Source organism: Rhodamnia argentea, chromosome 5 (assembly GCF_020921035.1).
Source record: "Rhodamnia argentea isolate NSW1041297 chromosome 5, ASM2092103v1, whole genome shotgun sequence".
Classification (NCBI taxonomy): domain Eukaryota; kingdom Viridiplantae; phylum Streptophyta; class Magnoliopsida; order Myrtales; family Myrtaceae; genus Rhodamnia; species Rhodamnia argentea.
Window position 1 is genome coordinate 16,144,175 of NC_063154.1, and position 140,297 is coordinate 16,284,471.

The window sequence follows — 140,297 nt, forward strand, 5'->3', positions numbered from 1 at the left end:
TGAGATAGAAGAACTTTACAACGGTCAATGATAACTGATTCAACCAAAACACTCTTTTTGTAGCCTCTCCTTTTAGAAGACTTGCATTTTCAAAGACTGGCAGTTGGCTAGATGCTGCATTTCCTACCCTTTTCGTTACGAAGGTCCACATTTTACATCTTCAAGTTTGGGGAGACCCAACATATCCATGATTAAATAGTATTTCATGGTCCCATATCACTTGGGAAGCTCTCTCTTGTTCAAATTATAAATAGGTTCACTTAATTTTGGGGCGGATCAAGTGTAAAATTGGGTTAGAAACATTAGCGAAGCCCAGTCCAAGGTTGCTTTCTATCAAACCTCTAATTCCCTCTCAAGACCTACTCCTAAAAAAGCATATAATAGATTAAATGGTGGAAATTGCGTGTCTGACAGTACTGTGGAAGCATTTCCCTTAAATGTCCTTACCTTTAAACTTTCAATTTTTCTTAGTTTGGTCTCCTTAGTCAAACTAGCTGTTGTGATATTTAGTATGCTGACCGTCCTTATCATTTTCATTTTTGTCTCAAGACCACTTCTGGAAGAGCCCATTTATGATCAAATCAAATAATGCTTACCGACAAACTTTTGATTTATTCATGCTTTGGTCCTTAATCAAACTCGCTGTTCTGATATTTAATGTGCTGACCATTCTTATTAATTTCGCTAGCCTCTTTTCACATTAATTCTCCTAGCCGTTGCCTGATATTTGTAGCTTTTTCGCTCACTCTTTTCTCTGACTCGTTATGCAGGTTTTACATTTCTCGTAGTTCCTGCTTTGCGCGGATGGTGAAGCGCATGCTAACCCGAAGGTTACTGGATCCTAGGGGATTACCGCGCATCTACTATCTCCACTCTTGGCAGAAACTGTGCTTCAGGACAGGTCTTCCATGCCTCAGACGGTCTTCATTCGCTTTATCTATCGGCGTTTCTCGGAATTTGTTACACCATATATCGACTTCATCCGCAGACGATGTAGATAACCTTAGGCATTTATTAATGGCGACATAGGGAACTAAGAGGGGAAATACTGAGTAAATGAAGCGATCTCAAGCCATCTCTGACACAATTTGCTAAAATCACCCGAAAAACACATAGTGCTGCATCGTCTCGTTGACTCCATCAGATATCCTGCATATTCCGTCGACAATCACGTATACCAGAAGAACAAGTGCAAATGACCTGGCAAGGAGAACTGGATCAATGGTGGACTTGTTTCGGCAGCAACAGCTGGTTGATGCAGTCCATCTAGTCGGTGAAATGGAATCGTTCCAGGTTTCCCAAGGGGATACGTCGTTCGATTCAGTTTCCCCATCGTTTTTCTTCTTTGGTGGCTGAATCATGGGAGTTTCCTTCTCTTTGAACTCTGCAGCCTGTGCCTACAGTACAAATACAGAAAGGTTTACTCTTTGTTCTGTTCCTCATGAAATCCTGGGAAAAAGTAAAAAATTATGGACAAGGTCTTCACCTCCATGCTTAATCTGTCTAGATGACACAGGACTCAAAAGTGACAATTAGGACAGTGTTCTACTTTGAAGCTTCTTAATTTTGACAGTGGACTTAGTGTAATTTGTGTCAGTTTACTAACCTTTGCTTTTGCTGGTGCTCCCTCAGAAGATGTGCACTCTGTTATGATCTTTTCCGTGTCGTGAGGATGGTTGAATTTCTGTTCGAAGAATCGTTTTTCTTCCTCTAATGGAACAACTCCCTCAAGAGTGTCACAGACTGGTCGCCGGTTCTTCTTAACCCAACGATTGTCGCAGCTAGTTTCTCCAAATTGGACATGCTGAAACCAAAGTATGCAAAGACAACTGATAAATGCACAGCTTATTATGAGCCCTGCATAAATTGTATGAAACTTTCTGCTAGGAGACTCAATATCTCTGGACTTCTTGCACTACAAAAAGTTTATTATGCATGAGTTCGACAATCGAAACATATATGTGATCAATACTACCTGAACGACTCCTATGTCTGCTTCAGTTTCACTAAAAAGATCATAAAAATTGTAAAGCTCGCTGTTAGGGAATGTAGCATGATTGAGAGGGGACATCCAGGGCTCGATCCTACTCCATTCGTTGGTAGCAGTAATGCCACTTCCAGATGACATTTCTGTACTAGAGGAACTCCCCTTCATGATTAGCTCATTCAGTTGGTTCTGCCTCGCTTGGACATGATGCTGTTATTCAAGAACACATGTAAATCCTAAGTGAAATTCCTCATTCCTAGAGAGGGAAAGCAAAAAAGATTTCAACTCTTGCAAAATCCTTTTTTTCAGCTCACCTCCTCAAAAGGAAGTTGTTCTTCTGGGTTATCAAAATCCATGATATCACAGATCTTATCTGCTTGCTCACCAACAAAATTTGAAGTTCCAGACATCTCATCCACCTTCTCCTCTAAGGAATGAACTAAATCGACCTTCTGCTGTGGAGAAGACAAGATATGCAAAGGCGGTCACAAAGTCAGCATACAACCAGCAGTACAAGGACTCAGCTGAACAAGTAATTCACAAATATTCTCGATTTTTCTTTCTCGGTTTTACGCTCTATGTAGTTGTGATTGTACCCGAATCCTAACAATTACCTGAATATATGGTTCTTGGATATCTGCCTTCTCCTCTTGCTTCATCTTTAGGTAACAAAGCACGAAACCCATCTGTGGAGAATCCAAGTCATCCCAACTCAATCACAAGGTGACAAGAAGCAACAAACATTCTTGAAAACAGATGTTCTAGAAATTAAGTGGGAAAAGGGATGCTGTCAAAGGTAATATACAAGTTGGTACTTCAAGACCACAGTTTCTAGAGAAAAAGACCACCTAAAGCCGAGGTTTTCATCCTGTAAACAGTCAAGTCCAAAAGATTCAATTGAGCAAATTGCTTGGAAATAAACAGCAAACAGTGGAAATACGCACATCATCAGGATGTGGATGAAACTCATGCATGACCCAGTTGGATCTAGTGCCCTTGGACCTCCGGCCATCGATGAAAACTAATGTTTTCTTGGAACCGATCTTTTCACCATCATTTCGAGCCTTAATATCTTTAGGTTTACCGGTGATATTCCAGGAAAAACCACAAGGTGTTTTCCTGGTAATCCGTTGGTTCTGCGTCTGCGGACATATGAACCACCATTCTGGATCTTTGGATCGAATGATCGATTTCTCTGCATGCACATTGAAAAGCTCTTTGAGTCATGAGTAAGGGGACTACTGTTCTTTTCCTGAGGCACTTCCTTTGAAGTTGCGAAAGACCTACCATTGAACTTGGCTGGTAAATCCCATGGATTAATCTCGTAGATGTTCTCTAGCGTCGGAATAATGCAGAAAGTTTCTCTGCATCCGGTCATCTTCGACTTCAAGTAATTGATTAGTTCCTCCTCGGTTGGATGGAATCTGTAGCCGGCTATTGCCTGCTGAAGTACTTGCGCGATCTCCTCGACTACCCTTTCCGCGGGCGGTCGATTCACTGGAGAAATCCTGGCTTCCATATCTTGTTTTGTTCTCTCGCACCAGTGAAGTTCAAGCTAGCTAAGAGTGAGAATTTCAGGAAGTGAGCTTGTGCACACTTTGAGTTCTCGCTGGTTTATATCGAAGTCTTCTCCTTCCTCAAGAAGTCACCCTACTCACCATGACAACGACATCCATTGGCGGATTGGTAAAATCAAATGATCACATCCGTGACTGAGAATAGTTTCTTTTCTCCAATTCAAGATTGCTAATGCATTCATCGTCAAAAAGTAAATAGGGTTTCCAAGCACATGTCCGAGAAAATCTTGAGTGGTAGGGCCCAGCATCATCATTATTGTCCTTCTGCTTTTTCAGAAGGATGATCCTCTGTGCTTGATCTTATGAAACCTCACCACTCGGGTATTAGTTTCTGTATTTTTTAGGACGAAAAGAGATCGTTTCACTCAGGTAGATTGTATCGAAGATGAAGATTGGTTGTCATTATGTATTTAGTATGTTCTATACTTTGCCGTGATTAGGGGTGATCAGTTCGTGAATGAATTGATCCGCGATCGAGAATCGACCTTGTGGCTTCTTGGTTATATACTTAATGGCTTGAAAGAAACAATTATTCCATTACGCGGGGTGTTATCAATTGTGATGTTGGCTTGGACAGGAACAATTATTCTACGCTAAAGTACAATTGATAGCTGGCAATGGTGGGGTACCGCATCTTCCTCTTCTTTGTTTCTTTCTTTTTGTACTTCTTTTAAGCAAAGGGGCAGTGAGATGGAATCTTATCGTAACTTATGATACTGATTCAATCAAACGACTCCTTTCTGGCCTCTCCTTTGAGATTTGGGACTTAGAGAATTGCACTTTAAAAGACTGGCAATTGGCAAGATGCTGTTTGTACACCCTTTTCTTTTATCTTTTCTTTCCCATCCTCCTTAAAAAAAAATTCTGTTTGCTCAATGCATGTTACACTGCATTCCATGTCGGATGGCTGAGATTTTATAGCTTTAGTTATAAGTAAGACCCATCATCGTGGAGGTCACTCAAAGTACCCATTTTGGAGGCTTGACCAATGTCAAAAGGGTCATGTCGTTACAAATGGTATCAGAATAGAACTCTCTCCAATATATATGTGGTTTAGGAAAAGACTAGGCCCATATCCAATTTAACGGGAAAAGGACACTTTTGGTGTCAAAAGTTGTGTACGGAAACCACTTTGATGCCAAAAGTTTCATTCGAATCACTTAAGTACCAAGTTTTTGAAAAACCAATCGTTTTAGTGCCAAGTTCGATTTGGTTCACCGAAAATCTAATGTAGCATTATTTTACTAATATTTTAGGCCGACGTGGCTCTGGCGAAGTCTAGTCAGCAATTAAAAAAGGTAAAAATTTAAAAAGAATATTAAAAAAATACAAGGTTAATTAGTTACAAAAATAAATAAAAATCTAAAATTTGGAAAAATATCAAAAAATAAAAATTTTACTTAAAATAAACTAAAAAAACTCGATTAAAAATTAACAAAATAAAGTAAAAAAAAATTGCAGACTAGGCGGCGAGATTGAGGCATGGCCAGCAGGGGTTGTCGAGCCCTTGCCGCAGGCCGTCGCCTAGGTTTGCCCACCGTCGCCAAGCCTAGGTGAGGGCTAGCAAGCCTCACCCAATCTGGGAGAGGGCCGCGACCCTCGCCAATATCTAAGCTAGGGCCCGCAAGCACTCGCATGCGGTTGGCGGGGTTTGCCGGCCCCTAGCCGGGGCTTGGCGACCCCCGTTGGCCATGCCCCACCGCCGCCGGCTATTGCCGGCGATGATAGGGGGGCGGCGGCGAGGATTTGTGAAAGCCCTTGTTGCTTGGTAAGGGTTTTTTTATTTTTTAAAATATATAAATTTTAAGGTTTTTTTGTTAAATTTTAAATTTATTTTTAATTTTATTTTAAATAAAATTTGTATTTTAAACTAATTTATTTTTAGCTAATTTTTAAATTTGAATTTGATTTATTTAAATTTATTTTAAAGTGTGGAAGTCCACATGACAATCCATGTGGACTTGTTATTATTTTTAAATGTCATTTTAAATTAAAAAAATTAATTTTTAATGACACGTGGCAATTTTAGCCGGAAAATTTCGTCAGAGGCATCAAAGTGATCCTTTTGTTTTCGATTTGGCACCAAAATTATCCAACGAAAACTTTTGACACAAAAGTGATCTCCGTACATAATTTTTGGCACTAAAAATGTCCTTTTCCCTAATTTCACGAGGGGGAAGAGTAATCGTCTAGGCGACAGAGTTTGGAAAGGTGCAGCTCCTAGCAAGCTTCTAGGATCATGGAGAGTGCAGTCTTGGCCCATACCAACGAGCGATATTCTCCCTATTCACGTGTGGACTTGTTCATTCTTGCTCCTCCACCATCTTATAAGCCTACTAGGAGTCGTAACTTATCCGAGCCCTCTAACTCGATAATCACTAGGGGTGAGCGGTTTCCGGCCTGGTCCGATTCCCATAAAAAATCGGGAACCGGACGGGTGGTCCCGATTCCCACTTTTCAGAACCGCGGACCGGACCAGCACGGACACCCTCGGAACTAGGAACCGGATCGGATGGTCGGTCCGGTCCGGTTCCCGGGCGGTTCCAAAGGCTTTCGGTCAGCGGTTTCGAAAGGTGGATGCACACTTTGATAGAAGATGCGATCAAGCTCGAGGTCAAGGAAATAAGGGGTCGGTGTACCACGAGCTCGGCGGAGTCAAGACCTCTTCAATTGGCGGCTCCGGATCGAGCTCATAAATGTCTGCGGTGCTTCCCGAAGTGAAGCAAAGAAATCCTAAAGGATCTAAACCTAAACAACAAGTAAATGTTAAGTTTGTTTTTAAAAAAAAAATTAAAAAAGAAAAAGACCGATCCGGTCCGGTCCTAGGCCCTAGAACAGGGAACCGGACCGTCCGGTCACCTGTTCCAATTTTAGGAATTGGGAACCGAACCGGATCCCCCTAAAATCGGGAACCGGATCATCGGTCTCGGTCCGATCCGGGCGGTCTTTTTTGCTCACCCCTAATAATCATCCACTACCCTCGATACATCAGGTATGGGTCTAGTCTATCCATGAAACGACACACCTCCTAGAGGGATTTTGCTTTGATGCCATCTATGACGGCTCAATCCATTCCATGTAGGCAAAGCCCCAAAAGGAGTATTCCGATGGTGACCAAGCAAGGCGGTGACCCGTTCAGGGTGAACTTTATAATTAGTTGGAACTCTAGCTTACAACAAGAATCCTTTGTACTCAGAAGCTATAAGCTTCACCATTGGTCTTGTAATTAGTTACGTCTCATTTTTTCTAGATTTGATTTATAGTCCAAAAGACACCAGATTTGATGAATTTCCCTTTAGTGTGAAATTAATTCTATTCTTTCTCTACTTTGGTAACTCTTTTTTGAAAAAAAAAAAAAAAAACTTGCTCGCATGAGCTTGGGCTGAACAAAGTGTAAAGTTGGATTTTTCCTCCGCCCATACGGAACATTAGCGACCAGCCCAAGGTTCGTTTTTACCAATTTTTAGGTTTGTCTTCAAAGCATTTTTCGGAAAAGACTCGTACAAGTAAAACAAATGTCCTTACCTTTAAACTTTCGATTGTCATGTTTTGGTCCTCCTCAGTCAAACTCGGTTTGTTGATATTTAATCCGCTGACCGTTCTTATGGATTTTGCAAGCTGTTTTCACGTTATTTTTTTTGTTTTCTATATTCTGGCCGGTTCTTGGAATTTGCGCAACATATATCAACTTCACTTGCGCAAGATGAAGACAACCTTACACATTATTTATCCCTCGGACGGAACTAATAATTGGATAAATCGAAGGGGAAGAACAAACTCTCACGAAGGAGAAGGAGAAGGAGAAGGAGAAGGAGACGAATATGCTTTTCTATACTTCTTATTTCACCTCAATTCACCCATACAAAAATTTGTTACAACTTACAAGACAGCCTTTATAAAGGATTGTTACATGACTTTTGGTCTACCTCTAGAAATATGAACAGTCACGATACATTTATAAGATATCGGAATACGAATAAACTCTTGAAAGACTCACATAATAAATGACTCCACAATAAAGATTCTTGCAAGGCAACAATAATGACTAGTCTTGGTTCGTGCATCCGTTTTGGGAGTCGAATGGACCTTGGCAACCGATCGACAACTCAATAGTTCATCAATAGCCTCGCCATCGATGACATTTATGAATTTGGTTCATTTTCTAGCGACAAAGAAGGGACTCATTGAGCAAATGAAGTGACTTTGTGCCATCTACTCTATGGTAAACTGTCCAGTCAAACACGTAGTCATGTATCGTCGCTTCTATCACATATTTTGTGTATTACGTCAACAATTACACAAACCCGAAGAACGACAATCACACATCCCAGAAAAACAAGTGCAAAAAAATTTAAAAAAAAACTACCAAGTTGAAATCTGGGAGCAACAGTGGTTTTGTTTCGGCCAAAATGGCTGGTTGATGCTTTGGATCTTGTCGATACTTAAGAAATAACGTAGAAGATGAGAATTGAGAATTTTCAATATATTTCGATGTAAATAGAAAAGAATATATAAGCCTATTTGTAGGCTTTCTTACATGACTATCCAAGTTAATAAATTAAGCATAATATCAAATATAATCAATTAAGTATATGCACTATCAAATGAGATATATCCACGATCCTGAGAGATCTGCAGGATTATGTAAATATCCTATGATATCTAAATATCTCTAACATCGATGAAAGAGAACCATCCCGGGTTTCCCAATGGGATATGTTGTCTGATTCAATCTTCACATTGTCTTTCTTCTTCTATGGCAGAATCATGGGACTTTCCTTTTCTCTGAAATCTTCTCTTTGAACAGGGACCGCGCGTGCTGCTGCTGCAGTGTGTAGTGATTTTTCTCGTGGCAGGAATCCCAAGTGCTGCTGCAGATTGACTGATAGCCTTGATTCCCGGGGTGCTGCTTTCGGTGATGGATTGTTTTCTGCTTTCTCTGGTCTCTTATTCTTTGTCTTCTGAAATATTAAATCCATAGAAATCTTCCTCGTTGGTATCAATGCCATGGTGCGGTTGGCTGGAGTTGCTTATGGAACCTTTTAGTTCTGCTGCAAGTCAGGCACTGGCCAAAGACTTTTGTTGGAGAAGGTGAAGCATTTGCTTCTGAGTTTGAAATTTGGAGAGGCTTAATTCGGTTGTGATATTGGTTAAGCCAATCCAAGACTGCTTGTTCGGCAGCATTTTTTGGTGAAATTGAAATTATTCCACCAGCTCGTGGACTAGTCAAAATCAAAATTGAAATTTAAATTGAGTTTAGAATCTCCGTAACTAAACTCGGTTGTGATCTCACAGCTGCAAGTCAGGCACTGGCCAAAGACTTTTGTTGGAGAAGGTGAAGCATTTGCTTCTGAGTTTGAAATTTGGAGAGGCTTAATTCAATTGTGATATTGGTTAAGCCAATCCAAGACCGCTTGTTCGGCAGCATTTTTTGGTGAAATTGAAATTATTCCACCAGTCCGTGGACTAGTCAAAATCAAAATTGAAATTGAAATTGAAATTGAGTTTAGAATCTCTGTAACTAAACTCCGTTGTGATCTCACAACTGCAAGTCGGGCACTGGTCAAAGACTTTTGTTGGAGAAGGTGAAGCATTTGCTTCTGAGTTTGAAATTTGGAGAGGCTTAATTCGGTTGTGATATTGGTTAAGCCAATCCAAGACTGCTTGTTCGGCAGCATTTTTTGGTGAAATTGAAATTATTCCACCAGCTCGTGGACTAGTCAAAATCAAAATTGAAATTGAAATTGAGTTTAGAATCTCTGTAACTAAACTCGGTTGTGATCTCACAGGTGCAAGTCAGGCACCGGCCAAAGACTTTTGTTGGAGAAGGTGAAGCATTTGCTTCTGAGTTTGAAATTTGGAGAGGCTTAATTCAATTGTGATATTGGTTAAGCCAATCCAAGACTGCTTGTTCGACAGCATTTTTTGGTGAAATTGAAATTATTCCACCAGTCCGTGGACTAGTCAAAATCAAAATTGAAATTGAAATTGAAATTGAGTTTAGAATCTCTGTAACTATTCAAAATCCTTATGAAATATGTAATTGATGAGAAAATGAACGAGATTCGGAAAACACGATTCTTGTTTCGATGGTATAAATTTTGAGTCGAATTGCTTGTGACTCTTTTTGAAATCTGGCAGTAGAATTTCCATTATAGAATGATTGAACCAGTTGGGTACGGGGCCAATTTTGTTGATTGATTTAAACTAGAAGAGCCAAGAATGGCGGCAATTGTTATTTTATGGGTAGAATGCAGATCACCATGCTTGCTGGTAATCCCAGTATGCAAATGTAAGATATATGAAAGTCTGATGGACCCCGTTTGGATGGAGGAATGATTTGGAGAATGGAAAGGGTGATATGGGTTGGATCATATAAAATGTTTGAAGGATGCCGCCTATTCAAATTTCAATTTGAAGAATAGAAAGAGTGATATGGGTTGGGTCATATAAAATGTTGTATCCTATAAAATGTTTCAAGGATACCTATTCAGTTTCAATATTGAACTTGGTCATAATAAGCAAAAAGCTTTTTTTTTTTCCAAGTCTTGATCATAATAAGCAAAAAGTTTTTTTTTCCAAGTCTTGCTCATGATAAGCAAAAAGTTCTTTTGTTTTTCCAAGTCTTGCAGTTTTTGAAACTAATTAGGGTTTCCATGGAAGACTCCCATATTCAATTGACAAGATCAGCATTTTGTGTAAAAAATCTTGATCTTGATTTTGGAGGGGTTGCATGTGTACTGATTACAACCTCACTGGAAAGTCTTTTTAATTTGTTGCCAGAGGTGGCAAGTGGTGTTTGGTTTGAGCTTAGCTCAATTGCTTGGGATGATGTCTTTGGATTTGATTTTTGCAAGGTGTGAGGAAGAAGCATAATTGTTTCTTCAGGTGATTGGGGAGCTAATTGGGATAATTCTTGGGGGATGATCGATTCTAATGGTTCTTCCCCAAGAATTTGTGTCCATGTTTGGTCTGGTGTCATGGGAGATATTTGGATTTGTGATTTAGTTGGTGGTTCAGATGATGTGGCCAAAATGACTTTTCCTTTGTCATTTTTTGAGGGTTTGAGAGGCATGGTGATTGTATCCCCTGCAAGAATTGTTGTGTAAGAAAATGTGGTAATAAATTTGAAGAACCATTTACAAATCCGATATCACTCTTAAATGCCGATAAAATGACTTGCCATTGTGAGCAAAATTGTTTTGATGCGATGTATAAAACATCCTTTTGTGAAAGCATGATTTGCAGTCATCCTTTTGTGTCCCTACTTGGAGCTTTTCGAACTTCGGCAGTGTATTTATTAGTCTAATTTTGAGTTTAAGTTGGATCCGTTTACTAACCTTTGCTGTTGCTGGCACTCCATCTGAAGATGCACACTCTGTTGTGATCTTTCCCGTGCCGAGGATGACCGAGTTTTGGTTTTACATATCCTTTGTCTTCCTGTAATGGAGCACTTCCCTGCTGTTTGGGACTGCCTGGCCACCAGTTCTTCGAAGCACAATGATTTTGCCAGTTAGTACTTTCTTCAAGTTGGCCATACGGCAACAAGAGTTTGCAATGAGAACTGATAAATGCATAGATAGTTATGAGCTACGATGTACACATTGAAACTTTCCTGCCATAAGAGTTTCACAATCTCTGGACTTCTTGAAGAAAATGCTTGAGTTCAAGAATCGAGATACATATGCGACGAATACTCACCTGAATTTCTCCTATTTCTGCTTCAGGTTCACTGATCAGGCTACCAAGATCGAAAAACTCGCCGTTAGGGAATGAATCACGATCACGAGGGGACATCCAGGGCTCGATCCAGCTCCATTCTTTAGTTACAGCAGTACGACATCCAGGGTTCTGCATTTCTCTAGAGATTGAGAGAAATGAATTTTTCAACTCTTACAAAATCCTTTTATTTTCCTCACCTCTGCAAAAGGAAGTTGTTCTGAGTTCTCACAATCCGCAGTAACCCAGCCCTTATCTGCTTGTTCACCAATAAATTTTGAAGTTCCTGACATCTCGGCTTTCGGCTGTGGAGAAAACAAGACAAGTCAACTCGATAATGAAAGCCAGAACATTGCCAGCAGTAGAGAGACTCGGCTTAAAAGAAAGATTCATGCATAGCTTTTCCTGAAATATAGGAGTAGTGTGATTTCTTCACTTCAAAACAAATGATGCATCTGAAATCGCTATCGAGCTTCCTATAGGAATATTTGACAAACTTTGGAAGTCTTGCCATGAAAAGACTTGTGCTCGAGTTCATGACCAATTATGTGCTCTGAGAAACTCGTTGAAAATAATGCCCTTGTGTTATTGGCAAAAATATTTACCTGATTTGTATAATCTTCTTCAGCTTCAAATGCACTGCAGACATCAACATTAAGAAAAGGATGTGGGAAATTTATGTCGTCATTACTAGGTTCAGATACAGCAAGGAAACTTCCTGATGAATTTGCTGTATTAGAGGAATATTTAGTCCACATGATATGCTCCTGATCAGGTGAGAAGTGGTGATTGTCTTCATGTATCGGGGCTAGTGATTTTGTTCCATTCTGACATGATCCATCGCTCTTGCTGTAAACTTTTTTAGATAACTCTGTAATAACAACTTCAGGACACTGAAATTGTGGTATCGATGGAATGTCTTCATTCTTTGCCGTAGCTGAATCGTTTGATTGGTTCCCCGCTACCTGGATAGATGGTTCTTGGTTATCTGCTTTCTCATCTTGCTTCCTCTTTAGCCAACAAAGCACGAAACCCGTCTGCAGAGAATCCAAGTCATCCCAACTCAATCACAACAACCAACACATAACAAGCAGCAAAAGGGTCTTGCAATGCCAGGATACCACACTTGACAAATTGGTTAAAAATAGATAGAGATTGGTAGCTTGCTCTGATTTGGGGAAGGAAGTTCGATTTCTTTTCTTGCAGACAGATGATGTTTTAGAAACTAAGGGGACAAAGTATGTTGTCAAAGATGCTTTACAAATTGGTCCTTCAAGGCCATCGTTCCTAGTGAAAAAGATCATGTAAAATGGAGGTTTTTAATCTGTAAACAGTCATTTAATGAATGCTCGCTAGCAAGGAAACTACTCACTAGAAGCAAATGCCAGCACGTCCAAAAGATTCCTAATTGCCTAAACTATTTTTTCAATCGATGTTGTAAATTGCTGCGAAGTAAATGGAAAAAGAAACAGTTGAAATACGCACATTGTCCGGATGTGGATGTAACTCATGCATGACCCAGTTGGATTTAGCGCCCTTGGAATTCCGGCCATCAAGGAAGACTAATGTTATCTTGGAACCGATCTTTCCGCCTCCGTTTCTAGCCTTAATGTCTTTATGTTTACCAGTGATCTTCCAGGAGAAACCACTAAGGGTTTTTCTGCTAATCCGTTGGTTCTGCATCTGGGGCCATATGAACCACCATTGTTGATCTGCGGATGAAATTTCTGATTTCTCTGCATGCACATTAAAAAGCTCATTGGGTCATGAGTAAAGGGGGCTACTGCTCTTTTTCTGAGGCACTTTTTTTGAAGTCGCGAAAAAGTTACCTTGGAACTTGGCTGGTAAATCCCATGGATTCCACTGATAGATGTCATCTAGTGTCGGAACAATGCAGGAACTTCCTCTCCATCCGGGTGCTTCTGACGTCAAGTAATTGATTAGTAATTCCTCCTCGGTTGGGCGGAATCCGCAGCCGGGAATTGCCTGCTGAAGGGATGGTGCAATCTCGGTGACTTCATTCTCCATGGGTAGTAAATTCATCGGATAGATCCTAGTTTCCATATCTTTTTTTCTTCTGCATACTTTTAACAATCAAAAGAGGAGCAAAATGGAATAATTAGAGGACTGCCACAAGAACTGAAAATCCCTAGAAGACGGTGGTAGACAAAAACAAGGATACCAAACAGAGAGAGAGAGAGAGAGAGAGAGAGGGGGGGGCTTTGGTCAGAGATGTCTTTTAAACCTGAGGTGGAAATGCTAAGTTTACAGTAGACACTTGATTCATGCCAAGCGACTTTGTCTGTTGAAGTCTCCCCCTTGCTTGAGAAGTTGATCAGTAGTGCTCGGTGGATCCCCACATTTGTCCTTGTTGATTCCTTCACTTTTGTCCTCTTTGCTGACTTCTTAAAGACTGTTTTCGCCTTCTTGAGGAAGCTTTATGGCCTAGCTACATCTTTTAGTCTTGTGAGTGTCCTTCTCCACTCTTTTTTCTTTTTCTCTTTCTATCCCATGTGTGTTGGACGTATTTTCTTTTGTGAGGTCGTTTTTTAAACTGCGAAAAAGACATCTTAAGATCACTATAACTAGAACCTAGAATACTGTAACGGAGAAAGAAAGTGATTTGTGCAGCTGATTTGGAAACCACTGTTCATAACGTGGAAAAGCTATGATTTACATCTCAAGCGCTTTTCCTCTATTGGCCTCTGTATTTCTAGCTCAATGAGACTGTCTGAATAACAATGAGATTGCCCCTCATGATGTAAATTTTTATGTACTTTTATGTGAGGTTGTTTTGTTAGGGTTAGAAGAGAGACTTGAGCACTATTTATAGAGTTTTCGGTCGGATCCTCTCATCACGAGTCGAGCTCAACTCGGCCTACACAAGTCGGGCTCATATTAGACTTGTTAAGAATCTTTATGTTTTACCTTATTAGACCAACTCCTTAAAATGGCTAATTATGTAGCCCATATAAAAAAAAAACTCTTACAATTTTGCCAAAAGAAGAGAGTAAAAGTTGGCACTTTTATGGGATTCTTTCTCCTTTTCTTCCTACTAATTACTCCGACATTGCCCTTTTTCTTGGCCAAATCATCTTCACACCCCTTTATTGCCAAAACCCTAATCTTAGCACCACTTCAATTGGAGGTAAGGGGACACAGTAACACAAGATAAAAATACTATAAGTGTCATAACTTTTGTACGGCGTACACTTGAATGTCATAACTTATGTACGGTGCTCGTTTAGGTGCCATAGTTTTTTTTTTTTTCCATCACTTGAATATCATATAACATTTCAATCGATCACTTGAGTACCGAAATTTTGTTAAAAATGTTAACCACAAGTGCTATATGTCATATCGAATTTACGGCATTTAGGTGTACTTTTTGATAAATAAATTGGCATTTAAGTGATCGATTGAAAATTATCGCACTCAAGTGGACTTTTTTTAGAAGTTATGATACTTCAGTAATCAAAAAAGAAAGTTATGGCACTCAAGTGAGCGTCGTACGAAGGTTATGGTACTTGTGACGTTCCGGAATTTTGACGTCCTATGAAAAATGGATTTGATGGTTTTTTATCGCGAATTCCGGCCTCGTAAGCAATTTGAATTTTTGAGGATTTAAGAGACAATAATTGTATTATTTCTAAGAGGTCGGTCAGAGTAGATCGGGCTTCGAGAGTCTAGTCGTCGAGTCATACCACCGAGACCCTTCGTGCTTGAGTCTAATCTTGACCGATCCCTAGTTGTGAGATTAATAAAATGCCTTTAATTTTAATATCGGTAGTTTAATTTACCCCCATCAGCTAAATTACCAAATTATCCCTAAATATTTTACACTACAGGATAAAATAGCTAATAGTTTGAGTTGACCCTTGGTGGGCCCCACCTATCACCATCACCCGTCCTCTCTCTCTCTTCTGCCGCACGACAACCCCCCAACACACCAACCCCCCCCGCCCCCCCTCTCTCTCCACTGTTCTTCTTCTTCTTCCTCCTTCTTCTTGGGTCTTCTTCTTTTCCCTTTTTTTTTTTCTTTCTTTCTTTGATTTCCCCCCTTCCCCCGACGCCTACCTGCACCAACACGCCCAGCCACCACCGTCCTCACCACCTCGCTTTACAGCCGTTTGCCCTCGCCGCAGCGCCGCCCACCAGCCGCAACCCGAGCCTCAAGCCCCGGCAACCTCAACCCCATCTCTCTCGGTTTCGCCACTTGCCACCGCCACACTCTTCCTCCGTCGTTCGACAAACCAAAGACACCACACCGCCTCCGTTCATCCGCCGCGCGCCACCATCACCCGTCTACCTCGCAGCCGAGCCGCGCCGCGCCTGAACTCCTCCATCAGTAGTCCACTAAATCACAGATTTCGTTAAACCCATGTAATCATGAATAACCAATAAAAAAGTTTAGACGACCAAAAGCTGTCTAAATGTTAAACCACTGGCATAAGGTAAAAACATGGCGTTATTGCCGCTTCCTTTCTCTGGGCTAAACCTATGTAATCATGAATAACCAGGCGCGGGCAGAGCCTCTATTCACGCAAACCTGCATTGAACGGCAGCAATTGTGGGAGTGTAACGTGATTAGTTAAATCTCTAGCTCATCATGAGAATCCTTGCTCCACAGAAGCTGTAGGCTCCACAAATGGTTCTTTTAGTTTCTTCTCCCTTTTCTAGATCTGGTTCGTAGTCCAAAACTCATCGAATTTGATGCATTGCTCTCCTGTGGGAAACCGACATTTATTCCTTCTCTACGTTGATAAATCTTAAAACATGTGGGCAATTGTCATGGAAAAGTATTTCAACAAATTTGTTTCGCTTACTTTTACTTGTACTACTGTTGAAATGCACACGTGAGTTATGTTAAAGAAGTCTCACATCGAAGATTTCATGTGACTTGAAACACTTAATATAATCAAATTTATCTAGCCATTGTAGTCTCTCAGCTCATTTTACATTTCTTGTCATTCCGGCTTTTCCTGAATAATGAAGTGCACATTTTCCACCAAAAAAAAAAAGTGCACATTAACCGGGTCTGTCGAATCCTGAAGGAAGGATAGCCACGCATCTACCTTCTGCACTCGCAAAAGGGTGGAAATTATTCTTCAGGTCAGTGCTTGCACGACCTTAGACAGTCTTCATTTTTTATTTTCTATCGTTTATATTAACTTCATTCGCGTGCGATGAAAGTAACTTAGACATTGCTAATGAACATACAGAACTAGGAGGCCACACATTGAGCAAATGAAGTGACTATGGTGTTTGCTAAAATCTCCAGTAAAACAAAGTGCCAGAAGAACAAAGTGCAAATAATATGTCAAGGTGAACTCTTGGATCGATGGTGGATTTATTTTGGCGGCAACAGCTGGCTGATGTAGTCGATCTCATCAATGAAAGCGAATCATTCCAGGTTTCCACAAGGGACAGTTGCCTGATTTAATCTACACATCGTCTTTCTTCTTTTCTGGCCGAATAGTGGTAGTTTCCTTTTCTTCAAACTCTGCTTCGAAAAGCTTGCTGTTAGGATACGAATCGTGATCATGAGGGGACATCCTGGGCTTCATCCTACTTGTTTCGGCAGCAACACTAATGCAACTTCCGGATGATATTTCTGTACTAGAGGAACTGCCCATTCCTGTTTAGCTCATTCAATTGGTTCTGAATTGCTGGACCTGATGCTGTTATTCAAGAACCGATGTAAATCCAAATTGTAATTACTCATTTCTAGAGAGGGAAAGAAAGAAAATTTTCGAGTCTTGCAAAATCCGTTTTCTTTCTCACCTCTACAAAACCAAGTTGTTGTTCTAGGTGATCACAATCCATGCTATCTCAGCCTTTCTCTGCTTGTTCACCAATAAAATTTTGAAGTTCCAGACATCTCATCTACCTTCTCCTCTCAGGGACGGACTAAATCGTCCTGCAACTGTGGAGAAAACAAGACATGCCAACGTGATCACAAAAGCCAGCACATAACCAGCAGTACAAGGATTCGGCTAAAAAGAGAGATTCATATGTAGATTTCTGAAATACGGGACAAGTTCTTCAGATCAAATGATGCTTCTGTCATGAAGCAATCCTTTCTCTGTTCGAAAGTACACCATATTGGTGATAAGCTAACTCTGTTCTACATCAAGCAGATGCTGCAGATACAATGAGAAGATGCGAAATGGAAATACCAATAAGCTGCAATGAACTTACATGAAAGAAGAGGCTTCTGAACGAGTTTCTGAGCACTTGGAGAAAAATAGGAGGACTGGTCCTTCAGGATAGAGCAATCTTCTAGTGGCAAAAACAACGGTGATATTTACGCAAGATATTCGAGCTTTCTGGCAGGACTGTATCAATTTAGGTGTCGTGCATGGAGTAGGACAAAAAGAAAAACTAGTTTTTGGCATAGGAAAAACAGCATGTTTTCCCAGGGGCAGAAACTAGTTTCTGTTCTTGCCCTACTCTAAGGAAAGAGAAAAACTAGTTTTTGGCGTAGAAAACAAACTTGTTTTCCCAGGGCCAGAAACTAGCTTCTCTCCTTGCCCTACTCTAAGGAAAGAGGAGGGACAACAGAGTAGAACGAGGAGATACTTTGTCCCCGAACTACTTTTTCGTTTTTCATTTTGGTCACTCGCCGATTGTTTATGCTACTTCGTCCCCGCACTTAATCCCTGCTTTTGTTTTGGAGTCTAAAGAGGCAGCGAAACAGCAGGTCCGAGAGACAAATCTAGCAGCAGAAACTAGGCATGGACTAAAATGAAAAAACTGGGGACGAGGACACCACAAGTGCCATAACTTTCCATACAATGCTCACTTGTGCCATAACTTGCCATACGGCGCTCACTAAGCGCTGTGGCTTCATCTTTTTTATCATTTAAGTGCCAACATTTTAACAAAGTATCATGACACTCAAAAGAAAGTTATGACATGAGAGCAATACGAAAGTTATGACACCTGTGGTGTCAGTTACCCCTGAAAGAAGTGTGCAGTACCTAGGCGAGAACAAAACCTTGTACACGCGAGAGAGAGAGAAAAGAGGGAGAGGCTGGTTTTGGTTAGAGATGTTCTTACAACTTGAGCATGGAACGGCTAAAATTTATAGTGGACAACTGATTCATGCCAAGCGACTTTGGCTGGTCAAGTCTCCTCCTTGCTTGAGAAGTTAATCCACAGTACTTGATGGATCCCACGCCTGTCCTTGTTTATTCCTTCCCTTCTGCCCTCTTTGCAGAATTCTCCAAGACATTGTTTGCCTTCTTGAGGAAGTTGTATGGCCATCGCTATCATCTTTTAGCCTAGTGAATGTCCTCCACTCATTTCTCTCTCCTTCTCTTTATGTACCCCCACAAGTGGTGGACAGATTCCTCTTGTGGGTTCGTTTTGCCACAACAAAGGCGTAAAAGTTGGCACTTCGATGGATTTTTTTTTTTATATATTTTTTCCCTACTTTGAAGCAGACAATTCCGCCTCATCGGTCTCAGCCTCTGTTGTTGAATCGGTTCTTGAAAAACCGGGATCGCCCGAAACAGGATTGACAGACGTAGAAACACCAGAAGTACTATTTTTAAAGCTCAAACAAACAGAACTAGATAACCTTCAAAACATTCTACTTCCCTTGAATCGTCTCAAGGGACTCTATGGAATGAAGTCTCCCTAATTGAATACATTCTAGCGCACCTGGTGAAGCGGTTTGTGAAAATACAGTGAGTGTCAAAGTAATTTGGTTAAAAATAGAGCGGTGTCGGGGTAAATTAATCCATTTTTAGTGGTCAAGCCTAATTATGGTCTTTCACTTGCACTATTCTACAACATCGTTGGTTCAAATGCATTGTCGGTCCTCATTTATTTGTCGTTTCTTGTGTTCTGAGTACATTTATGTGACTCTAGGAAGATTCAGAGTTCCAAGCAGCTGCTATTATTTCATTCTGCAAGAGAAACAAGCTTCTATTTGTCCTGAACATACAGATAAAACATCTTAACTTCTTGGAAAGAAGGCTTTGCCCTATGTAGACTGATTGGTTTGCACGTTGCGTTGATGGACCATGCCTGCGAACCAACCAATCTCATGCGCTTGATCCTTCAATTAGTTTGATAAACTAGAGAAAGAGACGGAATCATGGACTGCAAGTTAACTTTGAAAGGAGACATCATTGTGACAGCATGTTGATTCCTTACTATGCACAACAGAGAATGAAGAAAGCAAATTTCAGAGCAGTCGCACATCGAGTTTAGCATACAAAATCCTTTATTACAGTTGCTAATGATGCTGGATTGCACTCAGGGCAATATATCAGTGAGAATCATAAATTGAATACTTGACAACTGATGGCGAACAGCAGGAAAATCCCGACGAGCACATTCACAAGATTAGGCCGTGGAGGATTTGTGGAACATTTTGTGCTCTTTGCGGTTGGTCTGGTCAACGCAGTCACTGAATTTGCTTTCTCTCTAGCATGTTCAATCTCCCTGATCTTTGCCTTCCTTAGTAAATTACTGGCTGAACGGTGCTCTTGGTATTTTACTACCTGCAAACATAACATGTCTCACATAGTGAGGTGATAAGGAAAAAGAAAGAAAGGATTAAGAGGAGACCGGAATATGAAGAGTCTGCCTAATTTTTTCTGTTGAGTTTCCAAAGAGTACGGAACCATGCCAACCAAACTGAATGGTCCAACAATGCACATCAAGACTGGAAGATAATAGCAAGACAAAATCAGCTAAACTGGGAGCTTCTCTCACCTTTGCTGTTGCTGCAGCTTCATCCAAAAATACACGTTCTGTTTTGGCATTTCTCAATGCACTTTCCTGCTTCTTAACCAGTGATCTTCCAGGAAAAATCACAAGTTATTTTCCTGCTGATCCATTGGTTCTGCGTCTGTGGACAGATGAACCACCATTCTCGCTCTGTGGATGGAATGTTTGATTTCTCTGCATGCACATTAAAAACACTCTTTGGGTCATAAGGGGGACTACTGCCCTTTTCCTGAGGCACTCTTTTTGAAGTTGCAAAAAACTTACCATTGAACTTGGCTGGTTTCCAATCCAAAAAAAAAAAAAAAAACACTTGGCTGGTAAATCCCCGTGGATTAATCTTTATAGATGTTATCTAGTGCCGGAATAATGGAGAAACTTCCTCCCCATCAGGGTACTTCCAACTTCAAGTAATTGATTAGTACCTCCTCTGTTGGACGGAATCCGTAGCTGGGTATTGCCTGCTGAAGGGATAGTGCAATCTCAGTAACTTCATTTTCCGTGGGTAGTAAACTCATCGGGTAGATCTTAGTTTCCATATCTTGTTTGCTTCTACATACTTCGGTTAACAATCGAAAGAGGAGTAAAATGGAATAATTAGAGGACTGCCACAAGAACTGAAAATCCCTAGAAGAAGGTGGTAGACAATAACAAGGACACCAAACAAAGAGAGAAAGAGAGAGTGTGACTTTGGTCAGAGATGTCTGTTAAACCTGAGCGTGGAAATGCTAAGTTTATAGCAGAGACTTGATTCATACCAAGCAACTTTTTTCTGGTGAAGTCTCCCCCTTGCTTGAGAAGTTAATCCACAGTGCTTTATGGATCCCCACATCAGTCCTTGTTGATTCCTCCACTTTTGTCCTCTTTGCAGACATCTTCAAGACTACCTTCTTGAGAAAGTTTTATGGCCTAGCTACATGTTTTAGTCTTGTGAATGTCCTTTCTCCACTCTTTTGTGGTGGAAAGATTTTTCTTGTGGGGTCATTTTGCCAAAAGAAAGGAGCAAAAAGTCGGCACGTTTGTGGGATTTTTTCTCTTTTTCTTCCTGCTAATTACTCCAGACATTTGCCCCTTTTTGGCCAAATCATCCTTCCTGCTAAGTACTTCTTCTGAAAGCTCAGACAAACAGAAATAGGTCACCCTCAAAACAACATTCTACTAAAATGAATCGTCTAGGACTTTACATGGTGAAGTCCCCCCAAGTTAAACACTTTTCTAACAGGCCTGAAAAGTAGTAGTATGTCAAAATGCAGCAAGTGCCAAAGGAATTTCGTCGAAACTAGAGTGGAGTCTGTGTGACGCCTTGGAAATTAGAGTGGAGTCTGGCGTCCACGCGCCTCGACAACAAAGTTTCGCGGGCGCCACTGCGGATGCTCACGCAGCTCGCCGCAGAGCGAGCCGAGCTGTCCGACCATCCACGATATGAATCTGCAAATCAAACACTGTAAAATCCTTCCACGAATCGTCCCGACGGTTGAGCGACGAGTTACGTGAAGAGGACAGAGTGGGATGTACCTCGGAGCCCGAGGAGGGTCCGGGGAGGGTTCGGCTTGGATTGGAGGATGGAATGAACATGAGGTGTGTGAGAGAACGGCGACGCCATTGCTTGGTTCCTCTGCGCCGTAAGAGTGCGAGTCGGCGAGTGGAGTGAGTGAGCGAGAGAAAGAGCGAGTGGAGCCCGAATTCAATAAAAATTGATAAATATTGAATTTCAGTTGTTTCAAAATTTTGGATTGTAAGGAATTAAGGAATGAATTTTGGATGATTCTCGAAATTTCAATTTATTTAGTTTAGGCCTCGTAAATCTTAGTCGTCGCAATTTAGGATTTAAATCCTCGCGCCCAAACCTAATCCCGACTGAGCCTGGCCCATGAAAAGACCAAAATCAATCAGTCCTGATTTATCAAATGGCCAAAATGCCGTTGCATTTGTGTACAATAAGTCAAAATAATTCAAATCTCCTTTAGGGCCCCCACAAGTCTTTCACCACCCACTAAGTCAATCCTTCCCCTCACATCATTCACTCTAGTCATTTGGTCAACCCCCCCCCCCTCTCTCTCTCTCCCGTCTGCCACCTTTCTGCACCACCCCCTCTCCCCCCCCTCACCGAGCCACCACCCTCCTCCTCCTCCTCCTGGTTGATTTTGCGCCACCACCACGACGAAGCCGACCCGTCGCCGCCATCCCCGTCGCCGCGCTAAGGCCAGCCGCAAGCCCCCTCCCCTGCACCACCACCACCGAACATCCTCCTTCCCCTTCTGACCTGCGCGAGCAGGCCACCCAGCGACGCCACACTCCTCCCCCGTCCACCGCCACTCCTCCACTGCTTGTCGCCGTCGCCAGCCACCATCGAGCCGCTGGAAACCACCGAGAATCCGAGCTCTACCTCCTCTGCCCTGTTTCGGACCCGTTGTTGCTCCACCTCTGTTCGCGGCCCTCCAACGCCCTTTGGCCGAGCTCCGCCCCTCACCGGCCACCCCCAACAACCACCCTCAACCCCTCGTCAAACCCTAAAGCCTTTGGTAGCCGTCCGGCGCCGGAGCAGCCCGAAATAGCCCCGAAATCCTCTCCCCAGTTCTGACCCGAAGTCCCCTGTTTCACGTCCCACCGCTGTTTGCAGCTGTTGCGCCGCCTCTGGCCGTCCTCCGCCATCGTCGTCGCCACCCTCACCCCCTCGGAACCTCCCAAGCCACTCCACCTCACGTCCCAGCCCCTTGACCGGGTGAGCCACCTCAAACAGCTCCGGCACAGCTTGCCTCCCCTGTTCCCGATGCTCCCCTGTCCCTGTTGCCCTGTGCCGAAGCTGTGCTGCCCTGGTCCACCACTATTCCGGCCACCGGAGACCACCAGCCGCCACCCTCGAGCCCATGCCGCTGTCCCGGAGTGTTGCCACCTCCCATGAACCATCCTTGACCAAGTTTGGAGCCTGAGGATTCGAGTTGACCGCGAGTCGCCGTTCGTTGCCGCCGCCCGTGTCGTGACCGCCCGAGCTATTTCAATTGTGAGTTAGCCCCTGAGTCTCGGTTAGGATGCTACTTGCGTTTGGAATTACATTGATTAGCTCATTAGGATATTTAGGTAAATTAATTACAACCATATTAGTTAAAGACTTGGTTTAGGCTAAATGACCGTAATTAGTTAAGTTAGTTAATTAGCTAGGTCATCTGTGGCTAATTGATGATTAGAATTGATTTATTGTGATTGATTGATCGCGAGCGAGCAATAGGTTAGAGACGAGCGTACGTTTGACTGTCGATTAGATTTGAAATTGATATCGAAATCGACTAGCTTCGATTGATTAATCGACTCTCGAATTGTTGGATTTGAATGCATGAATCGACTGTTGATTGTCACGAGTGTTTGATTGGGAGCTAGTCGCCTCGAGTTGCTTGAAATGTCAGTCGATAGAATTGTGCATTTATGTGACCACGTATAAGATCAAATTGCATGTTTTAGCACGAAAACGGCCTTAGGCCAAGTACTTGAGCATGCGTATATGAGCATTCGACTAAATTCAAAGAAATGAACTAGCTGAACATTGAAGTGCTTGAGTGGTCACATAACTGGGAATCCCGACAATCGTCTTCTAATTGTTGAATGCACGTCGGTTATTGTCTTATGGCTGTTCGTTTGCCGGTTGCGGCTTATGAAGGACCGAAGCATTTTTAAAGATTCTTGTTAGTTTAGTGCTATGTCGACAATCATTGTTTTTTGGTTGGTCGAGTGGGGTCACATGGACTATCAGAAGCCGTCACCGAAAGTAAGAAACGATGCCTAGTCCCGCTAGAAGAGTACCAACCGACTAGTGTGCTGGACTTAATGGTCGTTTCTATTAATAATGAATTACGTGTGATGTCCTGTCCATGCAAGTGAGGTGATGCTTTGCCAATGAATTAGTTTGGTTGGTTTGATTGTTATGTCGCGGCTGCATTGCATTATGTGTGGCTTCTGGAAGGTAAGTTTGCATGTGATTGAGATATCTGCCTTATGATGTTGTGATTGCTTGTTAGGATATTTTGAGCGAATCAACGCCCTAACCAAGTTTAGGCGTTGACTCACCGAGATTATTCTCATCCCGTTTTTTAACCTTTCAAGGTTAAAGTGATGGAGAAGCTTGTTAGGTTTGGGGTTCCGTCTAACCGGTCATTTAATATCACGTCCTATCCGGTTCCGGGCACGGAGCATGTCTAGGAGTACCACGTCACGATACTGCGGTTCGATGAGGGGATGCCACACCTTTTCAAGACCTGATATTTTCTTGACAGAGATGGTCTCTTTGGCCAGCTCCGTAGGTTTGAAGGGCCGCCTAACCAAGCCGTTTATGCCCCCGCCTAAGCCTCGATGGACATTGATACTCCTAACGGGGAGATAGTGAACCTTGACTCTGACTTGGAGGAAGAACCTCCGTCTAGTGAGAGCTCGAGGGTCTAGACGTGGGGCTATTACCTTTTGGAGCATTGTTGATGCCGAGGCACGGCTGTTAGAGTAGTCTTTTGGGAGTAGATGAGAGTTTAACCCTATCCGACTGGTTATCTTTTTGAGGATCTAGTGAGCCGCCCCGAAGAATGGGATTGTATATGTCTTACGTAGCTCCGTATGATTAAAACTTATCTACTTTTGTTTAATGAATGAAATTGTCTTTTGTGAATGACTGTCGTGGTTTCCTATTGTACTATCCCTATTGATTTTGTTGTTTGGGAGTGTTGCACGTTCCGCATGCGTCGTAAGTTCGTAGGTCGATAATGTACCTAGGACGCTATCCTTCGTGATTTGTGGTGATTTGGTAGGGTTGACGCGTGTCCGGGCATCGGGGCGTGACAATCTGTTCCATCAAGATTTATCATCAATGGCCATTAGTAACAAGGCTACAAGGGGGCTGGCGTGACGAATTGTCTTGAGAGAGAGATATGAAGAGGCCATTATGTTGAAAATCCTTATGTGAACTATCATCTGTACTAGAAGATTTCGTTTTTGCCAAGGAAGCAGGTTGTGTTACACATATGATACCGAGCTGTGAATTGTGCTTAATGCGGTCCATATTTTTATGGCCTTCTCACATGACGAATTTTGGATTTTTTTGGGCGGCTTGATATAGGTCACTAGAGTATCGGTATCTCTAAATTAATATGAGCTCTCTCCTATTCTTGACTCTTTAACATTCAGTGTTAGTTCAAATATATTCTCAGTCCTCGTTTTTAGTTTCTTGTGTTTTAAGTACATGTTTGTGATTCTAGGCAGATTCAGAGCTACCATTGGCTACTATTATCTAATTTTGCAAAAGATAAAAGCTTCTGTTTGTCCTGAACATGCATGTAAAGATCTTAACTTCTTATAAAGTATGCTTTATCCTTGTTAGTTTTTGCAGAATCGTGTGTGCAAGTGTGTGTTTGTGTGAGTGAAATATAGCAAAGGATTTGAGAAATGCCAAAGGATCCACGAGGAAGCAAGGGACAAAGGCTTTTATTATTAGTTGGTATTAGAAAGGATGGAGGATAGGTTTGTTAGTTGTTCTGCTAAGTGTATTTGCGTTTAGACAACTGCAAGCCTTTTGTGGGCTTTCATATGATGAAATAATTTGAAAGTCAAACAATTAACACAATTCAAGCATAACCAAGAGAAGGAGACCAGTATGCCTTTTTTTATTTCACCTTATTGAAATGATCGCGAGACTTTGCCTTTTTATAGGCTTTTTACACGGCTATTGCTCTTCCTCTTCAATAACTCATTAATATATCTACCATTCGAAGGAGATAGATTTCTGAGAATTTACAAAACATTAAAAAAGCTATAGAAGCACGGACTTGGACACTAGAAACCTACAGCACAGTTAAGACATGAAATTCATTCACCATCCTGGCAAGCTTAATCGATATCTAACTTGTAAATCGACAACTAGGCAGTGGATTGAGAACCATGAAATGGACGACTTGTCCACTAAATCACAGATTTGGAGCACCAACAATCCTCCTCCTCCATGGACAGCTCTGGAAGAGCAGACGTCATCCCTCCGTGTCTCTGCACCTTTGTCGGATGAGTAGCCATGCCTTCATCTACAGCACCTTCATCAACTGGACCTGGACGTCCCTCGTGAGTGTGTGGGCGGCGACGGGATTGGTGGTGCTAAAGATTGTAGGCTGGCGATGAAGATGGAGGAGGGACTGGTGATTGCTGAAGACTTTGCATGATGTTTATGCTCCAACTTGAGGGACAATGTTGAAACGTTAATTGTTGGGCTTATTGTTAGCAAGGATATTTTAGTCTTCTTCACTATTACAGAGCTATACATATTGGTGTCATCCATTATTGTATAAAATACAACTTTTCTCCTTTCGTTTACACAAAACATATTGGCGTTAAGCTAACTCTGTTCTACGCCAAGCAAATGCTGCAGATACAATGACAAGACACGAAATGTAAATACCAATAAGCTGCAGGATGGAGCGATTTTCCAGCGGCGAAAATTTAGGTGTCGTGCATGGAGTAGGACAAAAAGAAAAGCTAGTTTTTGGCATAGGAAAAACAACTTGTTTTCCCAAGGCCAAAAACTAGTTTTTCTTCTTGCCCTACTCTAAGGAAAGAGGAGGGAAAACGGAGAGATACTCCGTCCCCGTACTACATTTTCGTTTTTCATTTTAGTCACGTGCCGACTGTTTATGCTACTTCGTCCCCTCACTTAATCCCTGCTTTTGTTTTGGAGCCTAACACGGCAGCGAAACAGCAGGTCTGAGAGACAAATGTAGTGGCAAAAAGTAGGCATGGACTAAAATGAAAGAACTGGGGATGAGGACACCACAAGTGCCATAACTTTCCATATGATGCTCACTTGTGCCATAACTTCATTATTTTTTATCATTTAAGTGCCAACTTTTTAACAAAGTATCATAGCACTCAAATGATCAAAAAAAGGAAGTTATGACATGAGAGCAATACGAAAGTTATGGCATTTGTGGTGTCACTTCCCCCTGAAAGAAGATGAACGCTCCATTATGATTGTTCCGATGCTGTGGATGGCTGAGTTTAGGTTTTACAAATCTTTTCTCTTCCTGTAATGGAGCACGTCCCTGCTGTATGTCATGCCCCAGTTGGCAGCTAGTGCTTTCTCCAAGTTGGCCATACTGCAACAAAAGTTTTGCAAAGAGAACTGATAAATGCACATCCTATTATAACACTCATGCCAATCAAACTAAACAGTCCAACAATCCACATCAAGACTGGAAGATAATAGCAAGACAAAATCAGTTAAACTGAGAGCTTCTTTCACCTTTGCTGTTGCTGCAACTTCATCCAAAGATACACACTCTGTTTCAACATTTCTGAATGCACTTTCTTGCTTCCTAGTCCTTCATCATTCTTATTATTTGGATCCAACTTAATAAAGCATCAGCAATTAGAGTGAAATTTCACTTTCTTTAGTTAGAAGAACGCTAGAATCCGCCTTATCTCTTTCTTAAAGCGGCTTTCAACAAAATTAAACCGTTTTGTTAAGTGTCTATGAACCACATATGCAATTATTTTCGACGAATTCAGCAACATCTAATTAACTACCCAACCAGTGCACATCAATAAATAAGAGTAGTAATAAGACACAGTGGGTTAGTTTAGAAGCTGCTTTCACCTTAGCTGCAGTTTCCTGGTTAACCTTTTCAAACCTCAGCACTTCATCTTTCCCATCATATTTTACACTTGCAGCGCGTACAGGAGGCACCACAGGTTTCTCGGGGGCAACAAGTGTGCCGCTGAACTTATTCTCCAGAATGTCTTTCCTTTCCTCGAGAGGAACAACACCGTGGAGTGAGCCGATTGTTTGTGTTTGCCTATGCAAGTTAGGTGTTTGGCCATACTGGAGCGACAGAGTTTATGAAACAAAATACATCAGAGGAAATAACTGAGGCATAAACTCAATTTCATGACAAACCAATATTATGTTTTAAACTGTCCATCTTTCTTATAAAATTGAAAGTCAATTAAGCACAAGTAACTCAACATGAAATTCCTCATTTCTTTTTCCATAGAAAAATTCAACTTTCTATTCTACACAAAGATATGGAAAGCACAAAATCCTTGTATTTCAGATAACCTGGAAAAGGAAAGTGCCCTTCAAGTGCATTGTAAACCATTTTATACCTAAATTTACCAGATGGTAATCACAGCAACCATACGAAATTTCAAGGAAAGAATTTTGACCTGTGTTTGCATTTGGTCTCCAGGGAACAAGTGGGCATCAATAAAATCTCCACATAGGCTGCTGTCCAATGTGAAGTCCATAGCTGACTGATTCTCAAAATCCTCAGTCAGTGTTTGCATTTGGTCTCCATGGGAGAAGTGGGCATCAATAAGATATCGATTTAGGTCGTCGTCCAAATCCTCAATCGGCGACAAAACCTGTATTTACAAGTGAAAGAGTAGTCAGTAACACATTTCGCATGCTCGTTAAGACAGACATGAATCGTATAAACAAAACATTTTTTGACCTCAAAAGTTAATTCCTCAGGATCAGGTTGATGACGATACGATCCTGAATCCGGCAGGTAATTGGCTATGCTTGACGTATCATCCTTCTCATCTTGTCTATGCATTACGTGACACAGAACGTAATTTCTACTCAACTGTCAAAAGACCACGTTATAGCAGTTCATACCATTAGCTCATATTTTCTTCAACAGTAACATCTTGCTCGCAAATTAAGAATTCAACCTTCTGTAGTACAAACTGAGAAAAAAAAAATTCTCTGCTTCATTAGGACACGTGGAAACTTTTAGTGCGTGTTTCTGCAGATTAATGTAGCTATACTTGTCATACGATCGAATTCGTGCATCTTGCGAATCTAACTAATTGTAACAAATAAAAGAGGGATAGATTGAGCACATCACTGTCGAGGAGATGATATTCGTGGATGACCCATGTCGTCGGGGCGTCACTAGGAAAGACCAATATTTTCTTATAACCGATCTTTTTGCTGTCTTTTCCGGCCTTAACATCTTTATGGTCGCTGGAGATCTTCCAAGAAGAACCACACCGTGTTTTCCTACTAATCCGCTTGCTCTGCGTCTGTGGACATATGAACCACCATTCTTGATCATTGGATGGAATGATGGATTTCTCTGCATGCACATTAAAATACTCTTTTTCAGTCATGAGTAAGGAGGCTACTGTACTTCTCCTGAGGTCCTTTTGATGAAGTTGCAAAGGCCTTACCATTGAATTCGTCTGGTAGATCCCACGGATTGATCTTGTAGATGTCTTGCAGCGTCGGAATGATGCAGAAACCTTCTCCCAACCCTAGCTCTTCTGACTTCAAGTAATTGATCAGTTCCTCCTCTGTTGGACGGAATCCGTAGCCGACTTTCACCCGCTGAAGGAATAGCGCATTCGCCTTGACATCAGAATTCATCGGACAGATCCTACTTTCCATATCTTGTTTTCTTCTCTCACACAAGTGAAGTTCAAGCTCCCTGAGCGTGAGAACTCAGAGAACTGAGCTTATACACAGGTTGATTTTTTTCCTTCCCGGGGAGGTCTTTATTGAAGTCTTCTCCTTCCACCCGAAGGCACAGTGCACCATCACAAAGACGTCCATTGGTGGATTCGAATTTCGTACAATCAACTGGTCATGATCCATGAGAGAGATTACTTTCTTTTCCCAATTCTGACTAATGGGCCAATAAAAAAAAAGCCCGGATAAGTGCACTCGGGCTAAAAGTTGTCACGAAAGTATCATTGGATTCTAAAACTTGCCTAACCAAGAGGAGACCAGTATGCCTTTTTTATTTCACCTTACTGAAATGATCGCGAGACTTTTCCTTTTTATAGGCTTTTTACACGGCTATTGCTCTTACTCTTCAATAACTCATTAATATATCTACCATTCGAAGGAGATAGATTTCTGAGAATTTACAAAACATTAAAAAAGCTATAGAAGCACGGACTTGGACACTAGAAACCTACAGCACAGTTAAGACATGAAATTCATTCACCATCCTGGCAAGCTTAATCGATATCTAACTTGTAAATCGACAACTAGGCAGTGGATTGAGAACCATGAACTGGACGACTTGTCCACTAAATCACAGATTTGGAGCACCAACAATCCTCCTCCTCCATGGACAGCTCTGGAAGGGCAGACGTCATCCCTGCGTGTCTCATGCACCTTTGTCGGATGAGTAGCCATGCCTTCATCTACAGCACCTTCATCAACTGGACCTGGACGTCCCTCGTGAGTGTGTGGGTGGCGACGGGATTGGTGGTGCTAAAGATTGTAGGCTGGCGATGAAGATGGAGGAGGGACTGGTGATTGCTGAAGACTTTGCATGATGTTTATGCTCCAATTTGAGGGAGAGTGTCGAAACGTTTTATTATTGGGCTTATTTGTTAGCAAGGATATTGTAGTCTTCTTCACTATTACAGAGCTATACATATTGGTGTAATCCATTATTATATAAATACAACTTTTCTCCTTTCGTTTACACAAAACATATTGGCGTTAAGCTAACTCTGTTCTACGCCAAGCAAATGCTGCAGATACAATGACAAGACACGAAATGGAAATACCAATAAGCTGCAACTAACTAACATGAAAGAAGAGGCTTCTGAACGGGTTCCTGAGCACTTTGAGGAAAATTGGAAGACTGGTCCTTCAGGATGGAGCGATTTTCCAGCGGCGAATAGTAGGCATGGACTAAAATGAAAGAACTGGGGATGAGGACACCACAAGTGCCATAACTTTCCATATGATGCTCACTTGTGCCATAACGTCATTTTTTTATCATTTGGTGCTATGATACTTTGTTAAAAAGTTGGCACTTTTTAACGAAGTATCATAACACTCAAATGATCGAAAAAAGAAAGTTATGACATGAGAGCAATACGAAAGTTATGGAACATGTGGTGTCACTTTCCCCTGAAAGAAGTTGCACGCTCCGTTATGATTGTTCCGGTGCCGTGGATGGTCGAGTTTAGGTTTTACAAATCTTTCCTCTTCCTGTAATGGAGCACGTCCCTGCTGTATGTCATGCCCCGGCCAGCAGCTCTGGTTAGCCCAATTATCGTCCCAGTTAGTACTTTCTCCAAGTTGGCCATACTGCAACAAAAGTTTTGCAAAGAGAACTGATAAATGCACATCCTATTATAACACTTGCACTATCTATGGACTTTTTGAAGAATGCTTAAGTTCAAGAATCGAGATACACATGCGACGAATACTCACCTGAATTTCTCCCATTTCTGCTTCAGGTTCACCGATCAGGCTGTAAAGATCAAAAAACTTGCGCTTAGGGAATGAATCATCATCACGAGGGGACATCCAGGGCTTGAAGCTGCTCCATTCTTCAGTGACGGCAGTATGACTTCCGGATGATACTTCTGTACTAGAGGAACTCCCGTTCATGATTAGCTCATACAACTGGTTCTGCTTTTCTTGGACCCTATGCTGTTATTCAAGAACACATGTCTATCCAAATGTAACTTCACATTTCTAGAGATTGAGAGAAATGAATTTTTAGACTCTTGAAAAATCCTTTTATTTTCCTCACCTCTGCAAAAGGAAGTTGTTCTGGGTCTGCACAATCCGTGCTATCCGAGCTCTTATCTGCTTGTTCACCCATAAAATTTGAAGTTCCTGACATCTCGGCTTCCAGCTGTGGAGAAAACAAGACATGCCAACTCGATAACAAAAGCCAGTGCATTGCCAGCAGTACGGGGACTCGGCTTAAAAGAAAGATTCATGCATAACTTTTTCTGAAATATGGAAATAGTGTGATTTCTCCACTTCAAAACAAATGATGCATCTGAAATCACTACCGAGCTTCCTATAGTAATATTTGAAGAACTCTGGATGTCTTGCCATAAAAAGACCTGTGCTCGAGTTCATGACCAATTATGTGATCCAGTAAACTCGTTGACAATAATGCTAAAGTGTTATTGGCAAAAATATTTACCTGATTTGTATATTCTTCTTCAGCTTGAATTGCCTTGCAGTCATCAACATTAAGAAAATGATGTGGGAAATTTAAGTTGTGATTAGTCGGTTCAGATACAGCAAGGAAATTTTCTGATGAATTTGCTGTACTCAAGGAATTTTCAGTCCACATGAAATGCTCCTGATTAGTTGAGAAGTGGTGATTGTCTTCATTTATCAGGGCTATGAATTTTGTTCCGTTCTGATATGATCCATCGCTTTTGCTGTAAACTTGTTTAGATAACTTGGTAATAGCAACTTCAGGACACCGAAATTGTGGAATTGATGGAATGTCTTCATTCTTCACCATAGCTGCATCGTTTGGTTGATTGCCCCCTACCTGGATAGATGGCTCTAGGTTATCTGCCTTCGCATCTTGCTTCCTCTTTAGCCAACAAAGAACGAAACCCGTCTGTGGAGAATCCAAGGCATCCCAACTCAATGACAACAACCAACACATAACAAGCAGCAAAGTGGTCTTGCAAGGCCAGGATACTACACTTGACAAATTGGTGAAAAATAGATAGAGATGGGTAGGTTTCTCTGATTTGGGGAAGAAAGTTCAATTTCTTTTCTTCCAGACAGATGATGTTTCAGAAACCTAGTGGAAAAAGTATGTTGTCAAGGATATTTTACAAATTGGTACTTCAAGGCCATTGTTCCTAGAGAAAAAGATAATGTAAAATTCAGGTTTTTAACCTGTAAACAGTCATTTAATTAATACTCGGTAGCAAGGAAACTACTCACCAGAAGCAAATGCCAGAACATCCAAAAGATTTCTAATTGCCTAAACGATTTTTTCAGTAAATGTTGTAAATTGCTAGGAAGTACATAAAAAAAGAAACAGTTGAAATACGCACATTGTCTGAATGTGGATGTAACTCATGCATGACCCAGTTGGATTTGGCGCCCTTGGAATTCCGGCCATCAACGAAGACTAATTTTATCTTGGAACCGATCTTTTTGCCTTCATTTCTAGCCTTAATATCTGTAGGATTACCGGTGATCTTCCAGGAAGAACCACATGGTGTTTTCCTGCAAATCCGTCGGTTCTTTGCTTGTGGACATATGAACCACCATTCTTGATCTGGGGATGGAATGACTGATTTCTCTGCATGCACATTAAAAACACTCTTTGAATCAAAAGCGGGGTACTGCTCTTTTTCTGAGGCACTCTTTTTGAAATTGCGAAATACTTACCATTGAACTTGGCTGGTAACTCCCATGGATTAATCTTATAGATGTTATCTAATGTCGGAATAATGCAGAAACTTCCTCTCCATCCGGGTACTTCTGACTTCAAGTAATTGATTAGTACCTCCTCGGTTGGACAGAATCCGTACCCAGGTACTGCCTGCTGAAGGGAGAGGGCAATCTCGGTGAATTCATTCTCGATGGGTAGTAAATTCATCGGATAGATCCTAGTTTCCATATCTTGTTTTCTTCTATAAACTTTGATTAACAATCGAAAGAGGAGCAAAACGGAATAATTAGAGGACTGCCACAAGAACTGAAAATTCCACGAAGAAGGTGGTAGACAATAACAAGGACATCAACCAAACAGAGAGATAGAGAGAGGGGCTTCGGTCAGAGATGTCTGCTAAACTTGAGCGTGGAAATGCTAAGTTTACAGTAGAGACTTGATTCATGCCAAGCGACTTTGGCTGGTCAAGTCTCCCCCTTGCTTGAGAAGTTTATCCATAGTGGTTGATGGACCCCACATCTGTCCTCGATTCCTCGACTTTTGTCCTCTTTGCAGACTTCTTTAAGACTATTTTCGCCTTCTTAAGGAAGTTTTATGGCCATCGCTGCCATCTTTTAGCCTTGTGAATGTCCTTCTCCACTCTTTTGTCTCTCTCTATGTATTCCACGCGTGTTGGACATTTTTTCTTTTGTGGGGTCATTTTTTAAGCTGCGAAAAAGACAACTTAAGATACTATAACTAAAACCTCGAACACTGTAACGGAGAAAGAAAGTGATTTGTGCAGCTGATTTGGAAACCATTGTTCATAATGTGGAATAGCGATTATTTAGAGCTCAAGCACTTTTCCTTTATTGACCTCTGTATTACTGGCTCAATAATAATGAAATTGCCCCTTATGATGCGAATCTTTATGCGCTTTTATGTGAGGTTGTTTCATTATGATTATAGGAGAGGCTTGAGCATTATTTATAAAGTTTTCAGCCAAACCCTTTTATCACCGGCTGAGCTCAACTCGGCTCCCACAAGTCAAACTCATATTAAACTTAGTAAATTCTTTTATATTTTACCATATTAGAGCAACTCCTTAAAATGGTAAATTATGTCGCCCACATAAAATAAAATAAAAAACCTCTTACAATTTTTCCAAAAGTAGAGAGTAAAAATTGGCACTTCTATGGGATTCGTTCTCTTTTTCGTGCTGCTAATTACTGCAACATTGCCCTTTTTATTTGGCCAAATCATCCTTACATCCCTTTACTTCCAAAACCCTACTCTTAACACCACTTCAAATGGGGGAAACGCACTAATACCATGAGTAATTTTTTGTAAAGCTCAAACAAACAGAACTAGATCACCTCAAAACCCCATTCTACTTAAATGAATCGTCTCAAAGGACTTTACATAGTGAAGTCTCCCTAAGTTAAATACTTTCTAATAGGCCTGGAAAAGTAGTTTGTGAAAATGCACCAACTGTCAAAGGAATTTCGTCAAAACTAGAGTGGTGTCAGTAAGTTGATCTCTTTTAAACGGTCGAGCCATCGAGTCTGTTCCGTCAAGATTTTTCATCAATGGCCATTAGTGACAGTGCTTCAATGCTGGGCCGACGTAACAAATTGTCTTGAGAGAGAGAGAGAGAGAGAGAGGCCATTATGTTGGAAATCCTTATGTGAACTGTCATCTGTACTAGAAAATTTCGTTTTTGCCAAGGAAGCAGGTTGTGTTACATATATGAAACCGAGCTGTGAATTTTGCTTAATGCGATCCATATTCTTATGTCCTTCTCACATGACGAACTATGTTTTGGATTTTGTTGGGCAGCTTGATATATGTCACTGGAGTATCGGTATCTCTAAATAAATATAATCTCTCTCCTATTCCCGACTCTTTAACAATCTGCGTCAGTTCAAATGTATTCTCGGTCCTCATTTTTTGTTTCTTGTGTTTTAAGTACATGTTTGTGATTCTTGGCAGATTCGGATCTACCACTGGCTACTATTGTCATGGGACCATTACCTACTACAAGCTTACTATGCATACTTTGTTAACAGCTAAAAGCATGAACTCTAATAGACATGTTAGTAGATTGGATACCATACTTAATAACAAATGTCACTTTCAACCAAGGAGTAGAAGGCGCGGTTCAATAACTTCCCATTGGCTGGATGGTTATCATTGTTGTAGTCCGAATATTCTTTGAGGTCATCCTTCTATACTGATTCCTAGCATCGCAGCCCCTTTGAAGATATCTCCATAAGTTCGGAAAGCAATAATTCATTGCAAGGTTCATCAATCGGAACAGGAGATCCATTTGTCGGTTTTACATGTTAACCATAATTCCGTAAGCTGTCCACTGCTCCCTTTACAAGAAAGGCGGTTGCGCCCTATTGGCTCTCGGGCAATGACACTCACTAATTTCTGAATGCAATCAAATTCTAAAGCGGCAATTCATCTTGATCTTTTGTTTTACCAATTACAACAACCTAAATTCACTGATCTACTATCAATTAAGTAGTTACGCAGCAAACCTTGCATCATCAATTTTATTCCTAACATCTGAAATTCCCACCCTTTCAACTAAGACCTTGAAAGCAGCCTCAATTGGCAATCTTGCAGCTAAGAGAAAAACAACCTTCACTATATATCCCTAGGTCGGACTCCCTTGCAAGCAAATCGGGGACAAAGTACCCATCCCTCAGAACTTTTCCAAATTCACATTGCTTCTCTTTTGGGGCATGAAGTGTCTTTTCGTCATTAGTTTCTTGCCACATGCCGACAATGGCATTGATTACCAAAATGAACATAATTACAAAGGGTTAAACATATGTCTCAATACCATAATCACCTGACTCACTTCCACACATATAGGCTAATAAAATGAAATGGACGGAAAACCCAAAAATATTCTTAACAAGGATATCATCGAATTGATCTAGGACAAGCCACTTTAAAGGCCTCTCCCCTTCTTTGGAAAGTTCATTCCATCCATATCTCTCATGCCGCTTCTCAACTTCATAAAGTGCTAAGATCCCTGTCTAATTTTCTATACTTCTTGCAAGTCAGAACCTAGATCATAATGACCCCATTTATCTTCTTGCCAAAACGGACATCAAGAACCTTAGGATACATTGCCGGTAACAAATGTAACTACTCGCTTGCCTTTGTTATCCCTTCCAAGACTAAGCATACTTCTCTGAATCATAATCAATGACTACCTAGGAACCAAATGAGTTATACATCCTAGTACCTAACAAAAGGCTACTGCACTATAAATTAACACACAAGCTCACAATGTCCAATAGAATCTGTCACAAGCTCACAACGTCCAATAGAATCTATACCCAAAAATCACAACCTAAGCTCGGATATCAATAAATGTCTCACCCCGAATTCGTCAAGTATGGGGGAAATGACATGACAGTCCTTCCACACTAAGGACGTAGCCCGAAACCACCTAAAATCCAACTCTCAAAGTCCCCATCGTATCGCTCTCGCTCTATTGACTGCTAAATGGGAAAACTGGAAAGATTAGAATAAAAAGAGGGTGAGCAACCACAGCTCAGTGAATAGTGTGTACATCTTCTAAGCATATTGAGCACTCACTATGCATATTTACAAACTATAACGAAACTCAATATTCCGATTCATTATATACGTACAACTTCAAATATAAGTTATTCACTTCCAGCAAATATTTGTACGCATACGATCAAAAAGAACAATGAATTACACAATAAAGAAAGCGGTCACATGAATAGTAAAACACTAAAATACTCATTATTCTCAGATACTGCAGTTCGTATACAAATAATGCCAAATACATGTTATATCTTCCATAAATCCACATACTTACTAGAAATTCTCAATATAGCATATGTACTAGGTCAAAAAAAAGTTTTATCTTTACAACAACCAAATTCCCTCAGTAATATCAACACAAAACATCAATGGTCTATTCTATTGATTAATCTCATCAAATCGCACATCGATGGTCTATTCCATCAACTAATCTTAAATCACATAGCACTTGTCAATGGCCCACTCCATTGACCAATCTCGTCAAAAACACGTGTCATCAAAAACACATGCCAATGGTCCATCCATTTACCAATCTCATGCTCAATAATTCAACTATGGTCACACATAATGCTTGTGACAAAATGCGACCAAGATTCCCCACTCGGCAAGGTCTCCACCAACAATGCCGATGATTCGGCCCACAAGAATATATCCTAAAATCGGTATTCATACCCACAAACCCTTCAATGGGTTCACAGCAATATTGAGCACCAACAAACTAACAATAGTATCCTCCAAAATCGCAAAGCCAAACGAAATGTATATCATCAATTGAGTTCACAAACCAAAACTTATAATCCTTCCATAAACACAACTCATTTGCTAGAAATACTTATGATAAAGCATTTCTCAAATCATTTCGTAGAACTAGTCATATAATCTTCCGTAACGTTTTTCATAAAACGTTTCTCAAATCATCTCATAACTTATTCCATAAACCAGTTTGCAAGGTGATACATACATATATTTCTTCATAATACATTGCATAACACGTTTTCTAAATCATTCGTAAATAGCCGAGAAGTAGTAAATGCTCGATCTATATTCTTATGCAATAAAAATGCTATTTCGTAACTCATAGCATATTCAATCCACATCGCTTTTGAAATATGAATTTACAAACTCAAAGAAGAGATAACACGTGGCTAAACGAGCCATCGATCTCGCAATCCTAACAATTAAATGAGAGTCGACATCAAAACTAAGCAAAATACCATCAAAACTACGAATCGGCTAAACTTTGCTTAAACGCTAACAAAATAACTTATACGCGCCTACATATTGCACAACCAAAACGACTATTCAATCCTTCCGCAACTCGAAACCATTAAATTCTCGCTTCAACCAAACCGTCACCCCAAATCACTTTCATTAAACCCCACAGCTCTACAAAACCATAATCCACCCTTTTCATGAAATCCCACAAGTCAACAACTCAAAAATTGGACTTTGTGGCTTTAATTTCACTGGATTTCGAATTTGAGCCCTAACCAAAATATTACTTGGATTAGATGAACCTAGGATGCGAGCACTTACCGAGCTTGCGATTCGTAGTTGATCCGACATGACTAAGCCTCCGTGACGTGTATACGAAACCCATCTTCTCTTCTTTTCCTTTATTTATTTATTTTTTATTCTTTCTTTCCTCCTCTTTCCCTTTGTTCGCGTTTTCTCTCTTTCTTTGCATTCTGTTCCCTTATTTTTCTTTTGAGAACGTGCACTTTTCTCTTTCTTTATTGACTTTTCAACAATTTTTCTTTTTACTTTTCTTGAATTTTCAACCTTCTACCTTTTGTTTTGAAGGTGGGTCCCACCACCTATTTAACCTAGTCAAGGAAAGCGTTTCTCACATCTGCAGCACCTGCGTCAGCTGGGCCTCGATGTTCCCCCTTAGGGTTTGGGTGGCGACTGGACTGGTGGTTGTTAATGATTGCAGGCCGGCGATGAAGATGGAGGAGGGACTGGTGATTACTGGAGACTTCATGATGATGATGCTTAGGCATCTTGGACGTGTGCGAGGGCTCTGAGATCTGAACGGTCCACATTCAATAAGGCATGGGGCAGCGAGGAGGAGGAGGTGGAGGAGGACGATGATGAGGATGGTAAGGTGGGATATGCCGATGGCTAGAACCATTTGACATTCAGTCTGTCTAAAAGGTCGACATTTAATCCAGCCCGTAATACATATATTTATCAAACACTCGTACCAAAAATAAAAGATCTTATCTTTATCCAATCCGATTTATATTATATGTGATCTTATCTTATATGATAAAAAATTTAAGACGATCCGACGTAGTCTAAATGTTAAACCACTGTCATAAGGTTAAGGCACGATGTTATTGCTGCTTCCTTTTTCTGGGTTAAAATTACCAGGCGGGGGCATAGCCTCTATTCATGCAAACCAGCATTGAACTGCAGCAATTGTGGGAGTGTAACGTGATTAGTTAAATCCCAAGCTGATAATAAGAATCCTTGCCCCATAGAAGCTATAACCTTCACGAGAGGTTCTTTTAGTTATTTCGCCCTTTTCTAGATCTGGTTCGTAGCCCAAAAATCATCAAATTTGATGCATTGCTCTCCTGTGGGAAAACAACTTTTATTCCTTCTCTACGTTGATAAATCTTAAAACATGTGGGGAATTGTCGTGGAAAAGTATTTCAACAAATTTGTTTCACTTACTTTTACTTGTACTACTATATAGATGCACATGTGAGTTATGCTAGACAAGTCTTATACTGAAGAATTGGTATGATGGGAATCACTTAATATAATCAAGTTGGCCCTTTATTCAATGACTTAACTAGATATGTTAACATGTTAGGACTTGGTTCTTTCTTGCCGATCTACTGCATGAAGCTATCGGACTTGTAACAACAAGAAAAGGCATTGGGCTTGGGTTGAACAAAGTACAAAGTTGGATTTTGGGCCCCAACATTAGTGAGTCCCAGTCCAACATTCCTTTTCAAAATTTTACTATTGACTCAAGACCATATCTGGAGAAGCCTACTATGAGTAAATCGAACTATCAGTACTTGTAAACCTTTAATTTTCATATTTTGGTCCTTCAAGCCAGCAGTTTGATACTTAATCTGCCAACACCCCTCAAATTTTGTGGAAAAGTATTTCAACAAATTCTTTGCTTACTTTTACTTGTACTATTGTTGAGATGTACATGTAAGTTGTGCTAAAGAGTCTCACATCGGAACATTGGTGTGGTGTGAAACACATAAAATAATCAAGTTGGCGCATAACTCAATGGGTGGACTTGATTTTCTCTTGGCAGTCTTCCGAGTGAAGGCATCAATCTTTTGCTATGCCCTTCTGCCTTGCCTCTCTCTTTTACAAGATATATTTTATGTTACTTGTTGAACTTTTTATTGTTTATAATTTATTTGGCGACTTGTTTGAAATTTTTATCATTTATAGTGATATGTAACCACATGTTTGGCAGATACGGATTTATGTTGATTGCTTGTGAAGCTCTCTTGTTCACCCTTTGTTTTTTTATTGAAGATGTAAATATTATAGAGTACATCAACTTAGGGGGATTCCCCAGCATTACAAATAAAGTTAATAATTCAAAAAGATGGAGGTAGGAAGTCTCCACATAGTATTGTCTGTAAAGATCAAATTTTTCTACCGCTTCTATTTACCTTGGCCAAAATAATATGGATATTAGTTGACTTGTTTTGGAACCTTCATTGGTTGCACTCCATCCAAATATAATATATGAATGCGAGGAAAGATACCTTTAAGAGTCTCGTTGCCAAATCTTTGCCCATTGTTGCCCTAGTCATCCATGAAAGTTCCTCATTCTATTCCCCTAAAGAACACCTAATCCCATGTTGCGCAAGAATATTGTGCTAGATGTTGCATGTCCACTCTCACTTGAAGAATAAATGTGCTATGTCTTCTATTTCGGCCCGACAAAAGTTACATTTGATATCAACTGAAGTCATCCTTCGTGTTGTGATTTTTGTTGTCAGTAGTTTATCTCTCTGCAAACTAGCTAGCCAATAAAATTATGTTTGTTAATGCCCCTGCTCCAAATTAGGTTGTACAACTCTATGGCTGGTCCCCATTTCTGAGTTCGTCATACATATATCTCGGCAACAGTACCGTGAGCTAGATGTAATCGAGGTAAGAAAAGGTTGCAATTTGAGGAGACATTGCCAACTCCAAGCCAAACTACCCCTCATGTCGAGCTGCATAGTTGGGATGCCTCTGCATTCTTTGTTGTGAACCCAAATGCTCCAAGGGAAGAGAATGGATGATTGATGAGGTTCCACGGCGTATGACCTAACAAAATTTTGTTCCATAAGTTCAGATCGAGCAATTATAATCTTCATTTCCTTTTAGGTGAGCAAACTATTTTCCAAGCAAACTTGTGCAACCACTAATTTGTTGTAGAATCAACCCATAAGAAATGTCAAATCCTCTTCTCAACCTCATATATAGTTTGCTTTGAAAGTCAGAACATTTGCATCCAATAAGTACAAACGGAGAGAAGGATCGATTTAGTTAATTGTAGATGCCTACATAACTCATGTGCTTCATGCCCCAACTTTCAATTTTCGTAAAGCTCTTCTTAATAAGACTCTTGCAGTTTGTGTGAGTGAGTTTTCTAGTAACAAGGGGAATACCCATGTATTCAACATGGAGGGTACCTTTGGAAAAAGTTGTGGGGTCTAGTATAAGTAGCTTCTAATCCTCGTTTAATCTAGAGAAAAAGATTTGGCATTTTTTAGGATTAAACTACAGTCCTGTGAGAGCTGCGAATTCTTCAAGTGCTTCTACAAGGCAAAGGACAGAGTCTACATCTCATGGGAAATAGGAACAAGTCATCTGTGAAGCATAAGTGAGTAATCCTTTATGTTTTGCAGCGCCAGTGATATTTGAAAGAAGATGTAGCAACTCTCGCATTAACAATTCTATTGAAAATTTCCATATCCAGGACAAACAGGAATGGAGAGAGAGGATCACCTTGCCGTAGCCCATTTGTGCTATCGAAATACCCAACCTATTTGCCATTAAAGTTCACTGGAGACCTTGGAGTAGTGATACACTCGGTTATAAGATCAACCAAGCATTTTGAGGTGTATTTATGGCTTTAAAGACCACGATGACTGCATCCCATTTAACCATGTCCTAGGCTTTCATGAGATCAATAATTATGGCGACACATTTACCTTTGCCTCCCTTATGGTAGTTGGGTAATAGTTCTTGGCACACACTTCAAAACAACGATGATTTAGCGACGAATTTTGCCACGAAAAATTTGGCAAAATTCGTCGCTAATTGACTTTTGCGACGATTTTTGCCAGGAAAAAAAATTCGTGGCTAATACGGCGTCGCAAAAATTAGCCACGAAATTTTGAAATTTCGTCGCAAAATTTAGTGACGAAATTTCATTTTCGTCGCTAAAGTCGTCACTAAATTTTGTGACGAAAAGTATGATTCGTCGCTAAAATTTAGCGACGAAAAGTATGTTTTGTCTCAAAAATTTAGCGACGAAATTATGGAATTTTGTTGCTAAATTTTGTGACAAAAATGTAATTTCGTCGCTAAATTTTGCTATGCCAGATTGGCCACGAATTTTTTTTCGTGGCAAAATTCGCCGCAAAAGTCAATTAGAAACAAATTTTGTTGAATTTTTCATGGCAAAATTAGCGACAAAATCAACTTTTCAACGCCAAATTTGATTCGACGATTTGCTTTTTCCACGAATATTATTCAAGGATAAATTTGGCAACGAAATTTGTTCAGCCATGAATTTTGCGATGACCAAGCATGGGACGAATTTTGCTACGACCAAGCATGGGACGAACTTTTATAATTTGTGATCATATAATAAAATAATTTCTTTTAATTTTCAATTTTAAATCTAATTAAAAAAAATTAATTTCTAGAATTTGTATTTAACATTGATAAAAGCAAGATCTAAATATTATAATAATATGCAAACAAAATACATTCATCTACCATTCACTGGAAGAGAGTTTTCTGAAAAAACAAAATACCATTCATCTACGTTCACTTAACATAGAGTTTTCTGATGAACTATTGCCACTGAAGTAACGGTTTTGCCCGTGCCAGGAGGTCCCTGAATCAAACTTATGGGCTTCTGGAGAACGCTCTTCACAGCAAAAACCTAATACGCAACAACCATTCGGTAAGCATGCAGTGAAAACAAGAAACAAAGCAACACAGAAAAAGTAGAAACTTGAATTAAGCCCCATGATTCACACATTATTCATGTTAAACACAAACGGATGCACACCCACAAAGAAAAGGAGGAAGGAGGGAGAAACCACTAATTGAACAGCCATGTTACAAAATGAATGCTTCAACCCATCGTTAAACAGGATGACTGACTAACACAAGAAATCAATTGATGCAAGAGAATTTCCAATTCACCCTTTACTCTTGCTGTGTTTTATGTAAACAAAGCCAGAATGATATCAGTAAATCTTTTCGACCCAAAAAAAGGATATGTATAAGCAGTTTACACCCAACAAGATCAAGCATGCCAGAACTCCAAATTAACAAACATTAATACATGGTAAAGTGGTCAAATACTATGCCAGAATGGATAATAAACCTCAGCCATACATGATAGATGGTGAGACAGAAGACAAAAGTACCTGAGATACATTGAGCTCAGGAAGTCCAGGTGCACCAAACTGACAAGGCAATGTATTCCGGACCATTTGAAGCTCAACCTCATGGCCCAACAAGTGGTGATAGATATATCTATAAGAAGTAATAGCATTAAACAGACCCAAGTAGCAGATATAAAGTGTGGAGAGGCCAGCAAAGGCACAAGAGCAGATAAGACAAAATGCTCCATCAATTACAGGAGGCCGACGGGCATCAAAAACCCCAACTTCATTCATGGAAAAAAGACATCTAGGACTTCCCCACAATGAGGACAGTAGAGCATAATCTTGAATATTATGCTTGAATACACTACAATGTGTACCACCACATGTTCCGAGATCCACACCCAACATTCACCACCATATTTAGATGTCTAGAAGGACTGAACAATGATACATGTACATATACATGGTCTGAGGGCATTACACCCTCAAAAATTATCATCGATGACAAAAAAATTGCTACTAAAATCAACCCTGAAGAAAAAAGAATGTTAGACCAAAACAGATATTAAAAAAATGATGGAAAATGGAGATTAACCCACCCACTGACACTTGTTTCGTCCACAGCAAATGTCTTCATTGCTCCCTGCATTCTGTCAAAACTTGTACTCTTCCAAACAAAGTCAACACTGAAACCATAGTTGAAATCAATTGGAACAACCTAAACATTAAAGCAGCCTATAAGCAAAAATAAATACACAAAAAGTTTAAAGACAGCTCTTTAAAAATAAACCTGACTAGCACGAAGCTCCAAAGCAACCTCTTCTTGTGCGGTTACCTTAATCTGAAATGAAAAAGTATTAGGTGAGCCCCCAGAACACAAGAAAGAAGAGTTAATATATCTTTTGGGCACATAAGAAATTTAAAAGACATAACACATGCCCCACAGATTGCCATGCTGGATGAGCAGCATCTCCTAAATAACGGAGCCTCAACTCATCATCAGGCATTAGTCTCAACTCATTGTCTTCCTAAATTAACAACAGATGCATCTTAACTTAGCAGCAAAGCAAAGAAAAAAAACAATGTATTTTGCAAGAAAAACACTTCTTGAGTCACCTTTGGGAAAATAAAATACGAAATGCGCTTCTTGTTCAGACCAATATCCCATCAGATAGTGACATTGTCCTTGCTCTGGGATTCTTTGATCATCTACAACAAATTCAGTAATACAAATGCGATATTAAGCTTCACCGAACAGGTAAGTAGAAATGTCTTCTCAACAGAACATACATAGTAGAAACGAGTAATTGTTTGCAAGATAAAGGCGTCACCAATAACTGTTAAAGTTTGTAACACAAGAACTGAGAGCACAAGAAAGATTATGGCCACATACTTTGTCATAATCAGCTTCAAGCTTGATGAGCGGAGCAAATACATTTTGATACTGCAGCGAACAGCAACATCCATAAGTTAGACACAATTAATAATCAAGAACACTCTCTGAACCACAGTCAATGTAGGAACCTGATATGCATCTTCATACTTCAGTGCTACAGGCTGAGGCTCATCATCCACACCAGGCTTCTCAAGATCCTCAAGGGAAGCATCAGGATTCGTCTTCCACAGTTCTTCTATCTTGTTTATTTGTTGTGCGTTGATCTGGCGTGCCCTCAAGTTCTTCTACCACATGATCAAGCTCCTGCTCAGAAACTGTCGATGGGTCCTAAATGGACTCTATTGTTCCACAGGATGCATACGACACTTGAACCAACAACTCCAGACCTTAGATACCAACGGCGTTTACAAATCGAATTTCATACTTGTGATTAGCACAAAAAAGTAACATAGAATGGCCTCACTACTTTCAATAAATCGTCAAACTTGGCAGAAACAAAATACAAAAGATTAACCAACAACAGCTCCTCCCATGGAATATTAATTTAACTACGAATCATAGACCTCTTGTACAATAAGACATCAATACGCAGATTTAAACTCAATCCAAGCAACAGCATCCTCAATATCTAAACCACGTATAACCCACAATTTACCTGCCCAATCCAACGGAGAATCATTTCTATCTTCAAAGCTTCCTCGTGGCTCTCACAGAGTCCAGCATCGACCAAAAACTGCGTGCCCAAGAGAAATTCTAGTGAAACAAACGAAATTTGCAAACACTGAACAAAAAACAAGATGCCAAGAAAACCAAAATCTAACCTTCTCCAACTCCATGCTTCTCTGGCAGGAGGCGCCTCGATGCAGGCCAGCGGCTCGGATCGGCGTCTCACAGTCAAGGAATGCAGCAGGCGATCGTCGTCTCCTAGAAGCCGAATCTTGGACAGCACCAAGGCCCTCGAAGCCATGAACTTGGACCCCATCTCGCGCAACCCATCGAAGCGGAGGAACTCCTAGTTCAAGAGGTCGAGGCGCTCGAGGGGCAATGGGAACTACGCGATCTGGCGGAGGACGAAGGACGAAGGACGGATTGCCGCGAAATGGGCTAAGGTTGATGGACTTGAGGGATGTGAAGCGCCGCGAGAGGAGGGAGTCGAGGCGTGGGGTCAAAAGGTTGGGGATGGAGAGGGAAAAGGGAAAGAAAGATCGCAGTAAATGGGTTTTGTTTGGAGACTTTAGTGACGGAAACGTATTTTCGTCGCCAACTTAGCGAAAAAAAAAACGCCGCTAATTTAGCGACGAATAATTTCTTTCGTCGCTAAATTAGCGACAAATAAATGAATTCGTCACTAATTTGAATATTTCTTTTATTTTTATTCATATTTCATTAGCGACGAATATCTCTTTCGTCGCTAATTTAGCTACGAAAAAAATCTTTTGTTGCTAATTTAGCGACGAAAAAAATCTTTCATCACTAAATTAGCGACGAACCATTTTTTCGTCGCTAAATTAAATATTTTATTTTTCATTTTTTCATATTATATTAGCGACGAATCACTCATTTGTCGCTAATTTAGCGACGAACAATTTCTTTCGTCACTAAATTAGCGACAAATAAATGAATTCGTCGCTAATTTGAATATTTTTTTTTAATTTTTATTCATATTCCATTAGCGACGAATATCTCTTTCGTCGCTAAATTAAATATTTTCTTTTTCATTTTTTCATATTATATTAGCGACGAATGAATTTGAATTTTTTTTTCTTTTTATTCATATTCAATTAGCGACGAATATTTCTTTCGTCACTAATTTAGCAACGAATAATATGTTTTGTCGCTAATTTAGCGACGAACTTATTTTTTCATCGCTAATTTAGTGATGAATGATTTGTTTCGTCGCTAATTTACCGATGAACCATTTTTTCATCGCTAATTGAGCGACCAAATAGTTTCGAAATAGTTTTTTCGTCCCTATTATTTTTATTTTTATTCATATTCTATTAGCTACAAATTTTTCTTTCGTCGCTAATTTAGCGACGGAAAAATGAATTCATCGGTAATTTGAATATTCTATTTTTTTATTCATATTCTATTTTCATATATTTTCAATTTCTTAATTTATTAAATTTTTATTTATTCTATTTATTATTAAATATTTTCTTTCTATTCTTATTTTTGAAAAAAATAGAATTCAAAATAATTCGAGTTTGGAATTCTATCCTATTGGAAATTTCGTTGCTAAATGAGCAACAAAAATGGAAACAATCTAAAGCTTCTTAAAATTAGCAACGAATTCTATCTTATAGAATTCAAAAGAATTCGCTAAATTAGTGACGAAACAATCTTCGTTGGAAAAAGGCCTCATCCTTGCCTCGGAAAAAGATCTCATTCGCTAACGGATTATCCATGCTCCATCTCACCGAGAACAAAAACAGTAGCATAAGCCTCCCGTATGCATCAAAAGTAGATATCACAATCTGAAGCTTCTTAAAATATATCACCACTAACCATCAGCATAGAAATAAAAATGAGCATAAGTACTATCTTATTATACAGAAGCATAGAAATCGACCAAGATAATTAGAAATAGAAAATGATTTGTAATTAGGATCAATAGCAGCAATGTAATTGAGAATGATTTGTAATTGGGAGCAAAGTCCGTAAATTGTTTCAACCCAATCCGAAACTCATCGGCCAATCCTCGATATTCGGGTAAGTTCTTATTATACATCCAAGACCTATCTTTTTGCATTGTGCCTCAACACGAATTAAAGATTTATAAAATGTTAAAAATATCATATCTAATGTTTAATGCTCTTAATTAAGACCATAATTTTAAAAATTAAATTCTGTTTGTGACAAGACAATTACTTTGAAATTGAAAAAAAATAACCATGTCAAAAACACTTACCCAAGTATTTGTTTGAATTATTTATAGTAAAACGTGGTTAATCTGATGAGAATTGCAAATTTCATCGTTAATTGTATAAATTAACGAAGAAAAGATGTTGGTGGACTATAGAAACAAAAAAAATCTGTAATTTAGCGACGAAAATCCCCTTCATCGCAAATTTTGCGACGCATTTTGTGACGAAATGGATTTTCGTCGCTAATTTAGCTATGAACTATTTTTTCATCACTAAATTACAAAAGTTCGTTTACCGACGAATCACTTTTTTGTCGCTAAATTAGCGATGAATCACTTTTTCGTCGCTAATTTAGCGACGAAAAAGTGATTCGTCACTAATTTAGCAGCAAATTTGCGATGAATTTATTTTCGTCGCTAGTTTCATCTCCAATTTAGCAACGAATATTTTTTCGTCGCTATTTTAATCGCCAATTAGCGACGAAAAATTTATTCATCGCTATTGTTGTCGCTAATCAGAGACGAATTTTTTTGTCACTATTGTCGTCGCAAATAGCGACGAATTTTGTTTTCATCGCTATTTTCGTCGCAAATTAGCCACGATTTTTTTTCGTCGCTAATTTTCCGTGGGTAAATCCTTATTTTTTTGTAGTGACAATAGGATATTCTCAGAGATATGTTGTCCAGTGATGAAAGCAGTTTGGTTGAGATTGATCATCGAAGGAAGCATGCAACTTATTCGTTCTGCAAGTAGTTTAGATATGATCTTATATAGCATATTGTAACATGAAATAGGTCTGAACTCCTTGAGGTAGGATGGATTCTGAACCTTCAGGATGAGGAAAATCAATGTGGAATTTATAGATTTTAGCATTCTTATTGATGAGAAGAATTCGATGATAGCTTCCTCAATGTCTTGCCCTATCATGGGCTAAGCACTTTTGTAGAATCGACTGTTAAACCTGCCTGGACTGAAGCTCTGAAGTTGTTGAAACCCTTTATGACTGAGGATATCTCATCACTAAAGCATTAGAAAAGGTAACTAAATTACTAACATCTTCACGAATTAAAGAAGCATACCTCTCATATGGAATACATGGATGACTGGAGTTACCAAGGAGTTGGCAATATGATATAATTTCATTCTTAAGAGCACCCTCCTCGATATTAACAGAGCCATCCTTGAGTTGGAGATGATTTATCCTGTTTTGGGCACTCCTCCGCATCATGGGAGCGAAGAAAACCTTGCTATTGTTGTTGTTGCGCGGAACAAGCGATCGAACAATAAATAGACAGAACGAGAAAATAAATCGGACACCGGATGTACGTGGTTCGGTCGTAGAGACCTACGTCCACGGGGAGAGCAGCAACGAATTCCACTATAGAACGAGCGATACACGGAGATTACAGAATCACACTCGAGTAACTCAAACACTCTCGGTGTTTCCCAAACCCCAATTACATCAAATAACGCACACAGTGTTTAGCCCCCAATTCCTAGCGACTCGCAAAGGAATTAACACAAATCTAACCTCAAGATTTAATCGGCTTCGACACTTGAATTCTTGATGTAATTCCACGAACAAAACCCACGAATGAAACCCCTTGCAGAGCACTCAATGAATGGCTCTCTTTAGGACTCTTTTTCAAGTCATTTGTAAAGCAAGCTTGATAAGCATTTTATATTAAACCCACCACCAAAGAGTGTGCAGATTTCCACCGTGAAGATAGGGGCAACAAAGTCTCAAACTTGGACTTTCTTACTCCCGCATGCAACTTTTTTCAACAACCAAGAAAGCAAATCTTATCTTTTCTTCTTTGTCGTTGTCTTCAAGGAGTCCACTTTGAACCAAATATCCTCATTATTTGGCCAAAGTCAAAGATTGCACTTTTCCCTTTTCTCATCCTCACGTGAACACATATCCACCGGCAAATATATGTGCCAATCTTTTTTTCGTTCTTTCACGTGCTGGAGCATCCACACAATACATCGTCGGATTTCGTTCGAACTCAAACTCGAGACATATATTTTAACAATCTCCACCTTGGCTCGACGTTTGAGCCATGTCACAATCGCTTCTCTATAATCCGAACATCATCTGCTACTCTCCTAACAGCCCCAATGGGCTCAACCGCCACAGATATTATCCAAGTCCAAGCCGCGCTTGAACTTCGCCGTAATCGTGGACCTCATCAGAATACCAACCGAACATGCACCTTTAATCGCTCTACAAGGACATTCCGACACAAGCTCCTTAATCGCAGATAAAGCAAAACCACCGTTGCATCCATATCCGTCGGGAGATCGAATACGTACCTTATCAATATCAGCAGTTAAAGCAACCGTTGGCTCTACGGGCTCCACCTCGCTACAAGCACCATCTGTGTCGATTATCACGCCGATACTCGCTACCTCGGGAGTTTCTGGTTGCAACTCCACCTCAAGCTGAACACCGTTTAGATCTATATTTATCTTGCCACAAACACTCCTACCCTCAAGTACCGGAGACTCGTCAAAGGTAACTTTTCTGTTGCAAACAGGTGAATTTATATTCGAGCACCACAACCGATAGCCCCGCTCACCTCATGCATAGCCATGGAATATGCATCTTGCCCTCACATCGAGCTTACCATCACTTACTCGATAATAACACGGGCAACCAAACATTCTAAAAGTAGAATAATTAGCAACGTTACTCGACCACACTTCTTCGGGAGTCCGAAATCCGATCGCAATCGATGGAGATCTGTTCACCAGGTAGCTCACCATACTAAGCGCATCCGCTAGAACTATTCTAGCCATACCAGCACTAGAGATCATTTTACGGGTCATCTCTAGTAATGTTCTCGCTCATCAATTCTCGCAAACCTGTTGTGGTTTACTTGGCACTAGTGCGGTGTTTCACTATGCCCTTTATCATGCAGAATTTATTTACCAGCTTTGAGCAAAACTCCATGCTACTGTCGGTTCGCACATGCTTGATCGACTTAGCGGTCTCCACCTCGATCAAAGCTCTCGACCGCGTGTTCCCGACAACAAGATCAAACTTGTGCTTCGACACAATCACCCGAGTCTTCCTCGAGCGGTTGTTAGACTCTCGAACGGATACCGACGTCTCCGGAGCGAAACCCGTCAATGTCTCACCTTGAAGTTCATATAGGCTTCCATGCTTGATTCCTTTCATTATCACCAAGGCACCTCGAACAACCTTCAGAACTCCACCTTGTGAAGAATACCCGCATCCAACTGAATCTAGGGCACCCAAAGAAATTAAGTTCTTTTTCAATTCGGGAACGTATCTTACTCCGGTCGGTGTCCTCACAATACCATCATGCATCCCGATTTTAACATCACCAACACCCACAACATCGCATTCAGCGTTGTTCCCCAACCGCACTTTACTACTATCTGTGCACCGATAAGTAGCAAACCAGTTTCTATTTGGTGTAGCATGAAAAGAACAATCGGAATCCATAATCCATCCGTCAAATGACGAATGCTCAGTGAGAGACAAGACCCTATCGACACCATCAGAATTTTCTGCTATAGCTGCAATATCATCCGCAGATTCAACTCTAATTCCCTTACCCGTTTCGTTTTTCAGCTTTAAACAATTCCTTCTAAGATGCCCTCTCTTGCCACAATTCCAACAGACAGCACCACCAGTCCTAGATCGACTGCGTCTATTCGAGTTCATACTACTTCTACTACCACGAGTATCAGTCCTTCCTCTATTTTCACCTACTAAAGTAGTAGATACATATTCGACTGATTCTCTTCTACCGATGTCCTCACTTAAAATCAAATCTCGAATACCATCAAACGTCAAACTTGTTGACCCGGAGGAATTACTAACAGCAGTAATGTGAGTATTCCAGCTATCAGGCAATGAGGATAATAGAATCAAAGCACATACCTCATCTTCAAAGTCAATATCAACCGAACTCAATTGACTAACGATCACATTGAATTCATTGATATGATTAGCAACAAACGCACCTTCGCTCATCTTCAAATTAAACAGACGCCGCATCAAATAGACCTTGTTGATCACAGAGGGCTTCTTGTACATATCCGACAGGGCTTTCATCAAACCCGCGATGGTCTTCTCTTTGACGATATTAAACGCGACGTTACGAGCCAACGTCGCCCGAATAACACCCAGCGCTCGTCTATCCAGTAGTTCCCAATCGCCTTGCTTCATCGTCTCTGGTTTCTCCCCGGATAGGGGCAAGTGCAGCTTCATCCGATATAGATAATCCTCAATCTGCATCTTCCAGAAACCAAAGTCCTTCCCCTCAAATCTGTCGATTTTCACTTTTACTTCTTCTGTCGCCATCGATTCGCTTCAACTCGATAAGCCCGGCTCTGATACCAATTGTTGCGCGGAACAAGCGATCGAACAATAAATAGACAGAACAAGAAAATAAATCGGACACCGGATGTACGTGGTTCGGTCGTAGAGACCTACGTCCACGGGGAGAGCAACAACGAATTCCACTATAGAACGAGCGATACACGGAGATTACGGAATCACACTCGAGTAACTCAAACACTCTCGGTGTTTCCCAAACCCCAATTACATCAAATAACGCACACAGTGTTTAGCCCCCAATTCCTAGCGACTCGCAAAGGAATTAACACAAATCTAACCTCAAGATTTAATCGGCTTCGACACTTGAATTCTTGATGTAATTCCACGAACAAAACCCACGAATGAAACCCCTTGCAGAGCACTCAATGAATGGCTCTCTTTAGGACTCTTTTTCAAGTCATTTGTAAAGCAAGCTTGATAAGCATTTTATATTAAACCCACCACCAAAGAGTGTGCAGATTTCCACCGTGAAGATAGGGGCAACAAAGTCTCAAACTTGGACTTTCTTACTCCTGCATGCAACTTTTTTCAACAACCAAGAAAGCAAATCTTATCTTTTCTTCTTTGTCGTTGTCTTCAAGGAGTCCACTTTGAACCAAATATCCTCATTATTTGGCCAAAGTCAAATATTGCACTTTTCCCTTTTCTCATCCTCACGTGAACACATATCCACCGGCAAATATATGTGCCAATCTTTTTTTCGTTCTTTCACGTGCTGGAGCATCCACACAATATATCGTCGGATTTCGTTCGAACTCAAACTCGAGACATATATTTTAACAGTTGTCACACTGCTTTAGCCATAGATTTCTATTTGAGCAAAACTTCTTCATGTTTACCAAGAGCAAGAAGTTCCTCCAATTGTACCTTTTCCTCAACCCGAGAAATGGGATTATAAGGGTCAATCACAGGCTTATGTTGGAGTCGTAGTCGGCGCTCTTTGGCTTGCGTTACCTTCAAGTGTAGTTCACCAAACTGAGATCTATTCAGGCCCTTGAGTTGCCATTTCAGGGCTTTGAGCATCTTTACCACGATGAACATTCTAAATCCTCTAGCTTCCTGTTTCCACCAAGTGGAGACCATCGGTAGGAAATCAGGGCTAGTAGTCCGTAAATTAAAGAATTTGAAAGAAGATTTCCTTCTCCTATATGTAGCCAGTCGCACCAAAAATGGGGAGTGGTCTGAAACCCTTGGATGCAAGAAATCAACTAAATAGCAGTTACATTTGTTCTGCCATTCTGCATTAATCAAGACTCTATCAATTGTGCTTGCTCTAAGATTATCCCTCGGGCTTTTGTTTATCCATGTGAAAAAAGGGCATGTATTGGAGGTTCAATCAATGCAAGCTCCTCAATCATGGTGTTTAGCTCCTCCATACCCGCAATCCAACGAATAATGGAGCCATTCCTTTCACTAGTGTCCCTTGTTTTGTTAAAATCCCCCCATAAGCAAACAAGGCAAGTTTCTAGTATGTCCGGTACAGAAAGCTGAAATGTTGCGCTACAAAGTCCCCCGTTCAACTTCAGTGTTTTATCCTTAAATAGCAGAAAGCAAAAAAGGGTCCTCCCTAGGATTTTCAATGAGACAATGTATGACTTGGGCCAAAACTTACAACCGTTATCGGCTAGTTCATATACAAGAAATTACAATCGAACGACGAACAACTAACCTGAAGCCAATGCAAACAAGTATGCAGAAAGTTGATCCGAGCCCAACGTCCCGTCGTTGTGTCCTTAAGACAAAATTCGCCCCCTCAATCGGTACCCAAGGAAATTAGACGATTGTCTCACGGGATAAAACGGATCTCGTTCCTCTGAAGTGGTACGTGTTCAGAGGATTCCACCGAACGCAATTTTGTAGAAAATAATCGCAGGAAATGAATGTATTGGGAAAAAATGAAAAATGGCGAAGAGTATGTTTTCGGAAAAACTGACAGCTATAGATATGTAGTCACAAACAATTGAAGAGTCATGCGAAAATGAAATAGACGAAGAGTCACAAAAGTCACGAAACCGTACGGGTTTCTTCTATGTAGGATTACGAACCGAAACGCCTCATTTCGAACAAACATGTTCGTTCAAAGAAAAAATTCTTGAACAAACACATCTATTCGGACGAAAGAAATGTTCAGAAATTTCAATAGTGTTTGTTTGAATTGTATCCATTAGGTTTAAAAAGAGTAGAACAAAATAAAATAAAATAAAAAATAATGGAATGCATGAACTCGGGCCCGGCCTGTCCCGACCCGAACCGAGCAGGCCGGCCGGCGGTCAGCGCCGGGAGTGCATGTGGGCCAACCCAGCTTTGCGTAGGTCCTCTCCCTTCCACAAAAGTGGGGTGCCCCTTGGGGCCCAAACCCATTTGTGAGGTTCCAATATTTAAACTCATCTTCCATATACTCTTTTTTCCTTGTGGGACTCTCCATCATTCATTTCTCATTCAACTTCTTGTGGGATTTCTTGTAACAAAATCCCAACAATCCCCCACATGAATTAGATATTCAATTATCATGACTCTTCGTATATGCATGAGATGCAATGTGCGATTATTTCATGAGAGAACGTTGCATCGGGATAAGTAATCCGAGACTTTGAACTTTCCTTAGTGAAATCTATCAAACTTACTCGGTCAATCAGTAGACTTAATGTCTTTGAACCGTCGACCTTTGGTGTAAGCTTAGACAATAGAAATCACACAACTGTCTCTCAAACAAAATTGGTTTTCACTGTTGTATTCGTTTAGGCGGTGAACACCGTCCGGTCTCATGAGTGCTTTAGAGAATTTAGCATTTTCAATTCTCACAGAAGCGGCCCTCACTTCACACTCACATAAATAATTTCTGAATATACGATGTATTGCACACTCAATTCAGAATCATTAAAAGCTTTCACTTAGCCTTCATATGTTGAGGACATAGTTGCGACATAGGAAGTCAGAATGCTTCCATACAGCCACAGCAACAACCTTTCCTTGTTTGTTTCTCCTTCATCCAACTTAGGAGCATCCTCATCGAGGAACCTTGCCAAGTTCAATGTCATGAGATAGAACAACATCTTTTGTTGCCATCTCTTAAAATAAGAACCATTGAACTTTTCTGGCTTTTCTCCATGATTCGGAATAGGAGTCACCGAAGTCAAAATGGAAGCCATTTCTATCACAAAGTCTATAAAACAAAATGTATATACTATGAAATAACTATATGAACGAAGTCACAGAATTTCAACTATGGAATATATGAAATTTCCAAACGTTGTAATAGATATTTGATAGAAAACTCAATGAACAATGCATAAAAAATACGCACAACGTCCAGGTCATTATACGAACAGATCCGAACAGAATTGAAAATAGAATACTAACTCGAAGCCGGTGCAAACGAGTATGCAAAAAGTTGATCCGAGCCCAAAGTACTGTCATTGTGTCCTTAAGACAAAATTCGCCCCCTCAATCGGCACCCGAGGATATTAGATGATTGTCTCCCAAGATAAAATGAATCTCGTTCCTCTGAAGTGGTACGCGTTCGGAGGATTCCATTGAACGCAATTTTGCAGAAAACAATCGTAGGAAATGAATGTATTGGGAAAAAACGAAAAATGACGAAGAGTATGTTTTTCGAAAAAACGACAGCTATATATATGTAGTCATAAACAATTGAAGAGTCACGAGAAAATCAAATAGACGAAGAGTCACGAAAGTCATGAAACCGTACGGTTTTGGTCTATGAAGGATTGCGAACCGAAACACCTCATTTCAAACATACATGTTCATTCAAAGAAAAAATTCTCGAACAAACACATATGTTCGGACGAAAGAAGTGTTCAGAAATTTCAATAGTGTCTGTTTGAATTGTGTCCATTCGATTTAAAAAGAGTAGAACAAAATAAAATAAAATAAAAAATAATTGAACCCGCGGACTTGGGCTCAGCCGCGGGCGGCAGCGCACGCGTATGTGGGCCGACCTAGCTTTGCGTAGGTCCTCTCTCTTCCACAAAGTGGGGTGCCCCTTGAGGCCCAAACCCATTTGTGAGGTTCCAATATTTAAACCCATCTTCTATCTACTCTTTTTCCCGTGTGTGACTCTCCATCCTTCATTTCTCATTCAACTTCTTATGGGATTTCTTGCAACAAAATCCCAACAACAACATGGTTATGACTAAGTATGGTCGGTTTCCATGAGATTTTGATTCGCCCCAAGCTGTTGCACGTATAGCTATGAGTATAATTCCAACCTCGAAAGCTGTTATCAACGACACAATTAGCATTTTCTTCTTTAACTTTGTGCTCTTTCAAAATAAGAATATGGGTATCCTGGGATAGAGCAAAGTCCACCAGTTCCCTTCTTTTGGGGCTACGGTTAAGGCCCCTCACATTCCCAGAGACAATATTTATAGATCAAGCCCCAAAACCCCAAAGGTATCCAACAGACAACCTGAAGCATCCACTGCTTCCAAAAGAGAAAATCTATTCTCAGAAGACACTAAATTGGAGGCACCTTGGTTTCTGCGGATTGAGTCTAATTCCTTGCTACCAACTAGTTGTGACGAGGAAGGATATGACAGGACAGCAATAGGACCAATCGACAAGGTAACCGAGGAGTTAACAACTTTCTATCGGGTGGGGGTTCGCCTAGAAAGGCCAGATGTAACCCATGCACCATCTCTCTCGTTCACCTTATTAAACATTGACTCACTTCTCTCTTTTAGAAGTTATATTCTATGTTACGTGTTGAACTTTTTATTGTTTATAATTGTATGTGGCTACTTGTTTAAAATTTTCATTGTTTATAGTTGTATGTGACCACATGTTTGGCGGACAGGGATTTATATTGATCATCTTTTACTTTGACCCGTTTTGATACGGAATGTATTAGCGGTGCGTTTCCGGATCGATTGGACAGACAGAAATTCAATCGGAAGGCAAAACGATGATGTGTCAAGAACCGCGAACCCGGGTTGACGACATCGGATCGGGCTCAAATTCGATCGGCTGAAGCGAAATAGCGTTTTGATCAATATTCACTGCCTTTGGCCATGACTAACGATGGATTTTGGCGATTCGGAAATGTCTAGATGGGTTTTCCTATTTTTTTTAGTATTTTCGGGATTTATTGATGGCAGTTTTGTAATTTTGGATTTTGATGTTTAAAATCCTACTAGGGTTAGGATTAGGGTTAACACCCTATAAAAGGTGTGTTTATGATGTTTTTGAGGAAGAACATTATTTTATTATCAGATTTTAAGAGATTTTTCTCTTAAGCAAGGATTTGCTTATTATTTTCGTTGAACGTTGCATCACATTTTGTCCCTCATATTATTTTACTGTAAAAAATGGAATCACAAAAAAGGGAAAAAAAAAATAGATTCTCTAGTAGACTATGAAATCGTACCAAAAAAATAAGGTAGGTTAGAACCGGTTTCACAAATACAAAGGAGGTTCCAGGTTCCAAAAACCGGGAACCGGTAATAACAGGGTAGGTTCGACGTTCTAGGTTCGGAACCTACCCACCCTAAAAGCCATCACCGCTGGAACAAAGTATAAAGTTTGTCCAAGATTCGTTTACATCCAATTTTTTCTATTGTCTCAGGACCTTATCTGGAGAAGCCTATTACGAGTAAATCAAATATCTGTACTCCTATACCTTTAATTTTTCAAATTTTTGTCCTTCGAAACTCCTGCTTGATACTTAATCTTCCAACCCCCCTCATTAATTTTTCTAGCCCCTGTACTTTCTCTGCTCGTTTTACATTTCTTGTCATTCCGGCTTTTCCCGAACAATGACTGCAGATTAATCGGGTCAGTTGAATCCCGAACGATAGCCGTGCTATACCTTCTGCACCATCACAAGGGTGGAAACTATTCTTCAGGACAACGCCTGACATTAAACGATCTTCATTTTCAATTTTCTATCCGTAATTTTCTATCGGTTAAATCAACTTCATTCGCCTGCGATTAAGATAATTTAGACATTGCTAATGCAACATACAGAACTAAGAGGCCACACATTGAGCAAACAAACAGGGCTGTATCATCTCGTTGACTCTTATCACATATTCCGTCAAGAATCACATATGCCAGAAGAACAAAGTGCAAATAATATGTCGAGGTGAACACTTGGATCGATGGTGGATTTATTTTGGCGGCAACAGCTGGCTGATGCAGTCGATCTCGTCAATGAAAGCGAATCGTTCCAGGTTTCCACAAGGGACAGTTGCCTGATTTAATCTGCACATCGTCTTTCTTATTTTCTGGCCGAATCATGGTAGTTTCCTTTTCTTCGAACTCTGCGTCGAAAAGCTTGCCGTTAGGATATGAATCATGATCACCAGGGGACATCCAGGGCTTCATCCTACTCCATTCGGAGGTAACAGTAATGCAACTTCTGGATGATATTTCTGTACTAGAGAAACTGCCCATTCATGAATAGCTCATTCAATTGGTTCTGAATTCCCGAGACCTGATGCTGTTATTCACGGACAGATGTAAATCCAAATTGTAATTCCTCGTTTCTAGATAGGGAAAGAAAGAAAATTTTTGAGGCTTGCAAAATCCTTTTCCTTTCTCACCTCTGCAAAACCAAGTTGTTGTTCTAGGTGATCACAATCCATGCTATCCCAGCCTTTCTCTGCTTGTTCAACAATAAAATTTTGAAGTTCCAGACATCTCATCTACCTTCTCCTCTAAGGGACGAACTAAATCGTGCTGCAACTGTGGAGAAAACAAGACATGCCAACGTGATCACAAAAGCCAGCACATAACCAGCAGTACAAGGATTCGGCTAAAAAGAAATATTCATATATAGATTTCTGAAATATGGGACAAGTTCTTCAAATCAAACGATGCATCTGTCATGAAGTAATCCTTTTCTCTGTTCGAAAGTACACCATATTGGTGATAAGCTAACTCTGTTCTACATCAAGCAGATGCTGCAGATACAATGAGAAGACGCCAAATGGAAATACCAATAAGCTGCAATGAACTTACATGAAAGAAGAGGCTTCTGAACGGGTTTCTGAGCACTTGGAGAAAAATAGGTGGGCTGGTCCTTCAGGATAGAGCGATCTTCTAGTGGCGAAAACAACGGTGATATTTACGCAAGACATTCAAGCTTTCTGGTAGGACTATCAATTTAGGTGTCGTGCATGGAGTAGGACAAAAAGAAAAACTAGCTTTTGGCATAGGAAAAACAAGATGGAGAATTCCTGTTTTTTTCCCATCTGGTTTTCCCGAGGGCAGAAACTAGTTTCTGTTCTTGCCCTACTCTAACGAAAGGGGAGGAAAAAAAAAGAGTAGTACTATTATTTATTGTTTTTTCATTTTAGTCACTCATCGACTGTTTATGCTACTTCGTCCCTGCACTTAACCCTTGCTTTTGTTTTGGAGCCTAATTAGGCAGCAAAACCGCAGGTCCAAGAGACAAATCTAGTAGCAAAAAAGTTAGGCACGGACTAAAATGAAAAAAATTGGGATGACGACACCACAAGTGTCATAACTTTCTGTATAATGCTCACTTGTGCCATAACTTGCTGTACAGCGCTCAACTGAGCGCTGCAGCTTAATCTTTTTCAGCATTTGAGTGCCATGACTAGGTGCCCGAACTTTTTAGATACGTTCACCATAGTATAATGATATTTGACCGAAAAAGAATTTATGACATGAGAGCAATACGAAAGTTATGACACCTGTGGTGTCACTTACCCTTGAAAGAAGCGTGCAGTACCCTGGTGAGAACGAAACCTTGTACACGCGAGAGAAAGAGAGAAAAGAGGGAGAGGCTGGCTTTGTTTTAGAGATGTTCTCAAAACTTGAGCTTGGAACGGCTAAAATTTATAGTGGACACCTGATTCGTGCCAAGCAACTTTGTTTGGTCGAGTCTCCTCCTTGCTTGAGAAGTTAAGCCACAGTGCTTGGTGGATCCCACGCCTGTCCTCGTTTATTCCTTTCCTTTTGCCCTCTTTGCAAAATTTTCCTAGACTTTGTTCGCCTTCTTGAGGAAGTTTTATGGCCTTCGCTATCATCTTTTGGTCTTGTGAATGTCCTCCACTAATTTCTGCTTTCCTCTATCTATCATGTCGTGGACAGATTCCTCTTGTGGGATCATTTTGATACAATAATGGAGTAAAAGTTGGCACTTGTATGGGATTCTCTTTCTATTTTTTAATACTTTTTTTTAAAGCTTGTTAGAGGAAAAAGTTAATCTTATATTATTCCGTAAAGTGGTATTTAGACGGCTATTTTAGGGTTTAGGTATCAACAAGGCTCTGATACCATGTTAGAGGCAAAAGTTAATCTCATATTATTCAATAAAGTGGTATTTATACATTGGTAAGCCAATAAACCCTAAGAGTCATAAAGACTACTTTACCCTTTATATTTTTAACAAAGCTTGAGCAAACAAACTAGATCACCCTCTAAACGTTAGAGTAATTAAACATTTATTAGTCTGGTCTTTTTGCCCAGTACTAAGCGTGGTACATTTAATAGGAGAGGCAAATGTAGCCTGAAAAGATAAAATGACGTGGTTTAATATTTATTTACTCTAACACTAAACACTATTCTACTTCCCTTGAATCATCTTAAGGGACTTTATGGAATAAAGACTCCCTAAGTGGAATAATTCTAGCACCCCAGAAAGTGTTTTGTGAAAATACAGTGAGTGTCAGAGTAATTTGGTCAAAATTGGAGCGGTGTCGGGGTAAATTAATCTTTTTTAAGCTGTCAAGCCTGATTTTGGTCTTTAACTTGCACTAGTCATTCAACAGCGACGGTTCAAATGTATTCTGAGTACATTTATGTAACTCTAGGAAGATTCAGAGCTTCCAGCGGCTGCTATTTTTTCATTTTGCAAGAGATAAAAGCTTCTACTTGTCCTGAACATTCAGATAAACATCTTAACTTCTTATAAAGAAGGGTTTGCCCTATGGAGACTGATGGGTTTGCATGTTGTGTTGATGGAATTCGCCTACAATCCAACCAGTCTCATGCGCTTGATCCTCCACTTAGGATGATAAACTAGAGGAGGAGACGGAATGATGAACTGCAAGTTCACTTTTAAAGGAGACATCACTGTGACAGCCTGTTGATTCTTTATTATGCACAGCAGAGAACGAAGAACGAAAACTTCGGAGCAGTCACACATCTAGTTAGATCTTCCAAACCCATTAAAGCAAAAAGAACTATAAAGCATTGGCACACAAAATCCTTGTTTACAGTCGTTGATGATGCTGCATTGCACTCAGGGCAACATAGCAGTGAAAATCATAAATTGAACACTTGACAAGTGACGGCGAAAAACAGGAAAATCCCGACGAGCACATTCACAAAATTAGGCCGTGGAGGATTTGTGGAACTTTTTGTGCTCTTGGCGGTCGGGCTGGTCAACGCAGTCACTATATTTGCTTTCTCTCTAGCATGTTCACTCTCCCGGCTCTTTGCCTTTCTTGGTAAATTGCTGGCTGAACGGTGCTCTCGGTATTTTAGTACCTGCCAACATAAGATGATTCAAATAGTGAGATGATAAGGAAAAAGAAAGAAAGGATTAACAGGAGACCAGAGTATGAAGAGTTTGCCAAATTTTTTCTAGTGATTTTCCAAAAAACATGGAACCATGCCAATCAAACTCAATGGTCCAACAATGCACATCAAGACTGGAAGATAATAGCAAGACAAAATCGGTTAAACTGGGAGCTTCTTTCACCTTTGCTGTTGCTGCAGCTTTGTCGAAAGATACACATTCTGTTTTAACATTTCTCAATGCACTTTCTTGCTTCTTAACCTTTCTGAGCCACAGTTCTTCATTGATGTACATCCTTGGAGGCTCGGGCATTCTTGGAATCTTGGGCTTTTTCGGAAGCTCCATAGATTTGGCAGAGGAAGCATGTGAGCTGTTGACTTTACTCTGTATGATGCCTTTCTTTTGCTCAAGAGGAACAACACCATGGAGTGACCCAATCATTCTTGTTTGACGACTCTCCATTACAGATATTTGGCCATCCTGCAACAAAGCATTGCAAAAGATTAAATGGATCAACGTAAAAAAAACTGAGGCGTTATCTTGATCTCATGACAAAGATTCATGTTTTTGTTCTCAAATTGTGCGAAGATCTAATTGCATGATTTGCCTTTTAGTCATTTGCTATAAACTTGCTCAATATCTCAGCTGCAATTTTTTTTTTACATTTTCTGATTTGTAGTCCTTCACCATTCTTCTTATTATTTGAATCCAACTTAATAAAGCATGAGCAGTTTAGAGTACGAGAAAAATGCTAGAATCCACTTTATGTTTTTCTCAAAGGGGCTTTCAATAAAATTGACCGTTTTCTTAAGTGCCTATGAACCACATAGGCAATATATTGTCCGCTGCAGTCAAAAAGGGAATTCACAGCGTCTAATTAACTTCCTAACCAATGCACATCAATATGTAAGAATAGTAATAGGACCCAATGGGTTGGTTTAGAAGCTGCTTTCACCTTCGCTCTGGCTGCTGTTTCATCAAAAAATATGTATTCTGGTTTGATACTTGTGGCTGCAGTTTCCTGCTTAACCTTTCCGAACCTCAGCACTTCATCTTTGCCATAATATTTTACACCTGCAGCGCGTACAGGAGGTGCCATAGGTTTCTTCAGGGCAACAAGTGAGCCGCTGAACTTATTCTCCACCAGGCCTTTCTTTTCCTCAAGAGGAACAACACCATGGATTGAGTCCATTGTTTGTGCACGCCGATTCTCCATTAGAACAGGACACTCATTATGCAAGTTAGGTGTTTGGCCATACTGCAGCGATAGAGTTTATGGAACAAAATAAATCAAAGGAAATAACTGAGACATAAAACTTAATAAAGATATGGAAAGCACAAAATCCTTATTTTTCAGATAACCTGGAAAAGGAAAGTGCCCTTCGAGTGCATTGTAAACCTTTTTAAACCTAAATTTACCAGTGAAGTAATCACAGCAACCAAATGAATTACAAGGAAAGATTTTTACCAGCGTTTGCATTTGGTCTCCATGGAAGAAGTCAGCATCAACAAGATCGCCATTTAGCAGGTAACCAACATCTTCATCCTCTTCACTTGTTTCGGACACCAATTGAATATATTCGTCAGTAAGGCCATCGTCCAATGCGAAGTCCATAACAGACCTCTCACTACTCTCAATCAGAGAATCCATCCTTGCTTGGATCAAGTACTGTATTTACAAGTGAAAGAGCAGTCATTAACACATTTCATGTGCTCGTTAAGACAGACATTAAGTGTATAAACAAAATATTTTTTCTTCTGCACCTCATCAAATGATTCCTCAGGATCAGGTTGGTGAAGATACCATTCCAAATCTGCCAGGTAATTGGCTCCATGCTCTGATTCTGTGGTTGAATTATCAGCCTCCTCATCTCGTCTACGCATTATGTGACACAGAACATAATTTCTATTCAACTGTCAAAAGACCACGTTATAGCAATTCATACCATTAGCTCATCTTTTCTTCAACAGTAAAATTTTGCTCACAAATTAAGAATCCAACATTCTGTAGTAGAAACTGAGCCAAAAAAAAAAAAGGGGTTTCTCTGCTTCTTTAGGACAGTTGGAAACTTTTAATGAGTGTTTCTGGACATTAATATAGCTGTACTTCTCATATGATCGAATTCGTGCATCTTGCGAATCTAACTAATTGTAACAAACAAAGAGGGACAGATTGAGTACATCATTGTTGAGTAGATGATATTCGTGGATGACCCAGTTTGTCGGGACACCACCGAGAAAGACTAATGTTTTCTTGGAACCGATCTTTTTGCCGTCATTTCGAGCCTTAATATCTTTAGGTTTACCAGTGATATTCCACGAAAAGCCACAAGGTGTTTTCCTGCTAATCCGTTGGTTCTGCGACTGTGGACATATGAACCACCATTCTTGATCTTTGGATGGAATGATTGATTTCTCTGCATGAACATTAAAAAACTCTTAAGAGTCCTGAGTAAAGGGGCTACTGTTCTTTTACTGAGGCCTTTTGATGAAGTTGCAAAGGACTTACCATTGAACTTGGCTGGTAAATCCCATGGATTGGTGTTATAGATGCTTTCTAGTGTTGGAATAATGCAGGAACTTCCTCTCCACCCGGGTACTTCCGACTTCAAGTAATTGATCAGTTCCTCATCCGTTGGACGGAATCCATAGCCGGCTATCGCCTGCTGAAGGGATAGCGCGATCTCCTTGACTTCAAAATTCATTGGATAGATCCTTGTTTCCATATCTTGTTTTCTTCTCTCACGCTAGTGAAATTCAAGCTACTTGAGAGTGAGAACTCAGAGAAGTGAGCTTATACGCACGTTGATTTTTGTTTTTCCGGGGGGTCTTTATTGAAGTCTTCTCCTTCCTGAAGAAGCGACCCACTCACCATGACAAAGACGTCCATTGGTGGATTCGTACAATCAAGTGATCATGGTCCAGCATAGAGATAATTTTCTTTCGCCAATTCTGTAACTAATGGGCCAACCAAAAAAACAAAGTTTGTGTCCATTTCTTCAAATTACATTTTAAGCCCACGAAGCCAGGATGAGTGGTTCCAAGTTCTGTACAGATCTCATATGGAACCTATAACCTACTCAATTTTTGGTACTTAGAATCTACTGTCAGAACACGTTCCTAAAGTTTTTGAATATGGAACCTACCTTACATACCATGTAACCTAAAACCGGATCGATTCCTCACCGCTTTGGTTCCAAGTTCCAGGTTTCAAGTTCCGGGTTCTACGTTGGAACGAGCCCACCCCTATGTGAAGCTTCCCCTCAGCCCATTTTTCATAGCCCATTTCTCCTGTAATCTACGGCTAGTGTTAAATAAAGAGAAGAAAAAAGAAGAAAACAGAGTCGACGAAAGACAAGAAAGAAGAAAAGAAGGGAGAGAATGTGCTGCTAGAGAACGGAAAGAGAAGAGAGGAGAAATCGATAATGTGCTGTTGAAAATGTTCATCGACGTTTGAAAAGGCCATTTGCATGTAATTAGTAATTGAGTCTCCTCCTTCATTTATTCTTTTGTCTTCATGTAATTGGAGAGTGCCGATAAGCTCATCAAAAGTTAATGGCATGACGCTTAGAGCTTTCCGAATGGATGTTTTGATATGGTTCCATTCCTTTAAGAGACCTCTCAAAAGCTTGTCAACTCATTGGTCTAGACACTAGTTGTCCTTGATAAGTAAGTCCGCTCACTATTTCGGTGAATCTATGGAACATCTCATTTACCGATTCATCTTGATTCATCTTGATTCATCTTGAAATATTCTTATTGACCATGAAAAATGTTGATCTTGGTTTCTTTGCCTGTGTCGGCTCCTTCATAAGTTACATGCAATTTGTCCCATTTTGCCTTTGCTAATGGACAATCTAAGACACGTTTATATTTAGTGGGAGATAAAACATAATAGAATGAATAAATAACTTTAGCATCTAAAGTATCTCTTTGTGTTATTTCATTCATAGAAAGCGTGGCAACAGGAACATTGTTGTTGTTGTTGTTGTTGTTGTTGTTGTCCCTAGCATTTGAATTTCCACTACCCGGTGTGTTTGTGGTAGGATCAACTTCTCTTTGCACAACATCCCACATTTTGTTGTCTATGGATATGATAAAGGCTTTCATTTTGTTTTGCCAATCGTTGTATTCCTTCCCATCATAATAGGGAGGCCTTATGCTGCTTCCTCCTTCAATCAAACCTGGTGCAAGATTGCTAGCCAGAGTATATAGTTAGCTTAGAAGTAAAAGCACTTCAGAATAATGAACACCAAGCTCTCATACCAATTCTTGGAACTGCTAGTATCACCTAGAGAGGATGAATGGATGATTTCAAGAAACTTGTAAAAACAATGTGAAATTAAAACAAACAAGTTTAGAGTCTAGTTTAGAATCAGGTTAGAGTTTGATCAAGATAAAAATATGAACTAGCTTCAATATCTATCTGCGTACAATTTTACTATAAAAAATAAAATAAAAGAGTTTGAGGGATAGAGAAATTGCACTCAAAATTGATAGTGGTTCAGTTTAGGTCAATCCTACGTCCAATTCTTCTTGCTAATAGCCAAGTGGCTAAATTCCACTATTGAATCATTTAGAGGTTACAACTTGATGACAACTCTTGAGTTGATAGACCAATCCGTGATGCAAATAAAGTTGGCGATCTTTGTAAAATTGCGTAATATTACATAATTTTAGGATTTTAGGCAATTTCGTGATTTTAGTGATATTTTCATAATATTGTATTTCCTAGGTTAATTAGGGTTAGCACTATATATAAGGATGTTTAGGGTTTCGAGTGAAGGAGATTATCATTACAGACTTTTGATATTTTTGTTGATTTTGATAAATTACAACCGAGTGAACAAATTGTTCCTCGTTATCGATTCTTAATTCCTGTTTAGCAAATTTCCGTGGCGATTCGGCATCAATTGGTATCAGAGCATAAGTTGCCTTGAATCAATGGCTGGATAGAATCATGGTGGTCATGGATGGCGGGCTCGTGGTGGCCGGGGACGTAGAGTCGTTCTTGATGCAGACGAACAACCGCTTCTAATAGACCTACGAGACGTAGAAATTGAGAAGCGGAGAAGGCGAATCTAGGATTTGGAGCGACAACTTGAGCGGGTAAGGTTGGACGTTCAATTTGAAGAAGGAGCGGAACTCGAGGAGCCATCCGATGATGAAGAGGAGGATGATAATCCTTTCAAGGATTTGAACCAAGGACGGAATCGAGGAGTACAACCTGGAAGTCAGCCCACTTTTCTCAATTTTGGGATGAAGATTGAGATTCCCGAGCTTCAAGATCCAATCTTTGACGAAGATGCAATCTTTGTTGAAGATCCAATCTTTAATGAAGATCCATTTTATGATGAATCCAATGGAGAACAAGAAGATGCGGATCTAGGCACGATGGTAGAAGCCATTGTGTCGGCGAAGGGCGGCGAGGTCGCCCCTGGTGACATTCCCCGGACGGCGGCGCGAATGCCGGCGTGGGAGGTGGACAACGGGGACTCCCTCGATGGGCTGGAGAATGGGAACTCCGAATACGACCGAGTCCCTCCCAAAGGTCCCTCTACCAAGGTCATCACAAAAGAATCACTTTTGTTTGCGCTAAGAGGGGATTTGTGAAGGGTGATGGACTTGTTATCACCGAGAGAGCACCATGCAGGAACTTTGCTTATCCATCACCAATGGGATGTTGAGAAGCTGCTTGCAGTGCTTGTGGAGAAGGGTAAAGCTTGTTTATTTGCGGCTGCGGGTGTGCCTCTAACCGAGGACCAAGATCTCAATTTGGCCAAGGAATAGACTTCTATAATTATGTGTGATATATGCATGGCAGAGATACATGGTAACATTACAACAAGAATGGACTGTAGTCATTGCTATTGCAACGATTGTTGGACCGAGCATTTTGTTGTGAAGATAAATGAAGGTCAAAGCAAGCTGATGTATTACTTGATTCGTTGGAGAGGCCGTCCCGAAGCAGATTTCGCATTCTTGGAGACGGGATTGAATTTGAAGAGATTGAAGTCAACGAAGACGAACCAGGTTTGAGGACAAATCTTTTTCCTAGCAGGGAAGAATGATGCAAATAAAGTTGGCGATGTCTGTAATATTGCATAATATTACATAATTTTAGGATTTTAGGCAATTTTGTGATTTTAGTGATATTTTTGTAATATTGTGTTTCCTAGGTTAATTAGGGTTAGCACCATATATAAGGGTATTTAGGGTTTCGAGTGAAGGAGATTATCATTACGGACTTTTGATATTTTCATTGATTTTGATATATCACAATTGAGTGAACAGATTGTTCCTTGTTATCGATTCTTAATTCCTGTTTAGCCAATTTCTGTGGTGATTCGGCATCACTCCTTCTTACACTCAACCGCTCAAATAAGAACCTCTAAAGGATGACAATTTATAGATCAAGAATGAGTAAGTAATGTAGAAGCTTTCTTGCACTTGGAATTTCAAAATCTAGACTCTTGTATTCTCTTCAATGTTGAAGTCTCCTTTTATACTTCTCCACCGTCAATCTAGCCATTGGAAGGTCTTTAGAGGATAACTCTCCAATCAACCCATAGGACGAGATTGTATAAACCAAATTTCGTAGCCCCGAGAAACAAAATTAGAATTTCCTTTTGATCTAATCGCCCATACAATTGATTCTGAATTTCCAAATATAAAATTCTTCATTTGGTAATAAATCTTATCTTCCTCAATCTAATACCATGTTTTTGATTGAATAATCTTCTTGAATGATAATCCTTAAAGGCGAAATCCAAACCAGATTGCTAGCTGTTGTGATGAGATAAAATATCTCAATCGGATACTAAGAATATAATCTCCCATGTAAATTTGAAGGTTGCTTCTGATACACTCCTTAGAGTTGGATCTCCCATGCCTTCGTAGAAGGCAAATCTTCTTCACTATGGTAACTGGGCTTCTAGAATGAAGGCCAATTCTCTACACCTTGATGCGTGGTTTGAAAGATCTCCCATGCCTCCTTAGATGTAGTAGCATTCGAGACTTTTTCGAACATAGAATCATCTAAGGTCCGATAGATGATCAATAACGCAAGTTGATGTTTCATTCAAGTCTTCTCCAAAGTATTCCTCTGAGTCTAATTCAACATGACTTCTTCATTTGGCTCATCATAGCCAATATTGACAAGATCCCATACACCATGGGCACCAAGTGTGGCTTTCATTCTAAAAGCCCAATTACCATAGTTTTCTTTGGTGAGGCTGAGATATTGAAAAGGAAGTTGATTGCTTGTTGAGGCCATGATCATGAACCGTAAGCTCTGATACCAATTTGTTAAAAATCAAAGTCACATCGGAATATAATTTGGGTGAAGGTGGGGATAATTTCAAAGATGAACTCTCACAACTCAAAATATTCAAAGAGAAGATGTTTGGGCTATGTACCGTATTTACCATAATCCACCACATTTGAAATGATTACAGGACAAGCCTTTATATAGGTATTCTACAAGACTCTTCAACTACACGACTCCTCAACCAACTCATAAATGAAGAACAACAAACCACTCAAAACATTAATCTAAACATTGTAACTCTAAAAGACTCTTGAAAACATTAAAACAATAATGACTATATGCGTTCATCGAACGAATACAACTCGGTGAGCACGAAGTCCATCGGTAACTTATTCATTGAATTGTCAACACCGATATCGGCAATTCTTGAAAATTGGTAAGTCTCATGAATTTGGTTTAATTTCCAACATCAGTGCCTTCAGACGTATTCTTGGTCCTCTTTTGTTGCTTCTTGTGTTCTGAGTACATGTATTTGACTCTAGGAAGACTCGGAGCTACCACCGACTACTATTATCTCATTTTGCAAAAAGATAAAAGCTTCTGTAAGTCCTGAACATACAGATAATGATCTTAACTTCTTATAATATAGGCTTTGTCCTACATCGACTGATTAGTTTGCATGTCGTGTCCATGAGCCGTGCCTCCAAGAACAACCAATTTCTTGTGATTGATCCATCCATCAATTCGATAAACAAAAGAAAGAGATGGAAAGATGGACTGAAAGTTAATTTTCAAAGGTGACATCAGAGAGCGAAGAAAGTAAACTAACCGCAGTTAGATCTTCCAATTCTGTTAAAGCAAGAAGAACTACAAAGCATCAGCATCAAGGGAAGACATGAATTGTGACCCAACATACAAAATCCTTTCTCACGCTTGTACTTGTCAATGATGCTGCATTGCTCACAGGGCAAAATGGCAGTGAAAATCTGAAATCGAGTTCTTGGCGATGGCGTTCAATAGGAAAATCGTGACGATCATGTTCCTAAGACTAATCAGTCGAGGACTTGCAGAACATTTTGTGCTCATGGTGGTTGGTCTGGTCAATGCAGTCACTGAATTTGATTTCTCTCTGGCATGCTCAATCTCCTTGCTGTTTGTCTTCTTGGGAGAATTACCAGCAGAGCGGTGCTCCTATTGATAAGGACAAAGAAAGAAAGGATTAACAGGAGACCAGAATATGAAGAATTTTCCTGACTTTTTCCTATTGATTTTCCTTAAAATATCGAACCATGCCAATCAAACTAAACAGTCCAACAATCCACATCAAGACTGGAAGATAACAGCAAGACAAAATCAGTTAAACTGAGAGCTTCTTTCACCTTTGCTGTTGCTGCAACTTCATCCAAAGATAACACACTCTGTTTCAACATTTCTGGATGCACTTTCTTGCTTCCTAGTCCTTCACCATTCTTCTTATTATTTGGATCCAACTTAATAAGGCATGAGCAATTTAGAGTGAAATTTCACTTCCTTTAGTTAGAAGAACGCTAGAATCCGCCTTATCTCTTTCTTAAAGCGGCTTTCAACAAAATTAAACCGTTTTGTTAAGTGTCTATGAACCACATATGCAATTATTTTCGACGAATTCAGCAACATCTAATTAACTACCCAACCAATGCACATCAATAAATAAGAGTAGTAATAAGACACAGTGGGTTAGTTTAGAAGCTGCTTTCACCTTAGCTGCAGTTTCCTGCTTAACCTTTTCAAACCTCAGCACTTCATCTTTTCCATCATATTTTGCACTTGCAACACGTACAGGAGGCACCACAGGTTTCTCGGGGGCAACAAGTGAGCCACTAAACTTATTCTCCAGAATGCCTTTCTTTTCCTCAAGAGGAACAACACCGTGGAGTGAGTCGATTGTTTGTGTTTGCCTATGCAAGTTAGGTGTTTGGCCATACTGGAGCGACAGAGTTTATGAAACAAAATACATCAGAGGAAATAACTGAGGCATAAACTCAATTTCATGACAAACCAATATTATGTTTTAAACTGTCCAACTTTCTTATAAAATTGAAAGTCAATTAAGCACAAGTAACTCAACATGAAATTCCTCTTTTCTTTTTCCATAGAAAAATTCTATGGTCAACTTTCTATTCTACACAAAGATATGGAAAGCACAAAATCCTCGTATTTCAGATAACCTGGAAAAGGAAAGTGCCCTTCAAGTGCATTGTAAACCATTTTAAACCTAAATTTACCAGAGTAATCACAGCAACCATATGAAATTTCAAGGAAAGAATTTTGACCCGTGTTTGCATTTGATCTCCAGGGAACAAGTGGGCATCAATAAAATCTCCATATAGGCTGTTGTCCAATGTGAAGTCCATAGCTGACTGATTCTCAAAATCCTCAGTCAGTGTTTGCATTTGGTCTCCATGGGAGAAGTGGGCATCAATAAGATATCGATTTAGGTCGTCGTCCAAATCCTCAATCGGGGACAAAACCTGTATTTACAAGTGAAAGAGTAGTCAGTAACACATTTCGCACGCTCGTTAAGACAGACATGAATCGTATAAACAAAACATTTTTTGACCTCAAAAGTTAATTCCTCAGGATCAGGTTGATGACGATACGATCCCGAATCCGGCAGGTAACTGGCTCTGCTTGACGTATCATCCTTCTCATCTCGTCTATGCATTACGTGACACAGAACGTAATTTCCATTCAACTGTCAAAGGACCACGTTATAGCAGTCCATACCATTAGCTCACATTTTCTTCAACAGTAAAATTTTGCCCGCAAATTAAGAATTCAACCTTCTGTAGTATAAACTGAGAAAAAAAAATTCGTCTGCTTCATTAGGACACGTGGAAACTTTTAATGAGTGTTTCTGCAGATTAATGTAGCTACACCTGTCATACGATCGAATTCGTGCATCTTGCGAATCTAAGTAATTGTAACAAATAAAAGAGGGATAGATTGAGCGCATCATTGTCGGGGAGATGGTATTCGTGGATGACCCATGTCGTTGGGGCATCACTGGGAAAGACTAATACTTTCTTAGAACCGATCTTTTTGCTGTCACTTCCGGCCTTAACATCTTTAGTTTTACCGGTGATCTTCCAAGAAGAACCACACAGTGTTTTCCTGCCGTTCTGCGTCTTTGGACATATGAACCAGCATTCTTGATCATTGGATGGAATGATGGATTTCTCTGCATGCACATTAAAATACTCTTTTTCAGTCACGAGTAAGGAGGCTACTGTACTTCTCCAGAGGCCCTTTTGATGAAGTTGCAAAGGGCTTACCATTGAATTCGTGCGGTAGATCCCACGGATTGATCTTGTAGATGTCTTGCAACGTCGGAATAATGCAGAAACTTTCTCCCAACCCGGGCTCTTCTGACTTCAAGTAATTGATCAGTTCCTCCTCTGTTGGACGGAATCCGTAGCCGACTATCATCCGCTGAAGGAATAGCGCATTCGCCTTGACATCAGAATTCATCGGACAGATCTTACTTTCCATATCTTGTTTTCTTCTCTCACGCAAGTGAAGTTCAAGCACCCTCAGCGTGAGAAGTCAGAGAACTGAGTTTATACACACAGGTTGATTTTTTTGTCCTTTCCGGGGACGTCTTTATTGAAGTCTTCTCCTTCCACCGGAAGGCACAGTGCACCATCACAAAGACGTCCATTGGTGGATTCGAATTTCGTACAATCGACTGGTCATGATCCATGACAGAGATTACTTTCTTCTCCCAATTCTGACTAATGGGCCAATAAAAAAAAGCCCGGATAAGTGCACTCGAACTAAAAGTTGTCACGAAAGTATCATTAAATTCTAAAACTTGCGAAAAGTACAATCGAATCATAAAATTTTGAAGAAGTGCACTCAAATCCTAAGACTTGTCATAAAAGTGCAATCGAATCTTAAAACTTTCAAAATGTGCAACCGATGGAGAGACTTAATTTCATTAATTTAATAAGTTTTAGGACTTGATTGTATTTTTTGAAAATTTTAGGACTCGATTGCATTTTAAGATATGTTTTTAGGATCAATTGCACTTTCATGATAAGTTTTAAGTATGGAAAAAAGTTTTGTCTCCAATTCTCCAAATCATGTTTTAAGCCCATGAAGCTTACCTTAGCCCATTTCGCGTGTAATCTACAGCTAGTGTTAAATGAAGAGAAGAAGAGAGATGAAAACAGAGTCGACGGAAGACAAGAAAGAAGAAAAGGAGGGAGGGAGTGAGCTGTTAGATAACGGATAGAGAAGGGAGGAGGAATCGATAAGGGGCCGTTGAAACTGCTCATTGACATTCAAAAACGCTATTTGCATGTGATTGTTAAGAGTTTCTTGTTATTTTTCACTCTTATGAGTTAAGATGGATAGCTATATTTACTTTAGGAGACTGATAATGAGTCTCTAATATATTTGTTATTATATGTTGATGGTATGATGACAGCAGCTAAGAATATGTCCGACATTAATGTGCTAAGAGGCAGTTGAGTGCCGAATTTGAGATGAAAGATTTAGGTATTGTAAAGACAATTTTGGGTATAGAGATTTTGCATGAAAGGACAGCAGGACCATTACATCTGTCTCAAAAGAAATATATCGAGAACATTGTAGCACATTTTAATAATGCAGCCAACGAACTATGTGAGTACACCATTAGCAAAGCATTTTAAACTTTCTAATAAGTTATCACTACATGCTGAGGAGGAGGAGGAGGAGGAGGAGGAGCATATGTCTCGTATTCCTTATTCTAGTGCAGTTGGTAGTATTATGTATGCTATAGTATGCACTAGACCTGATATTTCACATGCTGTGAGCGTAGTCTGTTGTTATATAAAGTGTTTTGGTAAAGCTCATTCCGAAGGTTGAAATGGATTCTCGGATATTTGAATGGGACAGCAGACATTGGTATTACGAACCGAAGGGATAATAAAGATAGTGAGACCATTAATTATGTGGATTCTGATCATGTAAGTGACTTGGATGAGTGTAGGTCTTTAACAAGGTATGTATTTACGCTTGCAAGTGGTGCGATTAGTTGAAAGGCATCCTTACAGGATTATGTTGCCTTGTTGTCGACTAAAGCAGAGTACATAGCACTACCATTCATAGCGAAGGAGTCGATTTGGCTAAAGGGTTTGCTTTTGGACTTCGGATTAGAACACAAAAGTGTTGATATACACTGTGATAACCAAGGTGCAATTTATCCGGGGTATAATTCGATTTATCATGAGCGGACGAAGCATATCGATATCATGTACCACTTTATCCGAGATGTCTTAGCAAAAGGAATGGTTGTTGTGAAAAAGATAGCGACATCGGAGAACTCGACAAACATGATGACTACGCTTATTCCTTTGGGGAAGCTCAAGCTCTGCTTGAGCATCATTGGCATTTGTAAAGAGTGAACGTCTGTCGGGGCATTGGAAGAGCAGCATAGATGATGAGCATTATTGACTTGGCTACAAGCGTCGAGTTAAAAACGAGAATTGTTAAAATATGTATTGTCGCGACCTAAAAAAAATAGACAAGTTAATTTTCGGGCTAATGGATTATCAGGTTAATTAATTAACTAACCTAACTCGGACTCTCCCAAGTCCATACCAAATCGCAACTTAAGGTTCAAATAATTAACATGCAATGTGATTTGAATTTGGAGTCGCCACTAATCATTTTCGGTAGGTTGATTAGAAACCTAAATAAAATAGCGGGAGAAAACTATCTTATTTCCGCGAACCGTAGATTTTGAATTCGGGGATTTGGTTACGTCAGATTTCTCTAACGCCCTTTCGGTACCATTTTCATGAAAAATATTTGATTTGACAATTTTGATGGATTTTACTCGAAATTCAAAGATGCAATTTTTTTGGTTTTTTCTTCTTTTTTATGGGGATGTAAAACATTGAACTTTGTACGATATACACCATGGGTGATTTAGAAAGAAAGAAAATGCAGCCAATCACGAGTATTTATAAAAATAAATTAACATGTAATAATGCTAAAATTTGAAACACGTGGCATGTCTAAAATAAACAAACAAATATTCAAACCAAACGATTACATTTTTGTAGATCGAGATGGAAAGGATTACCTTCTATTACACAAAATCTTACTCACATACACGTTATAGTTCCCTTCAAGATCTCGGAGCTGGAAGAACGCGGCTGTCGTCGAAAATGGCAAGCAATGGCCTTGTTGGGTTGCGAGGGGCGAAATATGTGTCGGGACTCGTCGAAGATGATGCTCGACTAAAACACTTTTCTTCACTCTCGAATTTTCTTTTCTGATTTTTCTCAAGAACTCTCTTTTCCTCTCTAAAAATTCCTCTCAAAAACTCTCTCAAAACTCTCTCAATTCTCTTCCACTCTTCCTAAAAAACTCTCTCAATTCTCTTCTACTCTCTCTCTCAATTCTCTTCCACTTCCCCCTTCTTTCTAAGAGCTCTCTACATGCTCTATCACAAAAATTCTCCTCCTCAATTCTCAAGAACACTCCCTCTTTTATAGCCAAATTTCTCCATCATCTTCCCTTCATCATCTTCTCTTCATCATCTTCCCTTCTTCATCTTCTCTTCATCATCTTCTCTTCATCACCTTCCCTTCATTATCTTCCCTTCATTATCTTCCATTCATCATCTTCCCTTCTTCATCTTCCCTTCTTCATCTTCTCTTCATCATCTTCTCTTCATCACCTTCCCTTCATTATCTTCCCTTCATTACCTTCCCTTCTTCATCTTCTTTTGGTATTTGCAATGCAGTCCCTGAAGTTTCAAGTATTTGCAATAGAGTCCCTGAAGTTTCAAGTATTTGCAATACGATCCATGAAGTTTTAAGTATTTGCAATACAGTCCCTGAAGTTTCAAATCTTCTCGGTGTATTTTTCCATCCCGTGCATAGTCTAGACGCATGCTAAATTAAGTGTTCTGCTTGCCCAATTATATGCCAATGCAATGTACGCTAAAAATAAATATGTGAGATGATTTTTTTATAATTTTTATGCAAAAAATAGATTAATCAAAATTTAGGCGTCAACAGCTGCCCCTCTTTGAGTGGAGGCTCGTAGAGGTTCCGCTCAAAGACAAAATTGAATCCTAAATTTTGACAGTGCAAATTATGGATGAACTTTTTGGCGGGAGTTTTAATCCCATTTTTTATGTAATGAAGTGATGCATGATATGCAAGACTGTAAATAACACGTGTCATAATTTCCCTTTTTCATGTTAGAGAAACCTGCACATGGATCGCATACAAGAATACCTGTTTTACCAAATTTCTCGTAAGCTAATGGTTCTCTTAATTTCCAAGCTTCTTTTGCGAGATGCAAGGATTTTAAGGTATTTGGCCTATCTCGTTATCGGAGACTTCTCCCTAATGCAAGACAGCGCAAGATATGTGTGTCGTTTGAGATCACAAGAGCTACGTCGTTGTGAGTCGAAAGAAGTGGGATCAAGTTCACAAGAGCTACGTCGTTGTGAGTTGATTAAATGTCGAAATCGCCGGTGCATATGTCTTCACGATTCGATAAAGGGGAACCAAAATCATAAGAGCTACGTCGTTATGATTTGGTTTGGATAAAAAATATGGGTGCTTATGTCTTCATGATTTGATAAAGGAGCCGAAAATCATAAGAGCTATGTCATTATGAGCCGACTAAAGGTCAAGATCACCGGTGCATACGTCTTCGTGATTCGATACCGAAATCATAAGAGCTACGTCGTTATGATTTGAAGAGATGTCAAGATCGCCGGTGCATATGTCTTCACGTCCCGAGATTGAAACCATAAGAGCTACGTCGTTATGATTTGATAAGATGTCAAGATCGCCAGTGCATATGTCTTCACGTCCCGAGATTGAAACCATAAGAGTTACGTCGTTATGATTTGATAAGATGTCAAGATCGCCGATGCATATGTCTTCACGTCCCGAGATTGAAACCATAAGAGCTACGTCGTTATGATTTGATAAGATGTCAAGATCGCAAGTGCATATGTCTACACGACTTGACGGAAGAGGCATATTGCCCGAATTGAACAATATTTGATAGGAGCACCATCGAATGGAATCGATAAGTACAAAAGGGGCATATTGCACGAATTGAATCATAACAACTATCATGAGAAGAGTTGTTAATTTGAAAAGGGGTTCAGAAAACTTACCCGGGTTCTCCAAACGATTAATCAAGGAACGAAGCGCATTGTTGTATCGTACACGGTAGGCATTTGCCAAGCAAAACTTGCTCATTCAATAATCCTTGGATGAATTTCGAGACCTTGGGAGGGAACTCGAACATCGGGAATGTATTACCTATCATAGAATGTCATAGGTAACACACACAAACATATTCAACAATGAGTATAATGCAATCACTCATACTATGGTTCATGCATAACCATTCTGTCAAGTTTGCATTACCAATTTTGTCCAGGGAGGTTCTCACATTACGAATACCTCGAATGTGAGCTGAATGGGGGGACTTCAGTCCGAAAGGGCTTTCTCTCACTCTCGAGAAAAGCTATTTATCCTGTCTGTAGGATTCAAGAGAAATCACTCAATCTTTCCATCATCGCATTCGATAAGGATCCAAGTAATCTCGCAATTGATACGACCGAGTCGATCCGGGAGGTCTTGATTAGGACCGTAATGAGAGCTAGGTCAAAGGTTTACAAAGGGGACTCCAGTTGAGTCAAGGTCGCTGAAATGAATTTCTTCATCATTTGCTCCGGATTTACAAGTCAAGAATCCCGCAAAAATGAGAGAGAAATAATCTTGCTCGAACTTCTTCGAGTGATGCTTAAAATCATTTAACTCTACGTTAACTCAAGTGCCCTAATCGGAAGAGACTTTGGAGGGTTATAACGTAGGCTAGGATTGGGGACCGAGGAACGAAAAGGCTCGTTTTGGCTCGGAAATTAAATGAGAATGGGCTTGACGTTGGTGATCATCGCCGACTAGTCACCGATCTTGGTCTTCCGGAAATGTCTTCGGAAAGAATACCATCATTGAATGAGGGATGGTAGTTTTCTACTGAAAATTGCACTTTACAAACCGATTTCTTGGGGAGTCTTCTTCATAACAAGTGTCCGTCAAGGATTTGCAAGAGACACAATGCAAACATGTACATGGAATTTACAACTTAACATGCAAAAATGTACATTCAAAATTCAGAAGTACTTTACAAATGAATGTGCATTGGCCTTACTTTTGGTAGGCACTTTGCTTTTCCTATGCTTGAAATTTTCATATGAGATCGGCCTTTGCTTTTCTTACTCCCGACTCTCATTTTTCTTTTTTTTTTTTCCTTTTTTCGAGAAAAGATTTCTTTTCCTTTTTCTTTGAGAGCCCTTCGACATCTCTTTATTTTGCTTTTTTTTTTGTTTTTTTGTTTTTTTGTTTTTTTGTTTTTTTCGAGAGCGGGCCCTTCTCCTTTAAGCTGAGTTTGCCTCTCCTTTTTTTTACAATCCCATGACTTTGAACCAGGAATTACAACAAGCATAATGATCATTCGGGAATTCTCTGTTGACTCGACCATCTCCAATTCTAATCCTTGGGAAAATGCTATCTTCGCCTTTGGAATGAGCAAATGATCACCAACGGGGGTTTAAGAAATGAATTTGCGGGCTCAAGTGGGCTATGCAAAGAATGAAGTGTATAGGATAGAGAAGTGAATGCTCTTCATCATCCTAAGGCACTTGAATTAAAATTTGAGTATAAATGCAAAGAAACACCCGAAGATTAATGTTAGTCCGAGCAAGAAAATTTCTAACCATTTACCTCGTGTTGCTGCTAGAATTAAATCGTCTGGACCCCGATGTGGGGTGGTTCTTGACAGGGGTAAAGAAATGAAACCACCGCTCAAAAGGGGTAATCAATGGATCACCTGTAGTGTTTGGGATAGAGAACTGAATGCCTCTGTCATTTCGGCTATCGTACCTTTCGCGAGAAAACTCTTTACCTCGGGGAATGCGGAATTTTGCCACCGTTCATCTCGCCTGAAAAAATTGGACGTGTTTGGGAAAGGATTGCCTTTCATCATCCCGCCCTGCCCCATTCCATACATTCGATGTATCTTATGTAGTTCATATTCCTTATTCAGAGTTGGTAAATTAAACATGAGGAACAGTCATGCGCAAACTTTGCAATGTATGAGTGTTTTTGAGCATATAAAATGCAACAACTTTTTATCTTGGTGGACGCAATTCGCAAGCACATAAGAAACTTCTTAGGGGCGTGGATCGCGAGTTGCCCTCGCTCATGCAAATGAGTTGCAAAAACTTCATTATCCGGTTCGAGACATGAGATTGTCAAAGGCTTCAGGAATTTCTTATTTCATTAATTTTTCGGGGAGAATGGATACTTCCCTATCCGGAAAGGCGGTGACCTCGTAAAAATCAAAAGGGAAAGCATCAATGTACGTTCTCATGTCCTAAACGAGTTGAAACGATACCGCTTTACCCTTGTACGAATTTCTTGTGAACTTTGAATTGAAAAGATCAACTCATCTGGATCGGATTGTATGTCCGGGATGTTATCTCTCCGGTTTTGGCTGAGCTTCAATCGGCATTGAACTGCGAAGCAAAAAGGTTTTTATTAATCTTTGTACATTGATGTCAAATCTCGGGATCGAACTCGGGACGCCTCGGACCACTGTCATTCCCCCAACCACCAGGCCGTGGTGATGTTGGCGCCCACGGTTGGTTCGCTTTTTGCTATATTGTTCTCAAAACAGTTGGCAATCCCCCGTCGAGAATAAAATAAGCATAATTTAGAGTTTGAAATGACCGAGAGCCAATTGGGACGATACGGAGTTACCCATCTTTGAGCTCGCTTGGCCTTTTACTCGTATTCTCCCAAGTAAGGCTATTCGGAATCTCTCTTTACGGGCGTTCGGAGGCGTCGTCCACAAATTGATTTGCTACAGGCCTAGCTTAACAAGGAACTCACGCATTTGATAAGGGAGGAGAAAATTCGCCCTTTAACTCTAGGCAAATTCTAGACAGCTAGAAAGTAAAAAATATCCCACGCAGGGGGACTATACATGGAATTAAAGAAGTATTCATGCGAAATTGGTTCCACCTCTTTTGCCGACCATTCCAATGATTGATCGATTTTGTCTTGGATCATACACCAACGATCGTTGTTCAAGGATCCATAATCACTTGCTTCGGATTACAACTGCGGAGGTCCTTCGACTCCGAACCGGGCGATCAAGGTGGTGAGCTCATCATCAAAGTAATCTTCGATTTTTCGAGCAATTGATACTCGAATTGGGCGGTGTTACTTGCTAACACTGGCGACAAATTTCCCACTTTGTTTTCGCCGTGAGCGATCTGACTCCTTGAGCTTGAGCTTCCGCCATTGCTCGGGAACTTGTAGGGATGATCAACTGGTCCGCTGCTAGAACCATCAGCGGAAGGTTGGTATGGCATGTATTCTTGATTGGGAAGTGGCCGGGTACCTTTTGCTCGGTAGGTTTTCCCGGTATTGATCTTCCAATCAACTTTGGTCCGGTCGCCTTGATTTTTGCACTACTGGCTTAGCCGAAGGATCGATTGGCAAACAATGTTCGACAATGGAACGGTCAAGACCGGGCATATCCGCATAGGACCAGGCGAAAATGTCCCGGTAATCCTTCGGGAGCTTAATCAAGCGCTCGGTCATCTCTTTGGAAAGGTTTGCCCCGATCTTAACTTCTTTAGGGTTTTCCGCATCGCCTAGGTTGACCGAGATAGTTTGTTCACCTGTCAATGGCTTGATCTCCTCATGTCGTTCGAAATCCCGACGAATTTCCTCATAATCAGTCTTGGACTCATCTAGGTCGTATACTTCTAAATCCACTAGGTTTCCCTCCTCATGTATCCCCCATGATGACAAACTTGTTGGTCGTTGGTTATCGTCATCGGGTTGGTGGCGGATGATTAAAGTTTGGCGGTGAAGGCGACCATCATTTCTTCCATCTTTCGGGACATCATCCCTTCAAAGCGCTCAGTCAAGGAGCCAAGTTTCTCGTCTAGGGCAGTACTAACGGCAGCGTTAATGTCGGCCATCCTCTTTGCGACCGATCGAGTAATATGTGGAGGATCCGTGATAAATTACCTGTACGCAGTAACAAACGCAAAATGAGTACAGGGAGCAAGAATAGCGAGCCGGCCCATGACATCCCTCTAGACTCAAACGAACAAAGTGATTATGATCAAAGGATTGAAACATGTAATTTTCAGTTTGTCCGCTTTTACGAAAAACTTCGTATTAATTCGCATGTTGATCAAAACGTGTCCAAATTTTATGAGCTTGTAGGTGAGAAGGTGATGAACAACTTTTATGTTGGCCAATCGGACTAGAAATGCACGGATCAAAACAGTTTAATGTGTCTTTCCAAAAAAATCACGTTCAGAAAACTGTTATAACCGCATGTTGTTGAAAAAACGAAGGGCCATCTTAAATTATGAATTTAATTCTGAAATTTTGCAAGATATTAGTTGAAACATAGGTCTACAACTTTCGTGTTTGGCACTTACTCAAAGCTCGATCGTAGAATTTAGTAAAAATCGCACAACAGGAATAAGCCAAATCAGAATTGAGGACAACTGATGAAATTTTAAAAGCTGCGGAAGCAAAGTGCGAAATTGGAAATAAGACAATGAAACTTCTAAACAATCAACCTAAACCATGGACCGGCCCAAAATAAAAATGAGATAACAGAGTACAAGAGACAAGAAATTACCTCTCATACGAAGAAAATGTCAATCACAAATACATGCGCATGAATTGTGAGTTTAAATCTTATTCTATCTATCCAAAAGGCTTTTGCAAAGTGAAATGATGAACGAAACGACATGTCGCAGCCTCGCGTACGGTCATCATGACTAGTCGCAACCTCGCGTACAATAGTCATGACTAGTCGGGTCCAATCACTTCGGCTTGGTTCGGTCGACAAGGGCAATTCTCATGCATCGTAGCCTCACATGCATGAGAACAACCCTTGAGCCATTTTTTGGAAAAAATTTTCGGGATCCGGATGGGATAACCTTTAGCGAAGCCTTACCGCCAAGGTTAAAGGACCATCTAAATACCATCTTAAAACTATTAGTGTGACCCCGTGTCCGGTCACGGGTTGTGTGCAGTGTAATGCAAAGACGATAAATCATGCACAACAATTAAAAGCAAACATTGCTTCAATGATTCAAAAGTTAAATCACAATTCCAATTCACCAAGCCTGCAAAACAAAGGGTTAGCCGATCACTCCTCCCCTTATAACTCCCAATCTGCAAAAACATTTAACACCTAAGAATGAGAATTTAACCAAAGTTTACCAAATCAAGTGATTTCTTTTTCATGAAATTATCTGGCCTAAATCCTCTTTGGGTCCCCAGCTGAGTCGCCAAGCTGTCGCGACCTAAAAAAAATAGACAAGTTAATTTTCGGGCTAATGGATTATCGGGTTAATTAATTAACTAACCTAACTCGGACTCTCCCAAGTCCATACCAAATCGCAACTTAAGGTTCAAATAATTAACATGCAATGTGATTTGAATTTGGAGTCGCCACTAATCATTTTCGGTAGGTTGATTAGAAACCTAAATAAAATAGCGGGAGAAAACTATCTTATTTCCGCGAACCGGAGATTTTGAATTCGGGGGATTTGGTTACGTCGATTTCTCTAACGCCCTTTCGGTACCATTTTCATGAAAAATATTTGATTTGACAATTTTGATGGATTTTACTCGAAATTCAAAGATGCAATTTTTTTGGTTTTTTCTTCTTTTTTATGGGGATGTAAAACATTGAACTTTGTACGATATACACCATGGGTGATTTAGAAAGAAAGAAAATGCAGCCAATCACGAGTATTTATAAAAATAAATTAACATGTAATAATGCTAAAATTTGAAACACGTGGCATGTCTAAAATAAACAAACAAATATTCAAACCAAACGATTACATTTTTGTAGATCGAGATGGAAAGGATTACCTTCTATTACACAAAATCTTACTCACATACACGTTATAGTTCCCTTCAAGATCTCGGGTTGGAAGAACGCGGCTGTCGTCGAAAATGGCAAGCAATGGCCTTGTTGGGTTGCGAGGGGCGAAATATGTGTCGGGACTCGTCGAAGATGATGCTCGACTAAAACACTTTTCTTCACTCTCGAATTTTCTTTTCTGATTTTTCTCAAGAACTCTCTTTTTCCTCTCTAAAAATTCCTCTCAAAAACTCTCTCAAAACTCTCTCAATTCTCTTCCACTCTTCCTAAAAAACTCTCTCAATTCTCTTCTACTCTCTCTCTCAATTCTCTTCCACTTCCCCCTTCTTTCTAAGAGCTCTCTACATGCTCTATCACAAAAATTCTCCTCCTCAATTCTCAAGAACACTCCCTCTTTTATAGCCAAATTTCTCCATCATCTTCCCTTCATCATCTTCTCTTCATCATCTTCCCTTCTTCATCTTCTCTTCATCATCTTCTCTTCATCACCTTCCCTTCATTATCTTCCCTTCATTATCTTCCATTCATCATCTTCCCTTCTTCATCTTCCCTTCTTCATCTTCTCTTCATCATCTTCTCTTCATCACCTTCCCTTCATTATCTTCCCTTCATTACCTTCCCTTCTTCATCTTCTTTTGGTATTTGCAATGCAGTCCCCGAAGTTTCAAGTATTTGCAATACGGTCCCCGAAGTTTCAAGTATTTGCAATACAGTCCATGAAGTTTTAAGTATTTGCAATACAGTCCCTGAAGTTTCAAATCTTCTCGGTGTATTTTTCCATCCCGTGCATAGTCTAGACGCATGCTAAATTAAGTGTTCTGCTTGCCCAATTATATGCCAATGCAATGTACGCTAAAAATAAATATGTGAGATGATTTTTTTATAATTTTTATGCAAAAAATAGATTAATCAAAATTTAGGCGTCAACATGTATCGAGTTTGAGCTCAGTAAGAAACCCGATTATATGAGAGCCTTGCATAACGGGGGCAATTTCGCAAGTATGTGAATCGCCGAAAATGAAGACTCGATTCTCTCTTATTAAGGACAATCACTCTCAATTTCTTTCACCGTACGTTAAAAAGAAAGTGAGGCTTAGGGAAGTAAAAAGAGGAAGATAATTTATTTGGGTTTTTTTCCAAATTAATTTTTAAAAAATATTTACATAAATTATTTTTTAAAAATAAATATTTACAAATTTGGGCCTTTTTTTAATTTCGTATTTTTTTAATTATTGATACTTATAATATTATAGTTTTTTTCTTGTGAAGCTTATCTTTATAACATAATTAGCAATAATTAATGTAAAAATTTATTAAGATCTATAATTAATAAATAATGTTATAATTATGTAATTAATTTAAAATATTCATAAAATAAAATTGGTAAGATATATGAAAAAAATGATATTTACATGATATATTCATCTATTGGAGAGGCAGAAATCCAACCGGAAGACAAAACGGTGATGTGTCAAGAACTGGCGGATTGGGTCGATGACATCAGATTGGGCTCAATTCGGTAGGCTGAAGCGAAACGGCGTCCTAATCAATATTCACCGTCGTTGGCAGTGATGAACGATGAATTTTTATGATTCCGGATTGTCTAGATGGATTTTCCTTTTTTTTTTTAGTATTTTCGGGATTTATTAAAGAGAAATGTTTGTAATTTGGGATTTTGATATTTAAAATCCTACTAGGGCTAGGTTTAGGTTTAGGGTTAACACCCTATAAAATGTGTTATTATAACATTTTTTAGGACAATGATTATTATTGAATTTTGAGATTTTTCTCTTTAATAAATCCCGAAAATGCTAAAAAAATAGGAAAACTCATTTAAACGATCCCGAATCACAAAAATTCATCGTTTGTCACCGCCAACCGCGGTGCATATTGATTAGGACACCGTTTCGCTTCAACCGATCGAATTTGAGCCCGACTCGATATCGTCGACCCGATCCGCCGGTTCTTGACACATCATCGTTTCGCCTTCCGGTTGGATTTCTGCCTCTCCAATAGATAAATATATCATGAAAATCTCATTTTTTTTTCATATGTCTTACCAATTTTATTTTGTGAATATTTTAAATTAATTACATAATTACAACATTATTTATTAATTATAGATCTTAATAAAATTTTACATTAATTATTGCTAATTATGTTATAAAGATAAGCTTCACAAGAAAAAAATTATAATATTATAAGTATCAATAATTAAAAAAATTAAAAAAAATTAAAAAAAAGCCCGATATGTGCCTTGCTCGGCAATGGGGCAGTCGACCAAGAGCCGCTTGGCGCCCCAACCGCCGAACGATGAGCTGGGCCCACCCCAACCCCTCGTTCAGCACTCCAATCGCTGAGCGATGCCCAAATTTGTAAATATTTATTTTTAAAAAATAATTTTGTAAATATGTTTTTTTAAAAAATTAATTTGGAAAAAAACCCAATTTATTCCTTTCGTTTTTTCACCTTGTGCGGCCACACCAGAAAAGGAATGCAAATATCGGGTCCCATCTATTGAAGGTCTCAGTAAAGAACGGAAAGAAAAGCAAAAAGGAAGGTTTTTCGTGGGTTTTGGGGTTTTGTACTCTGACAAGAACCACACAGAAGAAGCCACACAAGCCAGAAAACCTACAGAGAAGTCCGAGACGCATGACGATGGTTTCTTCGGTTGGACATGATAATTTGTCCTCCAGTTTATTATATCCAATTGAGAGTTATTTTGTTTGTAAACACTTTGCGTTTGGATATAATTTAGATACAGGAAACAAGATCGTATTGAACGATTATAACTCCAATTCTCCAATTATATAATATGTATTGGCTGTTCCCATGGATATAGGTACCAATATTTAGATCGAATGATGTAAATCTTTGATTTCCTTTATAATTCTTCGTTATTTCTCTGGGCTTTTGCATTAACTTAATTTGCAAGATCCTGATTCGTTTCCGCGTTCTATTACAATAAATGGTATTAGAGCCGATGGTTGATTGGTGACCCACTCTCAACATGTATTGGTGTTTGATGAATAACTCAAAAAAGGAATTTGATGACTAACGCGATTTCTGAGCTTGATGGGCTTTAATAAAGATTCAAATTGAGATATCTTGGGCCGGTGGGCGTTGTGGTGTAGTAATGCGGGCTCAATGACCATTGATGGAGATTCAAGTTGAGATATCTTGATACAAAATGATACTTGAATTTAGGGAGAGCAAACCTAATACTAGAGCTCATACATAAGGGAAAGATTGTTGAGATTTAGTATGAGTTGTGTTAGAAAAATCTCACATTAAAGAATTAATATTGTCTTAAGCAGTTAATATATCCTAGTTGGCCTATAACTTACTAGCTTAAGCTTTCGAATAAAAATGGGGTCCAACTGGATATGTTGATGGACTCAGACTTGGGCTCTCTCTTGGCAATCTTCCGGGTGAAGGTAGCAGTCTTTTCTTGTGCACTCCCAACAGTTATAGAGAGGCATTTCCTTTAAAAATATGATATTGGCAATGTGAGTTTCTAGGAGTTCAGGTCCAACACGATGACTCTGTTGCGGTGTCGACGACCACATGTAATGCCATACCATTGGCAGAGGTTGACCGTCTTGTTTCAGGAGCTAAGCACCCCGAGAGGGTCCTCGGTTATCCCTGTTTCGAATGCAAGCAGTGCGGATTTGTCGGTTTCATTTCATGTGGAGCAGACTCGAACAAAGCACAATGAAATAGCAGTTGCAAAGATGAAGTGACAAAATGGTAACTTTGCAAAACTAAACGCTTACGAGTTGCATGACTCAACTTAGAAGCGGACCTAAGTGTTGAGAGATGTGATGCGTAATTCAGGTGTGCTTCAACCTCCTTATCGACAAGAGATTTATAGAGGATCATGAATTTGGATAGAACTGCTTGTTTTGGTCTCAAGAATCAAAAAGTAGGTAGTGCATTGGAGAAACTAGAAGACATATTCACCTGAGAACAACTTTCTTTAACCAAACGGCGGCTAGAGATTTTGATTCCACAAAAGGCTAGTATACCACGCTCAGTTTTCCAGGAGCTTTCTGCTGTTTGATCGAAAAAAAGTTTGCATATACATAATCCAACTTAAAGAAAGGTCCTACCACTCTTCTCAAGTACACAACAACTGTCTTTTTTGTCGACTTAATATTCAAACATTTCTTCAACACCACATGACCCGGCGTTGAATTCTTCATATATGTTCATGATATGAGAGATGAAAATCACGACAACATTCTTGTCTATTTTATGCTTTTTGTGTGGAATCCATATCCTCGAATTGAGGTTTTAACGCAGAAAACAGGAAATTGGCATGTTGTTTTCTGTTTGGTTTGTATTGTTTATTCCGTTGGCTAGACTTCTGTTTGGTTGATTTTGTTTACTAGGCACAATGTGGTGAGTAGGTGTCAAAAGGCGCTCAAAGTAATGGAAGTTACATGAGGACGAGAATAAGGAACCATTCAACAACCGCTCTACCGACAACTACAAGGGTACCATTTTCTGAAGCCGTTTATGATCCATTTATTGACTATAAACTAACCTATACGACAACTCAACCTATCATATACAGGGTTAAAAAATGGATTATTAATTTCACATTTTGTCAGGTCTAACATCAACTAAAAGAATGAAAAGAAGTTCCCTTCAAATGGCAATCACTGATCATGGCTCACTTTCAAGATTGTTGGGTAAATATACAATTCACACATAGCAACTTTGTCTTTCTTAGAGCGGGTTAAGACTCTGAGGTCACTGCCTAGTGCCTTGTTATCACTGTTTGTAAACGAAACAATGTTTTTCCTGAAGTGGATTTTTCTTTTTTATGTTAACCATTTTCTTAAGTGCCTATGAGTCACAAATTTAATATATAGTATGCTGCAATCAGAAATGGAATTCCAAAATCTAATTAACTACCGAAGCAAAGCACGTCAAAACATATTTTACAAAGTAAAGGCATATCTGATGGGATAAATAGAAAGTGAGATTCTCAACAAATACTCACAACTCAAACTTACTCACGAAGGAGGAGGAGACCAAAAATGGTTTTTCAATATTCTGTATTCACAATCGATTCACCCACATCACAATGATTGTTAGACCCACCTATTTATAGGCTTGATACATGACTCTTAATGTACTCTAGAAACATGAACAAACGCGATAGCAATATCTACACATCGGAATATTAATAGACTTTTTGATAAACTCATCTAATAATTACTCTTGAAAACTACACAATAATAAAGATAAGTCTTGGTTCGTGCATGCATCTAGGGAGTCCGATGGACATGGTCCATGTATCGATGACATTCATGAATTTGGTTTAATTTTTAAAATTCCCCCTTAAACCAAAGTCTCTTTCATCAATTGTTCCAAGCGGACTCTTGAACTTCAGAAATGCATCAACCACGAAAGGCTTTGTAAAAAAGTCTGCGATTTGATCTCCCGTCTTCACATATGTGACTTCAATCTCCACTCTTACTTGCTCTCGGATGAAATGATATCCAACATCGATAAAATTTGCTTCGTTTATGAAAGACTGGATTTTTCGCCAAAGTAATGGCAGAAACATTATCAACAAAAATCTCTGTCGATTTCATTTGCTCCATATGAATTTCTTTGAGCAATCTTCTTAGCCTTATAGCATGACAAACACATGAGGATGTTGCAATATATTCAGCTTCACACGTCGATAGAATAACACTTGGTTGCTTCTTTGATGACCACGTGAAAGCAGTATCACACAAGAAAAATGCAAAGCTTATAGTGTTCTTTCGATCATCGACATCTTCCTAATAATCACTATCTGAATAACCTCTGAGCTCGAACAATTCAGATGGATAACATTGTAAACCATGAGAGACAGCACCTTTTATGTTTCAAAGTATCATCTTTGCAGCTTTAAGATGAGTCAATTTTGGTTTCTCCCAGTATTGACACACAATTCCAACACTATACATGAAGTCCGGTCTCATACATGACAAATATCTCAAGATTCCGATCAAGCTTCTATAATGCATTCGATCAACATCAACACCATAGTTAAACTTCGAAAGTTTGGCTCCGCACTCCATTGGAGTATCGATCGACATACGATTCTTCATATTGAATTTCTCAAGTATATTTTTAGCATATCCTTTTTGGGAAATAAAAATCCCATTGGTACTTTGCTTCACTTATATACCAAGAAAATAATTCATGAGACCATTGTCAGTCATTTCAAATTCTTTCACCATGGATGCCTTAAAAGCTTCGATCATAACCAGATTTTTCCCCGTGAAAACAAGATCATCAACATATAAACATGCCAGTAGAACATCACCTTTCTCTTGCTTCAAATAGAGTGCATGTTCGTATGAAGATTGAGTGAATCCATTTGCTTTGAAGTAGGCATCAATTTTGGAATTCCAAGCTCTTGATGCTTGTTTAAGACCATATAGAGCTTTCTTCCACTGTAGCACTTTGTCTGCATGGCCTTTGACAGTGAAACCCAAGGATTGTTCAACATAAATTTCTTCATCAAGGACCCCATTTAAGAATACTAACTTGACATCCATTTGATAAATTTGCCAAGCATTTTGAACGGCAATGGAAATCATCGGTCTAACTCTATCCATGCGGATGGCAAGGGCAAAGACCTCATCATAATCGATAATGGTCTTTTATTGGTACCCCTTCGCGACAAGTCGCGCCTTGTATCTCGTCACTTCACCTTTCTTGTTCTTCTTGGCCTTGTGGACCCATTTGACGCGAATTGTTTTCTTGTCCTTTGGAAGGACAAGGAGCCTCTTTGATTCTTCTAGATGGAATTGATTTCTTCATTCATGGGTTGCTTCCATTTCTCTTCTTTGATAGCATCATCGTATGTAAGAGGCTCGCAATCAGCAAGAAGACATATCAGATGAAGCTCATCTATAGCTTCATAGATTTCAAATAATCTCCTTGATCTTGGAACAATTAGTTCAACAACACCATTTCAAGAAGACAATGGTGATGAACTCATAGAACATACTGGAGGGGAAGGTGCGGAGCGTTCCTCCAACTCCGTTTGGCTTGAATCACTATGATCAATTGCATCGACTTTGGGATTTTCTTCCCACATAGCTTCTTAATCAAACTTAACATCTCTGCTTACATACACTTTCAAAGTGTTAGGGTCAAACAATCGATAAGCTCTCGGTGAAGGATCATACCCGATAAAGATAAGCTTTTTACTCTTGTCTTCCAGCTTTGATCTTTTACGGTCCGAGATATGAGCATAGGCAATGCTCCGAAAAATTCTCATGTGAGAAACACTTGGTGTTCTCCCGCTCCATGCTTCTTGAGGAGTTACGCCTTCAAATCTTTATGTGGGACAATGGTTTTGCAGATAAACCGCACACATCACAAATTCACTCCGTAACTCCTTGGGAAGATTTTTACTCTTCCACATGCTTCGAACCATGTCAATAGTGGTTCTATTCTTTCGTTCAGCCATGTCATTTTGTTGAGGGAAATATGGCCCCTTTAAGAATCACCGGTGAATTCTCCTCCATGATCAATCCTCGAGGATTTGATGAAGTAGCCGCTCTCCTTTTCAACAAGGTGCTTGAATCTCTTGAAAATATCGAACATTTCTGATTTTTCTTTTAAGCAATACACCCAAGTTTTTTCGAGTGTAATCATCAATAAAAGTAATGAAGTATTGATGATTACCATAGAACCGAGGAGTGATCGGGCCGCACACATAAGAATGTATCAACTCTAGTGGCTTCTGCACACGATAAGTTGATTGCTTCGAAAAGCTGGTTTTGGGATGCTCGTCAAGGACACGCCCTTCACATAATTAATCGGGACGATCAATATGTGGTAAGCCACATACCATCTTCGTTCGAAAAAGCAAATTCAGTCCTACAAAATTGAGATGCCCAAACCTCAATTGCCACAGCCACGGAGGATTATCAACACATGCCTTCAAACATCGAGCCAAAGCATTCTTTATATTGAGAATGAACATCCTGTTTTTTGATAACTTCACACTCGTGACCAGTTTGTTATTTTGATCTCTTAGCACAAGGTCGAGATCTTTCATTTGGACAGAGTAGCCTTTCTCTAGAAGCTATCCCATACTCAAAATGTTTCTTGACATCTTTGATACATAATACACATAAATAATAAAATGGCGTGTACCATTCTTCAAGCAAATCAGAATTGTACCTTTTCCTTTGACAGTTATTTTGGAGTTATCTTCAAACGAGACTTTCCCTTTGACTGTCTTATCCAATTCGAAAAACATCTCCTTTCGTCTGTGCATGTAATTGCTTGCACCCGAGTCCAAGTACCATGTATCGCTTTGTCCGCCTTTATCTTCTTTGAAGGCCAACATAAGAACTTGGTCGGCATCATTCACCAAGTTTGCCTTTTCGTCGGTTCTGCTTTTTTCTTTACTCCAGCATTCAGAAGCATAATGACCAAGCTTATGGAAATGACAACATCCAATTTTAGATTTATCATACCATTGGCCGTTTGAGTTATGTCCTCTTCCACGAACACTTCTTTGGTTTTGGTTTTTGTTGTCTTTGCAAACAACATCTCCTCTGCTTCATCCACGACCTCTTCCTCGAAATTTTCCTCAGCCTCGACCTCGACCTTGATTAGTCCCTCGAACTTGCGTAGCAGGGACTCCAAGTTGGTCCATCTTATCTCCCATAGACAACCAAGTTTGGAGTATTTCTCCATCGACTCATGCTGGTTTCTTCTGAGTCATTCTTCATGGGCTTGCAAGGAACCCATAAGTTCATCGATTGCCATGGCGTCAAGATCTTTCGACTCCTCAATGGCAATGACAATATGGTCGTACTTCTTGTCCAATGACCGAAGTATCTACTCCATGACTTGAACATCAGGAACATCCACCATTCCTTTTCATCTAGTTCACAATTGCTAAAGCTCGTGTGAAATAATTAGCAATCAACTTAGATTCTTTCATTCGGATTAACATGAGTTCGCCTCTAGAGTTTGAAGATGAATCTTCTTCACTTTATCAACTCCTTGGTGCATGTTGTGACGAATCTCCCATGCCTCCTCGGACATCATGGCATTCGACACCTTCTCGAACATTGAATCATCTAAAGCTTGATAGATGATTGATAGGGCGAGTTGGTCTTGTTCTTCAAACCTTCTCCAGGGCATTCCTCTGATTGTGGTTCAATATGGCTACGTCGTCTAGCTCATCATAGCCAATGTCTACCGTTTCACATACACTTTGGGCGCTGAGCAAGGCTTTCATTCTCAAAGACCAAATACAAAAAAAAAAAAAAAAAAATTGGTAAGACGAGGATACTGAAGAGGAAGCTGAGTGTTTGTAGCCATGATTACAAACTCACCTAACAATTACTCTTGAAAACTATACCATAATAAAGATAAGTCTTGGTTCGTGCACGGGTTCGTGCATGCGTCTAGGGAGTCCGATATACGGGGTCCATGAATTGATAGCATTCATGAATTTGGTTTAATTTCTAACAGTATCTTCATAACACCAAGTGAAGCTCGCTTGTTTCACCTATGGCGAAGCGGCTGTGCCTGCGGCCTTTTCATCTACTGATTCCAATGCAATACAATTTTCCGCTCACAAAGAGGGACAAACGGACATAAGTACTAGTCACGTTAAGACCAAAAATAAAGTAAAACATAAAATTCTCGGTGAAACTACAAAATATACATCAACATGTTGATTGGTTAAGCTAAACAGTGAACGGGCTATTTTTCTTCAGGATATAGTGATGTTCTAGCAGCAAAAACGAGTTATATTCGTGCATGACATTCAAGCTTTCTGGCATGACCAAAGCATTTAGGCGATATCCGTGCATGGAAATGCATTAACAGTCTTAATCTGGGACCTATAACGATTCGGAAATTAGCAATCCTCATGAAATTGCCAACTTCAACTATGGTTAACTTCAAAAACGACCAATGGAATTGGTAAACTAGACTCCGTTCCTAATTGCAATACCCTTTTTTTTCTCCATCGCGTTTTCTGCGGCAAAAACAAGCTTTTGTTCTTGCCCCACTCCTAATCATCAATGGAAAGACCAAAGGGAAAACACGAAAAAAAAAAAAAAAAAACAAACAAACAAACAAACGAAGAGATACAAGAAGCACAGATAAGTTGTCATCCCTATACTGCACATCTTTTTCCATGTTAGTCACTCACCGACTCTTTGCTTAGTCACTGTATCTAATACATGCTTCTATTAGGGACCCTAATAAGGCAGCGCAACAGTAGGACGAGAAAAACTAGTAGCGAAAAGTTAGGGACGGACTGAAATGAAATACATGTATGGTATGTCCATGAAAATGAAACTTTGTACCAGGACGAAAAGTTTTGTTACAACTTCTCCCAGTTGGTTAACTATGTCCTAAAACCATAAAAAAAATAAAAAAAAAAGGGTGTGCTGATAGGATGAGACTACATTTTTGGTCATGTAGCCATTGTCATCCATAATAGATGCAGAAAAATTGAAACAAAGTTACAGTACTCTTAAATCTATTAAAAGTTATCCCTAAAACATCATCAATCACTTTAATTAACAGTCAAAAGAGGAGTAAAATGGTAAATTTAGAGGACTGCCACAAGAAGTAAAATTAGCAAGAAGGTAGTAAACAATAACTAGCACCCAAACAATATTATTCAGACAGTATACTCTCTTGATGATTCTTAGCTAAGCAGAGTGAGAGAGTGGCTTTTATTAGATATTTTTGTTAAACTTGAGCATGGAAGTGCTAAATTTATAGTATATGATTCATCTCAAGCAACTTTTTTCTGGTGAAGTCTCCCCCTTGCTTGAGAAGTTAATCCACAGTGCTTGATGGATACCCGCATCTGTCCTTGTTGATTCCTTCACTTTTGTCCTCTTTGCGGACTTGTTCAAGACTATTTTCACCTTCTTGGGGAAGTTCTATGGCCTTCACTGTCATCTTTTAGTCTTGTCAATGCCTCTCCACTCTCTTCTATTTTTTCTGTATCCCTCCCCATACGTGGTGGACAGATTCCTCTTGTGTGGTTATTCTGCCAAAAGAAAGGAGGAAAAGTTGGCACTTTTACGGGATTCCTTTTCTATTTTTCCTATCATTCTTGTCAAGGTCAATAACACGAAAAACCTTAAAATGATACACTTACGATAAATTAAATACAAACTAATTTTTTAATTATCAAAAAACTCAAATCGGTAAACTTGTGACAAATTTATCCTCCGTTAGTTTCCGTTAAATTTTACTATCAAATTATTAAGTTGAATGACATGTGGTAGTTGATGGATGTATCGGTTTAGGGTTTTACCCTCCGTTTATCACGGGTGTACGAATTTGAAATTTTTTATGGTATTAATCTAATTTAATGGAAACTAACGGAGGTTACATTTGTCACGGGTATATCAGTTTGGGGTTTTTGGTAGTCCAAAAATTAGTTTTTGGTAAATTTTTCATAAGTATACTAATTTAGGATTTTTTATGGTATTAACCCTTCTTATTGCGCCAACATGGCACTGTTTTGGCCAAATCCCTCTGACACCCCTGTATCTCGAAAACTCCACTTTTGACACCACTATAATTTGGAGGTAACGCATAACACCTCAAGTACTTTCTTTAAAGCTCAAACAAACAGAACTAGATCCCCTCAAATCACCATTTATTTCCGGACTTTATATAATGAAGTCTCCCTGAGTTAAGTACCTTCTAACACTCACTGGCAAAGTAGTTTGCGAAAATACAGTGACAATTTGGACAAAACATGAGCGGTGTCGGGGCAAATTAATCTTTTTCAAACGGTCAAGCCTAGTTATGGTCTCTAACTTGCATTCTGTTCCTTCAACATTTTCTTTTCATCTTCTTTCTTGTGCAATCGAGCCACTCAATCTGTTTCATCAAGATTTACATCAGTGGCAATTAGTAACAACGCTACAATGCTGTTCTGGCGTGACAAATTGTTTTACATGGTAGAGAGAGAGAGAGAGAGAGAGAGAGAGAGAGAGAGAGAGAGAAGGGGAGAGAGAGAGAGAGAGAGAGACCATTATCTTGGAAATTCTTATGGGAACTGTCATCTATACAAGAAGAAAACAGGTTGTCCTTACATATATGAGACATGCCGTGGGCCTCGTCTTAACGTGATCCATATGTTTATGGCCTTCACACATCATGAATGATGTCTATGATTTTGTTGAGCAGCTTGATATAGGTCACTGGCGTACCGATGTCTTTAAATGTAAGCTCTCTCATTTTTCTCGCTCTTAACATTTAGTGTCGATTCAAGCGTATTCTCGGTCCTCTTTTGTTGCTTCTTGTGTTCTGAGGACATGAATGTGACTATAGGAAGACTCAGAGCTACCACAGACTGTTATTATTTCATTATGAAAAGATAAAAGCTTCTATAAGTCTTGAACGTACAGACGACGGTCTTAAATTCTTGTGAAGTAGGCTTTGTCCTACGTCGACTGATTAGTTTGCATGTTGTCTCCATGAGCCGTGCCTCCAAGAACAACCAATTTCATGCGACTGATCCATCAATGAAATCAATGAACTGAATACAGAGATGGAATTAGGGACTGCAAGTTAATTTTAAAGGGGACATCAGAGAGCGAAGATAGTAAAATAACAGCAGTCACACATCTAGTTGGATATTCCAATTCCGTCGCAGCAAAAAGAAGTACAAAGCATTAGCATCAAGAGAAGACAAGCTACATACACACGAATCGTGACACAACATACAAAACCCTTCTTCACAATTGTACTTGTCAATGATGCTGCATTGCTTATGGGGAAAAACGGCAGTGAAAATCAGAAATTAAGTAATTGGCGAGTGATGGCGATCAACAGGAGAATCCCAACGACCATGTTCATAAGATTAAGCAGTCGAGGACTTGTGGAACTTTTTGTGCTCACGGTGGTTGGTCCGGTCAGTGCAGTCACTGATTTTGATTTCTCTCTGGCATGTTCAATCTCCTTGCTGTTTGTCTTCTTGGGTGAATTACCAGCTGAACCGGGCTCTCTGTATGTCAGTACCTGCCAACAAAATTTGTTTCAAATAATGAGATGATAAGGAAAAAGAAAGAAAAGATTAACAGGAGACCCAAATATGAAGAACTTTCCTAATTTTTTCTATTGATCTTCAGAAAAATATGGAACCATGCCAATCAAAATAATGGTCCAACCATCCATATCAAGACCGGAAGGTAATAGCAAGACAAAATCGGTTAAACTGGGAGCTTCTTTCACCTTTGCTGTTGCTGCAGCTTCCTCCAAAGATATGCTTTCTGGTTTGATAATCTTGGTTGCAGCTTCCTGCTTAACCTTTCCGAACCTCGGCTCTTCATCTTTGCTACAAGATTTTACACTTCCAGCATGTACGAGAGGCGCCATAGGTTTCTCACTAGCAGCAAGGGAGCCGTTGAACTTATTCTCCACCATGCCTATCTTTTTGTTGAGAGGAACAACACCGTGGACTGACATTGTTTGTGATCGTCGATTCTCCATTAGAACGGGAGGCTCATCATGCGAGTGAGATGTTTGGCCATACTGCAGCGACAGATTGCATGAGATAAAATGAATCAGAGGAAATAACTGAGGCATAAACTTAAGTTCATAACAAACCTTCAAGATTAGGTTTTAAATTGTCCATTGTTCTTCTACAATTGAAAGTTAATTAAGCACGGGTAACTTAGCCTGAAAGTCCACGTTTCTTTTTCCATAGACAGATTCATTGATGAAATTTCTAGTCTAGCCAAAAATGATTGAAAGAAACTCATCTTTAGTTTTCAGATAACCTGGAAAATGGAAGTGCCCTTTAAACCTAAATGTTTACTAGAGAAGCAATCACAGTAACCAAATGAAATTTCAAGGGAAGAAGTTTGACCCCTGTTTGCATTTGGTCTCCGTCGAAGAAGTCGTCATAAAATAAATCTCCGCTTGGCACCTCAACATCTTCAACCTCTTCAAAAAGATCATCGTTTAGCATGTTACCGAAATCTTCATCCTCTTCACTTGTTCCGAACAAGGATTCCAATTGGATAGATTCGTCAGGAATGCTGTTCTCCCATGAGATGGGCATAAAAGACGGATTCTCAGTATTCCTAAACTGATGTCTATTGGAGGGAAGGCTATTTTGTGATTGTCGGGCAGGATGAAACAGCTGCAGCATGTCAGATGAAACTCGGTTATCAGGCTGAAATCGGTTCTCCAATGGGAAGTCCAATGAGAAGTCCATCAAAGACGGACTATTCATAAACTGATTTATGTTGGAGGGAAGGCTATTCTGAGATCGCCGGGCAGGCTGAAGCAGCGGCAGGAAGTCAGATGAAATTCGGTCCTCGGGCTGAAATGAGGGCTCTATCGGTGAATTCAACATTTCTTGTATCAAAGGCTGGATTTCCCAGTAAAAGATTAGTCATCAACACATCTTGCCCGCTCATTAAGACAGATATTAAATGTATAAACAGAACTCTTTTCCTTCGCACCTCAAGAAATGAGTTCTCATAATCAGGTTGATGAAGATCTGAATCCAAATCCGCCAGGTTGATGGCTCCATGCGCTAATTCTATGGTTGAATTATCAGCCTTCTCATCTCGTGTATGCTTCAACCAACACAGAACATAATTCCTATTCAACTGTCAAAAGACCATGTTATACCAGTTTGTACCATCAGATCATATGATATGTTATCGAATTCATGCATCTTGTGTATATTACTTTATCTGAACAAATAAGTGAGGGATAGATTGAGTACTTCATTGGCGGGTAGATGAAATTCATGGATGACCCACTTCGTATTGATGCCCTTAGAGCCCTGACCTTTGTGGAACACTAACGTTTTCTTAGTACCGATCACTCTGTTCGTATCCCTGTCCTTCACATTTCGGTCAGCACCAGTCTTCTTCCAAAAGCCCGATGGAGTCGATCTCCTAACCTGTTTGGGTGTTTGCAGGCAGAAGAACCACCACTCCTGAACTTTGTCATCCGGGGGAATGATTGATTCACCTGTCATTCCCTCGACTTTTCACTGATTGATGATATACATTATGCTCCAAAAACCCATGAACTTAAGGTAACTAGTTTCTGAAAATCATGGCTGGACCTAAATTGTATCAAAGGGCAAGCAAAGTGACAGAGGTATCTGTTGTTACCGTGAAACTTGTGTGGTAATTCCCAAGGATCCCACCTGCAGATGTCGACGTCGGGAATAACGCAGGGGCGGTCTACGTATCCTAGGACTCGGTTCTTCAAGTAATGATGGACGAATTCCTCGTCGGTTGGATGGAATCTGTATCCGACCGGCAAATTCTGTGGGATGATCACAGCTGCCATCTCCTTCCCTTCTGTTCGTCACCCAACACAACTTACGGCTCAACCTAAGAGCAGACAGATAATTTGTTCCACTTATTGCATAGGATTCTATGGTCGATCTGCGACCCCTGAACACCGTGCATCGACACGTATTCATTTGAGAGGGTCTTTATTGAAGTCTTCCCTTCTCTGAGAAGTTAACAAACTTTTTCTAAGTGGACATCAGAAGAATTTTGATGGTGATTGATAGCTGATACTGATAGGCTTTGTCTGCTTTTCCTTGTCCTGGTGGATCCCTTCACATAAACCAAACTAATTCAACATTCCGCTCATTCTGAAAGTTACACTGTTTTTCTCATATGAAAAAGACGATATCCAGGAAATTTGTGGGATTTGCTCCTGAGATGTGTCCTGGTTGTTACCTCTAATTACAACAGGAGACTTTTCTTTTCAATTCATTGATGACATAATGCGAATTTGAGTTCAAATCAACCTGCTATTAGTCAGTTAACGTGAGGGCTGTCTATCCGAGTTTATTTTATTTAAGAGTTAATGCCACCAAAAACTCCAAATTGGCACACATATAACAAATTTACTCCAAATTTATTTCTCTACCACCTAAAATCTCAGACTAATACATTTGTCATAAATTTTTCATTCGATAGTTTACATCAAATTTAACATCAGATTGCTGAGTTAGATGACACGTAGCAAATTTCTTTTAACAATTTGTGGGTTTTACCCTCCGTTTGTCACGAATGTAATAGTTTGGAGTTCTTCATGGTATTAACCCAATATAACCGAAACTAACAGATGGTAAATTCATCATAGGTGTACATGTTTGAGATTTTTTATTTTTAAAAAATTAGTTTAGGTTAAATTTATTACAGGTATACATGTTTGGGGTTCTTGGTCATATCAATGGTTCAATTCAGTTTGATTTTTCAAGAAAATCAAACCAAGTTGAACTATTAGTGTCTAAAATTGAATTGAATCATATATCGCCCCAAACCGAATATGAACCGAACCAAAAATTCAGTTTGGTTCGGTTCGATTTTTGGTTTTTCTTTTTTGAATTCGATTTTTATTTTTTTTTTTTTTTTTTTTTGTTCAAATCCGGCGGAGTGGCAAACCATTGATTGAGGAACGGCAACCCTCGGGTGAGGGTCGTCTGGAGTTGCTAGACCCCGGGCGAGGCCCGTAAAGTCCTCGCCTGCCCTTTGCCCTAAAAAAGAAAATTTAAAAAAAAAAAAGAATGGTTATTTTTGTAGATTTTTAATAGGTTTTGGTTAATCGAACCGAATCAAATCGAACTGAAAAAAAAAAAGAATGGTTATTTTTCAATTACCGGAACCAAAAACCGAATCGAACTAAAATGCATAAATTTTCAGTTACCTTCGATTCAACTCATGGTTCGGTTTGGTTTTTCAGTTTGATTTTGACACCCCTGGGCCTAACACATGGTAAATTCATCACACGTGTATAAGTTTGAGATTTTTTATTGTTAAAATATTAATTCAAGGTAAATTTATTACAGGTGTACCTATTTAAGTTTTCGGTCATGTCAATGGTTCAGTTTAGTTTGTTTCTCCAAAAAATCGAGCCAAGCTGAACTATTAGGGTGTAAAGTTGAATTGACTCGTATCTCACCCCGAATTGAATATGAACCGAACCAAAATCCAGTTCAATCCAATTCGATTTTTGGTTTTTCTTTTTTAATTTTGATTTTGATTTTCTCTTTTCTTTTCGTTTTTTTTTCTTTTTTGGTTCAAATCCGATGGACCAGAGAACCATTGGCTTAGGGATGGCGACACTTGAGTGAGGGTCAGCTGGAGTTGCCAAAGATGGACCCTAGGCCAGAGCCACAAAGCCCTTGCATGCCCTTTGTCCTAAAAAGGAAAAATAAAAAATAAAAAAGAGTGGTTATTTTGAGGATTTTTAATAGGTTTGGTTAACCGAACCGAATTGAATCGAATTGAAAAAAAAAAGAGTGGTTATTTTTCAATTACCTGAACCAAAAGCCAAATCAAACTAAAATGCATAAATTTTCAGTCAGTTTGATTCAACTCGTGGGTCGGTTCGGTTTTTCAGTTTAATTTTGACACCCCTAGGCCTAACACATGGTAAATTCATCATAGATGTACGTGTCACGACCCGAACCCTGCGTGCCATCGACATCCCACCTGGCCTCGCTTGCGTACGGTTCTCCGGGATCCTCAGGCCAACAAAATTAAACAACACATGCGGAAGCAACAAAATCTCCGTACAGAAAATCAATAACACTATGATAACTTGGGATGGTAAAACACACATATGTACATTTATACATAGTTGTTACAAACTGTCAAACCTAAGGCGTCATGGGCCACCGTACAAGCCTGTGACCGCCTATAACAAAAGACACGTGGTCGAAGCCCGCTACACTACCAAAATACAACACTCCACAAAAACCGAGAGGCCGACTATCCTAAGCCTCATCCTACTCTGGAGGCTGCTCCACATCGGAAGGCTCCACAACGTCCCCATCCTCTTCGGGCGCCACGACTTCTGGGCTAGGCTCCACGTCATCGGGACCAGCGTCCGAGTGAACCACTACACCGTCGGGAGGGGGAGTACTAGTAGGGTCCCACTCCCCAACACCGTCATAGGGGATGTCGAAGCCTGTCAATGGTCCCACTAGCAAATCCCCGTTGCGGTACGTCCACGCCACGTACGTATGAGTCTTCTAAAAAGGCTCTCCGGTATCCACCAATATCGTAGTCACGTGCCTATAATACACCTTGTCCTCTCCTACTGGGTACTTTGTCAACACGGTTTCCATGTCCCGCGGGATCCCGAACCTTTGAGGCGGGTCATTCATGGCTGAGGCAAAAGGTCCGAAAAACAACGAATCCACGACGGGGTGTGATAAAATCTCAGTAGGAAAATCTCTAACCCTAGATCAGGCTGCTAGTGCCTCCAGACACAATCTAGGCGAGCAACAATTTCCAACAACTCTTTCTTTCTTACCCAAAAATTCCCCAATTAAATTCCAGAAAATTTCATTCTTTCTCCGAAAATTCTCACACCTTCTCAAATATTCTACGTTACTCCCGTCTCGGCGTTCCACGCCTCAGTCCGACAATAAAATATTCTACGTACTCCGGGGCCCGTTTTTAACACATCCGGCCATAATATAAATATCCACATTACTCCGAAAATTTCTACGTTACTCCGAAAATATTCCACGCTACTCCAGAACATTCCACGTTACTCCGAAAATATTCCACGTCACTCCGGAATATTCCACGTTACTCCAAAAATATTCCACGTCACTCCAGAATATTCCATGTCACTCCAGAATATTCCACATTACTCCAAAAATATTCCACGTTACTCCACCGCCATCATAATAAGTTCATGAAATTGAGCGTCGGACTTTTATGGAACACGGCTCTATATATATATCGGGGTCTCAGACACATAGGAATACGACCCACGGATCTCGGTCTCGGACACATAGGAACACGACCGGATCAAGTCTCGGACAATTAGTCGAACACGACTCACTTTGGTCTCGGACGACTTAATTGAACACGACTTTCTTGCTTTCTCGGTCTCGGACAATCAAACGAATACGGCTCACTTTGGCCTCGGACGACTTGATTGAATACGATCCTCACATTTCCTCGGTCTCGGACAATCGGACGAATACGGCTCACTTTGGCCTCGGACGACTTGATTGAATACGACCCTTCTCATTTTCTCGGAATAGATCTGGACTACGTGATTCACTCACGTTAGAGAATTAATAATTCGGGATCACCCGATTAATTCACACTAATCCAAATATTAATTCAGACTACCCGATCAATTAATACTACCATAGTATCCAATCCACGTCATGCGACCATATTACGCTAACGTAGCAATTTATAAATCACGCGCCACTAAAATTATACTAACGTGGAAATTTATCACGGCCGAACAATAATAATTTTCTAACATGCAAATAATATTACTATAGTACTAAACTTATAATACTAATGCCACATTTAATTGGTACCATGGCATAACAACTTTATGTCACATAAAAGTAACCCTAGTTAATATATTAACTAACCATGGTTCAAAATTAACTAGAGTCAAATACTAACCTAACCATGATTAATAAGTAGCATAAAGCAACCATAGTTGAACAAAAAGTAACTAGGTTTGGTAGAGTAACCATGGTCAAACTTTGACCAAACAAATATCCTCTTGCATTTACTATTCATTGCAAGAACAAGCCTTCTTTCTCCTCAAATCTGCAATTTTCGTCCAGCCTCTCCTCAAGCCCAAATCCAACAATTTTCTTCATCAAAAATTCACAATTTCATGGTCTTTTAGCAACCTAACCACCTAATTTAGGTTTAGAAACAATCCTACCTCAAAACTCGCAAAAATCCCCGTTGAACGGTTGAAGAAAAGCCCGAACCAAGCGGCGGTTCCGGCGATCTTTGCACGGCTGGCGATTTGTCGACGATCTAGGAACCTTAAGCTATCCAAAGCGACTCCGGGGAGAGCTGGAAGAATTTTCGGCAATGGAGGGTGAGAGGGAGAGAATTCGGCCAAGGAGGGAGAGGAAGAGTGAGGTAGAGAGAGAGAGGGTTCTGGGATAATGAAGAAGAAGAGGGCCAATATAATAATTAATATAGGTTAATAATAATTAATTATGCCCACAAAATCAAGAGAAAAAAAATAATTAACTTCCCTCATTGACTAGTCAATCTCGGCCAAAAGGGAAAATGGCCAAAATACCCTTAGTTCCAAGTGAAAAATGGGGTATTTTTCGAGGGCAAATGGGTCCTTTCCCATACCCAGTCCAAATCTACTTTTCCCGAACCTCTTTGGGGCGAACCGCGAAGGAATTTCACACAGGATGAGAAAACGTCCAAAATTTTTATTTATTGAAACCCCTGAAGGTCCGACGTCAAATTCTAAAGCTTGATTCGCGATCAATCTCGATCAATAGAATTTTCGGAGTATCTCAAACTAACGAGCAACTTTTAGGAATTACGCGTATCGACCCGTGATTAAAATCACGTTTAAGAATTACTCGAGCCCCGGCGACCTTGGTTGTCATTCAATTGCGAGGGTCAATCACTAGTCCCGATGGACATGATCGTTAGAAAATAATTCGGGGACGTTCGGAACCCATACGAGGTCAAACGGAATCACCCGTGATCCAAGCGTAGGGTATTACCCAAATCGTTCCTTAATTATTCTAGGATCGGCCTATATTGGTCCAAAATATTCCATCGACAATTTTCATGGCCAAAGAGTCGGTCCAGGATCAAGTTCTTAGGTCCACGTACTTGATTTTCCTAGCTAGCAATTCCCATTTGGTTAGTCTACTCGAGAGGGATCGGTCCTGAGTGAGATTCGATCGAAGTACATCCATGAGACTTTTCATTTATTCAAAGCTTCAAAATGAGTCGGATTACAGGATGTCACAGTACGAGTTTGAGATTTTTGGTTATTAAAAAATTAGTTTATGGTAAATTTATTATAGATGTATTTGTTTGGGCTTTTTGGTCATATCAATGGTTCAATTCAGTTTCGTTTTTCAACACAATCGAACCAAGATGAACTATTAGAGTGTAAACTTGAATTGAACCGTATCTCCCCCTGAACCGAACCAAAAATCCAGTTTGATTCGGTTCGTTTTTTTATTTTTCTTTTTTGATTTTGATTTTGATTTTTTCTTTCTTTTCTTTTCTTTTTTCTTTTTGGTTCAAATTCGGCGTAGCTGCAAACATTGGTTGAGGGATGGCGACCCTTGGTTGAGGGTCGGCTGGAGTTGCCGGACACAACATGCAAACTAATCCTTTTACAAAATGAAGTCATAGCAATCGGTGGTAGCTCTGAGTCTTCCTATAGTCACATACCCGTACTCGTAACACAAGAAGCAACAAATGAATACCGATAACACATTTGAACAGCACTGGACGTTAAAGGTGTCAAATGGATAGGTCGAGTTGGGTTTGGATTGGGTCAAATATGATCGGCTCATATTGACCCCCTTAACCTGTTTTGACCCATGTTTAATGACTCATATCCGACCCGATCCTCAATTGACCCATACCCAATACGATCCGTTTTGACCCATATTTTCAAAACACACCGATATTCTAAGAAAACCTATACAACTCATTTAGCCTATTTGAAGCTCTTCACATGTATATATTACTTGTATAAAAATTTTATACCAAATAAAAAAAGCAAATAAAACAATAAAAAAATTAATAAATAAAATAAAAATGATATTATTAAAATAATTTCATGCAATAAAAAACTAGTGAGATTTTTTTCACCTTTTTAATTTTAATATTTTTTAATTTTCTTAAAAATATTTTTTTATTCAATTCTTTTTAATTAGTACTTCTCTCTGTCTCTGCCCCTCTCTCTCTCTCTCTCTCTCTCTCCTCATTCCGACCTTTCCCTCTCCTCCCTTTTCCTCTCTCTCTCTCTTTCTACGCATTCCCAGTTTGTCTTCCTCTGTCACCACGATGAAGCTCGTCAAGATTAACCGGCTCAGCCCGAAGCGCCTCTTCGGGTCCATGAAGGACCGGTCTGGCATGGCGAGGTCGGAACCGTCGTCGTTAGTTTTGTTCTTGGGTGGAGTTAGTCTCCGAGATCTGAGCCTTTCTTGGCTGAAGACAGGTGCTTTTGGCTTTTCGTGGAATTGGATGCTTTCGCTGTCGTGTTCAGCTTCTTGAGCTTCAAGGTGGAGTTGAACTTCTTGAGCGCGGATTTATGGACAATGGTGGACGCGGGCGACGCTTTTTTGGTCATCATCGTCCTCTGCTTCTCGAACCTCCATCAATCTTCTTCTCGCAGAACTCAGAAGAAACTGCTTACTCTGAACCCGAGACTCTGAGCCTGCACTAGCGCGGAGGAAAACGAAGGAAACCATGAAAACAACAGCAACTCAAAGAAGAATAAGAGCGACGCTTCTGCAATTGGAGTGCACAAGCGGCCTCATTTCCGACGCTTCGAGCTCTGTAGCCCCGCTTGGGTTGAACAGACGATCTCGTTTGCGACGGGAATGAGGGAGCCTCGGCGGCGCCGGTGGTGGGCGGCGGCGGGCGGCGGGAGGAGGTGGGCAGGTTGTTGGTGGCGGCAGTCGGCGGGCGGGGGCAGCCGACGGTGGGTGGCGGTGTTTGACAGCCCATGACGCAATCCAAGACACTTAACTTTTGGTGGGTCAAAAAATGAGTCGAAAATAGGCTCTACGTGGATATTATGTATAACCCATTTTTAACGGATCAAACTTTACTTTAATTTTTTTGATTCATTTTTACTAGGCCCTCTGAAAACTAAATATGAATAAAAAATAGGTCGTAAATCCATATTGACATCCCTACCGAACCTTTAAGAGTGAGAAAAACAAGAGAGCTTGCATTTAGTGACCCTAGCACACCGGTGACCTATATCCAGCTGCCCAACAAAATCCAAAACAAAATTCATGATTTGAGAAGGCCATAAACATATGGATCACCTTAAGACAAGGTCCACAGCACGGTTCATATATGTAAGGACAACCTGTTTTCTTGCAAATTAGAAATGTCATAGTAAAGATGACGGTTCATATGTGGATTTCCAAGATAATGGTCTCTCTCTTTCTCTGTCTCTCTACCATGTAAAACAATTTGTTAATGCCCGATCAGCATTGTAGCGCTGTTGCCATGCAGTTACTAAATGCCGCTGATGATAAATCTTGATGAGACAGATTTGAGGGGCTCGATTGCACAACAAAGAAGATGAAAAGACAAGGTTGAATTGAAGGAACAGTGCAAGTTAGAGACCAGAATTAGGCTTGACCCTTTGAAAAAGATTAATTTATTAATTTACCCTGAAAACGCTCAAGTTTTGTCCAAATTGTCACAAACTACTTTTCCAGGAATGTTAGAAAGTATTTAACTTTTAAGGGAGACTTCATTCTGTAAAGTCCCTTGGAGACAATTCAAGGGAAGTAGAATGGTGTTTTGAGGGTGATCTAGTTCTGCTTGTTTGAGCTTTCAAAAAAGTACTTTACTTGTTATGCGTTACCTCCTTTATTTTTATTTTATTTTTTTTTTGTCTCATATTTACCTCCAAATAGACATGGCCACGGGCCGGTTTGGGTCCGGAACCGGCCCAACCCCTCACGGGCCGGTTACGGTTTAAAAAAATTTGGAATTGGTCCGGAATGGGAGGTTCCGAACCCAAAAAAAAAAAAAAGGGGGGGGAAGAGCCAACGGCCCAAAATTGGGCCGAACCGGAACCGACCCGGAACTAGGACCGCCCCTTTAAGGGCCGGTTCCGGTTCAAGCATGGCCATGAACCGAAACCAGCGGTTCACGACCCGTAGCCATATCTACCTCCAAATTAGAAAGCAGTGTTTTGGAGATACTTGGGTGTTAAGAGTGATTTGGTCAAAACAGTACAATGTTGGCATAATAAGAATGGTTTTTTTTTTTTTGTAAGGAAACATAATAAGAATGGTTAATACAACAAAAAATTATAAATTGATATACTAATGATAAATTTATCAAAATTAATTTTTTGATCACCAAAAATCCTAAACTAGTATACCCTTGATAAATTTAACTTTCGTTGATTTCTGTTAAAGTGGATTAGTGCCACGAAAAATCTCAAATTCATATAAGCGTGACAAATAGAGGATAAAACTCAAAATCGATACATCCGTCAATAGCAACATATCATTCAACGTAATAAAAATTTAATAAAAAATAATAGAGAATAAATTTATCATAGATTTACTAATTTGATATTTTTTATGATTAAAAAAATTAATTTGTGATTAATTTATCGTAAATGTATCATTTTGAAATTTTTCGAGCTATCAATCCTAATAATAATGAAAGAAAAAATAGAAAACGAATCCCACAAAAGTGCAAACTTTTACTCCTTTCTTTTGTCTGGGTGACCCCACAAGAGGAAAATCTGTCCACCACGTTATGGGGTCCGGGGAGGGATGCAGAAAAAATAGAAAAGAGTGGAGAGGGACACTGACAAGACTGAAAGATCATAGCGGAGGCCATAAAACTTCCTCAAGAAGCTGAACAAGGTCTTGAAGAATTCTGCAAAGAGGACAAAAGGAAAGGAATGGACGAGGCCGGCTGCGGGATCCATCAAGCACTGTGGATTAACTTCGTCACTCAACGCACGAGTTAATAATGAAACTGACTACAGCTTGTGGAAGCAGATACGTGAGAGTGATTGCCCTTGTCCGGTGGCCCTTACTGATCGACTTAAGAGCGGACAGCTAATGCATTTCACTTGTTGCTCAGGATTCCATGGTCGTCTCGCGGGACCCTTGAATGCCGTGCATCAACATGCATTCATTTGGGAGGGTCTTTATTGAAGTCTTCCCCTTCTTTGAGAAGTCAGCAAACTTTTTCTATGTGGGCATGAGAAGAATTTCGATGGCGATTGATGGCTGATACTGATAGGGTTGGTTTTTTGTCTGCTTTTCCTTGTCCTGGTGGATCCCTTCACATAAATCAAACTAATGTAACATTCTGCTCATTCTGAAAGATACACTGTTTTCTCATATGAAAAAGACAATATCCAGGAAATTTCTGGGATTTGCTCCTGTGATGTGTACAGGTTGTTACCTCTAATTACAACAGGAGAGTTTTCTTTTCAATTCATTAATGACATAATGCGAATTTGAGCTCAAATCAACCTGCTTATAGTCATTTAACGTGAGGGCTGTCCATGTACGTGTTCATTTATTTCAAAGGCTTAATATCACGAAACATCCCAAATTGATATATCTCTGACAAATTACCTCAAACTGTTATTTTTTTTTTTTACCACCAAACCTCAAGATGTTACACTAGTGACAAATTTATTTCAAACTAATTTTTTGACCATAAAAAATCTTGCATTGATACACCTATGACAAATTTACCCTCTATTAGTTTCGTTAAATTGGGTTAATACCATGAAATATTTCAAACTGGTATACATGTCATCTAACTTAACAATTTGATGGTAAAATTTGATGGGAACCGATCGAGGATAAATTGATCATAGATGTACTGATTTAGAGATTTTAGTGGTAAAAAAATTAGTTTGAGAGAAATTTGTTGCAAGTATATCAATTTGAAGTTTTTCGTGACATTAACTCTAATTGAAATAACAAAGGTGCGCGCCGTACACGGTCTCTTTATGTACCAACAGATCGCGGGATTTTTGTTAGTGCTCTGGTTAGCGAAAAACAGAACTTCCGTGGGTTTGTAACTGAGCTGCATGATCATTGGCTTCATCTCCTTTCAGTTTATGTAACAGTAAACTACGATTTGCATCATGTCGCGATGCGTCGTAGGGGATTGGTAACTGGATTGATAACTGGCACTTCGCGCCTAATGTTTGTGCGGTGAGGCCATATTAGCCGATCGCTAGCAGAACTCATTTACCTTTGACAGCGAGCGAAAATGAACGTATTTCTTCTTCTTCTTCTTCTTCTTCTTCTTCTTTGTCCATGTCCTTACAGCTCTACTGTTGAACTATGCTGGTAGATGAAAGTTCAGCTTACAGAAAAAGCGCTGAGCCGTGGGATTTTTCTAACATGACTTGCAACTCCGCCTTAGATGCATAAACCAGGGGACTCTGAAAACCACCCACTGATTTCATAGACCGAGTGAGATGTGAGCATAAGCCCCCATGGGTGATACATATGTAAGATTGCAAGTAATCGGAGGTTTTCGAGAATCAGAAACCGTGTCACGTAGTCTGTTACTTAACCCCGGCATGGGGTTAAAGGACGGAGTTATTACCACTTTCTCTTTCTGGGTATGTACTCGCTGATTCTGGTGATCATCTCCTTTTTCACTGAAGGGAGGAGGAATTCATTCACTCTTACTCAGTTACCACTTGCAGGAAGAGGAGTCTGCTTGCACTTTTAGGAGGATATTTGTATTTAGTACGAGCCATTCTTCCGATAGAAGTCGCAAATCGTGCCATCGTACTCGGAATTTGGATACATTGTAAGTTGCAAAATGATGAATTCAGCAAAAGATAAATGTCCCGCACTGAAATGACCACACCGCGACACCATCCAGCATGTTCCAGGCAACAACAGAGACTAATGTGGATACCTTACTATGTTATGAACAGCAATACTATAACTAGGATTACAACTTTCGTTTGTTCTCTCCTGATTGCAATGGAGTGTTGACCTGGCAAATTCTGCTGTAGAGATTACAGAGGAAAATTAAAAGAAAGACATACAAGAGAAGATCAATCAAAGCACATATGATTACTGGTTAAACACCAGATTGAGCCTTCAGTGTTTTCTGAAGTACTTCCATTGCAACCATGTCTGGTGTCTGGTTGAGAACTCCGAGATACTTTGTGTGTTGTCATAAGCTCATAGTGGGAAATAAGACGTGCAGGAGGCAAATCACCAATCTGCTGAGGATATCCGAAACTATATGTATATACTGAGTTGGAAAAGTACCGTCATTTGGATTGAAAATTCTACGAGCAATCGATCGTTGCCTATTGAGATGAAATAAAAAAGTACAATAAACTAAAAGACTTTTCAGTAAAAAAGAAAATTCTATTTCTAATACACAAAGCATATTGTGAATCCACAATACTCATATAGAAACTTAAATGGAATACATCTCCAAAAGTGTCTTCGGTGACTTCTTTTAAGGCATTGCCTTCACATTAGACGAGAGGCAGCAGAGCCCTATCAGGAATATCTAAATTATCAGCCTTCTCATTTCGGGTACCTCCAGAAGGCCAAGAACAATATGCCTGCACCCATTTGAAGAAAGAATGTGACATGAGTTGGATAATATGAAAAAAGTAGCGAAAGCCAGCGACATACATCTTCGTAGAACTTAGATACACAGAACAGTATCTTAATCAGCAGATGGCTGCTGGTGTGCGTAGAGTATACTCATATATGCTCAGCATAAACAAATAATTCGACCAAGGAACTTTATCGCTACACCTTAGTCTGCAAAGCCAAGCAGAACATAGACATCCAAGTCAACGAGACAAATATATCTACCTGGCCTTCGGAAGCGCATTAGAGAGAACCGATATTTAGGTGATATTCGTGCATGACCCCCATCCACCCGTTCTGGCCAGGAACCAGGAGTGAAGGGGGTGCCAACTCGTACATGGTTCTTTCATCTTCAAGTGATGATTGACGAGTTCTCTGGTGACGATGACGGGCTTCGGCTCCGAATCCCGCATGCAATCGCTGCGGAGCTACATCTTCCATCTCATGTTCTCTGCAGGAAGAAAACAGAGCAGGCAAGGAAAGTGTTGGGGCTTGGTTGGAGACAAACTTCGATGCTGAACCTGTGGGAGGAGATGAATTTTATGCTGGCACTTGCTTTATGAGCTGGAAGTCCTGCCTGTGCTTTTGTCTGACGCGCTCTTCTCTACCTTCCTTGGGAAGTTACGCTGTCTGGCATTTTCATGGGTCCCGCATCCTTTCATATTCTTACAGGAAAAATGCTTTTTTTTTACGGTATTGTCAAACACGGTATAATTTTAGTAGGAGATTCACACATCTTCTTCGCGTGTTTCATATAAAATACTCATTGATCGAAAGATCGTGTATTAAAAAAATAACCGATAATATTATCATACCGGTAACTCCCTTCTTATAATAATAATAATTATTACTATTATTAATTTTTATTTTTATTTTTTGAATTCATAGGACTTGTTTCTCAAGTCTGAGAACTTCCTGGAGAAGTTGAGGAGGAGAGTCATTGATGGTCCTACCAATGTCTTTTTCTCTAGTCAATTTATTGGCCTGCTTTATTGGACCTTTATTCAATTTTTCCGGCCGTTGCTTTACTTAATTTCTTTTTCTTTTTATTTTTTTCCATCCTTGTCAATGACGTCATATTTTTTTTTACTGGTTTCTCGGATAAACAAAAGCGGAATTATAGCAAGTATAAAAAAAATTAATTTATCAAAAATACTTCAAATGACATTGCTTTCTAGGGCTGGCTGTCAAGTTGGGGACCGAAAGGAAACAAAAACCTATCCTTGGTACACTATAAAGTAGCTGTTGATTATGTAAATCACACGTGAAGCCGACAACTTCCTAAAAATGTAATCTACCCGACCAATATCGAGGCCCAATTCTCTAAAAGTTCCCAATTTTAGGTCTAATCGCAATTTTGCCCCGAATTGTTCTTTATCTACAAAAATTCTGCAACATTCACATAAGTCCCAAATCTACTCTCGTGTCCAATAATCGTCCACTAACATCACTAAAATTATCAACATCGGGACCGGTCGGAGGTTCATTATGATAGAGCACTTCTTCATTAACACCCTCACCCTCATATAGAACAACAACAGCATCTCGCTGTTGATAATCTTGAAGAGAACCAGTGGCAATGCGTCTCCACACATTGCCACTGGTCTGAGGTCAGAATGAAAGTTGGGGATCAAACAAATAAAAAAAAAGTTTTGGGTTGAATTGGGATTTGACATACGGTTAGGGGTCTTTTAGGGAATTAGCCCCCATATTGATGAGGTCCACGTAATTATTTTCACATTTCTGGGAACCTCTTATGAGCTTCTTGTTATAATTGTTATATAGCTTTTCGTATATAGAAAATATTTTTGAAATTTCTTGTGTGGAGGAGAAAATCAAAAATCAAGTTCTTCTGCAAGAGAGGTTAAAAGGGTAATTAAATGACAATTTTTTTTGCAGGGAATCTAGTTTTGGGATATACTGTAATGACATGATCAGAAGGAGAGGATTTGTCTTGCTAATCCAGAAAAGGTGGCGATGGAATTTAGAAGTGGAGAACAACATGAGGACTTTCATTGCTATTCGGCTTTTAATCCATTGGTTACGATGTTGTCGCGTAGAGACTGTCGATCTGCATGCTTTGTTTATCTGGATACCCAGGTTCCCAGCAATGAAAGGTCGAGTCGCTCGCAGAAAGATGAACTCGGCATACTGTTCGGGCGATCCCGAAGTGAGAATTTTCAACAGCAGCAGCAGCAGCAGCAGCAGCAGGAGAGAGGTTTACTCAATCAAGAAAGGTGACCGCAATGTTAGTAGTATCACAGCAATATTGTTTATTCTCTCTTAAGTATACTACCGAGTTGCACGACGTGTGTTCTTTCGTCGAGATAATAGAAGGAAAGTAAGATTCGTGAACAGTTTACACACTAACGTTTAAAGGCTACAGCGCTAGAGCTCTGGATGATCTTGAATCTTGAAGATTGTCTCTGATATTGTCCTGCCTTTTCTTCGCACCAGGGTCTTCAGTGGTGTCGTCTGATCAAAAATTCCGAGATACTCTGTATGCTTTATTGTAGGCAAATTATCAATAGCCTGATATGGATCCCGACGTACTGCGTTGTGTAAGTACTGCAATTTCGATTGACAATTGTATGATACAAGAGGATGAAAAAGAGACAAACATGAAGTTGTTTCTCCAGCCAAGCTGACATTGATGAAAATTATCGGTGCACAAAGATGTTTTCTACTGTATGATACAAGGGATGAAGAAGAGACAAATGTAAAGTACACTAGGAGGAAGATAGCATTTAGGTGATACTCGTGCACAAGCCGTTGTCCGTGTGCACGGACCCTGCTTGTGTACTCCAATTAGGAACCAGGAGTATTCACAATACCAGCAACATTTAGGTGATATTCGTGCAAGTGCCCTTGTCCATGTGCGCGGACATTTCCAATAAGGAATTAGGGCTATTCAGGGTGTTCAAACCCTTATCCCTGTGCGCGGACCCTCTCCTGTGCATTCCAATCAGGAATTAGGAGAATTCGGGGCACCCATAGGATTTAGGTGATATTCGTGCATGGCTCTCTGTCCATGCACGCCGACACCTACGTTTGCGTGCCGATCCGGAACCCAAATTTTCCGGGGCGTCGACACGCAGCTCCTTCTTTCAACTCCAAGTAATGATTGACGAGTCCTGCAGCGGGCTTCACTTCACCCCGAGTCTCGCCGAGACACCCTCCAAGGCTGTCGCAATCTCTTCTTCCATCTCATGAATGCTGTCGACATGGTTGGGGCCGTTGGGGTTTTGACATCCATACCTTTCATGAGGAAGAGATGAATTTATACTGCGCTCTCCTTGAGCTGGAGTCAAGCTTTGTTTTGTCTGATGCGCCTCTTCATTTGCTTGCTTGGGAAGTAAAATACTGGTCTGGCACTTTCGGTGGGTTTGGTGCCCACTTTTCTTCTCATTCGCCGGAGAATCCAAGGCTTGTTTCTCAAGTCCGAGAACTTGCTGAGGAAGTTGAGACTTGAGTGGTAGCTGGTCCTACCTAAAGCTTTTTCTAGTCAATGCACTTGCTTATTACGTTAGGCGATTCTCCGGTCGCGTCGTTGAACGAACCGTTAAAAAATTTCCCCTTCTTGGTAGATTTCCGATTTCGTTTGTGAATTTCTAATACCTCCATTAAAAAAATTGATTAATATCACGAAAAATAGCATTGTGAAAAATTTAATCCAAATTAATTTTTTTTTACCATTAAAAAAAATCCCGAATTGATAAACTGGCGACAAACTAACGATATACCAGTTTGAGGTTTTAACCCTCTGTTTATCATAATTGTACGAGTTCGGAATTTGTCGTGGTATTAACCAAGTTCAAGAGAAACTAACAGAGGGTAAATTTGTCACATCGGTTTGAGCTTTTTAGTAATCAAAAAATTAATTTGAGGTAAATTAGTCATAAATGTACTAATTTGAGATTTTATGGTCAAAAAATTAGTTTATGATAAATTTATCACAGATATACTAATTTGAAATTTTTTTTGTGACATTAATTCAAAAAAGAATTGTGACCGTTGGATAACTTTTTGCTACTTTGTTGGATCCATTCTCTTTGATATTTCTCATCTTTGTCAGTGAGGCCACGTTGCTCTCTTTTATTGGTTTCACTTTATCTTTCTGCATAAAATGGTATTTTTTTTTTAAAAAAAATGCATCAAATGGTTTGATGGCATAGACAATGGGGGATTCAATAGTGCCTCAAAAAATCGATTCGCGCCGTACTTGATCATATTTTCTACATGAAATGTCGCAACATATAAATGCTCCAGACTGTAAATAAACGATTGAGATTTTTTGAGAGGTCGCGTGAGTGAACGGTAGAGGAAGAGCCAGGTGTTGCATGGCCATTGGATCATGCCGCAAGATGAACACGTATTGACAAATGGAGATGGGGATGGCACAAGGTATTGTACCATCCGCGCCCCAAATTTAATGGTCACAACATAGCTCATTGAGGCAGCTGAATATTAATATTGACTAAATTAGTCAATACATTTTGTATGAAATCTTTTTTCCAGCAAATGTTTTGAGGCAACCTCTTTTGGATTAGCAGAGCAAGGTTCCTGATTTTATTAGCGATGCATATTAATTATGGCTAATAAAATTGCTTGGTTGGAAGCCATTTTCTTCCGGTGTCTTCTCTATTAAATGGGCCTGGGAATTGTTCAAAGATTTCTCCAAGACCTAAGGAAAGAGAAAATTTTCTAACCTGAGTCGGGGAGATAGATGGATGTGGCCTAAGCTACCCTCTTCAACCAATTGGACGATAGATCAGTAATACAATTCAAGACCATTACTAATCGAAATTTGACAGTGTTAGGTGGTCTTTGGCCTTTCTCATCCCAAAAGATAACTAAAAGAATAAGGTTTTTCCTTTACATTTATAAACCGACTACTAACCCCTTCCACAACCGATGTGAGATAATCTCAACATACATGTATATCAAAAAATTAATGTGGGGTAACTTTGTCATAAGTATACCAGTTTGGGGTTTTGTGTGATATTAATCCTTTCATAAATTGCCACAAAAAAAAAATCAAATTTGTGACAAGTCTACCAGTTTGAGATTTTTTGTGATATTAAACCATTCAAGAATGTAAATTCTGATTCCTATTTTCTCGAGACCCTACTCCTCATAAAAGGAGAATGAATTCTTGAACCGAGGCTATAGATCGGTGATGGAAAATGTCGATGATATCTGTAAACGAACCTATTGGATTATGAGTTTGGATTTGATGCTCATCGTCTACCTATGTATCGAGACATGATACACAGGTGCCTAGATCGACTCTATTTTGGGTCTTAGTCATGGCTGAATTAATTTCACAACCGCTGTAATTTCGAGACTTAATCATAGCCGATATGATTCTTAGGCCTTGCCACTTTGCAAAATGTGAGAGTGGGATTTCTTGACATGTATTAGAGATATTTCTCTAGGATATCATCTTCTATCATAGATAATTAGAATATTTCTCTAGGATATCTCTAAGGTTTGCACATATGTCGCACATTGATTGATACGTTACCTATCATACTCTTCATTGTTAAACATAGGATTATAGAAAATTTCACATTTCTATTTATGCGTTATTATTATCTCGTATCTGAGTACCCGAAGGCAAATCTTGTCTTTTGCATCATCTTTTTTTTTCAATAAATACTAGTATGTCTCTGTCAACATCAGTTCTCAAAATTATCCTCTCGTTGGATAGTTATCTAAGGAAGTGTCCATCGAGTTTATTCTGTAGAAATGCTAGCTCTTCCGCTGTGTTTCTCTGCAGTGTTCGCAACGACGCTAGCCGCACCAGCCACGTTTCTATCCATAGAAGAACCCCACCACCAAACTCGTCGCCCTCAGACAAACCCGATCTTGAAATTTCGTCCCGACAGCAGCCACTTGCCAAGACGACAGCCTCCTCCAGAGTTATAGCCTTTTCCCAGACGACAGCCTTATACCGTGTAGCTTGCATAGCAACCATGACAACACATAACAGCCATGTAAGTCGAGGTTGACTCTTCGGCTCATTGAACTGCTTCGATGATCCACTCTGGTGTTGGCAAAAGGATACTTTCAATGTCAAAAGTTATATATGGAGATCACGTTGATATCAAAAGTTTTAATCGGATCACTTTATTGTCAAGTTGGAGACAAAATGATCACTTTATTGCCCCCGGCGAGAATTTTCGGTGAAAAAAAATACGTGACATTTTTAATTAATTTTTGAATTTTAATTGGTATTTTTTAAAAAATGAACTTCAAAATTTAGGAAAAAATTTAAAAAGAAAATTAGATTTTAAAAAAAGAAAAATTAGCAAAAAAATTTTAAAATAAAAACTTTATTTAAAATAATAAGCTAAAAAATTAACAAAAAACTAAAAAAAATAGATTAGGCGATGAGGGTTGTTGTAACCCTCCCCACCGCTGCCCCATCGTCCCCGGCAATGGCGGGGGCCGGTGACCCCGCCGGCGATGATGGGGTAGCGGCGAGGCCATAGCTCTCACCGCCTAGTAAACATGTTTCCTCTTTTTTTTATCTTTTTTTTTTTAATTTTTCAGCTTCTTTTGGAAATTATTTAAAATAAAAAATTAAATTTAAAAAGAAAATGCCACAGTAGACCTTCGGCGAGCCATCTCAGCGCCATATATTAATAAAAAAAGTGCCTATCGGATTTCCGACGAAGAATATCAGAGTTGAAACTTAAATGATCATTTTTGAAAAAACTTGACATTAAAGTGATCCAATTGGAACTTTTGTCATCAAAGTAATCTCTGTACACAACTTTTGACATTAAAAATGTCCTTTTGCCCTGAGGAGTTAATGTGATCTTTTTATCCAAACTCCAATTGACATCTTCTATGCCTCTTGATTTTGAGGGGATGTTAGAGTTAATTCTCTAAATATTTTCCTTTGTTAGAGATAATTAGGATAAAATATTTCTCTTGATTCTCTACATATTTTTTCACTGTGCATATATTTGATTGATTTATTACATAATCATCTAATAAAGCTTATAAATAGGATCATGTACTTTTCATTATTTAATGTAGAAATATACAGAAATTTCACATTCTTTCCACGTTATTCTTTTCTAGGTATTGAAATATTGTCTCATATGACTTGATGGCAATCTCCCTCTACCTATGATTTTAAGATTTTCGATTGCATTTTCTATCATAGTATCAAAGATAGTATTGTCTTTTTTTGTGTATGTATGTCCATTTTATTCTCCCTTTTGGAATAAAATGGACAATGATACACTTTTATTCATTTGTTAGGAAGAAGCCCTATTAAATAGAGATTCTTTCTTTCAACCATCTTCTGATTGTTAATCTAATATATAAGGACTACTACTGCGAGTACTACTACACGTGAAATATCGATTGCTTGTTGAACCTTGTAAATTGCGTCAAATTAGGATACTCCCAATTCGGGTGTCCAAGAGTTTTATGAAACCTTGGTGAAAAAAATTATGAATGGAAGATGCCACTGAATTGAATTGGGTACATGAATCCATGAATTAGTGAGAATTCTTTATCTCTCTCAATTCGAAAATCTAATATTTGAGTTGATGTCCTTTCATCTGTTTCTCCTAAATTGCATTGTCTCCCAAAGATTTCATTTCAACTGGAATTTGCTTATTAGGATTCTCTCTAAACATCCATGGCTGAATGGTCAAAGCGTCGAACACATAATTGGTGAATTTGTAGGTTCTAATTCCTATTGGATGCATGCCAAGGGGACCTCTCAATAAGCTTATTGGGATTGGCTTTGTATCAATGGAATATGATCATCCATGCATATCGAGGTGATGTGATATACATTAAGAACTCGAATTCTTGTTGAAACTAGAACTCATGGGGAAGAAAACCGATCTATGGATGGAATCAACTATACAGCATTTACAGAAAAGTATTCGGTTGTTTGGGAAACTGATATACCTTTAATGTCAAATCGGGATCAACTGAGGAGAAATTAAGCATTGGGTCAAACTCTTCTTTGGTGTAGATTCGAGAGAAGTTTCCCATGTCGAAAGCTGTCGCACCCAAGGTTCATGTTAGATGGCAAAGAGCTTAAGGAATGATCCTTAAATGAAGATCTAGCTCCAAACTACCTCTCAGATAGACACTGAAGGAGACGTCAGTTCCATAAACGTCAGAGTTTGTAACGATCCCTCTCCTACATCAGATGCAAGAAATCTGGAGGAGTACTTATGCAAAAGCCCCACCCTGGCCATTTGAATGAATTTTAATGCAAGATTTTTTGCAAAATCTGAATTGAAAACTGGATTTACTTGTGCTTTGCCCTCAAAATGGACTGTCATAATAAGTTGGATGGAGTATTTGGAGCTAGTGCTTCTGAGTTGGCAGGCAGTTAAGATGGAGAAGGTTCATCTAAAATTGGAATAGCCTTGGATCTTCCACTCATTAGCCAGAAAACACAAGGTTATCCAGCCAGTCATTAGACTTCATTTGACTGATATAACTTCGTCAGCTTGCAGTGCATAGTGGGATCCGCAATGGTTTTCCAACGGGATAAGTGTGTTGGAAGTCCTAAAATTTATCACGAAAGTACAATTGAGTCATTAAACTTGTCAAATTGGTTAAATCAAGTCATTCCATTGATTGCACTTTTGAAAACTTTAGGACTTGTTTACACTTTTGTGACAAGTTTTAGGACTAAATTGAATCTTTTGAAAGTTGTAAGACTTAATTGAATCTTTTGAAAGTTGTAAAACTTGATGGCACTTACGTTACAAATTTTAGCACTTGATGCACATTTTGAAAGTTTTAGGATTCAGTTGCACTTTTGTGACAAATTTTAGGAATTTTAGTACACTTATCCCGGTTTCCAACACTCACTGAAACTTACACAAAGCACATATTGAAGCATCTATGCTTTCACAACCTGATGCTTATAAGCAACCATGTATAGTTCATACCATACACACTCAAATCTCTAAGTCACACAGCTACACTTTTTAAAAGTACACACATCTCACATCCCTCCTATGTCAACAATACTATAACTACGTACGAGTAAGACCGCCCTATATCTATATATGAAAGATAGTTTAGCGTACTGATCCGTCCCTATCCGACATTCCAGAGATCCAAGATCTCAATAAAGTCTCTCGGAGAATATGGCATAGCATAACATTCATCACTAGGCCCATCTACCAACGGATAACCATTATAAAGCAAGCTTTGCTCTTCGAGCATCTGGGCCTGCTGAGGAATACTAGGCGAATTACTGTCTGCCATACTGGAAATCGACATCTCATTCGACCCATCTACCAACGGATAACCATTATAAAGCAAGCTTTGCTCTTCGTGCATCTGGGCCTGCTGAGGAATACTAGGCGCATTACTGTCTGGCATACTGGAAATCGACATCACATTCGACCCATCTACCAACGGATAACCATTATAAAGCAAGCTTTGCTCTTCGTGCATCTGGGCCTGCTGAGGAATACTAGGCGCATTACTGTCTGGCATACTGGAAATTGACATCTCATTCGAATTTTCGGTTTGAACCGTAACTTCCTCAGATGCCTGAAGGAAGAAAAGAGGGAAAAAGAAAGTGCAGCTTTGGTTTAGCTAGATATGTCAGTAGATCATATTGCTTTATGTCAACATAGAGTAATTATTTTGTTACCTGTGCACTAATTTCGTGAGCTCGTCCATTTCCGGAGTCATTAGGAGAACTACCAGCGCTTAAACTGGCCGAAGTACTTGCTATTGCTCTTGCTTTCTTAGGTTTCCTCTTGATTATGTGACAGAGAACAAAGGCCATCTGCAATGATGGAAGGATGTGGATCAGAGTTCTATAAACAGAGATGATGAATTGCATACTAAAGTAAACATATACCTAAAATTCTAAACCAGATTCAACATCAGATGATGTTCATGCAGAGCTTTTATTACTGGCGGACACTTCTGAATTTAGGTGATAGTCAACATCAGGGGATCATTACAAGCTCTGATGCTCAATTAAAGGGATCCAAAGAGGAAAAAGTAGAGTACCGGCCCGGAGACTTTACTGGCAGACACTTCTGAATTTAGGTGATATTGATGCATGACTATGTCGGTCTTGCGGCCTTTGGGTTGTCGACCTTCATAGTAAACGAAAATCTTCCTGATCCCTGTTTGCTTGCCGGTAACCAGGGATTGTATTTTGCGTTCCTTACAGGTATCTTTCCAATATCCGCATTTCGTCATCCTGTTATTAGAACGACGATTATTCGCAATCTTGTCCCCAGGGGGGCAGAAGAAGAAGCACTCCCGTCCATCCGACGGTATGTTCGATAATTCTACAAGCAAAGAACAGATAAATGAATTGATTGAGTACAATCTCTTAGGCAACAAGCAAATAGCCAAAAAACATGGGAAATTGGGAATATAGAGAAGACTCAAAGGGCTAGCACCACACATGAATTTACCATTGTATCTGATGAACAAATCCGGAGGCTCGCACTTGTAGATATATAGCTCTGGGATGAGGCAAAATGCTTCTAGTTTTCCCTTGAGCTTCCCTCTAAGGTAATGATCGACGAGTTCTTCCTCAGTCGGTTCGAATCTGAGTCCCACCGGCCATGTCACCATTCCATTTCCGAAGTCATTAGGAGTACTATCGATGCTTAAACTGGCCAAAGTACTCGCTTTTGCTGACCTCGTTTTCTTAAGTTTCCTGTCGATTATGTGACAGAGAACAAAGGCCATCTGCAAAGATGGAAGGATGTGGATCAGAGTTCTATAAACAGAGATGATGAATGGCAGATTAAAGTAAACATATACCTCAAACTCTAAACCAGATCAACCTTACCTGTGCTGGTAAACACGTTAAACATGCTCAATTAAAGGGATCCAAAAAGGAAAAAGTCGAGTACCGGCCCGGAGACTTTACTGGCGGACACTTCCGAATTTAGGTGATATTGATGCATGACTATGTCGGTCTTGCGGCCTTCCGGCTGTCGACCTTCATAGTAAACAAAAATCTTCCTGATCCCTCGTTGCTCGCCTGTGACCGGGGATCGTATAGCGCGTTTCTCACAGGTATCTTTCCAATATCCGAATTTCGTCATCCTGTTATTAGAACGACGATTATTCGGAATCTTGTCCCCGGGGGGACAGAAGAAGAAGCACTCCCGTCCATCCGACGGTATGTCCGATAATTCTACAAGCAAAGAACAGATAAATGAATAAAAGAACATGGGAAATTGGAAAAATTGAGAGTACTCAAAAGGACTAGCACCACACTATGAATTTACCATTGTATTTAACGAACAGATCCGGAGGCTCGCACGTGTAGACATATAGCTCCGGGATGAGGCAAAACACTTCTACTTCTCCCTCGAGCTTCCTCCTAAGGTAATGATCGACAAGTTCTTCCTCGGTCGGAACGAACCTGAGTCCCACCGGCCATGTCAACATTCGGTATGACGGCGCCTATCAATCTCGGCTTCAACCTGCAATAGAACAAGAGATGACGAGCGTAGACAACTTCCCAAAAAAACCAGAGGAAACGGAGTCTTACTGTTTGCTTTGCTGTGCTTAGGACTTGAGAGCGTGACTCCAAAAACCCATTCAAGCGGGTCGACTTTATAGCACAAAAGCAATCACTTTTCTTCGGCCGTGTTTGAGAAGGCATTGTCCTTTTAAGTGGATCCCACTTCAAGTTCAAGACAAGGCTTTCAATTTTTAAATATGTGCTAATAGCACAAACAATCTCAAATTTTTTCGTCACAAAAAATCCCAATCTAGTATACCCTACGGCATTTACGTGAAAGCAGTTATCATGTCACAAAACATCCCAAATCACCAACATTTTAGATTGAGAAAATCCCTAAAATCCTTAATTTTGGTGATGTGGGATTTGTGTATAATATGGAAAAATTAGTTTGGCATAAGTGTGGTGCGGATGTATCAATTTGGGATTTTTTTTGTAACACAAACATTAGTTTGGAAAAAATGTGGCACGAGCGTAATAGTTTGATATTTTCGGTGACAAATTAATTTTATGTCATTGTGGTACAAGTACATCAATTTGAAATTTTTAACGATGTTAACCATTTAAAGATTATTCATAAAATTGGATTGTGGATCTAAAGTGAATTTAGTCACTCGCAATAACAAAAAGAAAGAGGGACAGACTTATATAAATATGATTGAATATAGCTCACTCATTCATTGAAATATTCAGGTACGTGAATGCTTTGCAAGTCACATAGCTTATCGCCAGCTACATACATTGCATATACACTCCTGCAGTCACAGATGATGTGAAGTTAAAACTTGAAAGTGTTTCACTGTGAAGAATGCTCTAGAATCTCATGCAACATGCCAATGATGACGTGGACTTTGCAAGTGGGTCCCAATCAAGTAGACTTAAGTGCTTCCTATGACATGTGTACAATGAGCAGTGGTGATAGCTAAAAGGCAAAGAAAGATTGGCGTTGGTACGATTCTAAAGCGCAGTTGATTCTCCAAAAGATATAACTTCTACAGCAGGTTTGAAACTTGGGGAAATGACATGATTGGGCTTGCTCTTTCTATTAATGCTCAATATCATTCTCGAACTTTATTTTTGGTTTAGTGATGGTAATTCTACAAATTTTACGTTAAGAATGCATACCCAACATTTTGGAGTCGAGGTTATCCATTCTTTTGGTACTTGATGTGTTGAGCTTAAGGATGCGACCCATTATTGAGGTGGTTGATCTCAAGTATAGATCTTCATATTAAGGTGCAAGTGATAAGAGGAATAGAACATCTAATATAGCTAGTTGCCTCATAGCTCCTCCAGGTTAAGGCTCGGACTGTAGGCCCCCTCTAGGGAAATATCCCCACGATGAGATATCAGAGCCCGCTGCTCGTCCTGCCATTTATTGTTAGAAATTAAGCCAAATATACTTGGAGTGAGTAGCCGACTATGCGAAGAAGTTGTCGAATCAAGATTAAAGTCATTGATGTCGGAATTTCAGAATTGATGTCGATGTATGTTCGGCTCCCGAGATCAGTATTTATTATAGTGTTGTCTTTAAGAGTCATATTTAGGTTTTCAATACTTTGCGCGCATTTCTATGTCTAATAGAAGTCTTGTAAATACATCGTGACCGTTTGTATTTCTATGAATCTATCTCCTTAGAATGTTATATACAATTAAGAGTAAGTTCAACAGTCATGTAACAAGCCTATATAAAAGCAATTATTGTAATCATTTTTGTTATAAGAGAATTAAGGTGAAAACAAAAGAAAAGTCTATTCTTCTTCTTCTCCCCCTTGCATTGTGAGTTGTGAGTGTTTTTCACCTTCGAATCATTCCCCATCAAATTGGTATTAGAGCTGCGCTTTTGAAGTTCAACAAATTTATATCAGAGCTTACAATTTGTAATCATGGCCTCAACAAACATTCAACTTCCTCATCAATATCCTTGTCTTACTAAAGAAATAAATGATAATTGGGTTGTTAGAATGAAAGCCTTACGCAGCGCCTACGGCATATGGGAAATTGTCAACATCGGCAATGATGAGCCAGAGGAGGAAGCCACCTTGACTCAACATCAGAAGAATGCTTTAGAGAAGGCTCCATCAAAAGATCAATATTCTTTATTGATCATCTATCAAACTTTAGATGATTATATGTTCGAGATATAGCAATTTGGGATTTTCAGTACTATGAAAATTACTGTGGGATAAGTGTGGAACAGATGTATCAATTTAGAATTTTTTATAACAAAAAAATTAGTTCGAAATAAATGGGTCGGGAGTGTTCTAGTTTAAAATTTTCAGTGACATGAAAATTAGTTTTATGTAGACCTGGTGCAAGTATACCAATTTGAAATTTTTAGAGATATTAACCCTTTAAAGACTATTCATAAAATTGGATTGTGGGTCTAAAGTGGATTTAGTCACCCGTTAAAAAAAGAGGAGGGGGGGGAGGAACAAACTTATGTTAAATGAATAAATTTGTCACATGCATATTAGTTTGAGTTTTTTTTTTATGACATAAACTCTAGGATTAATATAATGAAAAACCCCAAGCTGTTAACCCGTGATAAATTTATCCCAAAATATTTTTTTAACCACAAAAAATCCCAAACTGGTATAATTGTGATAAATTTGTTCCAAACCGATATACCTATAATAAATTTACCCTCCGTTATTTTTCGTTAAATCTAACCGTCGAATTACCGAGTCGAATGACATGTGACAGTTAATGAGTGTACCAAATTAGAGTTTTACCATCCGTTTGTCATAGGTGCATCAATTTTGGATTTTATGCGGTATTAACCCAATTTATCGGAGGGTAAATTTAACACAGGGTTACTAGTTTAGGATTTTTCGTGGTAAAAAAATTATTTTAGAGTAAATTTATCAAAAATGTACCAGTTTAAGATTTTTTGTGGTAAAAAAAAATAGTTCGAAGTAAATTTATCAAATGTGTATCAATTTAGGATTTTTAGTAGTCAAAAAAATAATTTAAGATAAATTTATTATGAATGTATCAATTTGAAGTTTTTCGTGATATCAACCTTAAACTCTATATTAAATTATTGAATACAGCTCTCTTATTTGTTAAAATATGCAGGTACGTGCTTGCTTTGCAAGTCACACAGCATATCACGGCTACATACGTGCCAATGATGACGTGGGACATTGAAAGTGGGTCCCAGTCAAGCAGAGACTGGAGCATTCCACATGACACGTGTACGGTGAGCAATGGCGATAGCTAAAGCCAAAGGGGGGCAAAGAAAGATTCGCGTTGGTGCGATTCTGAAAGCGCAGTTGATCCTCCAAAAGAAGATAACTTCTACGAAAGGGCTGAAATCCGGGCAAAGTGACATGATAGGGCATGATCTTTCTAATGGTGCTCAGTATCCTCCTCGAATATTATTTTATTGGTTTAATGATGGTAGTTCTACGAATTCCGTTGCATACCCATCTTTTTTGGGATTTGATACTTCGAATAAAATGACAGAGAAAATTGTCCAAAAAATTATAAACCCACTACACTTTTACAAATTCAATCGTAAACCTGTTAAATATATCAATTGAGCTCTAACCATTTTCAGGTTTTGCTAATTGAGTCCATTCGATTAATTTTAGCTGAATATCGCTCATGTGGCTAGGTGGAACGGCCGGCGCTAACGTGGAGAATTTTTCATAATTTTTTTCCTTTTTTTTTTTTTTCTTTTCTTCTCTTTTTCTTCTTTACTTTTTTTTTTTATTGTGGGTCACGATGGCCTCGCCTAGATCTAGGCGATGACTTCATTTGATCCATGATGGGGAATGTGTCTAAATAAGAATTTCCTATTAAATCGAGTGTGTTAATATTGCGATTCTCTTCCTAGTACATGCCTCAACCTAGACCTATCAAAATGGGTCATAAACATATTTCTTAAGCTATATACGATAGACTGAGTTATTATATGTATTAGTTATATTTAATAAACAGATATAAATTTAATATGCATATTAAATGAGCCATAAATGGATTTACAACTCACTTACATCTAACTCACATATATGACTTTCTATTCATTCTCTCTTGCCCTCATTCGATCTCACGCTTACTCTCTCTACTCTCTCACTTCAACACGAGTTTTTCTAAATTTAGCTAAATATATAAGTGTTTTGAAGAATACAACAGAAGTCAGGTATAGGTCACTAGAATTATATTGCATGAAAATAGGTCAAAACGGGTTAATGTATCTATTTGAGTTGGATCGTTTTCGAGTTGATCCAAACCTAACCTGACTCACCTATTTGACGGGTCTACCTCAACCTAACAAAATCATATTTACACTTACTAAATTTACCGAATGATGACCCAGTTTATTAACATCGCCAAACAGGAGGGCCAAAACAGTCCTAACATAGATTAAACAAAAAGAAGTGGTAGCGCTTCAGCTTGTTTAGGCTGTTAACAATTTCGGTAGGTTTAATTTGATCAGCAATTGGTGTGCAGAGTTCATCCTCAATCATAAATGAAGTATAAGAAAAAAAATGCTTCAGCTCGTTTTCGACTTGCAAATGATAATGTCACACCCTAATTCCTACATAAATAAGGGCCATGAAACCAAAACTCAACCTGACATCAAAATATACATCCATATGCATATATTCAATAAAAAATCATTCGGTTAGAATACTAGAGCTTACTATAAACCATCAAAAGATGTATTTATATATCCATAAAAAATAATTCACATATCTATCAAAAGGATGCACACATCTAACAAACAACTCAAAGGCTCATCATAGATGCCCCCACTGTAAAAATTAACCTCGTACTAATGATCACTTGCGTCCTACTTAAAGTTCACTGAAGAACTTGAAAAGTAAGTGAGATGAATGGAATAAGTTACCGCGACACAATGAGTAATATATTTCCTCTAAGCAAATCAAACAATTACTATGCATAATTATTACACAAAACACGACACATTTACACCAAACTCAAAACAAAATAAACCTTTAAGACCAAAATGAATTGCATATTACTTCATTATAATACATTCATAGCGAGAGTATTCAATTTAATCAAGAATATGAAACAAAATATCAATGGTCTAATTCATTGATCAATCTCATAAAAAGCATACGTCAATCGTCCATCCATTGATGAATCTCAAGCTCAAGTATCTAACCATGGTCACGCATAACACCTCGTGACAATGACGACCAAGATTCCCCCATTGGCTAGGTCTCTACCGATGTTGCCGGTAGTTGGTACACAAGGATATCCTAAACTAGTATGTGCATATCCACAAACTCCTCAAACGAGCTCATAGCGACCTTAAGCACCACACAAACTCACAATAGCATCCTTCTCATATCACATGGCAATTGGGAAACAATATCACAAAACGGTTACAAATCATATATAGTCTTTCTCATAAATTGGAATATATACCACAAATAGGTTTTGTAAATCAAAACACAACTTTTGCAAGTCGGCATACCAAAGCACCTTCCATAAATCACATTCATAAGCCATAAAATTTTCATGATTCTTTCGTAAAAAGGTTTCACAAACCATGTAGAGGCAATCGGCTCAAACGTATAACCAAAAGATGACTTTTCATTGCAGACAGACAAAACGGCAGTATATGTTTGATCTTGTTTATACAACAAAAATGCTATTTCTCAACTCATAATATATCTAGTGCTTATCATTTTTTGGGTTATGAGTTTACAAATACAAAGAAGAAGTAGCACTACTCACCCGATAAAGCCAAAACCAACCTACAAGAGTCACTCGAGCCTACATGTTCGAATTCCTATCAAACATATGGAAAAACATATCAAAATCGAATAACATGCCACGTAAACACGACTCGACTAAACTACACATATTTAACGATAGAACGACATCTAATCGCCAACGGAAGCTCGCCCATAGCGGATACCCATTGCTGTCCGTTATGGGCAGCTTGCGCGCTATACTCCCTTGCGCCATAACTTTCTCTACCAAACTCCGTTTTAAGCGATTTTATAGTCAAAACGAAGCTCATCTGACGGACTACAAAAGCCCTAGCATGGCCAAGCCAAATGATAGCATAAAACTGAAGATATCAGCTACCGAAGTGTACTGTTCGCAATAGTATAACATGCACATCAAACTCAAAAAACTCGTTCCGGGCAAACGGTAGCTCTATATTAAGATCCGTTAACTCCCACGGCTTTACAACACCCTACAGTTTTATTCTTATCTATATACGCAACCAAACAACTCTTCAATCAAACCCACGAACTCAAAATCAATCGACCCATGAATTTTGCCCTAATTTTTTGAACACAACTTCAAAAAGATAAAACAATGTGTTTAGTGAATGGAATTAGCTATAGTCTAGGGGTGAGCAACCGGACCGGGTTTACCCGGAACCCGGATCGGCCCACCCGAAAAACAGGGTCGGGAATCGGTTCTTGCTCAAACCGGTCCGGGTTTCGGTTCCAATTTTTGGGAACCGGTTGAAACCGGTCCGGTTTCCGGTTCTAGGTGAAGACCCACCCGGACCGGTTTTAGAACCGGTTTTTAGTTACTTAAAAAAAAAAAGACACCATAATGTAGTATCCAAATAACTATGATTTTGGTTTTATGCTCGTGGTGTTTGAGTTTTCTAGTGTTGGTTCATGCGCGTTAAATGTGGTGTCTTTTAGCATGTTATTTGGATCTTACAATTTCAGTTCTTTTTTAATGGGTACAACGAAAATTGAAGTGTGATAGAAAGATTTGCACTATGTTAATTCAGCGTTCTGGAGGATCATTGTTGCTTTTGATGGATTGCAACTTTTATTTTTTATATCAAGGTTTGTTGCTTTTGGTGAATCATACTATTATTTATTATTATTTTTTGGATTGTTGCTTTTGGTGTATTATAATTTTTTTTGCTCATTTCATCAATGCTCATATTATTTTGATGAAAAAAAAAAGGAAAACAGGTTTTCGGGTAGACCTCGAAACCGGACCGAAAAATAGGGTCGGTTCCAAAACAGGTTCCAAGACAAACAGGGTCGGTTCTCGATTCTAAAAACTAGGAACCGGTTATAACAGGGTCGGTTTCGGGGTCTAGGTTTGGACCCGGCCCACCCGGCCCATGCTCACCCCTACTATAGTCATCCTACTACTGTGAAAAAATATGCTAGGCGGCTTACCCACGGTGTTGCAAAACCGCGTTGATTCGTCTTCGGATTGAGAACACATGACGATTTCTCTCTCTCTTTTCTCTCTTCTCGGCCAAGTGATGTTTTTCTTCTTCTTTCTTCGTTTATTCCGTCTCTTCACACATACACGTGCACATATCTAATGAAAGTAAGCAAACAAAAAAGGGCTAAGCTGAGGGCTATTGCAACATGGGCTTGGGCTTTGTGCTAAAAGAATAATGCGTTGAGCTTAGGTTCTATTTAACGTGCCACAAATTACGGATAAAGCTTCAAATGCAAGGACAGAGGTCTCCAGGATTGAGAACGCTGTCAGGAGAATCATCTAGAGTTCGGTTTTTCACTTGCGGAACTGGCAAAAGCTTTTAGCAAGAGTTAATCCATTCCATTACAGATGACAACGAAGTACAGGGCATAGCTATCCAAATGAAGACAAGCTACAAGTGATACTACATACACAAATTAAACTAGACGCTTGCATCATAACCTCAAGTTCAGAGAAATGCAACTGAAAATCAGAAATATGATCACGTTTGTAAGATTCACAATCGAGAGAATTGCGAAGATCTCTGTGATGTTCGTTGTTGATCCAGCCAATGTAATAGCCGAAATTGATTGCTCTCTGGCTGGTTCAGTCTCCTCACTGAGCTCGTTGCTTTCGCCTATCTGACTATGAGTCTATGTCAATCATTGTGAACAATGAGCATATTGGATCAATTAATCAATTCACGACTTTAAGTACTCGAGAGTTTTACCTTTGATCTGGCTGCTGATTCAACCAAAGGCAAACCTTCTGGTTTTGATATCACTCTGGCTGAAAGTTCTGGCTTCTTGACCTTTTCCGACCTCGGTTCTTCGGGTTTGCAATAAATTCCTGCATTCACAGCCTTTGTCGGATGCTCCATCTGTTTTGCCGAGACGTTCTGCCGTCCATTGAACTCATTCTCGGAAAAGCCCTTCTTTCCCTCCAGATGAGCTCCATTTGATTGGTCGTGCTGCAGGAACACAATGTACAAGATCAACTGTAACAGAGGGAATAAGTGAGCCATTCACTTTTTCGCAAGAGTAGCAAGTGAAGGAACAGAGAAAATCTTTGAGCTAATCGTTTATGACAGCTTAAACTTCCGAGAAGGGGAAAAAAAAAAGTGTTGCTCTAGCACGGTCAAGTTGTCATTGCATTCTGCTAGTCTTTAGTCTCGCCTTGTGCTAAAATACGAAACAGGCACCATTAACTCAAAACATCCAAGTAATCCATAAAAACACTAGTCGAAAATTTAGTACTCAGACATAATAGGTTAATTTAGAAGCTCCCTTTCACCTTTGCTTTGGCTGCTGATTCATCCAAAGGTACATATTCTGGTTTGATGTTTCTGGCTGCCAGATCTTGCTTTCTAAGCATTTCAAATCTCAGAGGTTCATCTTTCCAGTCAATTCTTACACCCGCATCCCTCTCTCGAAGCCCCATATCTTTCGTGGAGGAGATGTGTGCGCTGTCGGACTTATTCTCAACAAGGCCTTTCTTCTTCTCCAGATGAACAAATCCATTGAGCGGTTCAACAGTTCCATCTCGCGGATTTCCCACTAGAACATGCTTAATATGCAACTGCAACAAGACATTGCACAAACGAGATCAACTGAATCAGAGGAAATAACTGAGGCATAGTGTAAGCTCAATCTCCTGACACATTTGAGCTTTCATTTTAGAAGTGTCTGGAGTCTGCTGCATTTTGAGCTTTTCACTTTTCTGTTGATGACCTTCTTTGATATATCATGCTACTGTGGTTTATTAGAGGGAAAATGCACATGCAACAGAAAATGAAGAAACAAACAACATGCTTCTCTCACCTTCGCTTTGTCGGCCGAGTCATCCAATGATATACAATCTTGTTTAATATCTCTGGCTGCGAGCTTTTTGACCTTTCCAAACATTGGCTCTTCATATTTGCTGGAAGTTATTACAGTCACCGTCTTTTCCTGAGGCTCCATACGTCTCTGGGGCAAGACATTTAAGGTGTTGGACTCAGTCCCAACAAAGCTTTTCTTTTTCTCCAGAGGAACATCCCCCTGTCCACGGAGAAGTTCAATTGTTCGTGTTCGACGAGTATCCAACATTGCATTTTTGTTCTGTGAAGTAGATGTTTGGCTATGGAGTGGTTCAATTGTTGCTGACAGGCAACTCTCCGCTGTAGCATGATCATCACGCGAGCTAGGTGTTTGGCCAGACTGCAATCAACAGATTGCATGATAGCAATTTAATTAGAGGATGACTTTTCCACTTCTTTGCATGGTATTGTATGTTATTTCATGGCACCAACAAGCAAATCTCAATAAGCACATTTTGCGAGACTTACCAGTAGAGGAACAGTGGAAAGCTTTGTGCAGTTGGTGATTGTTCCTCTCATGTTAGGCACTGAATTGGATTTCTCTGTGGTCTGTTCAATTCCTTTGTTGTGCTTGTTTTGGGGTGATTTTGATGCAGCACTGTGCTCTCTGCTTTCTCCTACCTGCCAATGTTTGTAAAACATTCTATCTTATAAGCTTATACAGAAGTAAATGATTAAATCAACTGGAGATTCTTGAAAGTCGGAATTGTCCTAGTTTTTTCTTTTGAATTTCGCTGAGGATGTGGAATCCTCGCCATCAACTTAACCAGCAAACTCAATGCAAAAAATCCCAACTTGAAATTACTAATTAGGCATTGCGAGTGACTTCATGAGCTTGTTTCACCTTTGCTTTGGCTTCTAATTCATCCAGAGTTACACATTCAAGTTTGATATTTCTGGCTGCAAGTTCCAGCTTCTCAACCTTTTCGACCAACGATTCTTCATCAGTGCTGTATGTCCTTGCAATTTCAGTCTTTTTTGGAGGCTCCATATGTTTCGGAGAGGAGATGTGTAAGCCATTGAACTTATTCTCTATTGAGCCTTTCTTTTCGTCTAGTGGAACTACACCATGGAGTGATTCGATTATCTGTGTTCGCCGATTCTCCATCAGAGCAAGTTCATTCTCTGAGCTACGTGTTGGGCCATACTGCATTGCAGGAAATGAAACATATTGAAGGAAGACAAATGGCTGAAGCATAATCTTAAACAGTTAAGCTCATGATGAACATTCATATTTTTGTTCTAAATGTGTCCGGAAACCGTATCAAATGTCGATATGTTCTGCTTCACTTCTCTGAGCTGATCTTATTTGATGCATAACAGCTGCGATAATTGTAATATTCCTCCTTGGTAGTTCATTTGCCATTCTGATACTTATCTAATTGAAAGTTATTAAGGCCAAGGAACATTTCCCTGAGATATCTCTATCTAAATCAGTTTTTCTTCCCCTAATATAGTAAAGGTGAACAAGCTACACAACCGACTCAAACTTCAGGAAAAGAATTTTGACCTGTGTTTGCATTTGATCTCTGTCAAAGTAGCCAAATTGCAACTGGTCGGATTCATCAATAAAAGCATCTCCATTGCCCAATGAGAATTTCGCAAAAGATGGACTTCTGATATCTATAAGCTCCTGGAAGTTGGTCCCGAAGTCGACATTTTCTGATTGGAAAGAAGTCTGCGGGAAGATTGATGTAGTGACCTGAACTTGGTCATCCTGCTGAACAGAGGGCTCTCTGGATGAGTTTCCCACTGCCTGAATCCATCGCTGTTTTGAAATGTAAAAAGGTTTATCATGGACATGCTTCACAAATTATGTCCATGAACAGAACATTTTTTATGTTCTCACCACCAATAATGGGTTCTCGTGTTCAGGTTGATGAAGGTCTGAATCCAAGTCAACCAAGCTAATGGGTGAGCTTCGCACAACCTGAATCCAAGGCTGTTTTCCAAAAGTAAAAAGTTCAATGTTGAACATGCTACACAAATTATGTCCATGAACAGAATGTTTTTCATTCTCACTTCCGCTAATGAGTTCTCATGTTCAGGCTGATGTAGGTCTGAATCCCAGTCGTCCATGCTAATCGGTGAGTTTACCATTGCCGAAATCCAAGGCTGTTTTCCAAAAGTAAAACAGTTAATATTAAACATGCTTCACAAATCATGTCCATGAACAAAACATTTTTTCCGTTCTCACTACCGAAAATGAGTTCTCAGGTTCAGGCTGATGTAGGTCTGAATCCCAGTCATCCATGCTAATCGGTGAGTTTACCATTGCCGAAATCCAAGGCTGTTTTCCAAAAGTAAAAGGGTTAATATTAAACATGCTTCACAAATCATGTCCATGAACAAAACATTTTTTCCGTTCTCACTACCGAAAATGAGTTCTCAGGTTCAGGCTGATGTAGGTCTGAATCCCAGTCATCCATGCTAATCGGTGAGTTTCCCACTACCTGAATCCAAGGCTGTTTTTCAAAAGTAAAAGGGTTAATATTGAACATGCTTCACAAATTATGTCCATGAACAAAACATTTTTTCCATTCTCACTACCGAAAATGAGTTCTCCGGTTCAGGTTGATGAAGGTCTGAATCAGAGTCAATCAAGCTAATGGCTCCACTTGATTGTATGGTTGAAATAACGGAATTGTCATCTCCTTTGAGCTTTAAGCGACAGAGGACGTAATTCTTGGTCAGCTGTCAAATAAAAGTGTTATCTGAGTCCACAAGACTTGATCCTATCCTACTTAAATTCCAGAACCCTACTCCATCACAAACTTAGGTAGTGGAAAATGAGGAAGAAAAGTATCATTGCTTCTGGCTAGTCGAAACTTTTGAATTGGATAGTTCGGCAGATTATTATAGTACTCGTATGAATGCAGTAAACAAGAAGCAATAAAGGAGGGACGGATTGCGTACATTGTGTGGAAACAGTTCATCCAGATTGTCGGTAAGCAGATGATATTCGTGGACTACCCAGTTGGTCTTGATGCCCTTAGGGCTCCGACCTTTATGAAAGACTAATAATTTCCTAGTACCAATCTCTCTGTTGTTGTCTCTAGCTTTGATAGACCTATCAACACCAGTCTTCTTCCAAAATCCCAGACGAGTCGATCTTCGAACTTGTGGCATTTTTGGACAGAAGAACCACCACTCTTGAACTTTGTCATCAGAAGGAATGATTGATTGCTCTGTCAAGTTCAATTCGAATCTAATTAATGAAGATATCATCCCTTTCTTTTCCTACAGACGAAAGATACGTATCTTACAAAGTGACACTTCACCATTACATACTGCACATTCCGCAAAATATTCACTGATTCGTAGAGCTTTAGGATAACATGCTCCACATTTACAAGGCATCCATTACCATGCCATAACTCGCCGAACAGGGCAGAAAAAACGATAGCAATGTCTTGTTCTTTACCTTTAAATCTTTGTGCTAACTCCCAAGGCTCCCACTTGCAGATATCGACCTCAGGAATGATGCAGATGTTGTCTCTGAATCCGAGCACTTTCAGCTTCAAGTAATGATCGACCAATTCCTCATCGGTCGGGTGGAATCTGTATCCTACCGGCAGATTCTCCGGGATGATCACAGTTGCCATTTTCTTCTAATTCTGTTGCTTCACTCCCACACAAGCGAACTCACCTCAGTTTGTGGAAGCAAAACAATGAGCTGTAAGACGTTGCACTTTGGGGGTATTAATTGGAGTCTTTCCCTTCTTTGAGAAGTTGCCTTACTTTTGGTCCGTTTTCTTTGTCTGCTTTTTGTGGTGCTGGTGGATCCCATCCTATCATGAAGGACTATCTAAAGATTGTCATGCCACACTAAAATTTCACATTGTTCACTAGAACTTTCTTGCCTTATTTTCTGGATTTACATAGAAAGCCTGTGTTAATTTCTTCTTACTTACAAAGTATAACCAATGAGCTTCAAGACCTTGCACTTTGTGGGTGTTCATCGAAGTCTTTCCCTTGTTTGAGAAGTTGCCTACCTTTTGGTCCTTTTTATTTGTCTGCTTTTCGTGGTGCTGGTGGATTCCATTCTAGCAATGAAGGACTATTTAAAGATTCTCATGTCACTCTAAAATGTCACATTGTTCACTAAATTTTCTGCATTGGATAGCCTGTGTTATTTTCTTCTTTTTCACAAAGTATAACAGAAGTAATTGTATGGGAAATCACATCAGTAGAGCCATCTGAATGCATTCAAACTCCAATCAAAAACCAATTTATGTCTACAAAGCCCAGGATCGTTCTTGTCGGATATGCCCTGGATGTACCACTAATTACAATAGGAGACTTTTCCCTTTGCTTAGACATACCTAGTTTAAATTGATTTCACTGTCAGTTTCTTTCTATGGAAGTCCTAAAAGAACATGGAAACAATCAACAACGGGCCACAGAGGGCTCCACTTACACGGGTTCTTTGAGTGCTGATGCATAGTTACTCACGTCGAAGTGGAATTTGTCGGTTGAAAAATATGCCGGTTTATGTCTGAGCATAATTATAGTTACCTTCCTCTAAACCTCGAACGGAAGATTACCGGCAATACATCATCAATATGATCAAAGGGAATTTGAGTACTGGTTCTTTCCACCTTCTTTCCCGTGCATTTTCCGGATCAAACATATGCAAGTCAATACAGAGTCACTCTCATCGATGAGTAGATTATTCGTGATGCTTCTGATAAAAAGGTACTTGCAACTATGGTCATCAACTGGAGAAATTGGAAAGATCGAGAGGTCCAGAAAGACAGCTTCGGCACAAGGACCAATGTCGAGTCACTCAAGATGAACACACCATCCGGCGCATTTCAAGTAATATCCCAATCTTCAGCTTATCTTTAACTAAAATGCGAATGAAATGTGTTGGCAAGTGTTACAGCAAGATGATTATCAGCAGTAAAAATCATATTTCTTTATCCTTGAAATATCATCGTCAACTGGCATTACAGAGGAATGATAGATTCCGTTGTAGAATTACATCGAAATAGAGATAAGTGAGCACATGAGATAATGCTAAAAGGGAGTACTGGAAATACAACTAATGTTCAAACTTGGAGGTTGAGTCTGACTCTTCCTGCTGTACATTCTTGAGCTGAGAACAGAAGGTCTTCATATGACTATGTCCTTGAGCTGAGAACTCTTCATCAGATACTCATATGCTTTCGTAAGCTTCGCCAAAAGAAAGAAGATGCTGATTATACTACATTGTTGGATGGGCTGATGTTGTTCTACTAATTAAGGTGCGATAGCACTATCCGAGGGAGGAAAAATATAAAGGTAAAATTTAGTTTCTGATGCAAAGCTCATTGTGCTCCACAATAAGCATGCTGCCTTTGTTGAAATTCTCTTCAACAATGTAACCGAACACAGTTCAACGTCTCTGAGGCGTCTTAATCTTCTTAGAATCGCATAATCTTCTCACATCTAAGTTTCACTCGAAACTATCACATCATCTACTTATCAGCCTTCTCATCTTGTATTCCCTTAGTAGGCCAAAAGCAGATTAATCTGATCACAAAAAAAAAAAAAAAGGAAAATAAGCATCAGTATAATATCGAAAGTCTTGATAACTATAATGTAATCTGCAAAGCCTAAGACAGTATTGAGGTCAATTACAAGTGTCTCACCAGATGGTTGATCAAAATGACCACCACTACAACTCAGGTGATGAGGATTAAGAACATAAGAGGTTTTTTGGAAGAACCGAACAAAAAAAAAAAAAAAGACCCTTAATCCAATAGAAAAAACTGAAAATATGAACGACTATGATTACCTGCTCTAGGGACGAAAGGCCAGGGAGGAGTGGCATTTAGGTGATATTCGTGCATGATCCTGCCCGCATTTTCCAGAGAGGAAACACAGGCGAATGGGACTATGCTATTTGTTCTTCGTTTGGGCTTCAAGTAATGATTGGCGAGTACTGTCGTAATGGTGAATCTTGCAGGCGAAAGCTCCGCCGCTATTTCGGTTTCTTCCATCTCATGTCCTCCGCAACGAAAAAACGGGGCAGAGATGAAACGTATGAGCTAGGATGGGGGGAAGTTTTGATATCCAGTCGGAGAGGAGAAGTGACGAATTTATACTGCACTGGCATTATGGTTTGAGTCATTCCTGGGGTTCGTCTGATGCCGTCCTTTGACTCCCTTCTCCTTTCTTGTAAAGTTATCTGCAGGCCTTCTCGTAGATATCTATCGCTTTATATATTTATTTAGGGCGGCGTTATTTCCAAAACTAAATCCACCTCATTTTACTAAAAAGACTACATTGCCCTCAATCATATTGCAATTTAAAGTTGTGGCTCCTAGTTTATTTAATTTCTTTTTCTTTTTCCTTCTAGTTTTTAGATTTCTAGGTGACATCAAGTTGCCATAATTAAAAATACTATATGATTTATTTTTGCTTATTGTGGGTATCCATGTATGTTAAAAGCACTATGTTTTCTTTTCTAGTATTGGATTTTACTTCCGTCGAAATTAGATTTGTCCGAAAGAGAAATCTTCAACAAAACTTTTGGTTCTTTTTTACATTGTCATGTAAATCTATGAATTACTTATCAGGTAGAATCTACAGACAACTTTGTAAACACAGTCATATGTTTACAAAGTTTCTTTTTCGTTGTGCATATCCCTATGGAAATATTTCTTATCAATTGTTTTTTATATACAAAATACATACAAAGGAGTGATTGGATGAAACCCAAAAAAAAAAATAATAATAATAATAAATAAAAGAAAAAAACTCACTTTGAATATTTTTCCGATACAAAGTCGCAATAACATTCTCCAATGCAAAAATTTAATTTGACTGAATAAAATACTTGCATAAAAAAATAAATTTTGATAAAATCAATGGTTACCTAAATTCAAGGAAATTATTTTAAGATGGTACAGCTAAAAAGTTTGTGAACATGTGACTGTGTTTAAAAGTTTTTCTCTGTTAAAATTTTCCTAGATTATACTTGACAATTAATCCCTAAATTTGCGCGATAACGTAGAAGAAAAAAAAACTACGTTTCTTGAAAATTTCTCTTTTCGACAAAGCTAATTTGGCCGGAAGCGAAATCAGAAAATAAAGAAGAGAAATAGTGACCGTTGACATTCCTCATTATGGCAATTAGATGCCACGCAGAAATAGAAAAACTAAAAAAAAAAAAAAAAGAGAGGAGGAAAGTAAAATCGCTACTTTAAATTGCAATTGAATAATTGAGGGCAATTCCGTCCTTTTAGTGAATGCGGAGTGGGATTAAGTCGTATAAGGGGGTGGAAATAGTGCGACCATTTATTTATTAGGGCTCTGCATCTATCTTCAACTTGCTTCTCAAGTCTGAGAACTTCCTGAACAAGTTGAGATTTAATGCCGGCCCTACCATGTTGCGCTTCTGGTCAATTTGTTCGCCTACTTCATTAGATATTTTTCCATCGGTCCCTCTCTTTTCTTTTTATAACGTGCCTGCATTGAGAGCACAAAAAGGGCCCAAAAGCTTGTCACGTTCGTCATGCCGGTTTCGAAAAAGTCAATTTTAAGCCGTTCTTGCCGCCAAAAAGTGAACGATTTGAAAGATATATTAATTTAAATATTACTGGTTTCACTTACAAAATTAAACATAAATTACTGTCAATAACGAATCATTTTCATTAATTAATTACTTTAAGCGATACGAACGATTATTTTTTTAGGAAAACATTTTTTCAAAAATTACTTGTTTTTCTCGAAACAAATGAAGCCTGTAAACCTTCGAAACTATCCCTTACACTTTTATCCTCCTGCACCTTCACTTTACACGAGTGAGGTTCCTAACATATGTGCCTTGGCAAGATAATTTGCACTGGGCCATGCAGCATATAGGTGGCCGCAGCTTCCACCAACAGATAGCCCGATTCTCCTTTGGAGCACTTTGCCACATTATTTGGAAGGTTAGAAACCAAATCTTGTTCCGTAACCAAACTCTCTATCTACCCGCCATTAAGATGCATCTTGAGAAGGTTGTGAAGGATAAAGCGCTCACTTTCAAGCACGTTGAGGACACGCCTCGGAACAGAAGAATGCAAGCCACTTGGGCTATTGATCCGACTATTTTTTGCTGATTTGAGGGTCGTCCTATAACCCTCTTCTGGTTGTATTTTGACCGAGATGTTGTGGCCGCCTCTTTCTCTTTTTCTTTAGGGACCCTTGTCCCTTTCTTGGATCCACGACACTCTTGCACTCCTAATGACACCGACTAGTGTCATCACGAGTGCAAGACCCCCTCTTTGTAGTGTCGGGCTCCCTTTGCTCTTGTATAGTTGCGCCTTGGTTAAAGTCAATATATATCTTACTTTTACCAAAAAAAAAACATATGTGCCTTGGTGCATGATGGGTCGAAATGGATCAAGTCTCGTAGAACATCAAGAACACTTCCATGAGATGAGTTGCTTATAACCCGATTTCGCGGTTCCTAATACCGCCTCTTTCGAAACTGGCGTGTGATGGGCCGTATGAGTTCTCGGCCCATCTTGTGTTGCTCAAGTAGGCTTCCTTTCTAACATTTCTAGTACCAATTAATTCATTCAGGCCGGGACTTTACAGTAGAGTACTCGGAGGGACAAGGTGTGGGTCCTATATTTATGACTATTGCTATCTCACGGCTTCTCTCTTCTCGAGAATCCATGTATCTTTCTAAGAAAGTCATTTCAGTCATCGATTGCCTGCTATTCCCACTTCTTGACATGAGAAGTGAAAGGCTGGTTCGAGTCCAGCTCGTGACAAGGCCTTTTTATCGAAGGATCAAGACAAAAAGAAAAGAAAAGGGCAAGTCCGCTTACATCTCTGTGCATCATCTTTCATTTATAGGAAAAACGGGAGATCATGGCTGTTCATAACCAAAAAGGTCGAGGACACATCATATTTGTTTCTTTTCCTTTCAAGTTCTGGTTTCGGCCATACCATTTTTTTTTTCCCTCATGCATTGAGATCGTAGGGTTTTATCAAGTGACTCGCTTGCAAACCCCGTGCTATCCACGGGGAGTAAAATTTTCTTTTGAATCAAGTGAAAACGTACAGTCGTAGTTTGAGGTGAGAGGAGAGGCGGCAAGAAAGAGCTGCTCTTCTTTATCTATGGTCAGGTTGGGGTGGCGCCCGTCGATAAGGAGAGAGGAGAGGCAACGAGAAAGAGTAATAGGCGATAAACCGAAAGAGACCGAGGATCTGTTTGGTAACAATTTGTTCCCGGGAACAATATCTAAGCAGAAATGATTTTTTCTAATTTATTTCCTATGAATAAAGAAGTAAATTTTGCTTCTTCTTATTTCTGTTCTAAATATGTTCTCAACCACTAATCTATTCTCAATAACAGAAAAATTAATCGACGTTACCAAATAGATTTCAGTTCTTTTTTTATTTTCGGGGACAAACGAACGAGAATCTGAGAAACAAGAGCGTTACAAAACAGGTATGAGAAAGCGATCATTGGGAGTAATCGGGGCATTGCTGAGGAATAGGTCTTTACATTACAAATAACTTCACAATTGGGATATCACAGCTATTGAGGAAAGTCTCATACCGCATGCCCTCTCAATGATTGGTCAAATTGTTGCGGAGAACAAGCGATCATGCAATAAAATAATTAGAATTAGAAAGCAAAGTAGAATTTAGATTTACCTAGTTCGATCGGTGGGACCTACTTTATAAAAGTAGAGCAACACGGGAATCCAATATAGATTAAGCAATAAAACAAAGATTAAAACAATCCTCAAATTATACAAACAATCTCATTGTTTCTCAACCGCCAATTAACTAGTAACTCACACAGTATTTA

General features: G+C 39.5%; 6 protein-coding genes and 5 long non-coding RNA genes across 27 annotated transcripts; 2 read left to right on the plus strand and 9 right to left on the minus strand.

The window, feature by feature from the left end:
- Window positions 1–932: 932 nt before the first annotated feature.
- Window positions 933–3,718, minus strand: LOC115746581. 3 transcript variants are annotated; one of them, XM_048278867.1, is made up of 7 exons: window positions 3,275–3,718; window positions 2,932–3,182; window positions 2,602–2,673; window positions 2,302–2,442; window positions 1,976–2,197; window positions 1,607–1,804; window positions 933–1,391 (listed from the first exon to the last, which is right to left on the minus strand). In XM_048278867.1, the coding sequence occupies exons 1-7, from the start codon at window positions 3,504–3,506 to the stop codon at window positions 1,098–1,100; spliced, it is 1,410 nt and encodes a 469-aa protein (XP_048134824.1). In that variant the 5' UTR covers window positions 3,507–3,718; the 3' UTR covers window positions 933–1,097. The 3 variants fall into 3 exon arrangements, with proteins under 3 accessions (XP_048134824.1, XP_030538257.1, XP_030538258.1); XM_030682397.2 differs by having other exon boundaries at window positions 933–1,397; window positions 3,275–3,716; XM_030682398.2 differs by having other exon boundaries at window positions 933–1,397; window positions 2,302–2,439; window positions 3,275–3,714.
- Window positions 3,719–11,193: 7,475 nt separating this feature from the next.
- On the minus strand, window positions 11,194–13,311 carry LOC125315218 (NAC domain-containing protein 19-like). The gene is made up of 5 exons (XM_048279653.1): window positions 13,113–13,311; window positions 12,769–13,019; window positions 11,889–12,320; window positions 11,484–11,588; window positions 11,194–11,415 (listed from the first exon to the last, which is right to left on the minus strand). Exons 1-5 carry the CDS (start codon window positions 13,309–13,311, stop codon window positions 11,194–11,196), a joined length of 1,209 nt encoding a protein of 402 aa, XP_048135610.1.
- A 3,292-nt stretch (window positions 13,312–16,603) lies between these two features.
- LOC125315029 lies at window positions 16,604–17,624 on the minus strand. 4 transcript variants are annotated; one of them, XR_007198397.1, is made up of 3 exons: window positions 17,485–17,624; window positions 17,068–17,203; window positions 16,604–16,911 (listed from the first exon to the last, which is right to left on the minus strand). It is a non-coding gene; the product is annotated as an uncharacterized LOC125315029 (long non-coding RNA). The 4 variants fall into 4 exon arrangements; XR_007198395.1 differs by having other exon boundaries at window positions 16,604–16,964; XR_007198396.1 differs by having other exon boundaries at window positions 16,604–16,964; window positions 17,068–17,209; window positions 17,485–17,600.
- Window positions 17,234–17,683, plus strand: LOC125315031. Its single transcript, XR_007198400.1, has 2 exons — window positions 17,234–17,348; window positions 17,495–17,683. It is a non-coding gene; the product is annotated as an uncharacterized LOC125315031 (long non-coding RNA).
- Window positions 17,684–19,427: 1,744 nt separating this feature from the next.
- Window positions 19,428–107,401, minus strand: LOC115746579 (NAC domain-containing protein 53-like). Of its 6 annotated transcripts, XM_030682393.2 has the most exons (9): window positions 107,308–107,401; window positions 97,954–98,165; window positions 97,557–97,807; window positions 97,288–97,437; window positions 96,687–97,193; window positions 62,984–63,184; window positions 62,471–62,773; window positions 61,699–61,995; window positions 61,188–61,484 (listed from the first exon to the last, which is right to left on the minus strand). In XM_030682393.2, the coding sequence occupies exons 2-9, from the start codon at window positions 98,132–98,134 to the stop codon at window positions 61,260–61,262; spliced, it is 2,115 nt and encodes a 704-aa protein (XP_030538253.1). In that variant the 5' UTR covers window positions 98,135–98,165; window positions 107,308–107,401; the 3' UTR covers window positions 61,188–61,259. The 6 variants fall into 6 exon arrangements, with proteins under 6 accessions (XP_048134812.1, XP_030538253.1, XP_048134814.1 ...); XM_048278855.1 differs by lacking the exons at window positions 61,188–61,484; window positions 107,308–107,401 and adding an exon at window positions 19,428–19,799 and having other exon boundaries at window positions 97,954–98,287; XM_048278857.1 differs by lacking the exon at window positions 107,308–107,401 and having other exon boundaries at window positions 62,471–62,732; window positions 62,988–63,184; window positions 97,954–98,289.
- LOC125315025 (NAC domain-containing protein 86-like) lies at window positions 28,749–33,658 on the minus strand. Of its 2 annotated transcripts, XM_048278884.1 has the most exons (3): window positions 33,585–33,658; window positions 33,179–33,430; window positions 28,749–29,126 (listed from the first exon to the last, which is right to left on the minus strand). In XM_048278884.1, the coding sequence occupies exons 1-3, from the start codon at window positions 33,625–33,627 to the stop codon at window positions 28,819–28,821; spliced, it is 603 nt and encodes a 200-aa protein (XP_048134841.1). In that variant the 5' UTR covers window positions 33,628–33,658; the 3' UTR covers window positions 28,749–28,818. The 2 variants fall into 2 exon arrangements, with proteins under 2 accessions (XP_048134841.1, XP_048134842.1); XM_048278885.1 differs by lacking the exons at window positions 33,179–33,430; window positions 33,585–33,658 and adding an exon at window positions 29,221–29,537.
- On the plus strand, window positions 30,829–59,763 carry LOC115746586. Its single transcript, XR_004016055.1, has 2 exons — window positions 30,829–30,869; window positions 59,647–59,763. It is a non-coding gene; the product is annotated as an uncharacterized LOC115746586 (long non-coding RNA).
- On the minus strand, window positions 58,033–59,570 carry LOC115746585. Of its 4 annotated transcripts, none has more exons than XR_007198392.1 (3): window positions 58,986–59,570; window positions 58,568–58,703; window positions 58,033–58,464 (listed from the first exon to the last, which is right to left on the minus strand). It is a non-coding gene; the product is annotated as an uncharacterized LOC115746585 (long non-coding RNA). The 4 variants fall into 4 exon arrangements; XR_004016053.2 differs by having other exon boundaries at window positions 58,033–58,410; window positions 58,568–58,709; XR_007198394.1 differs by having other exon boundaries at window positions 58,033–58,458; window positions 58,568–58,709.
- Window positions 107,402–118,828: 11,427 nt separating the features above from the next.
- On the minus strand, window positions 118,829–121,524 carry LOC115746584 (NAC domain-containing protein 89-like). The gene is made up of 8 exons (XM_048278868.1): window positions 121,483–121,524; window positions 121,217–121,414; window positions 120,836–121,122; window positions 120,389–120,668; window positions 119,973–120,259; window positions 119,605–119,742; window positions 119,469–119,501; window positions 118,829–119,234 (listed from the first exon to the last, which is right to left on the minus strand). The coding sequence occupies exons 2-8, from the start codon at window positions 121,377–121,379 to the stop codon at window positions 119,040–119,042; spliced, it is 1,383 nt and encodes a 460-aa protein (XP_048134825.1). The 5' UTR covers window positions 121,380–121,414; window positions 121,483–121,524; the 3' UTR covers window positions 118,829–119,039.
- Window positions 121,525–128,917: 7,393 nt separating this feature from the next.
- Window positions 128,918–134,897, minus strand: LOC115746578. 3 transcript variants are annotated; one of them, XM_048278850.1, is made up of 14 exons: window positions 133,920–134,897; window positions 133,412–133,683; window positions 133,046–133,189; window positions 132,871–132,960; window positions 132,693–132,785; window positions 132,518–132,610; window positions 132,348–132,437; window positions 132,006–132,263; window positions 131,340–131,642; window positions 130,964–131,116; window positions 130,458–130,835; window positions 129,931–130,215; window positions 129,368–129,607; window positions 128,918–129,274 (listed from the first exon to the last, which is right to left on the minus strand). In XM_048278850.1, the coding sequence occupies exons 1-14, from the start codon at window positions 134,098–134,100 to the stop codon at window positions 129,155–129,157; spliced, it is 2,700 nt and encodes an 899-aa protein (XP_048134807.1). In that variant the 5' UTR covers window positions 134,101–134,897; the 3' UTR covers window positions 128,918–129,154. The 3 variants fall into 3 exon arrangements, with proteins under 3 accessions (XP_048134807.1, XP_048134808.1, XP_048134809.1); XM_048278851.1 differs by having other exon boundaries at window positions 128,918–129,282; window positions 132,868–132,960; window positions 133,043–133,189; XM_048278852.1 differs by lacking the exons at window positions 132,348–132,437; window positions 132,518–132,610; window positions 132,693–132,785; window positions 132,871–132,960.
- A 497-nt stretch (window positions 134,898–135,394) lies between these two features.
- LOC125315030 lies at window positions 135,395–136,678 on the minus strand. The gene is made up of 2 exons (XR_007198399.1): window positions 136,278–136,678; window positions 135,395–135,987 (listed from the first exon to the last, which is right to left on the minus strand). It is a non-coding gene; the product is annotated as an uncharacterized LOC125315030 (long non-coding RNA).
- Between the last annotated feature and the right edge of the window lie 3,619 nt (window positions 136,679–140,297).

What these genes read in the sequence shown, in the direction of transcription:
- LOC115746581 (XM_030682397.2), bottom strand. Translation starts at nt 3,506, where the DNA reads ATGGAAGCCAGGATTTCTCCAGTGAATCGACCGCCCGCGGAAAGGGTA. An exon ending in AACAACTTCCTTTTGAGGAG is followed by an intron (nt 2,198 to 2,301) that starts GTGAGCTGAAAA and finishes CTTGAATAACAG; the next exon opens with CATCATGTCCAAGCGAGGCA. An exon ending in GAGCACCAGCAAAAGCAAAG is followed by an intron (nt 1,398 to 1,606) that starts GTTAGTAAACTG and finishes TTTGTACTGTAG; the next exon opens with GCACAGGCTGCAGAGTTCAA.
- LOC125315218 (XM_048279653.1), bottom strand. Translation starts at nt 13,311, where the DNA reads ATGGAGAATGAAGTCACCGAGATTGCACCATCCCTTCAGCAGGCAATT. An exon ending in TTTACCAGCCAAGTTCCAAG is followed by an intron (nt 13,020 to 13,112) that starts GTAACTTTTTCG and finishes ATGTGCATGCAG; the next exon opens with AGAAATCAGAAATTTCATCC. An exon ending in AACAACTTCCTTTTGCAGAG is followed by an intron (nt 11,416 to 11,483) that starts GTGAGGAAAATA and finishes AGAGAAATGCAG; the next exon opens with AACCCTGGATGTCGTACTGC.
- LOC125315025 (XM_048278884.1), bottom strand. Translation starts at nt 33,627, where the DNA reads ATGAATCAAGTCTCTACTGTAAACTTAGCATTTCCACGCTCAA. An exon ending in CTTAGCATTTCCACGCTCAA is followed by an intron (nt 33,431 to 33,584) that starts GTTTAGCAGACA and finishes TGTTAATCAAAG; the next exon opens with TTTATAGAAGAAAACAAGAT. An exon ending in GTTACCAGCCAAGTTCAATG is followed by an intron (nt 29,127 to 33,178) that starts GTAAGTATTTCG and finishes ATGTGCATGCAG; the next exon opens with AGAAATCCATCATTCCATCC.
- LOC115746579 (XM_048278855.1), bottom strand. Translation starts at nt 98,134, where the DNA reads ATGGCAGCTGTGATCATCCCACAGAATTTGCCGGTCGGATACAGATTC. An exon ending in TTCATCTACCCGCCAATGAA is followed by an intron (nt 97,438 to 97,556) that starts GTACTCAATCTA and finishes GTCTTTTGACAG; the next exon opens with TTGAATAGGAATTATGTTCT. An exon ending in ATGAGAACTCATTTCTTGAG is followed by an intron (nt 97,194 to 97,287) that starts GTGCGAAGGAAA and finishes TGGGAAATCCAG; the next exon opens with CCTTTGATACAAGAAATGTT.
- LOC115746584 (XM_048278868.1), bottom strand. Translation starts at nt 121,379, where the DNA reads ATGTTGACATGGCCGGTGGGACTCAGGTTCGTTCCGACCGAGGAAGAA. An exon ending in CCAGTAAAGTCTCCGGGCCG is followed by an intron (nt 120,669 to 120,835) that starts GTACTCGACTTT and finishes CCATCTTTGCAG; the next exon opens with ATGGCCTTTGTTCTCTGTCA. An exon ending in CTCACGAAATTAGTGCACAG is followed by an intron (nt 119,502 to 119,604) that starts GTAACAAAATAA and finishes TTCTTCCTTCAG; the next exon opens with GCATCTGAGGAAGTTACGGT.
- LOC115746578 (XM_048278850.1), bottom strand. Translation starts at nt 134,100, where the DNA reads ATGGCAACTGTGATCATCCCGGAGAATCTGCCGGTAGGATACAGATTC. An exon ending in ACTCGGCCGACAAAGCGAAG is followed by an intron (nt 130,216 to 130,457) that starts GTGAGAGAAGCA and finishes GTCTTGTTGCAG; the next exon opens with TTGCATATTAAGCATGTTCT. An exon ending in AATCAGCAGCCAGATCAAAG is followed by an intron (nt 129,275 to 129,367) that starts GTAAAACTCTCG and finishes ATAGTCAGATAG; the next exon opens with GCGAAAGCAACGAGCTCAGT.